The sequence below is a fragment of the Choloepus didactylus genome, chromosome 2, assembly GCF_015220235.1.
Source record: "Choloepus didactylus isolate mChoDid1 chromosome 2, mChoDid1.pri, whole genome shotgun sequence".
Classification (NCBI taxonomy): Eukaryota; Metazoa; Chordata; class Mammalia; order Pilosa; family Megalonychidae; genus Choloepus; species Choloepus didactylus.
The window spans coordinates 15878517-16000412 of record NC_051308.1 but is presented as its reverse complement, the minus strand read 5'-3'; the positions used below and the strand labels follow the sequence as shown (position 1 = coordinate 16000412).

At 36.2% G+C, this 121896-nt stretch overlaps 1 protein-coding gene and 1 pseudogene across 1 annotated transcript; both read right to left on the bottom strand.

Moving 5' to 3' along the window:
- Positions 1-737: 737 nt before the first annotated feature.
- TSNAX (translin associated factor X) lies at positions 738-38166 on the bottom strand. Its single transcript, XM_037820917.1, has 6 exons — positions 37870-38166; positions 37319-37423; positions 34440-34554; positions 25004-25134; positions 6121-6248; positions 738-2405 (listed from the first exon to the last, which is right to left on the bottom strand). The coding sequence occupies exons 1-6, from the start codon at positions 37883-37885 to the stop codon at positions 2028-2030; spliced, it is 873 nt and encodes a 290-aa protein (XP_037676845.1). The 5' UTR covers positions 37886-38166; the 3' UTR covers positions 738-2027.
- Positions 38167-63406: 25240 nt separating this feature from the next.
- Positions 63407-64373, bottom strand: LOC119511115 (annotated as a pseudogene).
- Between the last annotated feature and the right edge of the window lie 57523 nt (positions 64374-121896).

The window sequence follows — 121896 nt, the reverse complement described above, 5'->3', positions numbered from 1 at the left end:
TCAAGGGAAGGAGCCACTTCTGGAAGATCAGTGCCCTCAGAAGACATCTTCCTTTTCTCAGAATTTTTCAGAGGCACTTCCCCCACTGACTTTGAAACCATGTCAGGATCTTGGCCTTCTCTGCTGTGACAGGATACTCTTTTGGTTTGGGTAAGCATGTTCAGAGTTGCATCACTCATATGCTTCTAATTTCTGGCCTCTGGTGCTCAGCTTTAATTGATGGCACCAAGCCATCAAGTTGACCAGTGGCAGTTTAGATGGTAATGGAGAAAATGCTATCTTCTTCCAAGGTTTTGGGTTGTTGTTACATAGTGCATTCTCTTGTGAACAAGATTTGTCATCTTTCATGGACTTTTTCTTTTGGTGCCCTTAGCTGAGATTCTTGGTAAGCCTGATATGCTTGGTTTGCTGGAAGCCCAATGTTCCCCTTTTGTTTCTACTGACACAGATTCAAATTCGAGAGTCACACATTCTTCCCCTGACTTCTATGTAGAGTTCCACTCCTTGCCTTTTGCACTGTCTATAGTCAGAAAAGAAGTTGAGGTTGATAAAAAGAAAATTCTTCTATTTCTGTAATGTCCAATGGCCAAAATTACTGTTTTAAAAGACTCTCTTTTTAACATTTATAAATTTAACTTCAAGTGGTAGAAGAAACAAAAATATATAATGGGAGTACAGAAAGACAAAAAAGAAAGAAATCTCACTGCCTCCAAAACAAAAACCAACATTAAGCTAAATTACTAGACATGTCTACATTTTATTTTCTCTTTAGGTGATTTTTTTTTGGAAAATTACATTTTCAAAGAGTCAGCCCTTGCAAACAGTGAATCTTTCAAAAAATAAAATACTGTTTCTAGATTCTCAAAACTCACAAAACCAAATGGGTTTAAACGTCTGTTGTCATCCAAAAGTATCAAGCTCACGTGTCAGTTTCACATCACAGGGAATAATTTATAATTAGTTTTAGTAGGCAAATTCCAATTCTAAATATTACTAGAGACCACTACTATTATTCTCAACTGTGTTGACAACTGTCTTATTGCTGAATTGTACATGGTAACTTTTCTTTGGTAACTTTTTATACTATCAATTAACACAACTGGACAGCTATAAAGGTTTGGATTAACTTGGTGTTTCAAATTTTTCAAAACTTTGTTATAATTATTTAAATGTAATTTCTAATAGATGTTAGAATAGGAAAGCCTTCAAACATGCCTAATGTAATATAATGACAACAACAACAACAAAAAACTGCTAGATAATCACTACAAAAAGCCTTTCAGTTCTGTGTTCAAGAGTATAATTTAACTCAAAAACCAGTGAACACAGTACATTAGCTCCAATCCCCTATCAGATCTGTGATAAAGGACAAAAAAAAAATAAATGGAAGAACTAACAACATCTAGGCATCTGTCAATTCTTATGGAAGGCTGTTTCCTATGAGTTCAAAATGACCTAAAATTAGCCAAAATATGATGTGAATTCTTACTACAATATCTCATAAACTAGTACTTAAATCAAAAAATACTGAGGGCTTATTAACTTGTAAATTGTTGTTCCATTGAATAAGCCTATTTCGGAGGCTTCGCACAATATTATGAAGACATTTAGACAGGAAGCTCAGGTCAAGATATATCTAAGAAATCTTTTCTATATATAACAAAATCACCAATTTAAATTATAAATGGCTTCCACTAAACATTAGCACTCCAAAATTCATATAAAGTAAATTAAAATAAGTATGGCAGAAAGTGCACCCTGAAGCATGTTCACAACACATATGAAGGCTATTCAGCAAAATCTGAAATAGGCATATATGCAAACATTTTTATGCAAGCTTTTATGAATAAGATATAAGAAATGATTCATTCAGATAATTTTATGTACAGCTTGTATACAATTTAAAATAAGTACAACTGAAAACACTTCTATGTAAAAGCCACAATAGTTAAATCAAATGCCACATAACAGTCTTACAAACTGGTCTCTCTTGAGAGTTCTTAAGAGAATTAATGAGTATTGTTATTCTAAGAAATGCCCTCTTCTTGATCAATTATTTCTGTTTTAACTGAAAACACATCTGCCAACATATGTTTTGGAATTTCTGAACCTCTGACTTTTAAGGCATAACAAGCATTCTCCACTTTGGCTAGACTTTGCTTCAACGTATACAGCTTCTTAGAAACCTCATAAGGTCCAGTGTTGCCAATAAATGAAAATCCATCATAAACCTGACGTAAAAACTGGCTCACTTCAAAGGGGGTATCAATGTCCCCATTCCCCACACTGTTAATACACATCCGCATCAATTCTCCAGTTAAATCAGCCACTCCCAGAAGATAATCAACAGGTGTTACTTTCAGGCTCCATGTATCAAACTGCTTATCCTGTCCATCAGAGGAGGGCTGGTAAAAAACACAAAGAAAATACACTATGAAAAAGAGTGAATGCATATATCACATTTATTATAAGGTACAAAATCAATAGATCAGTCACACTACTCTTCTCTAAATAAAACAATATATTTTAGTTAATCACTATTTAGAATGTAACAAGAGAAATTCATACCCTGGGTTGAGTCGAACCAGATGACTTCTCAATACTTTTTAAGTCTCATACTGTATCATTATAAAGTCAACTATATTTCCAACTTCACTTGCCATTCAAAGTAAGATTAAAACATTTAAAAATAAGGTCTAATGATTGTATAACGTCATTCCACAACAATCATTAATTTAAATGACAAATCAAAAGTTGTCAGGTTTTCCTAAGTCCATGGGTCCCTTCCTGGCCTCTCTCCTTTCCCTACACAGCACTTATGGTCATGATTTCTTATTTTCTTAATGTATCCTTCTCAATTACCTTAGCCTTCTTGCTTTTTTATTGCACCTGCTCAACAAAAACACAATCCTGAATCATTACCAAATTTGACACTTGCTAATCTTTTATCCAGGTGGCTGTGTACTATTGAGTTTTTTTTTTTTTTAAATAAAACAAAACCCTTAACTATATAGGGTTTATACCACTACAAAGCACCTACCAATTCTCTTCTTCTTAGACGATTTTCTCTCCAGTCCTTTCAAACACTAGTCCAAACTTACTGCTCTCCTCATAGCTATTACTCAGTCTCAAACCTCTTTACTCTCAGTAGACAATCTTGCCTAATTTCACTCACCTAGTTATTGCCAGGTCACCTAGCACAATCCTTCTCAATTTTCTTTATCCCTATGAAAAAACTTACTTATATCCATCTTTACCTTCTATCCTCCAGTCTCAGATGATGAGTTGTCCCTCCTCTTGTTTGAGGTTAACTCTTCCAAATGACCTTGACCCATCTCCTCCCACCTCTTCCAGGACCTTGCTTCATAAGGTGTGTGCCCTTGGGCAAGTTATTTCATCTCTCTAAACCTCAGTTTCCTCATCTGTAAAATGGGATAACAGTACCTACCTCAGAGGTTTAAGGATTAAATGAGATAACATTTACCAAGTTCTTGGCATACTGCCCCAAACAAAGTAAATACTCAATAAATGTTAGCTGTTATCACCATTACCATCATGTTAATCTCTTCTCTCCATGTGGAGTTCTCCCCCTAAATTTGATTCTTTCTGGAAGAGGTGACGCTTAAGTTGATATTTAAAGACTGTATGGGACTGAGCCAGGTGAAATCACAATTACATCAGCGGAAATTTTAGACAAAGGGAACTCCAAACCTGTGAAGGTCAGGAACTAGTTAGGTCAATCTTTCAGATGAAGTTTAAATTTTAAAGTAAGGAGTAGTGCAAGAGGAGACTAGAAGGAAAGGTGTAAAATGTCAAATCAAGGAACTTTAACTTCACCTATGGGTAATGAAGAGTCATTGAGACTTAAGCAAGAAAATGAGAGTCAAATTTAAGTTTTACTAAGATCACTCTCGTTGCTCTGTATCTAATACATAAATCCTAATATTGTTGGAGCTCTTCAGAGACCAAATGATCCAATCATTTCATTGCAGAGAATAAGAAATGAGATCTGAGAAACATCATAGGTCATATAGCTAACTAACGGCAGAACTGAGTAAGTACCCAAAGTCGGCTTCCCGGTTATTCCGATGCCTTTTAAACTACATCATGACACAAAAGTACCTACTATGCTTTGTTTCTACTAACTATTAGAGAACTGGCATCTTTTTAGAAATGATAGATGGTGATGGAGGGATACATTTACAAAAGTAACTTTTGCTTAAGAATATATTTATGTTCTCTGCTTTCTACCATTCAAGAGAGGAGTTCCATGGTTATAACTAAGAAGCTGATTTTGGGGAAAGAAGCATGTTAAAAATAAAATTTCAAGAAATTTCATCAAAAGAATAATTTCTGTTTTGGGGATGTCATTTTATAGACCAGGGAAAAGAAAAATATTTAAAATACAGTTTTTCAACATGGCATGCTGAAGTATTTAGGGATGCAATATCATGACATCTATAATTTACTTCGAAATGGCCTGGCAAAAAAATTTAGATGAAGCAAATATGGCTCAAATGTTAAAAATTGTTGACACAGGTTGTAGGTATATGGGTATTCACAGTGTTACTATTTTCTGTAAGTTTGAGATTCTTTGTAAGTTTTTTAAAAAACACAATTAAATGGTTCTGACAATACTCCCAATAGGCAAATCAGAAGCAAAATATCTTCCCCTATCAAATTCCCAGAATTTTCAGCACCAAGAATTTTTAGCATTAAAAGGAAAAATTATTTATGTATGTAGTCTTAACAACTTGAAGTGTGTGTGTGTGTGTGTGTGTGCGTGTACATATATATATATATAAGCACCATAATCTTAGAGTAATTTACTACCTACATCCTGAAAATAGTGCTTTTACTCTAAGTTTCACTCTGCCTTTTCTCTCTGATATGCTCATTCTGATCTAGAGACAACTTGAAAGGAAGGTGTGGAAGAGATACCAAAATGTATTAACTTTCTTAATGTTATTTAAGGAGGGTCAAACAGGCTTAACTTACTTCTTTCCATAATTCAGTCTTCACTGCATGAATAAAAAATATTAAGCAATTTTGCTTCTCAAAATGAATTTCCTTCTTAACAACCTTCAAGTAATTTTAAAAGTTGGGAAAATACACGGCTTCCAAAATGTCTATCATGCCAAATTAAGCATTTTATAATATTAACATTTTAGTAATATTCAATAAAGTATTATTTCCACTCCTTCTTCCATCACTTGCCAACCTACCCTAAATCCTTGAATGGTGTTTAAAAAACTAAAAGGAAAAAAAGAAGATAAACAAAGGAAAAAGGCTGTTTAATTTTAGCTTTAAGTGTACTGGTATCTCAGGAGGTATCAAATATTCAGAATAGACCATCCACTGCCTAAATATTTTATCCTGAAACCCAGAAAAAAAAACAGTATTTTGTTTAAACATTTAACTGCCAAAGTTTCTCTTTTCTCAATCCCAAAGAGCTACATAAATTCAGATAAAAGAATTATGAACTTAATACGTGATTAACACCTCTCACTTTGATAACATTATAAGAAGTAAAAATTGAGCACTTAATGTGTCAAGTGCTATGCATTACTTAATCTTTAAAACAATCCTGAGGTAGGTACCTGATACAGGTGATCCCCATAGCACACTTTGACAAATACTGGTAGAGTAGATAAAAGCACAGACTTGGATTCAAAGTGTCTGGGACTCAAATCTCAGCTCTGCCACACTTAATGTGGATTTTGGTATGTTACTTAAACTCTCTAACAGCCTGTTTCCTTCTCTGTAAAATGGGGGTGTTAATTTTTACCTTAGAAGAGTAATAAAAGGATTAAATGTGATAGTACTTTAAAAAAGGCACATGGTATGCACACAATAAAACCAAAAGCTGATTTACAGCAATCACTCAATAATGTTTTCAGAGCACTATTTTCCCCCAATATTCTCAGAGTTGTTCTTGTTTTATCCATTAACTAAAATATGTGAAGAGACTATTTCCCTAGTTGAGAATCTATCAAATCACACTTTAGAAAGAACATTCCCAACTCAACTATCTTAATAACGATTGCAGCAGATTTACTGGCTTAAAATACTATAATACAAATTACACAATAAATGTGAAATATGATTTTAAATTCTTACGGTCTTATTTTCTTTCCCATTGTTATCCGTTGTAAACACTAGTTGTTTATTAATTTCATCCATACTAATTAATGATCGTGTTTTGATAAAGTGTTGAAAAGAGACAGCCTCCACATATTCCTGCAGTCCTGAAAAACCAACCAAGAAAATTACTAAAATCAATCACTTTAAGAACATCATAATAAAGCTTCAAACTTATTATCACTCAGCCCAACAAAGGTTTAATGGATGCCTGTTGTAATACCAGCACTATATTAGATACTCAGAATACAAATAATCACCTGGAGGGTAGAAGGTGGGAACTAGCACTGAAAAATAGCAAACATTTCTGTGACTGAACTTTATCACCAGCTCTAATATAAATATGCTCATTTTCTTCTTTCTATTCATGAGTAATTAGTCTTGAAAATCTTCTCTCTTTCCTACAGAGAAATGTCCAAGAATTTTAGAAAGAAATTTTAAAATAGTTTAAAAATTCTAAGAATTTAAGAAAGGGCCATTCCATAAATTTTGATAGGCTTTGATAAATAGAAACTATACATCAGATTATCTTTTATTTCCTTCAGCAGCAAAGTAGAACAATGATTAAACCAAATAAAATTAAAGATCATTGGATCTTTCTTAAATTTTAACAGGTAAAATCACTCACAGTTCAAAATGGATCTAAGATGAAGGATAACTTTCCACTTTCATTGTTTCAGTTTTTTTTTAAGCTAAATAATACAGTTTGTACCAGTGTTGTCTACTGAAATGGTATTAATGATCTTGAATCCCCAAAACATTGTAAACATGTCAACTACTAGATGTAAATAAATTGAGAAAAACATGTTTCTGTAACCAATGATACCCAGACATTTCTGGGAGGATATATGGGTTGGCATGATTCCTGACAGAGACACTCCCTTGATAAGAGTATTGTGGACCAGATTTCTGAGGCATAAAAACCCAGTGCAGATGCCTCTTCAGTGAACCATCAGGGAAGGCAGACTGACACCAGGTGGCCCTGACTCCGGTTCCACTGCCTGTGTTTGTGCTTCAAGGCTTGCTGTTGTCCTCCTGGCACCACGACCAGCACCTCCAGCCAATGGCTTAGGACTCTCCGCTGAGGCCGCTTTGACTCCTGAGACCTCTTGTTAAGGGTACCCATTTGCCTTGTTGGCCCTTGGGCTGATGGACTTTAGAGATTCTAATATCCTCCATCTTTAAATGTGTTGCATGCCCTTGACCTGGTTAATGCATAATGAATTTGCTGGGAACTTGCAAGCAGGACAACTAGATGTAAATTCTAAAAACTCCACACTGAATTGAAAGTAAATTTTGGTAAAAGTCTAAATAATACTATAAATAGTTTTTCAAGTGGTTTAAATTCTATAGCCACAATTTTCAATATTTTATTACGCCTTAATCAGTAAGGGATACAGAGAAAAGGTATTTCTTAAAATAATTATATCATTATTGTCAGGTTAAGAAACAGCCTTAGTCTTCTTTTAGAAGGCTTTGCTGGAAAAACAGGAAGAAGAGAAAAGAATTTCTGATTATAGAAAAAAAACTCAGAAATTAACTTAGTAGAATCATGAGTATTTAAGTTGTCCCTCTAATACTCTGTCATAAAAAGTGCTGCTATTTACACAATCTCTCAATGGCTGATATTAAAAATGAGGTTTGGCAGCAACAGGGCTGTGGAAGCTGAGAGCTGTGCTTCAGCACATCAGACATCACGCAAAGGTCAAGAATACAAAGGGGCATGGATTATCTGGTTTTGATAGTGATAAGAGGAAACAACTGAATGAAAATATCCTGACTCATTTTTAACAGCAGCAAATGATGTTAAAATACAGGTCAGAAAATAGGTGCCTTCAGCACACAGAAAAAGACAGTTGACGGAACAGAAAAATTTCTTTAATAAACCATACTATGTTAAGAAATAATATTAACAAGATTGAGTTTAATAAAACAAATAACATCTTTTACATTTACAATTAAAAATATGTTAGTAAATTTTTAATTTTATGGATAGCATATTCATAAAATTTTAAAAAGGATAAAATGGTAAACAGTGAACACTATTCTGCTCATCCCTGTGGCCCTGTCATACAGTTCACTTCCCCAAAGACAGTCTGTGTTTCTCATTTCCTTCCAGAGATACTTCATGCATACAAAAACAAATATAGAGACATCAAAGAGCAAAATGTTAAGGATCAACAATCACACTTCTATATATACCCTAATGTGGTTAGCTTCTTATGAATAGGATTTGGACTAAACAATTTGGTTAAGTGCACAAGATTTATGTATAAGGATGTTCATCATCACAACCACTAAATCAAAATACAGGAAAAACTTCAAAGGCCAACAATATTTGTGTCACCTACTAATTTATTGACTCTCAGCCCCATTAACTCAGAAAATGTAGGTAGACCCTCAAAACGTTTATCCTTCACCAGTTGGTATGATGTTAAATTTTATTAGTAGAGTACGCTGGAAGGACAGTGCAGAAGGAAGGAGCTTCTCTTCCTGTTCCACTATGCCCCTCTTAGCAGCCTCGTAAGCATGGGACAACCAGCAGCTCAAGGTGGTCAGCAGCATATGAAAATCTCTCTGGGGGTAGCTTCCCTTGCACCGCAGAGAACAGCTTCCCAGGGAGTCACTCCCTTGGGTGGGAAGTTACGTGGCATGGCACCTTCCCAAAGAGATCCATCAGCACAACACCTCAGCGAACTTCTTTGCCATCTAGTGAACCATGTCCACACCTCTCCAATGCGGTCTGGAATTCAAAACGGGAGGTGGGGTAGTGGGTCATGGGTAGGGGGGATCTTCCAGATTTGTTCCTTCTTGGATGCTCTGGCTCAGCTCTAGAGGTAGTGGCTGCTCCCTCTATCTGAATTCCTGTACTCATCAGAGTTCTCTTTTCCTCTAATTAGGTAATTCTTTAGATATAAAGCTAATAATTTTTTGTATAAAATTTTCCCGTACAAATTACTGTGTGGTCTATCTCCCGTTTGGACCCTGACTGATAAAACAAGGAATTAGGAAACTAAAATCAGTTATTATTTTTCCTTCACATCTAATACATAGGGGAGGTATTCTATCTTCTGGGCCAGTCACTCTACAGACAGTCCAATTCCAGCAAGAAGCTTAACATGAATTATCCCTTCAAGATGCTGGGTGTTCCGCTTTATGGTCTCTACTGTACCCTTACTGGCAATATGTAAACATGCTCAGATCTCTCCATCCATCGCCCCTATCGTTTCCTCCACCTACTGCCCCATCTCCTTCCGTCCCCTTCAGAGCTAAATTTCTTTGTTCAGTCTTAATTTTTGTAGTATATGGCATCTTTGAACACTTCCTCCTTCTTTAAACATGTTTCCCCTTGGTTCCTCTGATTGCATCATCTCCTGCTTTCCCTTCAACCTCTCTTAGGTTTTCTCAAGCTCATCTACACTTGGCTTCAATTAACCCTGCCATCCCTCAAATTTATATCTCTGGCTTACAGATACATTCAAATGCTTACTTGACATCCCCATCAGAAGAATGTCAAAATCGGACATCTCAAAATCAATACATCCAACAATGAACTTAAAATCTTCCTCCCAAACCTGGTCATCTTCCAGCGTTTCCTAACTTAGTGGATGATCCTAACATTCATTCACTTGCTAAGTGTTCTAGTTTGCTGATGCTGCGGAATGCAAGACACCAGAGATGGATTGGCTTTTATAAAAAGGGGGTTTATTTGGCTACACAGCAACAGTCTTAAGGCCATAAAGTGTCCAAGCAATCAGGTACCTTCACTGGAGGATGGCCAATGGCGTCCAGAAAACCTCTGTTAGCTTGGAAGGCATGTAGCTGGCGTCTGCTCCAAAGTTCTGGTTTCAAAATGGCTTTCTCCCAGGACGTTCCTCTCTAGCAAGCTTGCTCCTCTTCAAAACGTCACTCCCAGCTGCACTCAGTTTCCTCTCCTTGAGCCAGCTCATTTATATGGCTCCACTGATCAAGGCCCACCCCGAATGGGTGGGGCCATGCCTCCACAGAAATATCCCATCAGTTATCGTCCACAGTTGGGTAGGGCGAATCTCCATGCAAACAACCTAATCCAAACGTTCCAACTTAATCCCCATTATTATGTCTGCCCCACAAGATTGCATCAAAGAATACGGCTTTTTCTGGGGGACATAATACAGTCAAACCGGCACACTAAGTCAGAAACCTGGCAAACACCCTTGATACTTCCCTCTCCTTTGTTTAACATATCCCACAGAGGAATGTAGACCTGGCATCGTGGGATGGAGAACATCTTCTTGACCAAAAGGGGGATGTGAAAGGAAATGAAATAAGCTTCAGTGGCAGAGAGATTCCAAAAGGAGCCGAGAGGTCACTCTGGTGGGCACTCTTACACACACTTTAGACAACCCTTTTTAGGTTCTAAAGAATTGGGGTAGCTGGTGGTGGATACCTGAAACTATCAAACTACAACCCAGACCCCATGAATCTCGAAGACAGTTGTATAAAAATGTAGCTTATGAGGGGTGACAATGGGATTGGGAAAGCCATAAGGACCACACTCCACTTTGTCTAGTTTATGGATGGATGAGTAGAAAAATAGGGGAAGGAAACAAACAGACAAAGGTACCCAGTGTTCTTTTTTACTTCAATTGCTCTTTTTCACTCTAATTATTATTCTTGTTATTCTTGTGTGTGTGCTAATGAAGGTGTCAGGGATTGATTTGGGTGATGAATGTACAACTATGTAATGGTACTGTGAACAATCGAAAGTACGATTTGTTTTGTATGACTGCGTGGTATATGAATATATCTCAATAAAATGAAGATTAAAAAAAAAAAAAAAAAAAAGACATAATGCTGAGCAAAATAAGCCAGGCACAAAAAGAGAGATATTGTATGTTACCACTAATGTGAATTCTGTGAAAAATGCACAATGTTTTATACTGTAGAATGTAGGGGACCTAGAGATACCAATTAGTGGAGGGGGAATGATAATCTAATAAAAACAGATTATGATTATGAAAAAAAAAAAAAAAAAAAAAATGAACCAATCTATTTTCCATGGCAATATTGTGAAAAGTTGGAATGACATACCTGGTGAGGCAGAATGATTTACAGAATTCACATAACTTAAACTTCGATATGATGCAAAACTCTTCTAATCTCTCCTACACTTTCTGTACTTCAACTACACCTCTACCCTTTTCAGTTCCTCATCCATAACATGCCCTCTCTTGCTTGAGAAGTTTTGCATGTTATTATTCCTTTGGCCTCCCTTCTATACTCTCTTCATTCCTTCACCTAATTAACTTCTACTAACCCTTTAGAATTCAATGAACCATCACTTCATGAAACAATCATCTCTGATTGCACCCCATTCTAAGTCAAACCCCCTGTTACAGGTTCTCATAATACCATAGGAAGTAGGAAAATGCCCATGTGAAAAGATAAAAAATACATTACGGAAATAAAAATTATAAAACAACATATACACTATGATTATAATTTTATTAAAACAGCAGAAAATAGAGAAAACCTACTATTTAAAAGAAAACAACATCAAGAAGATTGCAACCACTTCAGCTTTCTAAGCAAGGTGGCACAGTTCATTCAAGAGGGAACAAAAATTGCTATACTGTGCTCTTTTGTTTACAGACATCAATGGAGAAATATCATTTCTTAAAAATTTTATACTGTTCAGGGAAAAACGGAAATTTCAGTTTTCCCAGGTCCTTTATGATAGAATAGAGTACCAATACTGATGCCCTTTTATTTAAGAAGTACTTTAAGGCATTTTGGGACAGCCCAGGATAGAAACAGAGCTAAGTTTAGGGTAGGGACTATATTTAGCCCTGCATAATAAAAGAGAAATAATTTTAAATTTCAAAGTTCACCACTTGGAGAAGAAAAAGTGAGGGGGGAGGGGGAGGAAGAGAGTGAAAAGGCAAACTAATATTTTTAAAACTACTCCTGATTCTGAATGAACTTAATTTAATAAAGATATTAACTACATGAGAACATATGGTAAAAAACCATTCTTTTGTCAATGGAAAAAAAATTTGTCTGACTTTATTTTTGTAAAGAGATTTTTTTATGCATGTGAGTCAATTTAAAGCACATGGAGTGGTTTTAATAAACATATTTCAAACAATGATTTGTAGTTAGTGAAATCAACTAAGTACAACCAACTACCAGGCTTGAATATCAATTGTAAATCAAAAGTTCTAGACATCATGATCTCTACATTACTTTTTGAACCCAGAATGTTATGAACTATTTTTCCTATTGAAATATCAAAAAAAATCCATCTTCCTGAAGCTAAATTATATGGCAGAGATGCTGTTTGCTTCTGCAACAAGGCACTACTGAATAATTTAAAAGTTAATAGTATCTTGTTGCTAAAATATTTGAAATCTTATAAACAACTGCATATGAAATAATATTAAATTCACCAAATGAAAATAAGATTCTGCAATACAAAAGTTTATGCCTTTCCCACCTTTACCTGCTTCATTACATTCAATTCCACATTAAAACATATTTGTCTTTCTGACTTTTTTCCACTAAACCCCAGTTCAGCTTTTCTCCATGCTTTGTTTAACCATATTCACTAGTCTTTCAAACATACTATACACTTCTATGCCTCCAGGTCATTCTGTGCTCATGAAAGGAAGCCCTCTCTCCCATCTTTTTTGTTTTTACATATAAAAAAAGTTTAAATGCTTTGATACACCCTAATCAAAGCAGCAATCATTTCTTTATTTCTACCACTTAATACTTGAACTTCAAAATTTTCAATAGGCTTTGTATTACAGCTGTTTACCTATTTTGTACCACAGGGCAAGGACCATGCCTTTACAGCTTTACTCCACCCCTCCCCTATTCCCAAAGATACTCATATATAAAAGGTACTCAAATGTTTAATTGCTTCCAATAATCTCTCCCTGTTCCTCCTCACTAGTTTTATGAAACTATAAGAACTTTGAAAAAAAATTTTAAAAATTGGTGTTCAGAACTATCTAATTATGCTTAATTTATAATACCTTGGATTTTTAAGTCCATTAACAAACAAATATTCTTACAAAATTAGAGTACAAAATGAAGTTCAGGATTAGAGGTCTTATATTTATCTATCTTATATTTTATAGGGGGAAAAAGAGACTATGAAACAAGAGCCCTCAAAAAAGTTTATCTGTGGTGCCAATCTATAAAATGTGGGTCACTATGAGACATTAAATTTTCAAGTGTATCTAAAGTCATTAGTTAAGTTCTTTGGGATGTGTTTGGCTCAAGTTATTTCAGAAATGAGAGGGTCATTTCTGTTCCATAGAAATTAGGCTTCATGCTATACCACAGAGAAAGTTCAAGGACATCTGATCCCAAACACTGAAAAGCATTTTTGGTCACATGTAGTTAAAAGGATGTTTAAACAAGTTATGTTTCAACTTGATGAAAAGGACATCCGCTATTTTCAGTGACTAATTCCCAAGGTGAAAAATTCCAACTTAATGCCATATTCTATCAAACAATGCCTTCCCCTTCTGTTTTCGCTTTGGATGAAATCCAAATAAAATTATTTACAGAATCAGCTGCCAGTAAGAGAGAAGTCTGTAGGCTGCTTTTATGTAATTTATTATTTTTCTCCTTGTTCCCCTATTAGAACATATACAGGGAAAACCAACTAAAGGCTTCTGATCATTTTTACCTATTTTTTATTTAAGCAATAAATACCCAATCCAATTGTCTATTAAATACCATATACAAAAAGACTAGGAGGCAGCTGCTTTTCTTCCAAAATTTTATCCATATTGAATAGAACTGTACCCCTAAAATATATCAGAGGAGCCAAGTAACTGCCTCCTGGTACACTGTTACTGATAGTGAGTCACTGAAACAGTAAGAAAGTATTCTTGGCTAAAATTAATCTGTGATGTCCTGGAATTTGTAACATACCATAATTAAAATAATGTGGCTCTTACTCCAATGAACTTCTCTCCTGAGTTAAGACAAATTATTTAGGAATGCATTCTGAATATGACATTTAATGAACTTTTGTTTATATTACCAAATGATGGTAATATAAAATGTCCACAACAGGCAAATCTGCAGAGACAGAAAGTAGATTAATGGTTGCAAGAGATGGGGGGAAGGGGGTTTAAGGTGAAAAGGGGAGTGATTGTTAATACACGGGCTTTCAGGAGGGTTGTTGAAAACATTCTAAAATTGATTGTGGTGATGGCTGCATAACTGTGAATACACTAAAACCATCAAATTGTACAATTTAAATGGATGAACTGAATGGTATGGGAATTATACCTAAATAAAGCTGTTATATTTTTAAAAAAAACCATATACAAAGATAAACAGACAAGACAGATTTCATTATAAACTTGAATTTCACATGACTTAACTTTTACTCAATTTTTTAAAGCATTAAAGGTTTTTAATGCTTTAAATAAATAAATAAATAATTGTTTACTGTATGCCCCAGCAATTTCACTGCTAGGTATATACTCAAGTTTAACTGAAAACTTAAGTCCACACAGAAAATTGAAAATTAATGTTCATAGTAGCATTATTCATAATATTTAAAAAGTAGAAAGAATCTAAATGTCCATCAACTGACAAGTGGAAAAATGAAATGCGGTATAATCCACATTTTATTCATCCATAAAAATGAAGTATTGACACATGCTACAACACAGATGAAACCTTGAAAACATCATGCTAAGTGAAAAAAAAAAACACAAATAAAAGGTCACATATTGTATGATTCTATTTATATGAGATATCTAGAATACTAAAACCCATAGAGACAGAAAGTAGTTAAGTGGTTGCCAGTTGCGGGGGAAGAGGGATTGAGCAACAGCCACTAACGGGTATAGGGTTTCTTTTTCAGTGATGAAAATGTTCTGGAATAAAGATAATGGTGAGAGTTGCACAACCTTGTGAGTATACAAAAAACCAGTGAACTGCACAATTTTAAAATGTTAATTTTATGGCACGTGAATTATATCTTAATTTAAAAATTGTATTTGTAACGATTTGAAACAGTACCACTTGCATTTTTACACAGGTTATCTTCACCAGATCACTGAAATCAGATCTACCTTTGATTCCTGGGCCACTCTGTTAAAAATCTATCCTCAAATACATGAAATGTAAAAACAACAAAAAACATGAGATGTACATCATAAATGTATCTATTAAGCATTAGCTTTGTAAGTAAGTGCAATTATATTAACAATGGTAAAACTTTAATGCAATTCAACTAATTTGGATTTTGTCTGAGGACTTTTACTTTAGCACTGAAGAGAATACTTTGAGCAAATCAGCACTACTGAGTTTTTTCCAAAACGAAAATCAATTTTAGAACTTAGAATACTATTTAGAGATTAATTCTGCTGAATTGCAGAAGGGAATAAATATTTGTTAACTGTTATGTGCCAAATAAAATAAGAAATGCTTTCCATAAACCTATTTCATTACATTTTTTAAAACAATTCCATAAGGTAGCTATTACAGTATCCATTCTAAAACTGAGAAAGCCAAAATTAAAAAAGGTTTTATGTTTTGTTCCAAGGTTACAAAGTGAAGGGAATATTTAAGCAAACATGTAAGCCCAGATCTGTGCGACGGCAAAACCTCTTTCTGCTACACCTCATTCAATAAATCTTATCTGTTAAAAACAGATCTTTTAAACCCACCAGAGGTGATTCTTCTAATACCAAAGGATCGCATTCTGTCCCTATGTAGCTTAATCCCTCCAGGAATCCCTTAAACAACCCTTGTCAGTACTTTTAAGTTCCTTGTCCCTTGGGATGACATTCGAAATATTAACAGGGTTATAAATTATTACATTAATCAATATAAGCCCAAATTTTAAAATATTTTATTTTATTCTCTTAATACAGTAGACTACATTTATAATAAAACAGCTTACCATGGTATAGCATAAATCATTCATAAAATCCTTCTGATAATTCTCGAATCATTTCTTGATTTCTAAATGCTGTTGGAACAGCTTTTATTTGATTTGGCTGTCTCTGGCCAAATGATGCCCTTATCTGAGTCATGATTTGATGTGGGGACCAATTATCAAACTTTTCCCATGACATACCCCATTGAAATGATAGTCATAAGGTGACTGGGGATCCTGCTGATGTGGGGGATTCACAAGGCTGCCCCCAATCCCAGTTGCCAATTTCCCCCACCATTCCTCAAATCTCTGTTCCTCTGGCCATCCTCTCTTTCCAACAACGGGAGATGAGGGAGGTTGGAAGAGAAAAGGAAACAGCCACTCCCCTCTCCATTAGGGGCTGTTTCAAATAAAGCGAAGTTCCCCGTACTCACCCAAAAGACATTCAATTTGAACTAGAGGGAATATGCTCTCTGTGAAATATCTGTTTATATTCCTCGCCTCAGGTAGCCTCTCCAGATACTATCTGCTTCTCTTCTGGACAGGGTTTTCTTTTGGAGGTTTACAGATCAGGTCCACAGCTCAGGTGCACAACACAAGCTTCCCACCTCACCCTACCTCTGGACTTTTGAACTCAAAAGCCAACATACCAGCACACTCCACCCCCCACCCCCCAAAAAAAGGTAACATCTGCAGCTTCCCTGTCCCTAGCTTCAGTGCACAAACCAAAATGCATATTTGGAATCTGTGATAAACCAATTGTGCTAAAATTTACATTACTAATTAATTTTACTTATCACAGTTAATAGTAGACAATATCGAGCATAACCCTAACCATAAATTAATCTAACGTTCTATCTCATTCATTTCTATTTCTATTCAGAAAAGATCACATTTATTGTCCAGGTAAACTAAAATGCTCTTAGTGAGTGAGAAGTTCCTCCACTGTCTACCACCATACTACCTTCCTCCCACCTGAGAAGAAGGGACCCTCCTCTCCTATAAGGCTTGTCAATCTAACTAAGCTCTCAATCCCATCCATCCTGTCTTGTTTCCTCAGGTATTCTATTCCATCAAATATTCTTTTTCTGTATCTTCAACTTCCTTCCCATTAGTCAAGGTTCCACAGGCCCCAGTCTTCCGCTTTCTTCTCACTCTACACTCGCCTTGAATAATCTTATCTGTGTTTATAACTTCAACTACAATTTATAAGTTGATGACTCTAAGGCTGTAACTTCAGATTAGACTTGCACCCTGAGCTCTCCAGACCCATATATCCAACTGCCTTCCCTATAATTTCCAATTAATCACATCCAAAACCCATCCATCTTTCTGTTTTCTTCTCAACAAATGATACTCACCGAGGTGGACAGAAAAAAAAAAAGAAAAACAAAACACAAATCTCCTGAAAACATGCCCTTCCCTCTCCATCCCCACTGCTAATGCCACATTAGGCCCTATTCATTTCACATCCAGAATGACCACTAGAATCTCCTTACCTCCCTGCCCCTATAAAATGACAATGGCATAATGGAAAGCACAGACTTGAAATAAAGATGTTACAGGTTCAAAAGCCAATTTAGGAGACATTTGAAGAAGCCATTGAAACCAGAAGCCATTAATTACATATTTCCTTATGTAATTAATAAATATACCGGGGCAGATATTTTCAGAATATGAAAATATCCTTTATTCTTCAAACTTTCACCCTCTAATTTTAGCATCCATGAATGGATTGTGCTGACAATTTTTACAGTGGTATTTGACAAATGTCATTTTCTATTTAACTCTACATTTATTCCTTCTACATTTATCAGCTGGAATTCGGATTTTGAGAATTTAGTACCAAAAAACGTAAAATATCTCATTAGCAACTTTTATAATGATTACATGTTGAAATGATAATTTTAGGACATATTGGGTTAAATAAAATATATCACTAATTTTTTTTAAAAAGCCAATTTAGTCCCTTATTAGCTGTGTAAAATTACTAAGGTAATTTTACTAATTTTTCTGCACTTTATTTCCTCATTTGTAAAGTACAGACATTTACCTATGCTGCAAAATTTATACAGACTAATATGTCAGTTTCTAATATGAGTCCTTAGTAACTATTTGATGAATTAAATTGAGGTGAGAATAATTAAAATAAGAATGCCTGGCATTAATTTCTGTTAAACAATATTTTTTTTAACTTTTTAAAAGAAGTTCCTTTTTTGTTTTGTTTTGTTTTTTAGTGTATTAGCTCACAACTGAGAGAGGCCACTGTTCTTCCAACATGTTAACCTGGATGATTCTAAGATACTTTTTAGTTAGCTAAGAAGTAATAGTGAACTATATTAATGGAAGACTATTGTTTATCCTATTAAAGCATAACAAAATAAAATGGAGTTTGTCAAGCAATGAGGGCTGCTTTAACTGGTGCAGTATTTCCAAAACTGAATAAGAAGCCATCTCTTCTTTTTATAAGAATCCTTATTAAGACTTGTAGAGCCTACATTCTAGTGGGAGAAAAGTATTCTTTCCCATATTCCCTATTTAGTCCAATCCTTATCAACTGATAGACCTCAAAAAAATAACCTTCTGCAAGAGGATTTCAGGAAAGTACTAGGAATGTCCAAATATACAAAAGAGAAACTGCGCTAAACAATCTTCATATACTTGGGCAATCTAAAGTAGTGTGTACCACACATTTATTTATACAGAATGTCCACAAACTGAATTTTCATAACCCAGAGAATACCTATAGAGATTTTTCTCAAGGTCGTACTATTCACCACAGAAGTTTGCAATATGAAACTATACCTATTAAATTGTGGTTAAAATAGCCATAAAAAATGTTTACTGAATCATACAATATTTAAATGCATATTTAAACTATTTCTACTTTACTTACATATATAGGCAAAATTAAAGGAAGGATAAGAGTCTTTAACCAGATATAGGATCCATAATCTTCAATAAAATGCCTTTGGCCTTGGAGAAAAGTTACACTATATAGCACCAGACACTAGCGATCAGAAAGCAAATGTCGTCTAGCAGAAAATATTATCAGAGTAGATAAAATGAGTCAGATTACAGTTCCAACACCATCATCAAGCTCATTTACAAAATAGTCAAGTATGTCCTCTAACCACTCTTTCAGCTGTAAATGATTTTCAAGTTAGGCAACTAGATGCTTTCAAACAAACTAAATATCTATTCAGAAAACTTTTAAACGCGCACATACCTGGATTTTCCACTAACCCTAAAAAGACAACAAATTACCATTTTGGGCAAAGAAAAATTAACTATTATCACACCCATTTCATTTTCCTCCTTGACCAGGTTTCCCACTCTTGCAGTTAGATGTGGCTACGCTACCGGCCAATAATAAAGTGTGGGCAGAAGTATGATCTATGCCACTTCCAGGGCTGGTCCACAATATGCCAGTTGGGTATGGATACCTTAGTTGATCTTGGAAACCATGTGCTGATAATAGCAGAGCCCCCTAAATGACTAAATGAGACAGAGCAAGGGCATGTGCACACACTCTAATCACCACTGCAAAACTGTACTTTAAGTGAGAAAGAAACAATTTTTATTTCATCAAGTCACTGAGATTTCATGGTTCATTCATCTGCTTTGCAGTTAGCTTTCCCTTAACTAACCAACATCTCGGGTACTTCTCTTCTAATCTCACTCATAAACAGATAAATTCAATTTCTCAACTATTTCTTTCCTGTTGCTAAATTCTTCCTACTATTACTCCAAATGCTTACAAATCTTTATATCCTAGTTCATTTTTTCAGTGAGTCTTCTCAGCTTTACCTATATGCTGAATCTGTATCAAATTTCTCTGTACTAGCCTAATGATATAATAAGCTTTAGAACTTCCCTAAAAATTAACACTGATTTTATTCCTACCATTATGTCTAAGTAATAACCTCTGGAAATATGTCTTCTTTTGGAAGGAACTAAAAGCAGTAAAATAAAAACTTGTAAAAGCCAATCTTCGGATAAATGATGTGGCTGAATAAAAAAGAAATGCCCTTTTAAAATACTTCTGTTCTTAATACAACAACCATTTACTGAGCACCTATTAAGTGTCTGAGATGCAGAAATGAAAGGAAAAAAGAATCCTTATAAAGACTTGTAGAGCCTACATTCTAGTGGGAGAAAAATATTCTGAAGAAATATAATATATAAGGAAATTAGTATGTTAGAAGGTATTAAGTATTATGAAAAAATAAAGCAGAGCAAGGGCAACAATCTATGCTGGGTTTATAAGGAAAACCTTAATACAGTATATTTTAAAAGAATTCTAAAGGAAGTAGTGGAGTTTAAGCAAGAGCCTTTACTAGGGGTTAGGTTCTAAAGTCAAAAGGTAAATTAAATTCTTATGGCAAGAATCCAATGGTACATAATGGCTCTACCATTTACTAGTTTATGACCTTGGGCAAGTTGTTTAACCTCTCTAAGTCCCAATTTCCCCACTTGTGAAGTGGTAATTATAATATCCATGACATAGGGATACTGCAAAGATCAAATGAGGTCATGAATATAAATAAAAGTAGCCTAAAAAATATCTCCAACTTGCACAAAACACCAACTTCAACCCATCTTTTATATCTTGCATAAAAGTATTAAAATATTATTTAGATCTGGATTTAGTTTTGTACAACAAAATGTCTAAAAAAAAAGATGATTTTTATCATTAACACAGTGATAAAAACTAAAAAAAAAAAATGTTTTTTTTCTTTGAGATGGAGGACTGCAGAATCCTACTACTCTTCCCCAACTATTAATTTTTCAAGGAAAAAAAAAAAAAAAACCCATGATAGGACACAAAGTCTTTTTTTTTTCTTCTAAGTGACTCATTTTAAATAACTGCATTCCCTTGTTCAACCATTCCTTGGGACAATCTGTAATCTATACTGATAAGAAATCTGCAGAAAACAGACCAAACTTTTGGTTGTTGTTCAATTATTAGTAGCCTACTCAATGTCTGCACTCACACCAAGTATCCATAAAGGAAATGCTCTGCGTGCCATTAGCACTATTCTTAATGAGGAAAAGCACAGAACTCCTTTAGTTCAATGCCAGAATTCTTTTATCTTCAAGTCAAAAGAACAACTATTTGGAGTAACACCAAAACAAGCACTTAACAATTATAAGCAGCATGCTATTCATAAGCATCATATTGTTAATGTTTCTCTAATTATAAATAACCTTATTTTATCAAATAAAATATCTGTCAGCAAAATTTTAAGTCCCAGAAACCTCTTAATTTGAAGGCTTTATCCCCTCACTTTATAAAAATAATCTTTACTTATTTTAAAGACTTCTGTGGAGGAAAGTGAGAGTTGTTAAAATTCACAAATAATAAACAGAGACCTAACATAGATTATGATGCCTGTAATAATCTTTAATGTCATAATCTTTAATGACACAGTGAAGTGGGAAAATCTGAAAAAAGATTACTCCCATTTTATTAATGTCTTATCTAAACTCTCTCCAAGAAAGCAGAGCTTCCTTCCTGATTTAAGGAACACTTCCCTAGCTCCTTCCCCTAACCCCTCCCCATTTCTGTTTTGTTCTTTAAGCCAACACAACTTTCTAGGTTTCTTTTGGTATCATTATCTATATGCCCCCCCCCCCCCCCAACAAAAAACTCTTTCCTTACTCTCATGAACTAAGGGCTTACCAAATAGAGCTACTGGGCCAACTACAGCAAATCTACTATGTCCCACCAGACATCTGGGGAACTTTTAAATTGACAGGATTATTAGGGTCTAAGCATGAACTAATAAGGAACTGAGAAGTTTAATCTAAACATGAAAAATATGGCATCACTTATCAAAGACGGAGCACCAATATGGTGAGGAAAATACAAGTTTTAAGTACAGATTGAAGTCAAAAATGAAAACTATTGTGGTCATCTTTTATTATATTGCATTGCCATGAATTTTTGCAAGATAGGTTTACTATGTGACATGATGGAAATATCATAAAAATTATGGAAGTTACTCAAATTCATGCCTTTAATTATCCAAGTTGATAGGATACTCGGAAGAATTTGCAGAATGAGGTTTTTGTTTCCTTTAATGAAGTAAGACATTCAGACTGTACTGCTTCATCAGATCAAGAGCTTCTAGAAACTAAGAAACCCAACTTGCTCCTCAACCCCAACCCTCCTGCCCAGTGTGTCTCAAAATTATTCATGCATACCTATTTCTATATGACTGAAACATTTTCCTGCTATAGATCCGTCTATCTGTGGTTACGACTACTACACCAGCTACAGGGGAAGGAGTAGTAGCTGTTAATTCACTGAATCCCCTTATGGCAGTGTAATGTGCATATACAGGCAATCGATAAATACCAACACTTCTGAGCTATATCTCTAAGAAGATCGACAACATACCTGTGGCCTGGCAATGTCACTTCCGGATTCCAGCCAACCCTGAGAACTGACAGAGATAAGTGTGCTGAATGTCTTAGCTTACCTCCTCCCCACTCCACCTCCACAGGAAGAGGCATATAAAAATATCAAGAGATCAAACAGAACAAGGCAGAAGTTGCCACTAACATTATCTGACTTGCCAACCAAACAGGAATGATAACAGTACCTAAGAGAAATCTCACTGAGGAGTTTTGACAGAGGGTATCATTCATATGAATGGCATGGCTCTTTTCACTAAACATGACGTACATTTTCACCACAGAAACTGCCATGAAGAAAAGTATTATTGACATGATCTCCTGACAAAAAGAACTGCTCTGGAAAAAGGAGCTAAGGACTCAACACTAATATTTCTTTTTTTAAAAAGCCAGTTATAATTTATATAAAGAAAGGTACATAAATTTTAAGTGTACAGCTCAATGAATGTTTACATGTGTACACCCATGTAAGCCCATGCAGATAAAAAATATAAAGTATTTCTGTCACCCCAGAAAGTTCCCTCATGCCCCTTCCCAGCCAATAACCCCGGCCCCCAACCTTCACCCCCAGACAACTAACCACCATCTTGCCTTTTATCTCCCTAGGTTAGTTTTGCCTGTTCTTAAACTTTACATAAATGGAATTATACTTATTTTGTCCAACATAATATATATGAGGTTCATACTGTTGCTGTGTCTGTTTTTTTAATTGCTGTCTAGTATTCCATTGCACAGCTATACCACAATTTTTTATCCATTCTACTATTGATGGACATTTGAGTCATTTTTTAGTTTTAGGATAGTATGACCATAGCTGCTATGAGCTTTTTGGCAGATGTTTTTTAGTGGACACAAGCCTCACTTCTCTTGGGTATATGCCTAGAAGTGGAAATGCTAGATCACAGAGTATGCACATGGTTAGCTGAAGTAGAGACTGCCAAACAGTATTTTAAAGTGGTATTGTCAGTCTCTATAATTAGCCATGTTGGAGGATGTGAACAGTATCTCACTGTGGTTTTACTTTGTTTTACTCTACTGACTAATGATGCTGAGCACCTTTTCATATGCTTATTGGCCATTTGGATATCTTTTTTCTGTGACATTTTAAAAAGATTTTTGTCCACTTTTTAAATTGAGTTATTTGTCTTCTTGTTGATTTGTAGTAGGTTCTTTATAAATTCTGGCTATGAGTTCTTTATCCAATAATGTATTTAAGTGTATTCTTTCAAATTTCAGCTTGCCTATTCACTGTCTTAATGTTTTTTGATGAACAGAATTTCTTAATTTTAATGAAATTCAATTATCAACTTTTTCTTTAACAGTTAACATTTTTTCGTGTGTCCTTTTAAAGGTTTTCCTACCACAAGATCATAAAAATATTGTGCTATGTTTTCCTCTAGAGGCTTGGTTGTTTTAGCTTTCACCTGGATCTTCTTGCAACCAGTATCTCTGACCTTCTTTCCCAACCTGTCATATTTGTTTTATCTGAGATTGTGCCATTTGACAAACTGAATTCATTACATCATTTTTATTACATGTGCTATTACTTAAATGCCAAAAACCCCTAATATGAAATAAAAAATTATGATGATAGGAATGTTATCTCCTATGGGAATATGCTATAAAGACTCCTCACAGAACTATCTGAGTTATCAATTCAGTGTCCATTAACACATCTCCAGCTTTAACTGATAGATGTAGGTAATTTCTCTTACTGATATTAAAAGATATTTCAACACACTACAGTTTGGCATTTCTGAGAAACAAGAACACTTCTGAAATTATAAATGTTTGGACAAAAATTGGACAAACACATATTGAGCAGATACCAAATGAACTCATTGTTTCCCACTGTTGAACTTACCTGAGCTCAGTGGTATCAGTTATTTGACAGAAATGAACACAGAACTTTCACATATTTCCACAAGTATGAATTAAGCTTTAACTTTGTCTTTCTGCAAATCTTAGGATATTTCTGAACTACATGTTCTCTCTCCTGTCAGTGGAGCTCCATTAAGAAAAGGATGAAAAGGAAAGAATCAAGCACTTTAGACATTTATTCAGCTAATATGACAATGAGTAATGCTCACCAAGATACAATACTCCCTGACCTTTTTAAATGAATATATAAAACCCATTATTATCCTAAAACTTCCAGATATGAAGTCACACTATGAGAGGTTTGGGTCCATTTGGCTTAAATAATACATCCTCTTTCATGAACCTACAGAAACTGAAACTTGGAGCCATCAGTGAGATAAACCAGTAGTTAAAATAAGATGTCCCCTGTCTGAACACACCCTATGCAACACTCAAGAACAAAGTTCATTCTGTTAAGTCTGTTTTCTCAATTGCTTTACTAAAACTGTTCAGTAGCTATTATGGGACACTGTTACAAAAATAAAGTCAATTGAATAATTTTTAGACTACCTTCATATTACCACTAACAGCTAACAGACTACATGTTATTTCACCAGGTGTCAATTAAAATTCACATAATTGACACATAAATCATTACCAGCAAAGCAAACCTATACTTACCTGTAGTAATGGCTCGATGAAACTGATGCATGTCTTCTCCTGATAGCTCTTGCGCTACCTGCAGTATCTTTTGTCTGACACCATCCAACTTAATTTCTGACTCAGTCAATATTTCTTCCATCTCAGGAGCACTATAATTAAGACACCATTAGAACACCATCAGTCAGATACTAAGATAATTAAATTCTGAAATAATCTAAATACCAATTAGCACAGGTCTAAATAAATATGTGTATTTGGATATTCTAACTCAAAACTACAATTATATTTATTAAGGAAATGGGAAAATACTGAAATTGGTGTAACATACTGTTATTTGAAAAATGTATACAAAATTGTATGTTTAAGATCACAACCCTGACAAAAATGTGTGCATAAAAATATGACATCTAGGGACTTCTGCTTTCAGTCAGGAATCATGGACTATATTTATCCTCCTGCCTTAAACAGCTAAAAAGAAATAGAAAACACAATGGTTTACAAACACTGGACAACAGAAAACATAATGCAATACCTGAGAGAGGGGGGAAAAATGACATGAGCCCTAGGATTGCCCCATCTTACTGTCTGGAGAGAGTATCCAAGTTGCAGTGCAGGGACAGGGAACCTAGATAAGAGCCCAGGAGTCTCCGTGAGTAGAGATGGAGTTGGGAGTTCACAGAGGTCAAGATGGTTAAAATATGTCCGGCAGAGTAACAAAGAAAAAGCTGCACAGAGAGAGCTCCCAAGAGCTGCAGAGATCATGTCTTCAGCTCAGTCCTCATCAGTGCAGGCATGTGAGGAAACTACCCAAGGCTGGGGAAAGAAATCCACCCAAAGCAAGCAGGCAAAACAATTCCCATAGCACACATAGGGCCAGGAATAGTTGGTGTTCCATCAGCTAGAGTGGAAAAACCTTGTAAAAACATGAGGTATCGGGAAGAATAACCAGAAGAGTACTGCTGCAGTGAGGAAGGGGGAACGAGAAGGCAGAACCACCCAAAACTAAAAATGGTTCTGGTCCCATCTAACAAACTTCTAAAGCATATCTCAAAAAGGTCAGTTTCCAAGTACCGTAATTGAGTCCCAGGACAAAGATCAAAAATATTTTTTTAAAAACACAGTTAACATCCAGCACTCAACAAGGTAAAAATCTAAATGTTTAGCATCCAATCAAAAATTACCTGGAAGAAAAAATTGGAAGACGTACACTACCTAACTTCAAGATTTATTATAAAGCTACAGTAATCAAGACAGTCTGGTATTGGTGTCAGGATACAAAAATAAACCAGCAGAACGGAATAAAGTCCAGGAATAGACCCAGGCATGTATAGATCCCCAATTTTTGCAGAACTGAGACTATAAGTAAAATTGTTGTAACTATTTCCATATGCTCAAGAACAAAGAAGAAAACATAAACACGTTAAAGATAGACATGGAAAATATAAAAGACCCAAATGCATCTTCTAGACAGGAAGTTTAACTGCAGTGAGACAAAAATACAATGGCATGAATAATAGCATATTAAACAATGCAAAAGAAAAAATTAGTGGTATAGCTATAAAAATGAAAATAAAATAAAACCAAAATGAAACAGAGAGGGAAAAAAGGATTTTAAAAAAACAACAACAGAGCATCAGTGAACCGTGGAACAACCTGAAGCAGCCTAATTTTCATGTAATTGAAATACTCAAAAGAAAGGAGAAGGGACAGAAGAAAAACTGAAGAAATAATGGCTGAAAATATGCCAAATTTCATAAATATTATGAACATGCAGACCCAAGAAGTTCAATAAATCCCAAGCACAAGAAACATAAATAAATAAACTACACCAAAGCTCCTCATAATCAAGTTCTTTAAAACCAGAGATTTAAAAAAAAAAAAAAAAAAATCTTAAAAATAGCCAGAGGGACAATGTGAGACATGACTCCCAGGGAAGAGCCTGGACCCGGAATCGTGGGATTGAGAAAATCTTCCTGAACAAAAGGAGGAAGAAAAATGAAACAAAATAAAGTTTCAGTGGCTGAGAGATTTCAAATGGAGGCCAGAGGTCACCGTGGAGGTATTCTTATGCACTATATAGATATCCCTTTTTAGTGTATTGCAATAGCTAGAAGGAGATACCTGAAACTGTCAAACTGCAACCCAGTAGCCTTGATTCTGGAAGACAACTATATAACTATGTAGGTTTTCACAATCATTGTGTGTGTGACTGTGAAAACGTTGTGGTTCCCACTCCCTTTATCCAGTATATGGACAGATGAGTAGAAAAATGGAGACAAAATTAAATGAAAAATATAGGGGCAATGGGGATTGAATATTTAGGCATTCTTTTATACTTTTAATTCTTTTTTTTTTTAAGACTAAGAAAATGTTCAAAAATTGTGGTGATGAATGCACAACTATATGAAGATACTGTGAACAACTGATTGTAACTGTGCTTGATTGTATACTATGTGACTATATCTCAATAAAAAAAATAGCTGTGGGGGCGGGGCAGGATAGACACAGAGAGAAGATAAGATGATAGACTTCTCTGTGGAAACAAGGCAAGCCAGAAGACAGTGGAACATCTTTAAAATATGAAAAGAAAAAACTGCCAACCCTATAAACAGTGAAAATATCATTCAAAAACACAGGCAAAATAAAGACTTCCAGATATAGAAAGACTGATAACCAGCAAACTAAAAAAAAAAATATCATGAGAATACATTAAAAGAAGTTCTTTATGTAGGAAAAAAATGATTGCAGACGGAAATCTGGATCTACACAAAGGAATAAAGAGCACCAAAAATGCTAAATACATAAATAAGCATAAAATATTTTTTCTTATTTTTTAAATCACATTGTTTAAAGCAAAATTAACAAAAAGTTATTGTGGGGTTTATAACAAATCTAGAAGTAATATGTATTACAACAGTAGCACAAAGGCCAGGCTTATAGAGGGGAAATGCCAAAGGAAATATAGTATCATAAGATTCTTGAAGTATACAGTGATATACAAGCAGTTCTTACTTTGTGTTAATTGAAACTTAAGCATATAAAACCTATAACTTCAATTTGTGAAGTAACTGTTTCTACAGAACAGTGCAAAGCAAAGACATGGTTCTGATATACACAAATTTCAGTTAACACAGTACTGTACGAAGCAAGGACAGCCTACAATATAATTCAATGATTGCCTGTGATAAGCTACAGATATATTATCTATAAAACAAACAACTACAAAAACAAAGAGTGTATAGCTAATAAGCCAACAAATAAGATAAAATGGGAGTCATAAAAAACATATGTTATGAAATATGGTAGAATAAGAGGAAAATGGATGGTGGATTTCAATCCAACCATATCAATAATCACAGGAAATGTAAATGGTCTAAACATCCACATATAAAGGCAAAGATTGTCAGACTAAATAAAAAAAGCAAGAAAAACAAAAAATGTGCTTTAAATATAGACACAAATAGATTAAAAATAAAAGGACGGAAAAAATATATAACCTGCTAACACTAATAAAAAGAAAACTAGAGACAATAGTACAATCAGTTGAATTATAAAATGGGCAAAAGACTCTGAAGAGAAAATACAAATGGCTAAAAAACACATGAAAAAATGTTCATATTCACTAGCTATTAGAGAAATGCAATTTAAGACTACAATGAGATATCATCTCACATCAATAAGAATGGCTACCATTAAACAAACAGGACTATAAATTCTAGAGAGGATGTGGAGAAACTGCAATTCTTATTCATTGCTGCTGGGACTGTATAAAGTACAGCCACTGTGGAAGACAGTTTGGCAGTTCCTCAGAAAACCAGGTATCAAGTTACCCTATGATCCGGCAATTTCATGTCTCGGTATATACCCAGAAGATCTGAAAGCAGTGACACGAACAGACATTTGCACACCGATGTTCAAAGCGGCATTGTTCACAACTGCCAAGAGATGGAAACAATCCAAGTGTCTTTCAACAGCTGAGTGGATAAACAAAATGTGGTATATACACATGACAGAATACTACGCAGCAGTAAGAAGGAACAAGGTCTTGAAACACGACAACATGGATGAACCTTGAAGACAATGCTGAGTCAAATGAGCCAGACTCAAAAGGAGAGATATTGTTATGTTACCACTAATGTGAACTCCATGAAAAATGTAACATAAGTGTATTATAATGTAGGATACAGGGGACCTAGAGATAGACAGAAGCTAATGAAGGGGGAATGATAATCTAATATGTACAGATATGATAATGACAGTGAACTTAATGGTATGCAAACGGACAGATGCGATTATGGTTCATTAATGGGATTATAAGTATCAGTGATACACTGAAGATGAACATGTTTGTAAATGGTAGTTTAAAGGCATGTAACCCACAGAGTAGCTCTACAAACATAAATGAAGTGTTAGCATGATATACGTATAACATATGACACTAGTACAAAGAGTTAACAACAGAGCGGTATTTGGAAAAACTATCCATTACATATTATAGATTATATTTAATAGGAATATCTTACCAGCACTACACTAACACTAGGGATGAATAATTAGCAGCTGATAAGAGCTCCGGGATGTTTTATGTTACAATAATTGTTTAAAGTTGAGAGTGATGATGATTGTACAACTAAGTGAAGATAATATGAGAAACTGACCATTTATCTCGGGACAGAATATATATTATGTGAAATTAGGAACCCACTACTTAATGTATCAGGCCTTCAACTTGAGGCTTGCTCTTGTGAAACTTAGGGCTGTAAATGGGAGGCTAAGCCTTCCTCTAATTATGCCTAAGAAGCACTTCCAGAGAACCTCTTTTGTTGTTCAGATGTGGCCTTTCTCTCTCCAAGCCCAACTCAGGCAATAAATTCATTAACTTAAGGGGAATGACTCTTCCTGGTGATGTGGGACACCACTCCCAGGAATGAGCCTGACCCTGGCAGTGAGGGATTGAAAATGCCTACTTGGCCAAAAGGGAGAAAAAGAAAGGTAACAAAATAAGGTTACAGTGGCTAAGAGATCTCAAATACAGTCGAGAGGCTATCCTGGATATCCTCTCTTAAGCAAGCTCGAGCCAGATATCCCAAATGGCCACAGTATGCCATGCCCTTAACAAAAGTAGTCCCCAAATACCTAGGTCCCTATCTGAGATACTATAAAAGATTTGCTCACTAAGTTCTATCTCTCAGAAACTTGAATCCACCAGAGTGTTCCTACGTTAGACAAGTCCTAAAACCCAGAGGTAACAGCTTATTTAAGAACAAAAATCAGATGCAGCCCCCTTCCCCATATTGTCAACACCCCCTTTTCAACATGAACAAGTCAGGGTAGTCACTGCCTAGACACCCATGAAGATGGAAAAGAGATTAAACGAGAGGAAGTGGTAGCAATAGACAAGATATGATTTAACAAAGGATTACGAATGCTGAAACTTTACATAAATATATATATATATATTTAGATGCTAGAGTATCAGAATAGCTAGAAGGAAATAACTGAAATGGTAGAACTGCAACCTATAACATTCTTTGAAATTTGATCTATAGCTATTCGTTGAATTGTGCTTTGAAAGTTTTCACCTTTCTGTATATATACTTTATTTCACAATAAGGAAAGAACTGAAACTATAGAACTGTAACCCCTAACAATTTTGGAAATTACCTACATAACTGCCTGTAGAGCTGTAAATCGTTAACACCTTTTTGTATTTATGTCATATTTTATAACAATGGAAATACCTGAAATTATGGAAATGTAACCCATAACATTCTTCAAAATTTGCTAACTACTTGTTAAATTGTACTTTGAAAGTTATCGCTGTTACGTATAGATGTTAAAGTTCATGATAAAAAAGAAAATCATTTAAAAAAAAAAAAGGAAACTAGAGTGGCTACATTAACATCAAGTGTACCTGAGAGCAAAGAATATTTCCAGGTATATCATCATAATGACAAAGAATCAATTTATCAAGTAAACATAACTGTTCTAAAAGTTAATGCACCAAATAGAAGACCTTTAAAATACACGAAGCAAAAACTGTTAGAACTGCAAGGAGAAACAGACAAACCACAATTATTATAGTCAGAGATTTCAACACCTTGCTCTCACTAATTGCTAGAACAAATAGAAAATCAGTAAGGATATGGAAAACCTGAACATTACCACCAACAACTCAACATTTATATAACATTACACCCAATAACAGCAGAATGCATATTCTTTTCAAGTGTACACAGAACATTTACCCAGATAAATCATACTCTGGATAGAAAAAGTATGTTCTGACCCCACAGAATTAAACTAGAAATCGCTAACAGAAAAATGTCTGAAAATTCCTCAATGTTTGTGAACAAAATAACATACTTCTAATTATTTCAAATATTTGTAATTATTATTTCAAGTTTATAAACAAAATTATTATTTCAAATGTTTGTAAACAAAATAACATACTTCTAATTATTTCAAAGAGGAAATAAATATAAAATTAGAAGGCATTTGGAACTGAATGAAAATGAAAAAACAAAGTATCAGAATTTGTGGGATGTAGCTAAAGCAGTAAGTAGAGACTTAAAGGGAAATCTAAGGCACTTAGCACCTATATTAGAAATGAAGAAATGACCTCAGCTGCTTCTCTGATCTCATTTTCCACCTTAAGAAGCCAGAAAAAGAGGAACAGATAAACCCAAAGTAAGCAGAAGAAAGGAAAAAACAAAAATAAGAACATAAATCTATGCAAAAGAAAACAAAAAATAGAGAATATCAGTGAAACAAAAGTTGGTTCTCTGAGATCAATAAACTTGATAAACCTCTAGCTAGATGGTTCAGGAAAAGAGAGAAGCTACAAATTACCAATATCAGGAAGGAGAGAGGGGACATCACCCAGATACTACAGACATTAAAAGAATAATAAACGAAAATTATGAATAGCTTTCTGCCAATACTTAAAAATTCAGACGAAAAGAACAAATTCCTTGAAAGACACAAACTACCGAAGCCAACTGGAGGAAAAAAAAAAGATTCTATCTTCTAAAGAAAATGAATTTGTAGTTAAAATATGAAATCTGCTCATTAATAGTTGTTATCTTTACTGTGACTGGATGATTTCTTTCATAAAGTAAATATTTTTATTTTTATAAAGTCTAATTCTGAAGTTTACTGTTTTTCTGAGTTTACTAATCAAATTTCCATGTATTTATGAACACAAGTATGAATTAAAAAGTAATACATAAAATATGAAATCTGCTCACTGATAGTGGTTATCTTTAGGCATTGTGACTGACTTCTTTCATTAAGTAGTTTTACTTTTCTGTCCTTTATTATTTTTCTAAAGATTACCATTTTCTAAGTTTACTAATTTTTGTTTATTTTTGTTATTTTTGGTGGGAAAATACAAGATAACTTTAAATAATAATGTGGCTTTTCCTAAAATACTAAATTCTCTTTTGACATTCCTATTATCTTTTTTTCTTTAAGCTCCTGAATACTGATGGCAATTGCTTCAGAACTAAGACCTGGACTGACAAAAGTATTCATAATTAAGAACACTGTTATTTCCATAACACAATCTCTACTGCGTACAATCTGAGATTCAGTTAAGAAAACAAGCCAAAACTAATGCCAATAAATTCATGAATGGCAAGTTTGTTTCCACCTAATAGAATAAAAATGAAAGCATCAGAGAATTATCTAAGTTTTAAGTTAGTGAATGAAATACTTCAAAAACATATTTTAACAACAAAAAAATAAACTATATTTGGTTTCGTTTAAATACTTTATAGGACATATAGTGTAAAGTCAATCATGGTTACCCTTCTGGAGGCATTTGGAATTTGTAACAAGAATCTCTCCTTGGGAGGTGGACCTGAAACACATAAGCTTGAGTTATGAGGAGAGCACTTTCTACCCCTATGTGGGCCACAGAACTAAAGGAACCTGGTCAAATGGAACATGGAACAGAGAAGCAAATATGACACATGGTGATAGCCAGCTATTATTACTGACCTTTAGGTTCAAAAAAGATTTCTGAATCTTTAAAATGTATTTTCCTATACTTCTTAGGCTAGTTTAAGCTGGTTTCTTTTACTTGCAACCATGATCTATCAAATATATGAAGGATGCATAGAAAAATAAGATAGTAAAGTTCTAGAGAAAGAAAATTCGAAGAAAATAATGTCATAGAGCTGAAGGAAGAGGAACTTTCAAAGAAGAATTAAGTAGTCAATAATATCAGAAACTGCAAAAATGTAAAATAAAAAAATAGCAGAAGAGTGTGCACTAGATTTAGCAACATGAAGATAAGAAGAGCAATATCAATTGTAATGAGTTGAAAAACAAGCAGGAAGATAAGTTAAGGAGATTTTTCCTAAAAGATTTTTTATTGTGAAATATAACAAATATACAGGAAAGTGATAAATTTCAAAATAAGTTTAATAGGTAGTCATAGAGAAAATTTCAAAGTATAGTATGGGTTACAGTTCCACAATTTCAGGTATTTCCTTCTGGCTGTTCTAATACACTAGAAACCCTTAGAAATATCTGCATGATTCAGTAGTCATAATGATTTACTAGATCCTAACTTCTCTGTTACAACTTCTCCCTCTCATTTGATCATTTTCTCCGTCTGGCAATGACTGTTCTAACTTCTTCATGTTGAAAAGGGGTGTAGACATTATCAGGTAGGGGAATGTAACTGGTTGATGCTCTGGGAGAGACCGGCACCTCTCTGTTTCAGGGCTTATCTGGCATAGGAACAATCTGGAGGTTTCTAGAAAATAAGCTTGCTAAGTAAAACTTTTATAGAGTCTTAGATAGAGCCCCAGGTTTTCTATAGGGTTTTCAGGAATACTGTTGGTTAGGGCTTAATATACTGTGGCAATTTGTAATAATCCCCCTTTTGGTCAAGAAGGCATTGTCAATCCCATGATGCCAGGACCAGGCTCATCCCTGGGAGTCATGTTCCACATTGCCAGGGCAACGTACATCCCTGAAAATTATGTCCCACGTAGGGGGGAGAGTAATGAGTTTAACTACAGAGTTTGGCTTAGAAAGATACACTGCACAACAAAAGAGGTTCTCTGGGGGTGACTCTTAGGCATGTTTATAAGTAAGCTTAAGATGATTTTAACCATTTATCTAAAATCAAAATTTTAACACTTCTCATCCAAATAAAGCTTTAATGTAATTGGCTCTAATAAGTCACCAAAAATTTAATGTATTTTCACAAACAATAGCTTTATTTTAATGAGTAACCTTAGCTGCTCTGAAAATAATAACTTTTCCCTCCTACTTTCTCTCCTATTCTTACAATGTACCTGCTGGAAACTTACTCTGATATCAATGTTCACAGAATAAGTCATGGAATATTCTAACAGCTAGTATTATCCATTGAGGTATAAAGAATACAAAGTAAAATATAAACAGGATCAAACAAATTCTGAAGATATTTACTTACCTCGTAATCCTATGGAGAAGGAAAATTGTCCTTTTACTTTCAACAGTTATATCCCGACTAAGTTTCACAAGTCTCTCATATTTGTCATGCCTTGCATCAAGTTCCTGCTGAAATGCTGAGAACACATTATTATAACCATAGGGATGCAAATTCTGCACTTGAAGCCTATCAAACCAAAGCATTACAAACATTCTTCCCCTTAAATGTCACCACTTTGATTCCTAACAGTTAACTGTTTTTCTGGGTCAGAGTCTACCTCCTGACCTTGTATTACTTAATGCTCAAGAAACTACTGAATGGAACACTCATATTTACTTGTATCAATTAGATATAACTGCTAATCTCCTTGCCTTTTATGCTAATTTAATGTCCACCTATTCTGCTCAATTTATGTTTTAGTCTCAAGTATTGGGAATGAAAGATTTTTACCCTAACTAGCTTTATTTACAGACAGCCTAACTTGTGAGTACCAAACAGAAGCAGTGTTTTAAGTTTTTAAAACAATCAAAAAACCTGCACCACAACACCATCAGATGTTTTATCCTCAACATATTTTTCCTACTAAAATTCTTAAAGAACAAAACAACTACTTTATTCTATTATTTACAAGACTCTATCTGGGTTGTTGCAAGTATACTTATAACAAAAGGATGCTTAAAATAAATTTAACTGAAGGAAAATTATTAACCTTTTCTGGAACACAAAACTATTGTCTTTTATTAAACCATGCATGCATGTGTGTCTATAACATTTAATAAAACAGTACTACTCCTGGGAGCCTCCAGACATACAAGCTCACCTACAGGAAAAAATAATCTACAGAATTATTTATTGAGCATCTATGATGTTTAGCATGTGTTAATAGTGAACAACAACAAAAATGTGGTTCCTGCTTTCCTGAAACTCTGACACATACTAGTGTCACCAAATTTTATTTATTTATTCACATCTGTCTCCCATACTAGACAAGAGTTCCTCGAAGACAGGAACTGTGTTTTAACTTTGCATTCATAGTATTTAATTCATAATAGTCACGCATACATGTTGATTATCCTGAAATGAAATATCAGGGAAAGTCCTAGCCCAATTATTACCTTGGTAACAAAAAATCAGATATATTTAGGTCCTTATCAGCTACTAATTTGGTTAACATTTTATTCAAGTTCTAATTTTTTTATCTGTGCAGAATATACCTATTGGGTGCTCTCTATAGGCCAGACACCTTGTTAGGCATTTGAAGTGAAAAGCTTCGAAAATAAAGTAGTATTAAGAGAGTTTAGTGGTTTAAGGGTATTTGAAAGGCTAGGGCTTAAAATTTCAGAAAGCTGATGTAATTAAAAGTTATAAACTTTATAAAAAAATTACAGTTTCTGTTTTTGTAGATAATTTATATTTATGTGGTTAGGTATTAAAAAATTTTATGTAACCAAGGGAGGTCAATTGAAGGTAATTCCTGTAAGTAGTTATGTGTGGTAATTTGGGGTTAAAAACCTTGTGTTTACTAGGTCACATCATTTCTTAGAATATGTAGGTAAGCTCACCAAGAGGCTCTGAGCAATGAAACCTAGTTAAGGCATATCTGGATTTGAAGAAAAGATTTTTTGGACCACTACTTGATTTGCTTGAGAGAAAAATCAGAAAAGCTTCAAACGGAAGAAGCTACTTGAGCAAGGTCCTGAAGAAAACTGTAGCTCCCCCAAACTCAAAATGGGTACTAGGGGAATAAGGTAATAAGAAATTCTTAGTTGAAAGAGCTATGTGCAAAGACAGACAGAAGCATAAAACAGCAATATACACTCAAAAACAAGGAGTTCTGTATAGGTGTGTGAGTATAAATGTGGGGACACGTGATCCACCATAGTCCTTCCAGGAGTATGTATTTATCACTATGCTCTCTATTCAATTACACCTAGTCCTACACCTCTAAATATCACTGTAGGTGCTGTGGTGGTTTTAAAACATGTCCACAAATAATTTTATATTCCTGCCTTTAAAAGGTAGAGTCTAATTCCCTTCTCCTTAGATATGGGTTGTACTTAGTGACTCACTTCTTACGAATAGAATGTAGCAAAAGTGAAAGTGTGTGATATCTGAATTTAGGAAGTAAAAGAGACTGTGGTTTCCTCCTTGCTCTCTTTCTGGATCATTCACTCTGGGCAAGCCAGAGCCCACCATCTGAGGACCTCTTTACAAGGGTCCACCTAGGCAGGAACAGAGAGCTGGCTGTTGGCAGGAGGTCTAATTTACAAATAACCCTGAATCCTCCAGCCCCAAACAAGTCTTCAGATAATTGCAAACCTGAACCAACCAGCTAAGTCCCTCTTGGATTCCTAAATCCTAGGAGAGTGTACAGGGGGCAACAAGAGGAAGGACAGTTTTGTTTTGAAATAGGGAACAACTTGACCAAGTTAAATGCTAAGATAAAGGAGACTGTAAACATAGATGATTTACTAATAGATGTGAGTTCCAACTCTGTGCAAAGTGGTACAGGCAAAACAAAGATACAGTACCTGTCCTGAAAAGTGTGGTTGAGGCAACAAGACAAAGATCACATTTAAAAAAATGTACCCACAGTTATATGGTAGTATATAGATGAGAAAACCTTATCAGATGCAGAAAAAAATTTTAACTATGTGGCACATCCAATGTTAATTAACGAATGTTTACCTGTGCAACTGTAATAGAAAAAAAGATCAAGATCTTTTGAATCCAGATTTAGTACAGACCAAATACCATCAGGAAATCTCAGAGAAAATTAAAAGGTTCACATCTGCACATCTTAGTTTCTTAGGAACTTTTTCCAGTGCACATGGAGAAAAAAATTTTGTTACAACCTCTCTGTTCTCTTCCCTTTGCCAACTTACATACAGAGAACTTACATTTGAAGGCCAACATCACAGGTGAAGATGAATTAACATCCTTCCCTTCTCTCCTTTGGTTATGTGGAAAATTCTCATGCTTCCTTTTCCTGAACCCTCCTGATCCTTAGGCAGGGAAGAAAAAAAAAAAAGTTGGATAGGGCTCTTCCATCACCAAGAGCTTACAAAACAGAATATGGACAAACCCCTTCCTTCAAAACAAAATATGTACAGCGACCCTGCCTAAGGGGCTTTCTCTGTACAGTGACAGAAAATAAGAAGCCCTTCTTATTTTCCCCCCTCAACCTCAACGCATCCAGCCTTTCACCAACGGGTTCCTTGATCCGGCACAATTACTAAACTAGGGTAAAATAACAGGGCGAAGATTTATGAAAATGAGGGGTATAAATACGGCCAATCTGGCCGAGGAAAACACCAGAGCCGCCAGCACCACCCCCAGCCTGCAAGGGAAGGGGTTATCCCTCAAGGATGAGAAGTTGAAAATCCAACATAAAGCTAGAGGTCCTCCCCCTTTTGAGTAAAGAACACCCAAATGCTGTTTAGGACACCACCTTCTTTGCTGCTCATGTCTTCTCAGCCTACGGTAAGATGAGCGGAGACTGAGGGTCTTGGAGACAGCTGGAGTACACAGGATGCCGGCCTTTGGCGGCAAACCAGTCTCTGAAAGACCTTCGCAAGAAGCCGTTTTCAACCGGGTCGACGTCGATGTGCTAGCCGGAAACGCCCGCCGACAGGACCCAGACCTCTTCCTTTGCCCCACACACTTCCGGCCTGCGTCCCAGCCCTGAAGCCACTGGCTCCGTCCCCTGCTGGGCTCGGAGGACCTCGTGCCCTTGCGCCGTCGCGCCTGCCCTCTGCTGTGCCTGAAGACAGAAGCGAATCTACACAATTGCAACCTGCGCCGTTAAAAAAATAATAAAGATGGTAACTTACCCCTGGAGGTGAGATTTATGTGCAGATGCAAGCAGCAAGAAATGTACGTGACTTTTTCTTAAGGCGCGTTTAGAACACCCTAACTTTCCCTCAGCGTGGTCCCCTTCCCCCTTCCCGCGCGGTGCATCGTGGAGGTTGGAGTTCACTAGGAGGGGTCTGCCTTTGAGTGCCTTGCTGCAGGGTTGTAAAGCAGAGAAGATCTATTGTGGTCTTCTAAGGCAGAAAGAAAGGTCTTCTCAGAATCGAAGCGAAACCTCACATAGTTAAAATTTTTTTTAACTTTTCAATTTCTAGCGGTGACTCCAGGAGCTTTATGCTTTGAAAATATGCAAAGTAGTAAGCGGATGGTGTTACTAGTGTTTTATCTGACAAAGATAAAACCGCCCTTCTGCCCCTGCCTGTCCTCCACATTTTCCTCCCTCTTTATCTGTAAAATAGGGATAAAATAGTACCCCCCACCTCCGTAGGACTGTTTGAGGATTAAATGATTTAATTCTCAAAGCACATAAAAGAGTGTCTTTCACAAATAGTAAATGCTCAATTAAATACTAGCTGCCATACTGTTCTCCCACCGTCACTTTTCAAAAAAGAAAAAAAAATGATAATAATAATAGGTGTACATCACTAAATTGTGAGCCTTTTATTGTGGGCAGGTACCTTTTTAGACTGTCCCACGCCTCCCTACCACCATACTTTCTTAGCACTGACCCCTTAAAAGCTTCCATATGTGTTTGTTGAAGCATGAGGTTCACATCAAGATTGGTAACCTGGGTTAACAGATTTCCACTAGGTGGCAATTCAACACCCTCTAGTTATAAACTCAGGCAGAGCTTTGATAAATTGGATGGCCCAGGCCTAGAAAAGAAATCACAAGTACCTTCTATTAACTTTTCTCTAATTGACCTCCAAATTGTAGGCAATAGTATGCTCAATCTTTTCTCCTTGTTAATTTAGAAAGAAAGGGATAAGGAATGAAATAACTTAGCCAGAATATGGCAGTAACTTCAAGTTCCTGACAGAAGTGTCATAGCAAGGTGTTCTATGGGTGATCTCTACGGTCTCAACTCTAAAGCAGAAAAGTAATCACCACCCTTCATATATTTGCAGCTCTTTGAATTCATGAATCAATGAGCCAAATTCCTTGTACGTAAAATAAGCTATTGGGAACCTGAGCTGAACTGTTGCATTTAAGGATGTAGAGCAAATTCTCCTGAGTTCATGTGTCTGACGTTGCGGACATCCACCCACATACCCTACTCTTCTAATAGAGATGACTTGACAGTTCACATACACGCACAAAAAAAGACAATTGCTAGAAATGTAGTCATTTAAATGTGACTCTTTCTAGATCCAATGAAACCAGTAAGTTATGAACATTTTTCGAGTCAAAGTTTATTTTACCATACCCTGGGAAAAGGTATTTTTCCCTAACTCGACGGGAATAGAAGCTCCCAAGTCCTCCATTTCCCAAAACCTAGAACAGCCATATTTCTTTTCTTTCTCCAGCCACCACTCCCCTAGTCTGTTCAATTATAGCTGTTACTGAACTGCATTTCACTGCTTCCCATAAATGTAATATTGAGAACCCCAAGTTTCATAACCTGTAATGACTTCTCAAAGTACTTGTTGAGGTGACTCCCCAGAGCACTTTCCCTGCATGTATTTGCATGTGCAGTCACCTCAGGCTTCCCAACTACAGCAACTCCTTTGTCACGGAATATCTTTCCATCTCTGTGGCAACCTGTAGACAGCATTCCTACCCTGACTATCTTCTTGTCTTATTGATTCAGTTGCATACACATAGTTTTGGTATTTGGCAAAACACACACAAGCACAAATACATTAACTATTTAACTTGAAATAATTTCAAATTACAAGACAGTTGCAAAAATAATACAAACTCCTTACAGAGACTCCAATATACACCCACCCCACTCCCAGATAACCAGATCCACCAATTCTAACACTTTGCCACTCTTCCCATATTATTCTATCTATCATATACTCATTCATCTATCCATCTATCCATTTTCTGAACATTTGAGAGCAGGTTGCATACATCATAGTCCATGAACACATAATACTTGCATATATTTCCTATAAGCAAGCATATTCACTTATGTAATCCCCTTAAGTGGAGTTATCAAGTACAAGAAATTTAACGTTGATATTAAAGCTTACAGTCTATATTCCAATTTTTTCTTATGTCCCAATAATGTCCTTTAGAGCCTTTTCTCCTCCACTCTTTGATCCCATCCAGTATCATGTATTGCATTTATTTGTCATCATCTTTTTAGTTTCTCCCTTTTTAAAAAAATTGTGGAAACATATACAAAATAAATCTTGCCATCACAATGGGATTAATTCAGTGGGATTAATTACATTCACAATGTTACAGTACCCTCACCATTTTCCATTACTATTATTTTTCCTTCACCCTAAACAATGTTTTGCATTGATTCCCTATTACACCTGCCCCCACCCCTGGTAGCCTGTATTCTACTTTCTGTCTATATGAATTTGCATATTTTATGATATTTTCTTTGTGGTTACAATGAGCTTAAATTTAACATTCTAGATCTTTAACAATCTTGTTTCCTTTGACACCAACTTAAAAATGTCAATAGCATGCATCAACTGTTCCTATATTCCTCTGTACACCACCTTTATGTTGTCTTGTCACAAATTACATATTTATACATTATATATAACCAAAACCATTGATTTATCCTTACATTTTATGCATTTGCCTTTTAGATCCTGTGGAAATAACAAACAAAAAATACAATTGTACTGGTATTTATATTTATCCATGTCATTATCTTTACCAGAGATCTTTATTTCTTCATATAGCTTCTGTCAATTGTCTAATGTCTTTTCCTTTCAACCTATAGAACCCCTTTTAGCAGTTCTTGTAGGGCCAGTCTAGAGATGATAATGTCCCTAAGCTTTTGTTTGTCTAGTTTTGAAAGGCAATTTTGCCAGATACAGAATTCTTGATTGTCAATTTTTTGCTTTTAGCACTTTAAATATGTCATCCCACATGCTTTCTTGTCTCCATGGTTTCCAATGAGAAAGTGACACTTAATCTTACTAAGGTCCCCTTATATGTGACACATTGCTTCTCTCTTACAGCTTTCAGAATCCTCTCTTTAACTTTAGCATTCAAGAGTTTGATTATAACATGGTGCAGTGTTTGGTTTGCTGATGTTGCCATTATGTAAAACACTAGAAATGGATTGGATTTTAAAAAGGGGGTTTATTTGGTTAAAAAGTTATAGTTCTGAGGCCATAAAAGTGTTCAAACCATGTCATCAACAATAGGCTACCTTCACTGAAGAACACCGATGGCGTCCGCAAAATCTCTGTTAGCTGGGAAGGCACAGGCACATGGCTGAGTTGTATTTCAGCTTCTCTCTCAGCTCCTGTGCGTGCTTCAACATGTTGCTCTTGGGGTGTTTTGTTCTCTCTTAGCTTCTCCAGAACAAACACTGAGCTAGCATCTCCAAAGTGTCAGCAAAAGTCTGCTTTCAACAGCCATCTCTAAAATGTCTCTCTTGGCTGCTCTCCAAAATGTCACTCTCAACTGGTCTCTGGGGTACTTCTGTTTGTGAGCTCTTTTATAGGATTCCAGTGATTAAATCAAGACCCACACTGAATGGGCGGGGCCCACATCTCCATGGAGATAATCCAATCAAATGGTTCGCTCACAGTTGATTGAGTCACATCTCCATGGAAACACCCAAAGGATTCCAACCTAATCAACACTAATGCATCTGCTCCCACAAGATTGGATTAAAAGAACATGGCATTTTGGGGGACATAATACATCCAAACCAGCACATGCAGTATGGGTCTATTTGGGTTTATCCTGTTTGGAGTTCATTAAGCATCTCGTATTTTCATGCCTACTTTCAAAATATATTCAGGATCCAGCTATTTCTCCTGGTCTGTTACCACCTTAGCCCAAGCTACCATCATCTTTCACCTGAAATATTGTTGCAATGGCCTCTTAACTGTATGCAGATGTCAGTCCTCTTCATTATAACATGGAGTCTGTTTCCCTTTCCTTAAAGCTGAGTTGGTCTTTTGACTAGCTTTGACTGATAGAATGCAAGGGAAATGATGCTGTGCCAGTTTCAGGCCTGCTCCCTTAAGAGACTTTGAAAAATCCACTCTCTTAGAACTTCAGGCCACCAGGTAAGAAGTCTGACTACCCAAGGTATGGATTGTGGGAAGATGGCAGAGCAGGAAGCTCCAGGAATCAGTGCCTCCACCAGAACAACTATTAAACAGGCAGGAACTGTCTGAATTGAATATTTCAAAACTCCAGAGTCCAAATCTCAAAACTGGAGGAATTAGAAAAAGAAAAGCAACTAAATCCAAAATGGGCAAATGAAAGAAAGAAAGATTAGGGCTAAAATAAATGAAATTTAAAAACAATAAAAAGAATGAAGAAAATAAAAGAATAAAAAACAACAGAATTGACAACCAAAAAAGTTTGTTCTTTGAAATGATCAAAAGTTGAATCTTTTGTGAGACTGATAAAGGAAAAAGGAGAGAGGACACAAATAATGAAAATAAAAAATGAAAAGGGGGACATTGCTACCAACTCCACAGAAATAAAATGGACTATAAGGGATTATTACGCACAACTGTACAGCAAGAAAGTAGATAAGCCAGATGAAATGGACAAACTCCTACAAACACACTGACTCTAGAAGAAGTAGAAGATCTCAACAAACCAATTACTAGTAAAAATATTGAATTCGTAATCAAAAACCTCCCAAGGAAGGAAAGCCCAGGACCAGATGGCTCCACAGGGGAATTCTACCAAACATTCCAGAAGGCACCTCCAATTTTGTTCAAACTCTTCTAAAGAATTTAAGATGAGGAAACACTCCCTAACTCATTCTAGTAGGCCAGCATCACCCTCATACCAAAGCTGGATAAAAATAACATAAGATACCCATGCCTTTTCTGAACATATTATCAAAATGAACCCAATAAAACATTTAAAGAACATTAAAGAATTCAAGTGAGATTTATCCCAGGTATGAAAGGATGGGTCAATATAAGAAAATCAATTAGTATAATACACCACATTAACTGAATGAAGAGAACAACAAAACAAAACAAAACACAATCATCTCAATTGATGCAGAAAAGGCACTTTGACAAAATCCAGCACCCCTTCTTGATAAAAACAAACAAACAAACAAAAAACACATCCTTTAAAAACTAAGATTAGAAGGAAACTTTCTCAACACAATACAGAGCATACATTTTAAAAAGACCCATAGCTAACATTGTACTTAGTGATGAAAGATGGAAAGCTTTCCCTCTAAGTTCAAGAGGAAGAAAAGGATGCCCGTTCTCACCACTGTTATTCAACATCATACTGGAAGTTCTAGGCAGAACAGTTAAGCAAGAAAAAAAATATATAAGGCATCCAAATTGGAAAGGAAGAAGTAAAACTTTCCCTATTTGCAGATGATATGTCCTATATACAGAAAATCCTGAAAAATACACAACAAAGCTCCTAGAGCTAATAAATGAATTCAGCAAAGTGGCAGGGTAAAAAATCAAACACCCAAAAGCCAGTAGTGTTTCTATACACTGGTAATGAATAATCAGAAGAAGAGATCATTTACAATGCCATTTACAATAGCAACTAAGAGAATCAAATATCTAGGAATAAATCTAACTAAGGGTGTAAAAGAATTGTACACAGAAAACTATTAAAAAAAAAACTAAAAGAAATCAAAGAAGACAAATAAATGGAAAGATATTCTGTGTTCATGGTTTGGAAGACTAAATATATATTGTTAAGATGTTGATTCTACCTAAAGTGATTTACAGATTCAATGTAATCCCAATAAAAATTCCTACAACCTTCTTTGCAGAAATGGAAAAGCCAAACATCAAATTTATATGAAGGATAAGGGCCCAATTAGTCAAAGCCATCTTGAAACAGAAAAATGAATTTGGAGGACTCACATTTCCCAATCTTAGAACTTATTACAAAGTCACAGTAATCAAAACAGCATGGTGCTGGCACTAAGAAAGACATAGAGACCAGTGGAATCTAATTGAGAGTTCAGAAATCAACCCTCACGTTTAAAGCCAACTAAGTTTTAACAAGGAGGCAAAGGTCACTAAATTGGGAAAGAATAGTCCCTAAAACAAGTGGTACTGGGAAAACTGAATCTCAATATGCAAAGAATGAAGGTGGACCTTTACTTCACACCATATACAAACATCAACTCAAAATGGATGAAAGACCTAAATTTAAGAACTAGAACTATAAAACTCCTAGAAGAAAACATAGATAAGCATCTTCAGGACCTTGTATTAGACAATGTTTTCTTAGACTTTACACCCAAAGCACCAGCAACAAAAGAAAAAAATAGATAAATGGAACTTCCTGAAAATTAAAAACTTTTGTGCATCAAAAGACTTTATCATGAAAATTAGATGGCAACCTACCCAATGGGAGAAAATATTTGGAAACCACATGTTCATTAAGGGTTTAATATCCAGAATATATAAAAAAAATCCTACAACTCAACAACAAAAAGACAAACAACCTGATTTAAAAAAAGGACACATACTTGAATAGACATCTCTCCAAATAAGATATACATATGACCAATAATCATATGAAAAGTTGCTCAACATCATTAGCCATTAGGGAAATAGAAATGAAAACCACAATGAGATATTATCTCACACCCACTAGAATAGCTGTTATTAAAAATATATAAATTACAAATGTTGGAGAGGATGTGGGAAAATAGGAACACTCATTCATTGCTTGTGGGAATGTAAAATGATGCAGGTACTATGGAAGACAGTTTCACAGTTTCTCAGGAAGTTAGCTATAGAATTACCATATGATTCAGGAATTGCTCTTCTAGTTATATACCCAAAGTAACTGAAAGCAGGGACTCAAACAGGTATTTGCACACCAATGTTCATAGTGGCAGTATTCACAATTGCCAAAAGATGGAAGCAACCCAAGTGTCCATCAACTGATGAATGGTTAAACAAAATGTGGTATATACATGCAGTGGAATATTATTCAGCCATAAAAAGGGAATGGAGTTCTGATACATGCAACAACGTGGGTGAACACTGAAGACATGTTGAGTGAAATAAGCCAGACACAATGAACAAATATTGAATAATCTCAATGATAAGAAATAATTAGAATAAACAAACTGATAAAGTTAGAACCTAGAAAATAGATTACCAGGAGATGGGGTGGTGGTAGGGAATAGGAAGTTAATGCTTAAATTACACAGAGTTTCTATGTAGGATGACAGAAATATTTTGGTAATGGGTGATGGTAATGGTAGCACAACATTGTGCATGTAATTAACAGCACTGAATTATGTATTTGAATGTGGTTAAAAGAGGAAATTTTAGGTTGTATATATGTTACTAGAATAAAAAAATTAAAAAAAAATGCATGGGATGGTACAACACAAATAGTGAACCATAAGGTAAACCATGGACTTTAGTTAATAGGACAATTTTAAAATATGCTATAATCAATTGTAATACATGTACTACATTAATGCAAGGTGTTAATAATAGGGTGGTATATGGGAGCTCTATTTTATACATGACTTTTCTGCATACCCACAACTTCTCTTAAAAAAAAAAAAAAGAAGAAGAAGAGGAATTCTGACTGCCCTTTTGGAGACAGAGTCCTGAACAGCCCCCATTCCTTATAGCCAATTCAGCTTAGTCTTCATACACGAGTGAAGCCATGTTGGGCATTCCGGTCCCAGACAAACTCCCTGTTGAACGCAGTAGCATGATGACTCCAGCAGTCACCACAGTGAAGCAAAAGAACCATCTAGCCAATCCACAGAATCATGAAAAATATAAATTCTTGTTTTATGTCCTTAAATTTTGGGGTAGTTTGTTATGCAGCAATAGATAACTGATACACTAGTTTTCTGTTTTTACTCTTGCCAAACTTCAGTAATTTCTCCACACAGAAACCAGAGTGATCCCATTAAAATTTATATCAGATGATGTCATTCCTCTCCTTAAAACTCTACAAGGACTTCTCATTTCACTCAAAGTAAAAGTTAAAGGCTTTACAAGGTCCTACATAGTGTGGCCCTAACCACCACCCATTACCTTGTTCTCATCTGCTATTTTCTGACTGCGCCATCCTCTTTGGCCTCTTGTTCCTCAAAGGCTTTAGCAACTGCAGTTCCCTATGCTTGGACTACTTTTCCTACAGATTTCTGCATGGCTTGCTTCTTCCTTCAGATCTGAAATTTTCATTGAGGCCTTTTATGGTAGACAGACTAATAGAGCCACCACCACCACTCCTGCCCCAAACACGTCTACCTCCTAATTCTTGGAACGTGTGAATTTGTTACCTTGATGGCAAAGGGAACTTTGTGGATGATTAAGTTAATGGTTTTGATTTGGGGGATTATCTTCGATTATCGGGGTGGACCCAATGTAATCACAGGGGCCTTATTAGTCAGAAAGAGAGGCAGACAGTCAGAGTCCCAGAAGATGTGACGGTGATGATGCTGGTCTCAGGACTACATATGAGAACCACTGACATATAGTGTATTTTTGTAAGTACTGGTTCAAAACCACTGAGATGTGTGCAAATATATACATGTATATGTGTACAAACACATACACATACACACAAGATGCTCCTGGAATCATTATTTACAATATTTGAAAACTGGAAATTATTTAAATGTCCACAGTATATTAAATAAATTAAGATACACTCATACAATGGAATACTATACTACTATACTGAGTTTGAAAAGAATGAGATAGATTTACATTAAAAGATACCCAAGATATATCATTAGGAGAAAAGGACAAGATGAAAAACAGTCTTCAGATTTAGATCTTATTTTATAATTTTTATAAATGTAATTTAGGCTACGTATAAAAAGAATAAGGGGTAGTATACACCAAAATGTTAACAGTGGTTATCTCTGGGGGTTGTGAATAGAAAGAACTTTCATTTTCTAAGGTGCATATATTTCTCTAATGCTTGGATGTTACAATAACTATTATTTTTATGATATAAAAGAAAATACAGGTTTTTAATTTTGTTTAAGGACTTGAAACAAATATATCTCAATGTTACATGTATATTTCTCAGAGTGAGTTTATGGGAATTTTTATTTTATTTTTTGTTTTCCAAATTATTTATAATAAACTATATTTATAATAAGGGGGAAAATGTTATTTAGAAAAATATTAACAGTTTGAGTGTTGGGATATCGAGATTTTTTTCCTATTCTCTGTATATTTCAAATTTTCTGTAACAAGTTTATTGCTCAATGCAAAATGCATGGAGTGAACATTTATTCCTTTGTTCTGCCCAGCATCCCTTCTTTGCATGAATCGCCCCTTCACAATCTAATGATTAATTGCCCCTCCACATTTCTGGTGGGGGCTGTTATTTGGAGGCTCTCCAGCATTCTGAGAATAGGCTTTGCTGGTCAAGAAGTGATAGTGAGGGAGAAGCACATTCACCAAGAACACTGTATTGAGCCCTTGTCCCTTTGGGCTCTTTAAACCACTAAACTGGTGGTTCTAACACAAAGGGTGATTTTTTCCCCTAAGGGGACATGTGGCAATGTCTGGAGACCTTTTTGCAGAGATTTTTTTGCTTAACACAACTGAAGGGTGGGAATAGGGTTGCTACAGGCATCTATTGGAGGTTAAGCATCCTACAGTGCACAACAAAGAGTTATCCAGACCTGTCAACAAAGTTGAAGCTGAGAAACCCTGCACTAATTAACAAATCTTATTCATCTTTTATGTGTGTGTGTGTGTGTGTGTGTGTGTGTGTGTGTGTGTGTACATAAACACAGAGGATGTCAAATAGTATGTATTTAATACTTAACTAATTCATACATTAATTAACCCTACCCTCAGTAGGAAGCTTATGGAAAGAATCTGATAAATCAATTTGAGACAGTCTCAGCAATAATCACAGATAAATTCTGCCTCCTGTAAGTCAAATGAGATCTGGGAGCTTCCCTTCTACAAGGTTTTGACAAGAACCAGTTTCAAACCCGACTGCCACTAGAAACACCTGGGAAGCATTAAAAAAAAAATAAAGTGATGCTCAGGCCACCCCAGATTCTGATTCTGTTGGTCCAAGGTGGGACTCTGGCAGAAGGAAGGGAGGGAGGGAAGAAAGAATCCCACACTAAGCATTCACAAAAAAAAAAAAAAGACAAAAAACCTACAAATCAACCTTGATTATCAAGAGGAAATAGGACTGCTGTTTCACAATGGATGTTGAGTGCAGTACAGCTGGAACACAGATCCCCAGGAGTACTTAATTAAATATTATGTGCAATGTTTAAAGTATCAGTAAACTACTGCAATTCTTTACAGGCAGGACCACGAAGGATTCAAGCCCCTCGGAAACAAAAATTTGGTTGCCCCAACCTGCAAAGAACTTCAACCAATATGGTGCTAGCCAAAGATAGAAAAAACATGGAAGAGGTGGTAGGTGACGAAAATACCAGTTATAGCCTCAAGACCAGCTGCAGAAACAAGAACTGTAGGCTCTACCTCTTATTTTCTTATTAGATGTATCTTATATATACATATAAAATTCCCCTTTCCTTTCCTTTACCTGTGCCATTGTATCTTGGGTGTAATGGTGGCTGTTATATTTACTGTTTGTCCATAAGTACGGAGAAGGTCTTGACCAAGAACTAGGATAGAAACGAACTAAGAAGATTCTGAATTCAGAGCACAGTATCACGTGAGATATTCTTTATTTTTGGTCCTTTTCAAGTGGCACAAAAATTAAATTCAAAAGAAGAATTTTCTAACAAATTGAAACTCCCTAGATGCCTAAGAATAGAAATCACAAATTATGGATAGAACAAAAGATAAAAAAAGGACTTGCATATAGAGATTGATAGGCACAGAGAATTAAGGATCTCCCTGAGGAATGTTGTGCCAGTTTGGATATATTATGTTCCCCAGAAAAATCCATGTTTTTTAATGCAATCTTGTGGAGGCAGATGTATTTAGTCTTGATTAGGTTGGAACCTTTTGATTAGGTTGTTTCCATGGAGATGTAACCCACCCAACTGTAGGTGATAACTCTGACTGAATTATTTCCATGGAGGTGTGGTCCCATCCCCTCAGCATAGGTCTTAATTAAATCACTGGAGCCATATAAGAGCTCAGACAGAGGGAGCTCAGTGCTGCAGCTGAGAGAGACATTTTGGAGACAGCCATTGAAAACAGACTTTTGCTGATGCTTTGGAGATACTAGCCCAGAATTTGCCCTGAGAAGCTAAGCCTAGAGACATTCTGGAGAACAACATTTTGAAATGCAACCTGGGAGCAAGCAGATGCCAGCCATGTGCCTTCCGAGCAGACAGAGGTTTTCTGGATGCCAATGGCCTTTCTCCAGTGAAGGTATACTCATGTTTATGCCTTGGTTTGGACACTTTTATGGCTGTAGAACTGTAAATTTGTAAACAAATAAACCCCCTTTATAAAAGTCCACCCACTTCTGGTATTTTGCATAATGGCAGCATGAGCAAACTGGAACAGATATTATAGGATTTTTTTAAAAAAAGTTAATTAAACCAGAGCCAGCTGTGAATTTCTCTCTTTTTTGAGAAAATTATTTTTATTTTTTTATCATTTTAAAAATTGTGGAATATAACACATATACATAGAAGTGATAACTTTCCAAGTGCAATTTAACAAATAGTTGCAAAGTAAATTTCAAAGAATGTTATGGGTTACAGTTCCACAGTTTCAGTTATTTCCTTCTTGTGAAATATAACATATATGCAAAAAGGAGATAACTTTCAAAGTATGATTTAACCAGTAGTTATACAGGAAATTTCCAAGAATGTTATGAGTTACAGTACCATAGTTTCAGTTATTTCCTTATTATGAAATATAACATATATACAGAAAGGTGACAACTTTCAAATTATAGTTTAACAAGTAGCTGTAGAACAAATTTCAAAGAATGCTATGGGTTACAGTTCCACCATTTCAGTTCTTTTCTTCTAATACCCTAGCAACTCAGAAAAAGAAAATTGTATAGAGATTCAGTATTCATATTCTTTTGGAGAAATTATTAATAAAGAATAGATTTTACTTCATAAATTTGTTTTGCCTTGTTGGGAACTGGGGAGAGGGGGTAGTGGCAGGAGAGGAGAGCTAAGAGCTGCATTTTCAGGATAATCCGTAAGTATGAAATCACTTAAGTGGATTTCAAGGGTTGTACTTGAGTAAAAAGCACCTCCCTCTTATCAAAACTACTCCCTTAAATTTAGGAGCCAGTCCAAAATCCATTAATACATTCTTTTTCTGATAAATTAGTTAAAATGGATTATTTAGTTGCAATGAAGAACTCTGACTGATACAGGAATTGTTGTGAGGACTATTTCAAGGAAATAGTTATTGGACTTGGTTGGATTTGAAGACACTGGGATTCAGTGAGTATTACTCAGGTAGACTATGGCATGCAGAGGCAAAAGGGTCTTCAATTATTATCCATGCCAAGTGTAATGAAGTATCTGTTGATGGACAAGCAGCTTGGTTTCTTCTTTCTGTGCTGAAGAACTTAAAGAGAATGACAGGCTTAAGATAACTTCTTGGCTCAGAGCTTGTCAGGAGCTGTCTTTAACTATGCTAAACAAACTTTCAGGTTGCTAGCCTTAGAACTAAGGTAGCCTAAAATCAAACTCGAAATTTGATCCTGTGGATTGCAAAATTGCAAAGTAATTTGTATTCACAGCATTACCAGGTCTCATGTAAAATTAAGACACTGAGTGGAATAGAATGGGAGACCTCAAGATTTGAAATAGAGGAGAATGTGGATGACTTAGACTACCCCAAATTCCACTGAGAAGTCCTTACAAGCAGAAATGGAATCTCCCATCCCACCCCATATGATGAGGTTATCCCTTCTTTGCTTGGAGATCTTATAATAATTTTGCTTCAATTACCCTGTAAGAGGTAACAATTCCTCATGCCCCATTTCTACTACTTCTCGTTTGCCTCTAAACCAACAACTAGAGTCAAATCCTAGCATGCTCTTAGAGGTCAACTACAAAGTGAAACCCTAAAGGAGAATGCTCACACAACAAAAGAATTTTGTTCATTTATGTGGCAAAAACCCAAAGAATATCCATGACAATGGATTCTGAGTGTTAGGCTGGGGAAAGAATGATTTTAGATAGAGCTGAATTTATTGATAGTTGCTGTGTCAAGCAGATGGGAGTTAGTTCTAATTGTCTGCTTATTCAGTTATTGAAACTGGGGCTCACTGGTGGCTAACATTAAATGGAGTAAAGTTGTCAGAAATTCCTTTTCATAAAGTAGAGAAAGGGAAATTAAAATGTTGGGATAAATTTGTCAAATACCATCTGCTTACTTATCCTTAACTAAATCCAGTAAGAGGCCTCCAAATACATTTCCTTCCCTACAGCACTGAGAATTAAAATTATGAGGGATATGTCACGATTTTTAAAGTGCTGTTTTCAGGAGTCTAGGAATGCAGGAAGGTGATTTTGCCACTGAAATGGGCTCTCTAGTCAATGGGGATAATGGGATCCTATGCAGCCACCAGAAGAAGCACTTAAAAAGCAAGATGGACAGCATTATGGGAGTAATAATCAGAATGGTTCTACCCACAGAGATTTTTAGCAGTGGCTAATAGGTCACATAAACCCTAGAAACAAACTGCCACTAGGTTTCTAATAAATAGAAGCTTCACTTAAACCTCCATGATAGAATGTCACTGCTGTCATCTAATTCCCATTCTGAATAAATTCACGGATTTAGAGCTCCTTGATGATTAAGAGAGGTAAGATACTCTAGAAGAAGACACTAGCAATAAAATCACCAGTACGGGCCTTCCTTGTGCGACCTGGCCTGCATGTAAGGTGCTTTTGCTTCTACACTTGACAGAGCGCCCAGGTGCTGAGGTTGGAGGGAGCCCCCACGCAGGGCGCAGCCTGTGGTCTGGGGCATGGGAAGATAGGAGATCCTACCAGGTACCGGCCCTGCTCAGAGGCAGCTGCACCCCCAGGATGCCAGCCCAGCCCCTATGACCAGGGATCCAGGAGTCCCTGTTCCTAAGCCAGAGCTGACATCCCAGCTGGGGCAAGGGAAGCAAATGTGGGGCCTGAATTTTCTGGGAGCTGAGGAACCAGTGGCCTTGAGAAGCTGCAGGACAGATGGACCTGGGCATCCAGGGAAGGAAGCCAAGGTGACCAGTGTTCAAAAGGAGCAGAATAAAACTGGAAAAAAAACACAACACTACCATCAAAATTAAATATCAACCAAGAGTTAGTAAATATTAAAAATACCTACAATCAAAAATTTTAAAACTAAGAAAATGAATCTCACACATGTAGAGACAACAGGAAGAAATATAATATGAGATCGAATGCAGTTAGGGCATTAAAGAAAAAGCCATCTCAGAAATGAAGAATAAATTACAATGTGTTTAAAGAAGACTAGATTCAAATGAAAATTTAAAAAGGACAGTGAAGAACAGCAGAAAAACAACCAAGAGAATAAAAATGAAATAAAGAAGTAAAATTTTAAGACAAAAAGTGGCTAACATGGAATATAGTCAAAGAAGGTCCAACATTGCAAAACGAGATTCACCAAAGAAGAAAAACAAAATGGTGGAATAAAACTAATGTTTAAAGCTGTAATACTAGAAAGTGGTCCAAAAATAAGAATGTATTAGTTAGGGTTCTCTAGGGAAAGAGAATCAATGAGAGAGATCTATAAATATAAGATTTATAAAAGTGTCTCATGCAACTGTGGGTATGCACAAGTCCAAATTCCATAGGGCAGGCAGCAAACTAGCAACTCCAATGAAGATCTTCGATGAACTCCTCAGGAAATGAACTGGCAACTTTGATGAACGTCTTTGATGAACTCCTCAGGAAATGAACTGGAAACTTTGACGAACTCCTCAGGAAATGCTTTATCGGGCAGCAGCAGCAGAAGTGAAGGTCCTCTATCTGTCTTGCTTAAAAGTCTTCAACTGACTGACTAGATTAAATCCAGCCAACTGCATTCTCTCATTGTGGAAGACACACCCTTCATTGACGTCATCAGTCACAGCTGCAGCCAACTGATTGATGATTTAATAAACTAGCCTGTTGGTTTATTAACCAGCCACAAACATCCTTGCAGCAATGGTTAGGCCAGTGCTTGCTTGACCAGACAGCTGGGTACCATCACCTGGCCAAGTAGACACATGAACCTAACCATCACAAAGAGAAAACCTAAATTCACACATTGAAAGGGCCTACTGTGACTCTGAAAACTCACCTGGAAGACTCATCTCCAACAGTCTGATGAAACTGTCAGACTTTAAAGGCAAAAATAATTTCTCCAGGCTGCCAGGCAAGAAGATCAAGTTACTTTTAAGGATAAGAGAATTAAACTGGCAACAAGTTTATCAAGAATAACGAACAAAGGAAGGCAACCGTGGAGCAGCATTTTCAAGAAAGACAAGGAAAGAAAGTTAATGTCAAGGATTTTATATCCAGCTGAGTTGTCTTTCAAGCATCAAGGACAGCTTATAGAACTAAGAATAAATCAAGTGTTGTGAAAAAAAAAATCACCAGTGTATTCTGTAAGTCATCCTCCTAATCTTCACCTAAGGGACTTGTGTTCATTTACCAGGGTAGCAGAGCAAAGATTAACTGGAATCCAGAAAGCTACTATGGTCTAATGGTAGATGTGGACGTTTATGGGGCTTAGGTGATGAACAGAATTTTTATCTGAGCATTCCCATAGTTGTTTTCTGAATAAACAAATGTAGAGTTGGAATACGAATACTCAACAACTGTTAGCTTTTTCACATTGTCTCTCTGATCTGTGAAACATATATTAAAATTGTAGGAAGGGCCAAGTGTCTTTGAAGCTCTTCCTACCAGAAGCCAAAGCCAAAGCTATACCACATCTTTTCAAAAATCTGAGATTTGTACCACCATCAAGACTTGTAAGAAATAGGAGTAGTGTAATTCTTAGAACATCCCTTTTTAACTTGCCTCTCTGGCCAGGACAAATGGGACTTTGACAATAACAGTGAATTATCAAGAGTGTAATTAGGTGGTGACTCCAACTGCAGCTGCTGTTCCAGATATTTTCTAAAGCAAATCAAAACAACCCCCCCAGCATCTGCAATTATAACCACTGATCTGAAATGCATCTTTCTCTCCCTAAACAAGTAAAGATCACCAAGAGTAGTTTACTTTCACCTCACAGGGACACCAGAACATGTTCACTTCCTTACTTCAAGACTATGTCAACTCCCCAACTCTGTGCAGCAATTCAGTTGGTAGAGATCTTGCTCAACTCACTATCCCATAGGACACTGCTCTGGTCACTCATTGATAGACTTATGTCTATGGACCTAAATGAAACATTTAAAATATTTTCAGTTGTTCCAAGTTCCATCATTTATAACTGAGTAATCAAGGAGTTATCTAAATATCCAATAACAAGAGTATGAAACAAATCATTGTCCACCTATGAAGTATAATATGAAGAAAGTATTTACAAAGAGTCTGAAACACATTTTTAAAATGTTTATATTACTGTGCTAAGTGAATAAATAATACATTATTATCATACTTATGTTTTATCGATTATGCTCAGAAAATAATCAATGGTAAGGGTCCAGCAATTCAGACACTCATTATTGCTGATGCAAATGTAAATTCTACAGCCTTTCTAAAAGGTGATTTGTCAGTATATATCAAAATGTTCATATTATTTGTTCCAACAATTTCACTCCCAGAAATCTCCCTCAAAATTATTCAGAGATGCAGATAAAGCTTTAGATACAGAAATGTTCAGTGGGGAATCATTTCTATTAACCAAAACTTTGAAACAACTTAATACCCTCACATGTGGAAACCATTATATTAATTAAAGAACACTTGCATAAAATGGAATATTATATAGATACTACATTTAGCTTGAAAATATTTTGATAGCATTTGAAAAACATGATATGCGAATTAATAAAGCAAGAGATAAATATACATGCACTATGACAACAATACATTAAGTAATGCATTTCTATAGAGAGACTGATTCAGAAACATAGGGTAGCGTATATATATATGATCAAGGATTTTTTACTGAAGATCTGCTTGTAATAGTGAAAAATCTGAAACAACTTAGAAGTCCACACAGAGGAATGGTTCAGTAAATTATGGTATAGCCATTCAATAGAATAATATAAAGCTGTTGAAAAGAATGAGGTTAGAACTATATACTTCCAAGATACAGAGTTAAGTGGCATAAAAGTAAGACAGTATTTGAAGGAACAAAACAATCCAATTTTTATTAAATTAATAATTTATATTTTAATATATGCATTAAAGAAGTGATGGAAAAACATCTCAAACTTTTAACAGTGATTATCCCTGCCAGACAGAATTTTTGCTTTATGCGACATATATTTCTGCACTGTAACCAACTTGTATTATGTTTGTAATCAGAAAAAAATTTAATTTAAAAACTTTTAGTGAAGGCATGAAGAAAGTACACCATATGTAAAGACTGAATATAGCTGCATGTTTATTGGCAATTTCAATCTTTTGTATATCATTTGGATTGTTCCAAATTGTCTATGGTATTTTTTGATCTATTGAAGAAAATATTATTAAAAAAATAATAACAGTGAATATCTTTGGTTAGTAAGGCATGGTGGGTTCCTCTCCCCCATTTTCTGAATTTTTTCATATATCAAAAAATGAGCTTGGATTGGAATGCATTATTATAATGTGTTGCATATAATACAATTTTATTGTATTAAATGTTTTTTCACTCCGCCCAATATCACTTCCTTTGGGCACTTGTTCTCCTCTATTCCATATAATCCTAAATCAATCAAATCCTCTCTTCCAGGATTTGACTTTGAAACAGGAACAACCTGACAGAAAAGGTGATTTTTAGTCATTTGGAGGTCCATGACCCCCCAGTGATGAGATTCCTGAATCTGCACTGGTTCTTATCCTTCCCAAAGACTAGTTCTTCATCTTTTATTTTGATGCTGGCTATTCTCCAGAACATCAAACAAATTCTTTCTTCTTGTTTAAATTAGTAAGAGTCAGTTTCTATTGCTTGTCACATAAGAACTTTTACTGATTCAGAAATGTAACCAGAGAGTAGATTGCACAGAATTGTGGAGAACACAGTTTTGCTTATGAGGATAAGATGAAATAGAAAGAACAGAGAATCCTGTTTTACATTCTCAGATGGGAAGTTCGCAGCCCATACGACACAGTGGCAAAATGTTATTACCTGTGACCATGTGGGACCATGAATCCTCTGAAAGTAAAGTTGGAAGAGATCAAGAAGGTATTGCCACAAGCCAGTTTAAAGGGAATGAAGAAAATTGAGATCATGAAGAGTAGCATGGTTGTTTTCACTGAAGGTAAATACTTTAAGAAAATAATAGGAGCACCTTGTTTTCATTTGTTAGAGACAGTACACCTTTACTCTCCTGGCTCAGCTTATTTAGCTCTTGTCCTTTGCCACAATGTGATTGCCTTATTATTCAGGGCAGTACACTGATTCACTGCAAAGATGACAGCATGTTGATAGGATCCAGAGAGCTGGAAATAGCAGGTACCTTAGATGCCATGTATGACACATATTTACAGTAGATGGAAATATAAAAATCCTTGAAAATATAAGGTCCTGATACATTATAGAACTTATGCCTTTAGTAGACTAGAGTACATAAAGATATTTTCACCTATGTTACAGAAAAGCTGTCCCATCTTTTGCCCACAACCACAAGGATGAGGTACAATACCTGGCGGGCCTCTTTGAGTTCTGGAAGCAATATTTATCATTTTCTGCTCCAATCCGTTTGCTGAGTAACTGAGAACGCTGCCAGTTCTGATTTGTGCCTAGAGCAAAAAGCTTCTCTAGCTGGTCCAGCCTAAAATTCAAGCGATTCTGTTAGTGGCTCTTGTGCCCCAGCATATCTAATGCTTCTCAAAGAATCTAAGCAAACTTGGATGCTGTAAGAAGTCAGCTGCAAGTCACAAAAGGAAAATCACAATGCAGGGCCTAAAGATTTTGAGACAAGGTCAAACCTCTTTTAGCAAATGACTTTTTTTGTTAAAGAAACCCCCTGCTTAGCACACAAAAATTCAGCCTTCTTTTATAATGTCTGAATTCAGTGACAAAGGTTTTTTTCTAAGTACAACTTTAGTTGCATTTTCATATGTAATTTTTCATTTCTTTCTGTCTAAGCATTAAAAAATTTCCAATATGATTTCTTCTTTGATCTGCTATTTAACTGTTCTTTTAAATTTCCAAATGTATGTAATTTTTGTTTGTTTTAGCTATCTTTTGTTATTGCTTTGTAAACTACTTGCACTGTGCTCAGAAAAGGTGGTGTTTATCAGATCAATTCTTTAAAATTCGTTGAGACTTATTTTATAACCTAATACACCTTCTGTTTTTATGTTTTCCAGGCATTGTGTTCTATAGGGTGCAGAATTCATTACAGCCAGCTTGTTGATTGCTTTGTTCAAATCTTCCACATCTTTATGCTGTACTTATTTGGTTGGTTGCTTGGATGATTTGTCTGTCTGACCCTTCAAATACTGGGAGAAGTGAGCTAAAATCTTCTTCTGTGCTGGTGGATATATCATTTTATTAATTTTGTAGTTCTGCCAAATTTTATTTTATTGATTTTTAGTATATGTTATTGGGTGCATAGAAAAGTTGGAAATGTTATGGCCTCTTAGTGAAATAACTTTGTCATTATACAATATATATCATTACATAAATGCTCTTTATACCTAGTAATTCTTTTTGCCTTATGTTTATTTTATTCAAAATTAAAATAGCTATAACAACTTTCTTTTGATTTTCTTGGAATATTTTTAAATTATTTACTTCCCATCCTTTCCCAATCACTATGTTTCAGGAATATTTCCTATACACAGCAAAGAGATGTTTTTAATTTTTTAAGCAAGGCTGACAACATATACATTTACACTGATTATGATTACTGATATGATTTGTTCCCACCGTATTATTTTCTATTTGTCTGACCTTTTCTGATTATTTCCTTGCTCTTTTATTATTAAAAAATTGATTGTGGGTTTTATTTCTCATTCCATTTTTCTCCTGTACTGGATTGGAAGATATATACCCAATTTCTGTAATTGGTGGTTTTCCTTGAAATTGTAATATTTATACTTAATGCCAAAAAATACATTATCCTTCTTCTACACAAATATGCTCTATTAACTCAAATCACGCCCCTCCAGACTTACATGCAATAGTTGTTGAATATTTTTCTAACCCCTACAATTTAGGCTTTATTATCTTTCCTTTATACCATCATTTTATTACTATTTACCCACATTTTTACCATTTTCTTTTCTCCCCATGTCTTTTCCCTCTCTTTCAAAATGTATTTATTCTCCTTGTCTTACTGCACTGCCAGAAGTCTCTAAAGCAGTGGTTCTCAACCAGGGGTGATCAGGCTCCCCAGGGGAACATTTGGTAATAATTTCAAAGACATTTTCAACTCTTACAACTTGTGGAGGGGAGGGATACCACTGGCTTCTAGTGGGTAGAGGCCAGGGACGCTGTTAAGACATCCCATAGTGCACAGGACAGCCCCCACAACAAAGAATTATCAGGTCCAAAATGTCAACAGCACCATAAAGCAATGAATTATAATGTCAGTAACTAGGCATCCTTGCCTAGTCCCTGACTTAATGGTCACACAGCTAGAATTTTATCGTTTATGAAATGTTTGCTGTAGTTTCTGTTAACTACCTTCATCGTGTTAAGAAAAAATTCTTCTCTTCCTAGTTTACCAAGAGTTTTTGTCTGAAAACAGATGCTGAATTTCATCAACTGCCTTTCCCACATCTATTTATGATCATCTTAAATAGTTTTTCTTCCTTAATTTTTTTAATATAATGAATCATATTAACAAGTTTCCTAATATTGAACCACCTTTGGTTTACTGCAATAAACCCTGATTTGTGACTACCTTATTCTTTTTTTTTTCATTTTTTTTATTGAGGTTATTCATATACCATAAAATTATCCAAAGATCCAAAGTGTACAATCATACAGCCCACAGCACCATCATACAGCTGTGCATCCATCACCACAATTAATTTTTTTTTAATTTTTAGAACATCTTCATTACTCCAGAAAAGAAATAAAGACAAAAAAAGGAAACTCAAATCCTCCCATATCCCTAACCACCCCCCTCCATTATTGATTCATGGTATTGGTATAGCACATTTGTTACTGTTGATGAAAGAACGTTAAAATACTACTAACTAGTATATAGTTTGCAATAGGTATATTTTTTCCCTATATGTCCCTCTATTATTAGCTTCTAGTTACACTTGTTCTGGTTCATGAAAGAGATTTCTAATATTTGTACAGTTTATCATGGACATTGCCCCCACAAGATTCACTGTTTTTTACGTTCCCATATTTTAACCTCCAACTTCCCTTCTGGTGACATACATGACTCTGAGCTTCCCCTTTCCACCACCTTCACACAGCATTCAGCACTGTTAGTTATTCTCACAATGTGCTACAATCCTCTCTATCCATTTCCAAACATTCAAGTTCAACCTGCTCATAATAAGCAACCGCTCCCCATTCTTTAGCCTCGTTCTATATCCTGGTAACCTATATTTCATGTCTATGAGTTTACATATTATAATTAGTTCATATCAGTGAGACCCTGCAATATTAGTCCTTATGTGTCTGTCTTATTTCACTCAATATAGCGCCCTTAAGGTTTCTTCATCAACCCATTTTTTTTAAGACAGTTTTGTTCACACACCATACATTCCAACTGTAGTAAACAATCAATGGTTCCCTGTATAGTCACGTATTTATGTATTCACCACCATCACCACTATCTATATAAGAGCATCTCCATTTCTTCTACAAGGAAGGGGGAAGAGTAAAAGAAGGTAGAGAGACAAAAGAAAGAGAAAAAAGAAAGAGAAAAAAAGAAAAAAAAAACATAACAGCTAGGAAGCAACAAAAGGAAAGATAGCATTAAACTAAAGTAGAATAAAGAGTCAGACAACATCACTAATGCCAAGAGTCCCATACCCCTCCTTTATGTCTGCCTCTCATATGCATTTAGCTTTGGTATATCGCCTTTGTTACATTAAAGGAAGCATAATACAATGTTTCTGTTAATTGTAGTCTCTAGCTTGCATTGACTGTATTTTTCCCCCAATCCCACCCTATTTTTAACACATTGCAAGGCTGACATTCATTTGTTCTCCCTCATGAAAAAGCATATTTGTACATTTTATCACAATTGTTGAGCACTCTAGGTTTCACTGAGTTATACAGTCCCAGTCTTTATCTTTCCTCTTTCCTTCTGGTGTCCCACATGCTCCTAACCTTCCTCTTTCAACCATACTCACGGTCATCTTTGTTCAGTGTACTTATGTTGCCGTGCTACCATCACCCAAAATTGTGTTCCAAACCTCTCACTCCTGTCTTTACTATCTGTCTATAGTGCTCCCTTTAGTATTTCCTGTAGAGCAGGTATCTTGTTCATAAACTCTGTCATTGTTTGTCAGAGAATATTTTAAACTACCCTCACATTTGAAGGACAGTTTTGCCAGATATAGGATTCTTGGTTGGCAGTTTTTCTCTTTTTTATATATATCACACCACTTCCTTCTTACCCCCATGGTTTCTACTGAGAAATCTGCACATAGTCTTATAAGCTTCCTTTGTATGTAATGGATCGCTTTTCTCTTGCTGCTTTCAGGATTCTCTCTTCATCTTTGACATTTGATAATCTGATTATTAAGTATCTTGGCATAGGCCTATTCAGTTCTTTTCTGTTTGGGGTATGCTGTGCTTCTTGGATCTGTAATTTTATGTCCTTCCTAAGAGATGGGAAATTTTCATTGATTATTTCCTCTATTATTTCTTCTACCCCTTTTCCCTTCTCCTTCTGGGACACCTGTGACACATACATTCATGCATTTCATATTGTCATTCAGTTCCCTGAGAGGTTGCTCATATTTTCCCATTCTTTTCCCTATCTTTTCTTTTGTGTGTAGGTTTTCAGGTGTCTTGTTCTCCAGTTCCTGAGTGTTTTATTCTGCCTCTTGAGATCTGCTATTGTATGTCTCCATTGTGTCTTTCATCTCTTGTGTTGTGCCTTTCATATCCATTGATTCTGCCAGTTGTTTTTTCAAACTTTTGATTTCTACCTCATGTATGCCATGTTTTCATAATACGCTTCATCTCTTTTGCCATATCTTCCCTAAACTTCTTGAATTGATTTACATTAGTTGTTTCCAAATTCCTGTATCTCAGTTGAAGTGTAAGTCTGTTCCTTTGACTGGGCCATAACTTTGTTTTTCTTAGCGTAGGCTGTAGTTTTCTGTCATCTAGGCATCTGGTTTCCTTGGTTACCCCAATAAGGTTTTCCCAGACCAGAATGGGCTCAGGTTCCAGAAGGGAACAATATTCAATATCATGTTTCCCTGAGGGTGTGTCTTAGAAGATTAACACATCCTGTGAGGCCTTAAGCCACTGTGGTTTTCCTAACCTGCCCAGCAAGTGATGCCTATCAGCCTGTCACTCCTGATTGGTGTAAGGAGGTGTGGCCTGCTTAGTTTCTCTTTTGGCTGTTTTCCCTCAGGCTCTTGGGTCTGGTTCTGAATGGAAGGTGGGTAGTGGAGCTGGACAATATCTCCTTCCTCTTAGAGATGATACACGCCCTAGGGAGTTATTGTCTGCATTTAAATAGGTTCTTTGTCTCTCTGACTCTGCTATCACCACCCTTCTCTGGGTCAGAGCACTGAGAACTGAAAATGGCTGAGGCTTTCTCCACTGAGTCACTCAGGTTGAGAGAGAGAAAAAGGGCCAGAAAGCCCCCTTTCAGGGCCAGTCCCAGCCCCCCCAGTTTCACCTGTCAGCCAGAGATAGCACACCTGGCCCTCTGGACTGCCCATCCTGGGACAGAGAAGTCTTCTTGCTCTTTAAGGTCAGTTATCACTAAAAGCCTCTGTTTGTTTATTGGGGATTTGTAGCTTGTACTGAGCAGTTTGTTAATTAAACCCCAGTTGGAGCTGGACTGAGGTATATTCGCTTGTTCAGAGAGTGCTCTTTCTATCACAGCCATGTTTTGCAGTTCAGGCTGCCATGGGGGGAGGGGGCTCCCAGCTCAGGTCAGCAGTTTTTACTTACAGATTTTACGCTGTGATCTCAGGCATTCCTCCCAATCTAGGTTGGTATAAGATGTGTGGACAGTCACTGTTGTCCCCCAGCAGCTATTCCAGATTATTTACTAGTTGTTCCTGGTTGTTTGTTATTTGTTCCAGGGGGACTAACTAACTTGCACTCTTCTCTATGCCACCATCTTCTTCGTATAGCTTTCATTCTAGAAAGAATTTATTCCTGGGTGTGGTTATCAGCTCCTACAGAAGAGTGTAGAATACTGAGGTGGCAAAAGCTAGCCCACCAGCAACAAGTCAGGAAGCATCCTGCAGCTGGGGTAGCAGATCCCCTGGGTGGGCCAAGACTGGAAGATGCACGAGCCCAGGCTGAATTTTAAGTTTCAAATCCATTTTCATCTTGGAGAGCCAGAGGGTTACCTTGGACTAGGTGTGAAGGGGACTATCTGTTTCTTCTTCGGCTCAGTGGAGAAAGCCCCAGCCATCTTCAGTTCCCAGTGCTGTGACCCCTTATTCTTTTTTAACATGTTGCTATGTTTGGTTTGCTGCTATGTTATTTTAAATGCTCATAAGCAAAATATACCTATGCTTTCTTTTTCACTCATCTTGTCAACATCTGGACTGGTCTTATAAAAATGGAATGTGGAACATTTAATCTTTTCCTGTACTCTGAAAGAGAAGAAGAATTAACTATTCCTTGAGGGTTTGATAAAAATTTGCCATAAAACCATCTGGGCCTTGTGCCTTCTGGAAGAGACACTAATTCCTGTATGTATTGATTTTCCATTTCTCCAACCACAGAAAATAAGAGATTGTGGTTACCTAGAGGGGAATATCCAAAGAGGAATGGCCACAGGGGCTGCCATGGGACTGGAAGTCATGAGGGTGACTAGGATGGGTGATGGGGATTTCTGGAGTGCAGAGGGGTCTCACAGATTGTGATGTCTGGGGTACCATAGCTGTCACTCAGGTAGGCATTGCTGGACTTGGCCACCTTTAGGTAGATGACATCATACGTGTTCTTCAGGGCTGCCATGGCATCCTTGGGCATGAGGTCCTCCAGCCGCATACTGTTGACCACCAGGCTCTTGTCCCCAATCTGCAACCTCCCATCCTTGTGGGTGGCCCCTCCTTCGATGATCTGCATGACGTAGAGGCTTTTATCTCTGGAAATGTGCTGGTTTCCTACACCCGATACGATGCTGAAGCCAAGATCTTTAGGACCCTTGATGAGCTTGATTCCATGACCTTCTCAGCAGGGGGCTTCCGGCACCTGACATAGAGGCAGATAATGGAGCCTGCCTCTTTGAGGGCCTTCACCTCCGTTGAGTGGGTTACCTCCCACAAGTCTACTTCTTTGATAAACAGGATGCTGTCATTGACCCTGAGGCGTACATCCTGGGTCACATCCCCACCAGGGATGATCTTGGTGTTGAAAATGGATGGGTCATCACTGATGTGTGGGTTGTCAGTGCCACCCGCAATGCTGAAGCCCTTACCTCACTTACCCCTTTCCAGTGTGATCTCCTTGTATTCCATCTCCTCCTTGTTCACCTGCAACTCATTATCCTGGGGCTTCTAAGGTCTCTGTGTTGACAATTAGAGGAGAAGAATTGGCCTTGAGGGGAGAGAGGTAGCTGTGGCCCACGACTCCATGAACACCCTCAAGGGGACAAGTTCCTCTTCGACACATGCACCAGCTTGGGGGCCTCCCCATATCTTCTTGAAAATTCTGAGATAATTTTCTTCCATTTTAAAATAACTTTCAATTGCCAAATATAACACACACATACACACACACACAGAAAAATGCACAAAGCATAATACATCTGAATTATCACAGGATCAATACCCATTAAACCACCAAATAGTCAAGAAAGAGCATTATCAGCAACTATAAAGCCTTCCTTAGTGCCGTCACCCAATCATCATCTCCTTTTCTCTCCAATAAATATAACTACTAAAGTGACTTTAACATTATAGTGTAGCTTTTTGTGTTTTGAACTTTCTATAAAAGAATATAGAGTGTTTTATTCTTTTATGTATGGCTTCTGTGGTGCCTTGGAGTTATGTACTCCAGAAAAGCATGTTCTTAGTCTTCATCCATTTCTGTGGTTGTAAACAGGACCTTTTGAATAAGGTTACTTCACTTAAGGTGTGCCCTAACTGAATTTGGATGAGTCTTAATCTTGTTACTGGAGGCTTTATAGAGAAGGCCCCCGGGAGGCACGGGGAGCAGCCGGAAGCTGGAAGTCAACGGAAATGGAAGAGAAAGACATCACCATGTGCATTCCCATGTGATGGAAAAGACAAGAAACTCCAAACATTGTCAGCTAGCTAGAAGATACTAACCTCAGGGAAGAAGCAAACCTTCTAGCTTCTGAAACCCTGAGCGAGTAAATCCTGTTGTTAAGCCAATCCATTGTACGGTATTTATTTTAGCAATTGGGAAACCAAAACAGCTTCTTTCATTCAACATTGTAGTTGTGAATTTCAGCCATGTTGATTCATGTAGTAGCAGTTGTTCATTTTCATTGCTGAAAATTTGTTTATCCATTCTACTGTTAATGTAAATTTGAGTCCCTTTCAATGTTTTAGCTACTGCAAGTAATGCTGCTATGGCTATTATCCTGTAAGTTCCTTGGTGCATGTATATAGCAAGGGTGGAATTGCTGGGTATGCATAGGTTCAACTTCATTTAAAGTTTTTTCGAAGTGATTGGATCAATTTACACTCCTACCAGCAATGTATAAGAGTTCCAGTTGCTTCACAACCTTACCGATCCTTGGTATTGTCATTTATATTTTTGTCATTCTGTAATGTGTGGGGGGTATTTCATTGTGATTTTTATCTGTATTTTCTCGATATAATGATGAAACACATTTTCATATGAATATAAGTGGGCGGGGGGGCGGGGACTGAGGGGAGATGGAATTTACATTTCCATATGTTTAGTAGCTGTTTGAGTATCTTCTCATGTGAAGGGCCTTTTCAAGTCTCTTGACTATTTTTAAAATCAAATTTTCTATGCTTTTTCTTCTTACTCTGTAGGATTTTATTTTTGTATATTCTGCACTCAAGTTCTTTGCCAGCTGTGTGAATTGAAAGTATCTTTACCTACTCTTTGGATTGCATTTCTGCTGTCTCAATAGTGTCTTTTAAAGACAGAAGCCTTTACTGTTATTTAGTTAAATTTAACAACATATTCCTTTATGGTTTTTGTTTCACATTTAAGAAATCTTTCCCTATCCCAAAGTTATGAAGCTTTGTTGTTTTGCCTTTTACACTTAGAGCTACAATCCACTTGATACTGATTATTGTGTTTAGTATAAAAGTCAAATTTCATTTTTTCCAATTTAGGTATCCAATTAAAGCACAGTTATATTTAAAAAAAAATACTCTTTACTCACTATTTCTTTGTCATCTTTGTCATAAATTATCTATATACTATACTGTCTAAATTACCATAACCTTATATTGTCATGTTATCTACATATCAAATGTTAAACCAAGCTTGCACTACTGAAATAAACCCAAATTTGTTGTGATCCATTATCCTTTTTGACACAGTTATATTTGCTTTGCTATTGTTTTGTTTAGGATCTTTGCTTTTATTTTTATGAGACAGATTGTCCTTTGGTTTTCCTTTCTTAATAATGTCCTTAATTGAGTTTTGGTATCAAGGCAATGACAGCCTCATAAAATAAATTGAGAAGTGGTTCTTCTTCTCCTATTCTATTTCTCTGGGAGGATTTGTGTAAGACTGGCATATTTATTCCTTAAATGATGATGGTATTTGTCAAATAATTTGTTTATTCATTCTACTGTTAATGTAAATTTGAGTCCCCTTCAATTTTTTAGCTACTGCAAGTAATGCTGCTATGGATATTCTTCTGTAAGTCTCTTGGTGCATGTATACAGCAAGAGTGGAATTGCTGGGTATTCATAGGTTCAACTTCATTAAAAGTGTGTGAAGGTTTTAAATTGTAGATTCAATTTCTTTAATAATTACACAACTATTCAGATCTTTACTTCATCTTGTATCCATTTTTATACATGGTATTTTGTCAGGAATTTGCCTATTTACCCAAATTTCCAACTATGTAGAACAAAATTCTTCATGAGGAATTATCCTTTTAGTGTTTATGGGATTTTTAGTGATGTCCCCTTTTTCATGCTTGTTGAGATCTTATTCTTTATTTCTTCATCACTCTTACTAGGGGTTTATTAGTTTTATTAGTCTTTCAGTTTCTGGCTTTATTTATTCTTTTTATAGGATGTTTGTTTTCTATTTCATTACATTTTGCTCGTCATTATTTCCCTCTTTCTGCATCATTTTGATTTAATTTTTTTTATATCTTTCTTGAAGTAGACATTTAAATTATTTACTTTAACTCTTTCTTCTTTTCTTATAGCATTAAAGTTTAAATTTTCCTGTAGCTGCATCCCACATATTCCGATATATTTAGTATTTTTATCATCACTCAATTTAAAATATTTTTCAATTTCTGTTGATTTTTTTTCTTTGACCATGTGGTTATTCAAGTTTTTTTTCTTAACTACTAAATATATGAAAACTTTTAAAAAAATCTTTTTTCTTATTCTAATTTAATACCACTTTAGTCAGAGAATATATTCTGCATGATTTCAAAATTGTACAGACTTTTTCTGACACAGCACATGATCACTTTTGTTAACGTTCCTTGTGTTTTTAAAAAGAATTTGTGTTCCATAATTGTTCCATGTAATGTTCTATAAATATAAGTTAGGTCAGGTTTGTTAATTGTGTTGTTCATATTTTCTATATCCTTGCTGATTTTTTGTCTGCTTATTCTATCAGTTGTTGAGAGAAGTGTTAAAATATCCTTCTAATATTGTGGATTTGTCTGTTTCTCTTTGTAATTCTGTCAATTACAAATATGGTAGGTAGGTAGATAGGTAGATAGATAGATAGATAGATAGATAGATAGATAGATAGATATCCTGCTGAATTGAACCATTTTCCCTTAAGAAGTGAACTTCTTTATCTCTAGTAACACTTTTTCCTTTAAAGTCCATTTTTCTTGAATTAATGTAACAGTAACAAGCTTTCTTTGGGTTAGGGTTCACACATAACATCTTTTTCCATCCTTTAACTTTTCTATACCCTTATACTATAGACATGTTATTTATAAACAGCATATAGTTGAGTTTCCTTCTTTTATTAGGTGTGTTTATCTTTGTATTTTAATTGGACCAGTTAATCAGTTACATTTAATGTAATTATTGATATATTCAACTTAAATCTTCCACCTCACTATTTTCTTTTTATTCATCTTATCTGTTCTGTGTCCCCCTTTTCTCCTTTCTTGCATTCTTTTGGATTGACTAAATATTTCTTATTCTTTTTTCCCCAGCCCTTCCCCCATTTCTCAGCCTGGTAGCTATATCTTCTTTTACTATTCTACTAATGGTTACCCTAAAGATTACAATATGCATCCTAGACTTATCAAGATCTAATATTATTTGGTACTTTTACCACTTCTTGAACAATCCAAGTACCTTAGAACATTTTAATTCCATTTCTTCCTTTTGACTTATATGCTATTGTTATATGCAAAACTGTTGTACATATTTTAAGCCACAGAAGACATTATTATTATTATTATTACTATTAGTTTATATAATCAATATTGATTTGGATTAACTCATATATTTATCATTTTCATTGCTCTTTATTCCTTCTAGATCTATGTATTTACCTGCCTGAATAACACCATTTAGCATTTCCTTCAGTGCAGATCTCTTCATGGCAAATTCTCTCAACTTTTATTTTTATTGACTTTACTTGTTGAAAGGTATTTTCTTTGCACACTGACATCTGCTAGTAATTATTTTCTTTCAGCTGTTTAAAAATATAATTTCATTGATTTCTGGCTGGCATTGTTTTCAGTCTAATTAATGCCCTTCATTATCTTTAACATATTTTTAAGGTCCTTTTACTTTTGCTTCTTGTCTGTTGGATTAGATAATAGGAAAAAAAGAAATATACACATGTTTATTCACAATCCCTCTATAAACCACCAATCTACCTTAGCGTTAGGCTTTTAGGAAAAGGAGACAGAGGAGAGACATGAGTTTAAAATGTTGAGCTATTTTTAAAATGTATCATGTATTTCTTGTTATTTGAAATCACTTTTCAAATGATTTTCAGTAAATAAAACTAATCAAGTAGAAATATCTATTGTTCACATTTCAAGTGCTATAAAATGTTTTCTTTATTTGTGAACCTTTATTATTGTCAGTTTTTTAACTGCAAAAGGAGGCAAAAATGGTACAGTCTGGAAAACAGTTTGGCAGATTTCTTACAAAGCCAAACAGTCTTACTATGTGATCTAGCAATCATGCTCCTAAGTATTTATCCAAATGAGTTGAAGGCTTATGTCCATGCAAAAACTTGCACACAAATACTTATGGCAGCTTTATTCATAAATGCTGAAAATCGGAAGCAACCAAAATGTCCTTCAATAGATGAATGGATAAAGAAACTGTGGTACAACCGTACAGTGGAATATTATTCAACAACAACAAAAAAATAAATGGGCTATCATGTGACAAAAAGGCATGGAAAACCTTAAATGCATATGGCTAAGTGAAAGAAACCAGTCTGAAAAGGCAACATACTGTGTAATTCCAACTATATGACATTCTGGAAAAAGCAAAATCTGTAGAGACAGTAAAACAATCAGTGGTTGCTAGGAGTTCAGCAGGAGGGAGAGAGGGATGAATAGGTAGAACACAAGGGACTTTTAGGGCAGGGAAACTTTCTGTATGATACTATAATGGTGAATACATGTCACTGTGCATTTGTAAGAACCCACAGAACTGCACAACACAAAGAGTGAACTCTAATGTAAACTATGGGCTTTAGTTAATTGGTCAATATTGGCTTAATAATTGTAACAAATGTGCCACACAAATGCAGATGTTAATAATAGGGGAACTGTGGGTGAGGGTTGGGATATGGGAACTCTGTACTTTCTGCTCAATTTTTCTGTTAACCTTAAATTGTTCTAAAAAATAAGGTCTATTAACTTATTTTTTTTTAAGTATAGTATTGTTTATTCCTTGGAAAAAAAACTGGATTGTTTGCCCTGTAGAGTTTTCCATAGTCTGGATTTTGCTGATTGCCCTCCCGTGATACGGTACATGTTCTTCTCTCCTATTTTGTATGAATTGGTAGTTTCTGAGATTCAGGTTCAATTTTTTTGGCTAGACTACTTCAAAGATGGTGTTATACTCTTCCATCAAGAGGCAATACTGTCTAATTGTCTCTTTTTGTGTAATCAGCCATTGATGATCAATGGTAAGATCCATTAATTTATTACAAATGAATTATAACCTGATTCAATTATTTCTTCTTCATTTCTCAGCTGGGATACTTCTCTAAAAAACAAATCCCTCTCATCTACTATTTGGTTACTCAATAGTAGAGTATGTATAGGAAAAGCAGGATAAATGTTTGATTCTTTCCCTTTATCAGTTTTCTAAATGATGAGCTGGTTTACTAACATCCTCCAATAGTGACTGTTCTAGTTTGCTAATTCTGCCAGAATGCAAAACACCAGAAATGGGTTGGCTTCTATAAAGGGGGTTTATTTGGTTATACAGTTACAGTCTTAAGGCCATAAAGTGTCCAAGGTAAGTCATCAACAATTGGGTACCTTCACTGGAGGATGGCCAATGGCAACTGGAAAACCTCTGTTAGCTGGGAAAGCATGTGGCTGGCATCTGCTTCAAGTTCTGGTTTCAGAATGGCTTTCTCCCAGGACATTCCTCTCTAGGCTGCAGCTCCTCTTCAAAGTGTCACTCTCAGTTGTTCTTGGGGTGTTTGTCCTCTCTTAGCTTCTCCGGAGCAAGAGTCTGCTTTCAACGGCTGTCTTCAAACTGTCTCTCATCTGCAGCTACTCTCTCAGCTCCTGTGCATTCTTCAAAGTGTCCCTCTTGGCTATAGCAAGCTTGCTCCTTCTGTCTGAGCTTATATAGTGCTCCAGTGAACTAATCAAGGCCCATGCTGAATGGGTGTGGCAACGCCTCCATGGAAATTATCTAATCAGAGTTATCACCTACAGTTGGGTCGGTCACATCTCCATGGAAACACTCAATCAAAAGGTCACACCCTAAACAAAAAGATTAATCAATCTACCCCACAAGACTGCATCAAAGATAATGGTGTTTGGGGGGACATAATACATTCAAACTGGCACAGTGACCTAAAACAGTTTGTGTTTTTTTGTTTTTTGTTTTTTTTTTGGTGGAGGGGAGTGTAATTATGCAATGTGGATTTAAATACATTTAATCTATTTCAATCCATTGCAGTTGTATTAATTCTCATATTATCCCAACTTTGTCTTATACTGTTTCTTAGCATTCTTTTCTTCATTAGTTCTCAAACAGTTTTCTACTAGCATTTGATTAGTTTCTTCAAGCCCTCTGAATATATCTTTAAACCAGATATTTCCTAAGAGATTCTTTTTCTATGTCTTGGTTTCTTAAAAGATTTATTTGCTTCTTTGATCATCTAATTATAATCTGACATCTTTTAAGACTTTTTCTTTCAAGTTATTTTTATACACTGTGTAAACTATTATTTAGTTATGTGATGCATTCTATTCTTTATAGAAAGGAACATTTCCTGGAAAAAAATGGCAAATAATCCAATTCTAAACAAGGCAGTAAGAATCTGAGAATTTCATGAAAATCAAATCCACCCAAATACGCCCTCAAATACCTAATTAGCATCTAAGGATATTTTCCCATGAATGCTTTAACTCTAAGAACATCCTTCGTCACAGCCTTTAGATTTGATAACTCCACTGTATTTCTTTTTAGTTGTTCTGCCTTGTCTCCAGAAGTGTCTTCTGTTGCAGTTACCCCTGTGGCATAATTTTTCACAATAATCACTTCCTTGGATAGTTCTGTGACAGCCATGCCATCTTCTGAGGCGCTAATGTTTTTGATCGCACATGGATCCAAAGAACCTGCATCTTTCAACATGTCCTTACCTTCTTCAGGGATTTTCATTAAAACTTCCTTCTGCCATCTCTGGAAGCTTCTTTTTCCTCAAAACTTTTGCTGGGAAATTCATTCATCATTTAAGTTCAAGTTTTGTTTTTTGTGTTCCACACATTTCACCGAACCTCCACCCAAAATTTCAGTGATGGTCAGTGAAGTACTTTAATCTGTTGAGGAATGTTTATGCCAAACAAAATAAGAGTGAATTTTGAATATCATCCAGCCCAGCAGCCTCTTTATCACAACTGCTGTGAATTGTTCTCATTCTTTGTCCTTGAATTTTGGCCACTCTTGAGTGAAACTTTGTCTCTACCACAACTAAAACATGTAGCTTCCAAAAAGTGAAAGACTTTGATCAGAACCAGACCAGGCTCTTCTCTGGTATCAGCTTCAACTTTGATCTGTGGTATATGACATGGTTGTTATCCGAAGGATATGCTAAAATCTGAAGTTCTTCTTGAAATTTTTTATGGTTTTTTAAAATGTTTATTCTGGTAACATATATGCAACCTAAAATTTCCCCCTTTTAACCACATTCAAAGACACAATTCAGTGGTGTTAATTACATTCACAATGTTGTGCTACCACTGCCACCATCGATACCACTACAGCAAGGCATCTATTTTATGGTGACACTATTCTCTAACCCCACAGATCTCTGTGGAATCTGAATGACTAGTATCCTTTATTACATTATTCAAATTTCTTTTTTAAAAGTCTTGAAAATGATTATTAAGGAAGTATATTAGTTAGAATCTGTTTCAGTTGTAAATGACAGAAAACCCAAAATAAGAGTGGCTTAAACAAGCTATAAATTTCTCTCTCACATATATAAATAAAATATGATCTGAGAGGCTCTGCTTTAATTGGTGAGTTTATCTCATTTTACTTATTATAATTGTTACACTACAACTTATTTCCCAGTCAACTCCATTTCCATTAACAGCACTTTTTTTTCCTTGTCCTACATTCTATTAGGTAGACCAAATTTTATTCTGTTGGTTTAAAAGCTATCTATTCTGCATTTCTTTTTCTAATGAGTGTTGCCCTTATCTTACAAACCAAACTGAATTGATTTCTTAGATTTATTTATTCATATCTATATTCTCCCTTGGTTAAGACAAATCCTTTAGTATGATCTCACATCTCTTTGGTCACGCCTCTGCCAAACCCACATTGATATATACAGTTTTAGCTTGAGTTTTTTTTGGATATTCCTTTTCTTTTCTTTTCTTCTCTTTTTGTCCTTGCTTTTTTAAATCATATTTTTCATTGTGGAAAATAACATGCATACATAGAAGTGGTAACTTTCCAAGTACAATTTAACAAGTAGTTAGAGAGCAAATCATCCTTGCTTTTTTACTAAATTGTTTAATCATATTTATTTTCTATACCTATTGCAGTATCCCCCTAATTTTTCTCACTTGAATGCTTCCCCATTAGTGTTTTTAAAATGTGTCTTTGTGTGATGAACCTTCTGAAGAAGGTTCTGAGAGTATCTTTAACATCTTTAGTTCAAACATTTAAATGATAGTTTGACTGAATATAAAATTCTAGGGACAAAGTGCTTCTTCAATGCTTCAAAATATTACACTGTTGTCATCCTGTATCCAAAGTTCCTGTGGAAAATCTATCAATCTATTTCTCATTTTTTTAAAAGAAGATCGGCTCTTTATATAAGCTTTTTAATGTTGTCTTTGCCTTTGCTAGTCTTACATTTCATTATTCTGTGTCTAAGTATAGGTTTTTCCTATCTATCCTCTTTGGCATTCTCTGAGCCCTTTAAATTTGGAGGCTTCATCTTTAATTTTGCCAAAGTTTATCATCAGTAGCTTCAAACATTTCCTCCCCTCGGTTTATTCTTCTCTCTACCTTTTGGACTCATTATCCAGATGTTGGCACTTCTACACTTTATTTCACCTTCCTTTATTATCATCTGTTTCATCTTCTTCACTAATTCCTGATATATGTCCATTTGCTCTTTGTTTCATGAATCCAGAATATTTGGGGTTAAATGCTAGTTCTGCCTTGGACAATTTACTCAACTTCTTTGTGCCTTAATTTCTTCATCTGTAAAGCAGAAATAATAATAGTACCTACCTCAGAGTTGCTGTGAAACATAAATGTATTAATATATGAAATGCATATAAAGCATTGCCTGGTACATATTAAATAATAAATAAGTGCCAGTTGTGATTATTATTTATTGTGTTCTTTATTCTCTTTTTCATAACTATTATTTCTACTTGTTCTTTTTTTGACCTCTCGTGCCTGCTTTATATTACTAACATCTTTTCTGAGGATATTTGTTGCTTATTTTATATTTTTGGTTCATGTGTACCAATACTTTTGCTTTAAAATTCAGGGTTGAATGCTGTTCAGTTGTGTTGTTTTTCTAGTTAGTTGGTCCAGTCAGCTCACATTTCGCTGGATAATCAGCTGCCATGCCTGGTTATATGTACTTGGGAAGGGCCAAAACCCAGGACTACTTTGTGTGTCTCCTGGTGATCTTAACATAGGAAGAGATGAACCTCAGGACAGGGAGCCCCAGACACCACAGAACCACTGTCCACAGCCCAGTTACCTGCCACCACACTAAGAAATTCTTGGTCAGGGATTTGCCTATAAGGTCTTAGAGAGATACCGCTCACTGAGAAGGGGCAATCTTAGAATGTGCTCCATAGGTCCTGGTGAATTGGCACATGAGGGAGTGGAGGTGTGAATGCTTAAGAAAGTCTAATAAGCCAGCACCTGTTTTCATCAGGTTCTCACCTTGCCCCAGCATAGCTTCTGAGACACCAGCTGCCTGGGCTATTGCTTCCGATCTCAGGAGGCAATGATCCCACCAAGGCAGCGTGGGAGAAAGGCAAGGTTAAAATATAAAAGCTCTTCCCTCTTTTGCTCCTTTTCCTGCCCCTGGCCCCAGGCCATTCTCCTCCCCAGGCTGAGGCCACCCCTGGCTATCTCCTTACTCACATCAGTTCTTGAAACCTTCTGTCTGTAACAGGATATCCACAAGTTTTATGTTGGGTTCTCACATCCTTTCTTTGCTCTCATATCTGATTTGGGGAGATGGAACCAACAGCCTGTATTAGTTGTCTTCTTGTCAAGAGCCAGGAATATCCTCTTCACACACACACACAAAATGTTCTAAGGCCTTTTTCTCTTCTCCAGTTTAAAAGATAAACTTGATTGTCAAGCATCGTGAGTTTTTTGGATGAAAAGGTACTTTGAGGAGGGTGGGGCAAGATGGTGGATTGGTGAGCTGTATGTTTTCGTTACTCCTCCAGGAAAGTAGGTAGAAAGCCAGGAACTGCGTGGACTGGACACCACAGGGAAATTTGACTTTTAGCATACTTCATACAACACTCATGAACACGTCGAACTGCTGAGATCAGCGAAATCTGTAAGTTTTTGTGGCCATGGGACCCGCGCCCCTCCCTGCCAGGCTCAGTCCCGTGGGAGGAGGGGCCGTAAGTGCTGGGAAGGAGAAGGGAGAACTACAGTGGCAGCTCTTATCGGAAACTCATTCTACTGATCCAAACTCCAACCACAGATAGACTGAGACCAGACACCAGAGAATCTGAGAGCAGCCAGCCCAGCAGAGAGGAGACAGGCATAGCAAAAAACAGCACGAAAAACTCCAAAATAAAAGCAGAGGATTTTTGGAGTTCTGGTGAACATAGAAAGGGGAAGGGCAGAGCTCAGGCCCTGAGGCTCATATGCAAATCCCGAAGAAAAACTGATCTCTCTGCCCCTTGGATCTTTCCTAAATGGCCCTAATTGCTTTGTCTCTTAGCATTTCAATAACCTATTAGATCTGCAAGGAGGGCTTTTTTTTTTAATCTTTTTTTTTTTTTCTGTTTCTAAAATAATTACCCTAAGAAGCCCAATACAGAAAGCCTCAAAGACTTGCAATTTGGGCAGGTCAAGATAAGAGCAGAACTAAGAGAACTCTGAGACAAAAGGCAATAATCCAGTGGCTGAGAAAATTCACTAAACACCACAACTTCCCAAGAAAAGGGGGGTGTCCGCTCACAGCCATCATCCTGGTGGACAGGAAACATTCCTGCCCATCACCAGCCCCATAGCCCAGAGCTGCCCCAGACAACCCAGTGTGACGGAAGTGCTTCAAATAAGATGCACACACCACAAAACTGGGCATGGACATTAGCCTTCCCTGCACCATCAGCTGGTTGTCCCAGACTTGGGAAGGTGGAGCAGTGTGAACTAACAAAGCCCCATTCAGCCATCATTTCAGCAGACTGGGAGACTCCCTACACAGCCCAGCAGCCCAGAACCGCCCTGGGGGGACGGCACTCACCTGTGACATAGTACAGTCATCCCTCAACAGAGGACCAGGGGGTGCACAGCCCGGAAGAGGGACCCACATGCAAGTCTCAGGGACCATACGCCAATACCAAGGACTTGTGGGTCAGTGGCAGAGACAAACTGTGGCAGGACTGAATTGAAGGATTAGACTATTGCAGCAGCTTTAAAACTCCAGGAACACCAGGGAGATTTGATTGTTAGAGCCACCCCCCTCCCTGACTGCCCAGACACACGTCCCATTTGCAGGGCAGGCAACACCAACTACACATGCAAGCTTGGTACACCAATTGAATGCCACGAGACTCACTCCCCCACTCACCACAAAGGCAAAGCAGGGGAGAACTGGCTTGTGGAGAACAGGTGGCTCATGGATGCCACCTGCTGGTTAGTTAGAGAAAGTGTACTCCACGAAGCTGTAGATCTGATAAATTAGAGATAAGGACTTCAATTGGTCTGCAAATCCTAAAAGAACCCTATCAAGTTCAGCAAATGCCAAGAGGCCAACAACAACAGAAAATTATAAAGCGTATGAAAAAACCAGATGATATGGATAACCCAAGCCCAAACACCCAAATCAAAAGATCAGAAGAGACACAGCACCTAGAGCAGCTACTCAAAGAACTAAAGATGAACAATGAGACCATAGTACGGGATACAAAGGAGATCAAGAAGACCCTAGAAGAGCATAAAGAAGATATTGCAAGACTAAATAAAAAAATGGATGATCTTATGGAAATTACAGAAACTGTTGACCAAATTAAAAAGATTCTGGATACTCATAGTACAAGACTAGAGGAAGTTGAACAATGTATCAGTGACCTGGAAGATGACAGAATGGAAAATGAAAGCATAAAAGAAAGAATGGGGAAAAAATTGAAAAAATCGAAACGGACCTCAGGGATATGATAGATAATATAAAATGTCCGAATATAAGACTCATTGGTGTTCCAGAAGGGGAAGAAAAGGGTAAAGGTCTAGGAAGAGTATTCAATGAAATTGTTGGGGAAAACTTCCCAAATCTTCTAAACACCATAAATACACAAGTGATAAATGCCCAGCGAACTCCAAATAGAATAAATCCAAATAAACCCACTCCGAGACATATTCTGATCACACTGTCAAACACGGACGAGAAGGAGCAAGTTCTGAAAGCAGCAAGAGAAAAGCAATTCACCACATACAAAGGAAACAGCATAAGACTAAGTAGTGACTACTCAGCAGCCACCATGGAGGCAAGAAGGCAGTGGCACGACATATTTAAAATTCTGAGTGAGAAAAATTTCCAACCAAGAATACTTTATCCAGCAAAGCTCTCCTTCAAATTTGAGGGAGAGCTTAAATTTTTCACAGACAAACAAATGCTGAGAGAATTTGCTAACAAGAGACCTGCCCTACTGGAGATACTAAAGGGAGCCCTACAGACAGAGAAACAAAAAAAGGAGAGAGAGTTGGAGAAAGGTTCAGTATTAAAGAGATTTGGTATGGGTACATTAAAGGATATTAATAGAGAGAGGGGAAAAATATATATGACAAACATAAACCAAAGGATAAGATGGCTGATTCAAGAAATGCCTTCACAGTTATAAAGTTGAATGTAAATGGATTAAACTCCCCAATTAAAAGATATAGATTGGCAGAATGGATTAAAAAAAATGAACCATCAATATGTTGCATACAAGAAACTCATCTTAGACACAGGGACACAAAGAAATTGAAAGTATGGAAAAAAATATTTCATGCAAGCTACAGCCAAAAGAAAGCAGGTGTAGCAATATTAATCTCAGATAAAATAGACATTAAATGCAGGGATGTTTTGAGAGACAAAGAAGGCCACTACATACTAATAAAAGGGGCAATTCAACAAGAAGAAATAACAATCGTAAATGTGTATGAACCCAATCAGGGTGCCACAAAATACATGAGAGAAACACTGGCAAAACTAAAGGAAGCAATTGATGTTTCCACAATAATTGTGGGAGACTTCAACACATCACTCTCTCCTATAGATAGATCAACCAGACAGAAGACCAATAAGGAAATTGAAAACCTAAACAATCTGATAAATGAATTAGATTTAACAGACATATATAGAACATTACATCCCAAATCACCAGGATACACATACTTCTCTAGCGTTCACGGAACTTTCTCCAGAATAGATCATACGCTGGGACATAAAACAAGGCTCAATAAATTTAAAAAGATTGAAATTATTCAAAGCACATTCTCTGTCCACAATGGAATAGAATTAGAAGTCAATAACCATCAGAGACTTAGAAAATTCACAAATACCTGGAGATTAAACAGCACACTCCTAAACAATCAGTGGGTTAAAAGAAGAAATAGCAAGAGAAATTGCTAAATATATAGAGATGAATGAAAATGAGAACACAACTGTTCTAGTTTGCTAATGCTGCAGAATGCAAAACACCAGAGATGGATTGGCTTTTATAAAAAGGGGGTTTATTTGGCTAAACAGTTACAGTCTTAAGGCCATAAAGTGTCCAAGGTAACACATCGGTAATCAGGTACCTTCACTGAAGGATGGCCAATGGCGTCTGAAAACCCGTGCTAGCTGGGAAGGCACGTGGCCGGCGTCCGCTCCAAAGCCCTGGTTTCAAAATGGCTTTCTCCCAGGGCGCCCCCTCCAGCAAGCTTGCTCCCCCTCAAAATGCCACTCACAGCCGCACTGAGTTCCATCTCCCTGAGTCAGCACATTTATATGGCTCCACTGATCAAGGCCCACCCTGAATGGGTGGGGCCACGCCTCCATGGAAATATCCCAGCAGTTATCATCTACAGTTGGGTGGGGCGCATCTCCATGCAAACAACCTAATCCAAACATTCCAACTTAAACCCCACTATTATGTCTGCCCCACAAGATTGCATCAAAGAATATGGCTTTTTCTGGGGGACATAATACATTCAAACTGGCACAAAACACACCAAAACCTATGGGATGCAGCAAAAGCAGTACTGAGGGGGAAATTTATAGCACTAAATGCATATATTAAAAAGGAAGAAAGAGCCAAAATCAAACAACTAATGGATCAACTGAAGAAGCTAGAAAATGAACAGCAAACTAATCCTAAACCAAGTAGAAGAAAACAAATAACAAGGATTAAAGCAGAAATAAATGACATAGAGAACAAAAAAACAATAGAGAGGATAAATATCACCAAAAGTTGGTTCTTTGAGAAGATCAACAAGATTGACAAGCCCCTAGCTAGACTGACAAAATCAAAAAGAGAGAAGACCCATATAAACAAAATAATGAATGAAAAAGGTGACATAACTGCAGATCCTGAAGAAATTAAAAAAATTATAAGAGGATACTATGAACAACTGTATGGCAACAAACTGGATAATGTAGAGGAAATGGACAATTTCCTGAAAACATATGAACAACCTAGACTGACCAGAGAAGAAATAGAAGACCTCAACCAACCCATCACAAGCAAAGAGATCCAATCAGTCATCAAAAATCTTCCCACAAATAAATGCCCAGGGCCAGATGGCTTCACAGGGGAATTCTACCAAACTTTCCAGAAAGAACTGACACCAATCTTACTCAAACTCTTTCAAAACACTGAAGAAAAGGGAACACTACCTAACTCATTTTATGAAGCTAACATCAATCTAATACTAAAACCAGGCAAAGATGCTACAAAAAAGGAAAACTACCGGCCAATCTCCCTAATGAATACAGATGCAAAAATCCTCAACAAAATTCTTGCAAATCGAATCCAAAGACACATTAAAAAAATCATACACCATGACCAAGTGGGGTTCATTCCAGGCATGCAAGGATGGTTCAACATAAGAAAATCAATGTATTTAATACCAAAACCAGGCAAAGATGCTACAAAAAAGGAAAACTACCGGCCAATCTCCCTAATGAATATAGATGCAAAAATCCTCAACAAAATACTTGCAAATCGAATCAAAAGACACATTAAAAAAATCATACACTGTGACCAAGTGGGGTTAATTCCAGGCATGCAAGGATGGTTTACCATAAGAAAATCAATCAATGTATTACAACACATTAAAAATTTGAAAGGGAAAAATCAAATGATTATCTCAATAGATGCTGAAAAAGCATTTGACAGAATCCACACCTGTTTTTGATAAAAACACTTCAAAAGGTAGGAATTGAAGGAAACTTCCTCAATATGATAAAGAGCATATATGAAAAACCCACAGCCAGCATAGTACTCAATGGTGAGAGACTGAAAGCCTTCCCTCTAAGATCAGGAACAAGACAAGGATGCCCACTATCACCACTGTTATTCAACATTGTGCTGGAAGTGCTATCCAGGGCAATCTGGCAAGACAAAGAAATAAAAGGCATGCAAATTGGAAAAGAAGAAGTAAAACTGTCATTGTTTGCAGATGATATGATCTCATATCTGGAAAACCCTGAGAAATCGACAATACAGCTACTAGAGCTAATAAACAAATTTAGCAAAGTAGTGGGATACAAGATTAATGCACATAAGTCAGCAATATTTCTATATGCTAGAAATGAACATACTGAACAGACACTCAAGAAAAAGTTACCATTTTCAATAGCAACTAAAAAAATCAAGTACCTAGGAATAAACTTAACCAAAGATGTAAAAGACCTATACAAAGAAAACTACATAACTCTACTAAAAGAAATAGAAGGGGACCTTAAAAGATGGAAAAACATTCCATGTTCATGGATAGGAAGGTTAAATGTCATTAAGATGTCAATTCTACACAAACTCATCTACAGATTCAACGCAATCCCAACCAAAATTCCAACAACCTACTTTGCAGACTTGGAAAAGCTAGTTCTCAAATTTATTTGGAAAGGGAAGATGCCTCGAATTGCTAAAGACACTCTAAAAAAGAAAAACAAAGTGGGAGGACTTACTGACTTTGAAGCTTATTATAAAGCCACAGTTGTCAAAACAGCATGGTACTGGCACAAAGATAGACATATAGATCAATGGAATCGAATTGAGAATTCAGAGATAGACCCCGAGATCTATGGCCGACTGATCTTTGATAAGGCCCCCAAAGTCACTGAACTGGGTCATAATGGTCTTTTCAACAAATGGGGCTGGGAGAGTTGGATATCCATATCCAAAAGAATGAAAGAGGACCCCTACCTCACGCCCTACACAAAAAATAACTCAAAATGGACCAAAGATCTCCATATAAAAGAAAGTACCATAAAACGCCTAGAAGATAATGTAGGAAAATATCTTCGAGGCCTTGTATTAGGCGGCCACTTCCTAGACTTTACACCCAAAGCACAAGCAACAAAAGAAAAAATAGATAAATGGGAACTCCTCAAGCTTAGAAGTTTCTGTACCTCAAAGGAATTTCTCAAAAAGGTAAAGAGGCAGCCAACTCAATGGGAAAAAAATTTTGGAAAGCATGTATCTGACAAAAGACTGATATCTTGCATATATAAAGAAATCCTACAACTCAATGACAATAGTACAGACAGCCCAATTATAAAATGAGCAAAAGATCTGAAAAGACAGTTCTCTGAAGAGGAAATACAAATGGCCAAGAAACACATGAACAAATGGCCAAGAAACACATGAAAAAATTATTAGAGAGATGCAAATTAAGACCACAATGAGATACCATCTCACACCGATTAGAATGGCTGCCATTAAACAAACAGGAAACTACAAATGTTGGAGGGGATGTGGAGAAATTGGAACTCTTATTCATTGTTGGTGGGACTGTATAATGGTTCAGCCACTCTGGAAGTCAGTCTGGCAGTTCCTTAGAAAACTAGATATAGAGTTACCCTTCGATCCAGCGATTGCACTTCTCGGTATATACTCGGAAGACCGGAAAGCAGTGACATGAACAGATATCTGCACGCCAATGTTCATAGCAGCATTATTCACAATTGCCAAAAGATGGAAACAACCCAAATGTCCTTCAACAGATGAGTGGATAAATAAAATGTGGTATATACACACGATGGGATACTACACGGCAGTAAGAAGGAATGATCTTGTGAAACATATGACAACATGGATGAACCTTGAAGACATAATGCTGAGCGAAATAAGCCAGGCACAAAAAAGAGAAATATTATATGCTACCACTAATGTGAACTTTGAAAAATGTAAAACAAATGGTTTCTAATGTAGGATGCAGGGGAACTAGCAATAGAGAGCAATTAAGAAAGGGGGAACAATAATCCAAGAAGAGCAGATAAGCTATCGTGGGTAAATTTAATGCTCTGGGAATGCCCAGGAATGACTATGGTCTGTTAATTTCTGATGGGTATAGTAGGAACAAGTTCACAGAAATGTTGCTATATTAAACTTTCTTGGGGTAGAGTAGAAGATGTTGGAAGTAAAGTAGTTATCTTAGGTTAGTTGTCTTTTTCTTACTCTCTTGTTATGGTTTCTTTGAAATGTTCTTTTATTATATTTTTTTTAAATTATTTCTTTTTATTTTTTTATTTTTCATACAGTTTATTTCAAAAAAAAAAAAAAAAAGTTAAAAAAAAAAAACAAGGAAAAAAATATGTAAAGCCCCCTTGAGGAGGCTGTGGAGAATGCAGGGGTTTTAGCCTACCCACCTCGATGGTTGCTAACATGACCACAGACATAGGGGACTGGTGGTTTGATAGGCTGAGCCCTCTACCACAGGATTTACACTTGGGAAGACTGTTGCTGCAAAGGAGAGGCTAGGCCTCCCTATAATTGTGCCTAAGAGCCTCCTCCCGAATGCCTCTTTATTGCTCAGATGTGGCCCTGTCTCTCTAGCTAAGCCAACTTGAAAGGTGAAATCACTGCCCTCCCCCCTACGTGGGATCAGACACCCAGGGGTGTGAATCTCCCTGGCAACGTGGAATATGACTCCCGGGGAGGAATGTAGATCTGGCATCGTGGGACGGAGAACATCTTCTTGACCAAAAGGGGGTTGTGAAAGGAAATGAAATAAGCTTCAGTGGTAGAGAGATTCCAAAAGGTGCCGAGAGGTCACTCTGGTGGGCACTCTTATGCACAATTTAGACAACCCTTTTTAGGTTCTGATGAACTGGGGTAGCTGGTGGTAGATACCTGAAACTATCAAACTACAACCCAGAACCCATGAATCTCGAAGACAGTTGTATAAAAATGTAGCTTATGAGGGGTGACAATGGGATTGGGAAAGCCATAAGGACCACACTCCACTTTGTCTAGTTTATGGATGGATGAGTAGAAAAACAGGGGAAGGAAACAAACAGACAAAGGTACCCAGTGTTCTTTTTTACTTTAATTGCTCTTTTTCACTTTAATTATTATTCTTGTAATTTTTGTGTGTGTGCTAATGAAGGTGTCAGGGATAGATTTAGGTGATGAATGTACAACTATGTAATGGTACTGTGAACAACTGAATGTACGATTTGTTTTGTATGACTGTGTGGTATGTGAATATATCTCAATAAAATGAAGATTTAAAAAAAATAAATAAATCCCATGTACTGGGAAACAGAATTACAGATTACTGATAACTTTGGGGCTAAGAAATTCATAAAGGAAATAAGTAAATACTTAAAACTCAGTAGAAGTAAAACACTTCATTTCAAAATTTGTGGAACAGCTATAGCAGAACTTTTCAGATACTCATAAATTTATCAAGAAAAAGAAAATTGGAAAACACATTCAGTTCAAGAAGTTGCAAAAAATATAACAAAGGCAAATAAAAGTAATAGAAAAGAAGAAAATAACATAGGTAGTCAAAAATAAATAAAATTGAGAACAAAAAAAAAGACGTTTATAATGCCAAAAGCGCATTCTTTAAAGAAATCAACAATGGTAAAACTCTGGCAAGACTGATCAAGAAAAAAAAAAAAAATGAGAAGATTAAAATATACAAACTACAGAATAAAAAAGAGATAGTGACAGACAATAAAGATTAAATTATGATAAAGAAAACCATATCTGAATAATAAATCTGAAAATCTAAAGGGATAAATTTCTTGACACTGCTTCTGGCACGGTAGAGTGTGGACCTAACGGGTCAGGGTGGGGGGTGGAGGGATGGGGGTGGGGGAGGCAGCCCGCCCACCTCCCCTGGCTCCTTTTCCACAGACTGAGGCTCTGAGCCTGAGCTGAGCAAGTAAATCGATCCTACTTTACACCCTGAGGTCTGTCTCCGCCAGGACACCACTCTCCATCACCGTCATCCCAGAGTTTCCCACACCTCAAATCTGACCACGCAGCTCCCCTATTTAAAACACTGCAATGGGTCTGAGAAGCTGCCACAGCCTAGGGGGGCCTAAATGGACATAATAACTGAATGTGATGTGCATCCTGGATGGGATCCTGGAACAGAATAAAGTCACTCAGTAAAAACTAAGGGAATCTGAATACGCTATGGACATTATCATTAATAATGTATCAATATCGGTGCATTAATTGTGACAAGTGTACCATACTAATGTAAAATGTTAATAATAGGGGAAACTGGTTGTGGATATATGGGAATTCTCTCTACTATCTTTGCCATTTTTGGTAAGTCTAAAACTGTTCTAAAATAAAGTTATTACATTAAAAAATCAAAAAGAAAAGAAAAGAAAAGGTACTTTGAATGAATGTAGTCATTTCAAAGCTCAACCTGACTTTACCCACACTTCAAAGAGCACCATTCACTTACGCTTTTTGAAATAGGGCTTCATGGAACAAAGACCAAAGTTCCCAGAGGAGATGCTTCTTTTCTTTAGAAAGCACAGTGCCTTGCACATAATGGGCACTTGATAAATATATGTTGACTTGATTTAGAACTATATTTAATTCTTGTTGTATGATGTTTTCAAAGGAACTGATTAAACCATCTGTAATGGAATAAATCTACCATTCTTTTCTTAATTTTAAATTGATTAAAGAGTGAGTAACTGAAAGTTGATGAAGGGTGTGTACAGTATAGAACAACTCCTTATGTGAATAATCAAGCTACCTGTCTTCAAACAAGTTTTGTTTTTGTCTCTATTACTGGTAAGTGGCATGGCCTATTTCTGCTTGGCTCAGATCAAGTTTGATCAATGTGCTTGGCCAGGGTAGCTTAGCAAATCCCTAAGTAAATCAACTTGTTTGGGCAAAACAAACAAATCTATTATGACATAAGCCCAGCAGAAACTTCCCCTGAAACTTTCCTATGAATATGACACACGTTCCATGTTTTGAGGTTCCACCCACTATTATAGCGAGGAGAGTTGTATCCGCCTTGATGAACACTGAAGTTTATGTGACTTTTAAGAGTCTGTGTCATGCTTTGACTCAGAACTGCGTGATGGACAGATTAATGTTAACTAGAGAGCAACTAATGTTAATCTCAAATCTGTCTCTGGTTTTGGTTTCCCACTGTTGAGAACTCTGGGAAATAAATCAGAAGTGCTTTTTTATCTGGCATATGAGATAAATGAAATGTGTACCTTAATTTTTAATACACTTTTTCTAAAGTGCATAAATAAACCCATGGAAGTATAAGTTTCTGCCATATACATGGTTTTTTCTACTGAAAATATTCTAGTTTCTCACATGGTATTTCATAGTTATCTTGGTTCTCAGTGATCAATAGATGCCCATATAACAAGAATAGCTGTACCTCTTGAAAGTTCACAGATAGTCTCAGAATTTCTATAGTCATATATGGATATTTGTAATGATCGCTAGGAGCCAAAGTAAATTCCTGGATTGCATTAGGGCTTCTATTTAGAAGCAACACTGTGGAATGGAGGAACATATATTTTTTTTAATTAGATGGACCTCGGTTTGAATATTGGCTCTATCATTTAAGAAATTCATGTTTTCAGGCATGTGTCAAACTCGCTGGGCCTAAGTTTCCTCTTGGAAAGTGTCTGTTACATAATAGATGCTTAAATGATAGGTGCAATTAGTTATTGAAGTTACAACATTCACTTAATGAGCATTTTTTAAACATTGTGTGCTGATTTCCAAGAAAGGATAAAACATATATGCTTTCTCTCTTTCAAACGTATATATCTCAATATCCATAGAAAATGTATGTAACATATATGCATACTGGACTAATATATATGAATAAGTTTGTGACATACCTCCCATATAACTCTGAAAAGTTAAAAAGTAGGGAGTCAAGGAGAGTGCATTCTTCTTCTTTCTTACAGGGTTTAAACTGTTCCAGATCCTTGGAATGACCCCGTATCGATTGAATATAAACTGAAGTATGATATAGCTACATTTTCCTAATTTATCACATTCACTTGCTCAGGTATGCAATAAAATGTTGTGGCATCTTATTTCATCACTTTTATTCATTCCCACATGCTCAGTATTTTTAATTACAAATTTTAGAGATATATGTAATAAATTGTTCTAGACTTGTTTTAAAAATATATACACAAAGATTGTGGGAAGTTGGTGGAGGAGGAAGCTCCAGGAATCAGTTCCCCAAGCAAAGCAACTATTGAACTAGCAGGAACTGTCTGAATCAACTATTTTGGAATTCAGGAACCTAAAGAAACACTGTGCAGCATCCAGGGAAAAGCATGAAGAAGACACTGGTAATTGTGATGAACACTGGTGAATTTTACCCTCTTTTTACCCTCCAAGCAGTGGCTACCATACCCCATCCCACAGCCACATGGCAGGCACCAGTGGGCACTGCAGTCCAGGCTCCTGGTTGTGGCTTGCTGATGCCGGCGTGCTCTACAAGGACACAGTCTTCCATAACCCTTGGCAGTGTAGTCTGATTGCTGATCACAGCTTCACTGGATCAGCTACTTCAGATTGCTGAGGGGAGCCATTGTTCCAACACTCCTCAGGGAAAAGCATAAAGAGGCAGTACATAATTTTCTTTTTCTCTTCTTGACACTTTTTTTTTAATCTTCATTTTCTTGAGATATATTCACATACCACGCAGTCATACAAAACAAATCGTACATTCGATTGTTCACAGTACCATTACATAGTTGTACCTTCATCACCTAAATCAATCTCTGACACCTTCATTAGCACACACACAAAAATAACAAGAATACTAATTAAAATGAAAAAGAACAATTAAAGTAAAAAAGAACACTGGGTACCTTTGTCTGTTTGTTTGTTTCCTTCCCCTATTTTTCTACTCATCCATCCATAAACTAGACAAAGGGGAGAGTGGTCCTTATGGCTTTCCCAATCCCATTGTCACCCCTCATAAGCTACATTTTTATACAATTGTTCTTGACACATTTTATTCCCCATATGGGAGCAAAGATAGTTTGGAAAAGTCATAAACTGACAGTTGCAGCCCTCAACAACAACTACCAACCAATCCAAACCAAAATAGCCCTCAAGATCCTAGAGGAATGGGAGAACTAGATTTCCAGAGTTACAATAATATAATACACAGAATGTCCAATTCTCTAAGAAAACATTCTCTAAACAAAATAAAGATATGGAAATTATAAAAAGGAACCAAACAGAACTTTTGGAACTGCAAAGTACAGTAATTGAAATGAAAAATTCCTAAGACGAACTCAACAACGGATTTGAACAGGCAGAAGAAAGGATCAGCAAACTTGATGATAAGACAATAGAAATTGCCAGTTTGAGGAGCACAAAGAAAAAATAATGGAGATAAATGAACAGATCCTGAGGGACTTGTGGAACACCATCCAGGATACCAGGATGCATCACTGGGGACTCAGAAGGGAAGGGGGGACAGAAAAAGCTTTTGAAGAAATACTAGCCAGGAGAAACTAAGATGATGGCTAGGTAAGACAGGGCAAAAAGCACCTCCGTGAAAAACACCTCCGTGAAAAACACTAGATAAAAACCAGAAAGCGACCCAGAATACCAGTTACAGCAATGCGCCAGCTGGACGAGGTCTGCTAGTATCACAGGGGCCATATACTTGGTGAAACCGGGAGTCTGCATTCTGAAATGAAAGAGTAAGTTGGCTGGAAGACTCGCAGCCACGCGGCGGTGAGGGGAAACCAGGGCTTGGTGTTTGAAGACCGACTGGCTCTTTAAAAAAAAGGGAGGGGGAATCCAGGAGTGGCTGCAGTTGTGGGAGTGGGAACCACGCAGTAAAACACAGCAAGAGGGGGCTGGGCCGGCCTCTTGGTGTCTGGCCTGGAGGACAGCCCGCTGCAGATACCCTCAGGGCCAGGGGAACGGAGGGGAGAGCCGGAAGCAGAAAGAAACCCCACGGCTCGCAGCTGGCTGCCTGGAGGGCTGGATAAACTCCTGCCCAGGGCCGTGCCCACAGCCCAGAGCCCCGCCAGTTGTCCCGGAGCTGGGAAGGAGGAACTATGCGAGGAGGAGGGGGTTGAGACGCCCCGTTTGGCCATCTTTGCATCAGGCTGAGAGCGCCCCTGCAGAGCCCGGCGGCTGGGGGCTTTCCTTGAGGGACGGCACGCACTGGTGACGTAGCACAGCATTCCCTCGGCAGAGCTCCTGGAGGATCGCAGCTGGGAGGGGGGACCTGCTCGGAGAACCCAGGGACACTATGCCAAGTCTGGTGGTTTGTGGGACAGCAAGAGAGAGGGTCTGGGGCTGAAATGAAATGAAGACTTAGACTCTTGCGGTGGCCTTGAATCTCCGGGAACCTGGGGGATTTGAATATTAAAGCTGCCCTTCCTCCCTGGCCACCCGTACACATGCCCCACATTCAGGGCAGACGGCTCCAGCAACACACCCAATCTGAGTTCTGCAACTGAACCCCACAAGAATCATTCCCCACACACCACCGGAACAAGGTTGAAAACTGACTTGAGGGGTATAGGTGACTCACAGACGCCATCTGCTGGTTAGTTAGAGAAAGTGTACATCACCAAACTGTGTTTCTGAAAAATTAGATTGGTATCTTCTTTTTTACAACTTGAAAGAACCCTATCAAGCAAAGCAAATGCCAAGAGGCCAAAAACAACAGAAAATCTTAATGCATATGATAAAACTGGACAATATGGAGAATCCAACACCAAACACACAAATCAAGTTATCAGAAGAGACAAAATACCTCGCAGAATTAATCAAAGAACTACAATCAAGGAATGAAAACATGGCAAAGGATTTAAAGGACATCAAGAAGACCATGGCCCAGGATATAAACGACAATAAAGAAGACCCTAGAAGAGCATAAAGAAGACATTGCAAGAGAAAATAAAAAAATAGAAGATCTTATGGAAATAAAAGAAACTGTTGGCCAAATTAAAAAGACTCTGGATATTCACAATACAAGACTAGAGGAAGCTGAACAACATCTCAGTGTCCTAGAAGTCCACAGAACAGAAAATGAAAGAACAAAAGAAAGAATGGAGAAAAAAATTGAAAAAATCAAAATGGATCTCAGGGATATCATAGATAAAATAAGATGTCCAAACTTAAGACTCATTGGTGTCCCAGAAGGGGAAGAGAAGGGTAAAGGTCTAGAAAGGGTATTCAAAGAAATTGTTGGGGAAAACTTCCCCAACCTTCTACACAATATAAATACACAAAGCATAAATGCCCAGCAAACTCCAAATAGAATAAATCCAAATAAACCCACTCTGAGACATATTCTGATCAGACTCTCAAATACTGAAGAGAAGGAGCAAGCTCTGAAAGCAGCAAGAGAAAAGCAATCCACCACATACAAAGGAAACAACACAAGACTAAGTTGTGATTACTCAGTGGCCACCGTGGAGGCAAGAAGACAGTGCCATGACATATTTAAAATTCTGAGAGAGAAAAATTTCCAACCAAGAATACTTTATCCAGCAAAATTCTCCTTCAAATTTGAGGGAGAGCTTAAATTTTTCACAGACAAACAAATGCTGAGAGATTTTGCCAATAAAAGAGTTGCCCTACTTCAGATTCTAAAAAGAGCCCTACCAACAGAGAAACGAAGAAAGGAGAAAGAGATATAGAGAATTTTAACAGACATATATAGTACCTTACATCCCAAATCACCAGGACACTCATTTTTCTCTAGTGATCATGGATCTTTCTCCAGAAGGGACCATAAGCTGGGACATAAAACAAGCCTCAAGAAATTAAAAAAAAAAAAAATTGAATATACTAAAAGCACATTCTCCAACCACAATGGGATACAGATAGAAGTCAATAATTTTTGAACTGTAACTCCCCTATTTACTTCCTACACGATATAAAATACACAAACTCTAATGACAAATCAGTGGTTTTGAACTCAATGTAAAATATGTAATTTTAGACAACTATATAAAGGTGGGGGAATGGAGGAGTATAGGAACATAGTTTATGTGTCCTATTGAAGTGAAGGGGGTATCAAAGAAAAACAAGATTAATATGGATTTAAGAGGTTAATTTTAAGCCCCACAGTAAACACAAAGAAATTATCAGAGAATATAACCATAGAGATGAAAAGTAGAGTTTGGGTTAAGAGAAATGGGGGAAGGGGCAATGGGGAGTTAAGAAATGAGTGTAGGGTTGCTGTTTAAGGTGAAGGGAAATTTCTAGTAATGGATGGTGGGAAAGAGATAGCACCACAACTTTCTAAATGTGATTAATCCCACTAACGGAATGCTAGGGAAGGGGTGGAATGGGAAGATTTAGGCTGTATATATGTTTCCACAACTGAAAAAAAAAAGACAGTCTAAATAGATGACAATTGGATGCCAAGGATGAGCCTGGATTGGAGGATGGAGGACAGGAGGCTCAAAGGGACACAGTTGAGACATAAGGAAAAGCTAATATAGAATGCAAGCTTTGTATCATTGTTGAATCTCTTGTATTTCTTAGCTGTGCTTAATGGGATTGCATAAAAGAATGTTCTTATTCATGGGAAGTATATATGTGAATTATAGTGTTTGTTCAAGGGTGTGTGCAGCTAGCTCTCATATGTTCAGAAGACAGAGCAATAGATGATGGATGATAGGGAGGGAAAGAAATAGCGATGTGACAGTAAGTTAAAGTTGGTGGATTCGACTGTCGGGGGAGGGGGGTCAGGGTATGATGGAATTCTGTGTATGGGGTTAGTATTGTTTTTGCAACTGTTCCTATAACTTTGAATTTATTTCAAAATAAAAAAAAAAGAAAGAAAGAATGGCCAAAAACTTCCCACTCTGATGAAAGACATGAATATACACTTCTAGAAAGCTCCACAAACTCCAAGCAGGACAGACTATAAGAAATACATCAAGACATTATAGCAAAACTGTCAAAATCTAAAGACAGAATAAAAAGAAATGAAGTGCTAGAACAAGCTACAATGTGGATAAACCTTGAAGACATCACGTTGAGTTGAAATAAGCCAGACACAAAAGGACAATTATATGATTTCTCAAATATGAAGCATTTAAAATTAAAATGATTTATGTTATGTGTATCTTACCACAATTAAAAATAAATTAAATATATATACATAAGAAGGACTACCTCCAATATTTTAATGAAATTAGCATAATATTGCTATATCATATTAAAACTTGATAAAAGTACAAAAGAGAAAAAAAGAACTTATGGCCTACTATCACTAACAAATGTCACTGCAAAAATTGTAAATAAAGTTATATCCAGTGATACCCAGTAATACATTCATCAAATAATTCATAAGTATCAGGTAGATTTCATTATAGTAACGTAAGGATGACAGCAATAGTAAAAAAATACAATTCACCATATTTTTATGTAAAAACCATATGAGCTTATGGTAGCTTTGTAATGAGTCAACCAAGTTCCACTGAATTCCCTGAATTGACTAAGTCAATTGAAATGATGAAACATTAGTACCTACAAACAAGTTTGCACATGCACAAGCAATGACAACTACTCTATCTGGTCAACATGTGAGCAGAAGACATAAACAGATCTCTGAAAAAGAGATATAAATGGACAATAAATCAGTGACAGTGTACTTAATTTCATGCTTATATTATGGAAATGCAAATTAAAACAAGATAGTATTTACACTTCTCAGATTGGCAAAAATTTATGTTTGAAATGTCCAGTATTGCCTAGAGTAAAGGAAAACAACCATTCATACATTATTATTGGTGACACTAGGAATTGCACATTCTTTTTTTTTTTTCAGGCAAACTCTCATAATATATCAAAACTTAACATGTGTTTTGGTTTTATAGAAATTGATGTCAATGATTTGTAAAGTTCTCTAAAATAGAGTATTTAAACTCAAATTTATCAACCACATTTTTTTGTAATTAAACCAGTCTAAATAAAGGCCAGGACTTAGAATTTCATATACAGAAGGAAAAAAGCTGGCTTATAAGTAGCCCTAAATATATATACTTCAGGGTTTTTTTAAGGTCCATGCAAAATTGCATGTCAGTATTTGTGCACATGGTTCTGCCAGTCATCAAAAAAGTGAAAGTGAATGCTGCTCAGAGATGTGGAAAGACCATCCACCTTAGAGCTAGGCAGAACTGTGAACACGTCTCCTATCCAGCACTCACTTCCTGTGGGACTTGGGTAAGATTTTAATTAAGACTTGAAAAATAAGTGTAACAATATCTACGTCACAGAAGACCAAATGAGATGAGATATATAAAGTTTATATGACGTTAGCTGACATGCAGCAAATATCCAATAAATACTGTTACTGTTTTACTATTAGCTCACAATGTTGGCTACTGATCCATTTAAAAATGCTGTCTTCTGTGTGTAACTTAAGGTTCTGTAGAAAATGAGGCTATTTTGAATCCAATAGTTCATGTATAATTCCTCTACTGTTGTAAACATCCACATGCTCTTAGTTGTTTTGGTTTTAAGTCTTGCTATGAAGTTCTGTCATATCTTCAGCCAACATTCAGGTACTGTTCCAAGTTTCTCTCTTGTTTTATGATGACTTTAGGTCAGGACAGCCATGTGGAAAAATACCTTGCATTTCATGAAGGTTGAACTTCTTTGTAGACGTCAACTTGACAGAAGGGACACCTAATCCCAAAGAATGGCACAATTTGCTCATGTTAGAATCTGTCATTGTAACTCTGATAGCATCTATTCATAGCAGCCCCATTGGTGACATTACATTTGTTTTGGAAGATTATCTGAGGAAAAGCCACTTACTGTTCTTTTGGAATTGAGTAAACCCCAGGTCAAATTCAGCTACTGAAATTTTTAAATTCAAAAAATACAGCTGCAATCAGCTTGAAACAAGATAATCAGACACACTAGTGGAGATTTGAGTGAACTGAATGAACAAATTCATTTAAATCAAGTGGTTGAATATGAAGTGATGTTCATCCCCAGAATGTGTCCATGTCCACCAATAGTGTGGATATATCCTTTTATTGGAAAGAGTGGGAGGTAATTTATAAATACATGTATTGGATTAACTACATGAAATCATCGTAACCTTAGAATATATTTTAGGACTAAAGCAGAAAGAGAAAGTTAATTATTGCTAAGTTAATAAGTAAAAAACTGCTATGGAGTAATTGGAATGAATATAGCCAAATGGAGAAAGTACAAATTAGAAGGGGTGGTGAGCATCAGAGTGGCAAAGGTTAGGGGAGCACACCTGGCACCGTCTAGAGTAAATTATGAGCTGCACAACAAAGCAGCTTTTGTACTGATTGCATGCTGTATCTGGAAGATGCTCCTGGCTGCAAGTAACAGAGCTCTCAAACTGGTCTAATATTTTTAAAATATTATTTTATTGTAAAATGTAACATATATGCATGAAGTGACAACTTTCCAAGTGCAATTTAACAAGTAGTTAGAGAGCAAATTTCAAAGAATATTATAGGTTTCAGTTCCACAGTTTCAGTTATTTCCTTATTATGAAATATAACACATATAAAACAGGTAATATTTTTCAAAGTATGATTTAACAGATATATAGGAAATTTCCAAAGTTATTAGGATTTATTTTACCATAGTTTCAGTTATTTCCTTATTACGAAATATAACATATATACAAAAAGGTATAGCTTTCAAATTACAATTTTACAAGTAGCTATAGAACAAATTTCAGAGGATGCTAGGGGTTACAGTTCCACCATTTCAATTCTTTCCTTCTAACTATTCTAATACCTTAGAAACTAAGAAAAAGGAAATTATATAAAGATTCAGTATTCATAATCCTTTGTTAAATTCCATCTTGTCTGTTGCTAACCCTTCCCCTCTAGTCAAACTGTCCTAAATTAAGGAAAGGTATTATTTCACAGAACAGGATGTCTAAATGAAGGACAGGCTCCAGATACAGCATAGTGAAGGTCCTGGCTCTGTTTCATTGTTATTTTCTTGGCTCTGCCCTGTGTGTGCTAGCTGTTTTCCACCACTACTGAAAGATAGCTATTAGCCGTAACTGAAGCAGAGCGAGAAGGAACTTTCCCATCAATCTGATTAGGCTAGTAGAGGTCAGGTGCCCACCATAAATGATAATTATTATTGCCATGGAAATGCAACGTGCTGATTGGCTTAAACCGCTGTCCCTAAATCAATTGTTTGACAAGTAGAGAGAATTACTGTGGTTGGTTTAGACCAGAGAGAGACTACCTCCCAATTTTAGGTTGGAGTCAGCTTCCCTTATTTACACAGTTGCATGTGAACAAAATTGGAATTCTGTTAGGAAGAATATGTTGAGGGCTGGATAGGAAATGGATGCCAGATTGGCAGCTAGAAGATTATATTGTATATGCTCAATAAACCATCTTCTGACCATAATCAAAATTGGAAAATTCACTGTTCACAGGGTAAAAACAAACAACTGATCACTTTGTCAATTGCAGTTTTTGTAAATTAACGTATTGCCATCTAGGTTTATACTATTACTGCTCATGATCTCCAAGGGAACCATTCTTGATGAGTTGGCAAAATCAAGTGACTGTGCCTGCAGGGCTGAGAACCAATCACACTACAAAATACAATAATTTCACCAAGGTAACGTCACCATTACAAAGCTTTAGTTGGCCTTTCACTGGTGACTCCCTCCTCATCATATTTTATGCTTTTATCATTCATATTTTATATTTCATCACTTAATATTTCACCCACTTTCAGTATTTGTTCTAAACACATCAGTACGAGCATTCTAAGTCTTTATCCTCAAAGCAGTATGAATACAAGTCCAAAATGCTTTCCCTTTCTCTCCATTTATCGTATTGTTTTAATTCTTACATATTAATATATTGTGCTGGTTTGAAGCTGTTATGTACCCCAGAAAAGGACATGTTCTTTTACTTCATTCCTGTGGATGCAGCCCTGTCGTGGGTGGGACATTTTTAATGGGTTGTTTCAAATGAGATGTGAACCACCCAATTTAAGGTGGGTCTTAATCCTTTTACCAGAGTCCTTTGTGAGAGGATACAAGAAAAAATCCAAAGAAAGTTTAGAGAGTGAAATATCTGGAGAAGTTTAGAGAGAGTTTAGAGAGAAAAGTCCCCGGAGGATCTGAGAGAGGATCACAGAAGCTCAGAGAGGAGGCCACTGGAACCAGAAGATGAAAGCAGTGATAGCCAGGAGCAAAGGACTAGCAGATGCAAGCCATGTGCCTTGCTATATGACAGAGAAACCCTGGATTCCAGCAGCCTTTCTTCAGAGAAACTATCTTCTTCTTGATGCCTTAATTTGGACATTTTCACAGCCTTAGATTTGTAAATTTGTAAACTAATAAATCGCCACTGTAAAAGCCAACCCATTTCTGGTATACTGCATTCTGCAGCTTTAGCAAACCATACATGTTTATTTGTTTATTATCTGTTGCATCCACTGGAATAAGCTAAATGAAGACAGAGGCTTTGTCTGTTTTAAGCACTATAACCCAGGTCCTAAGCTAATGCCAGGCATATAGTTGTCATTCAATAAATTACAGGAAGGCTTGCTTTGCAGTTTAGTAAGGGACTATAAAAATGATGGTGCAACTTAAAACCATATACAACGATATTAATAACCATGGGATGAGAATTGTTCCATAACCTTTAAAAATTTTTGTCACAACATTAAAACTCTCCTGTGTTGGTTATAAATACCGAGTGAAATAAAAAAAAATAGTAAACTGAATATTTATTTAGTTCACCGTAACCTAAAAATTAAAACACTGAGAATTAAAGTGCTTATTTTATTTATTAATTTATTTTTTGGGTAAGAGTGATTTGAAGGGTGCTTGCCTCCTCTTTGCTGTAATAACTGACAATATGGTATAAGCACTTTTTCTATGTGTTATAGTTTGCTAACGCTGCTGGAATGCAAAACACCAGAAATTGATTGGCTTTTATAAAGGAGGTTATTTGGTTACACAATTACAGTCTTAAGGCCATAAAGTGTCCAATGTAAGTCATTAACAATTGGGTACCCTCACTGAAGGATGGCCAGTGGTGTCCGGAAAACCTCTGTTAGCTGGGAAGGCACGTGGCTGGCATCTGCTCCAAAGTTCTGGTTTCAAAATGGCTTTCTCCCAGGATGTTCCTCTCTAGGCTGCAGTTCCTCAAAAATGTCACTCTTAGTTGCTCTTGGAGTGTTTGTCCTCTCTCAGCTTCTCTGGAGCAAGAGCCTGCTTTCAACGGCTGTCTTCAAAATGTCTCTCATCTGCAGCTCCTGTGCTTTCTTCAAAATGTCCCTCTTGGCTGTAGCTCCTCTTCAAAATGTCACTCTCAGCTGCACTGAGTTCCTTCTGTTTGTCAGCCCATTTATATGGCTCCACTGATCAAGGGCCCACTGTGAATGGGTGGGGCCACATCTCCATGGAAATTATCTCATCAGAGTTATCACCTACAGTTGGGTGGGGCACATTCCATGGAAACACTCAAAGAATTACAATCTAATTAACACTGATAGGTCTGCCCACACAAGATTACATCAAAGATAATGGTGTTTGAGGGACATAATACATTCAAACCAGCACACTATGCCTTGGCAAATCGTATTCCTTTCTAAGTTTGGATCAGCTGTCAACATTAAATCCTTTAAGCTTTCAGTGTGGTGAAATATCTCTAAGAGTTCTTTTAATGTGAAGGTTTTTTTTTTTTTTTTTTTTTTTTTTGCCAGTACCACTTCCTCTGGGACATCTTGATGCTTTTCATCACAACCACTTTCTTCATTTTTTTGTCAATAAGTTCACCTTCACTAAGTTATCCTACCTGCATACCTAGAGTCTCTCAAATGGTGGTAGTGTTAACATACCCGTGGTCAGTTATCTTTTCTAATTTCATTTACATGTAGTTCAAATATCATTTCCAGTATTATCACTTTTCTTTCTTTCCTACTCTTCTATTTCATTGGCCAATTTTAAAATGTCATGTGGGTTTATCACTGGGAGACAGGAGGCAACACAACTACACACTTTGCATTTGTGTATGACCTGTATAATTGATGCACAGTGGCCAGTCTGACCAATCACCAAGAGACTCTGAAAGCAGTAGCATAATTGGTCACTGATCATGATGCACATCTCTTATTTACTTTGTGATCTGAGAACTGAAAAGCTAGCAGCAAAATTTGTACTTTATGCATTTACTCACAGTTAATAGGCATTGGCAACTGAAATTTGAACCATGTTATTGGAGGACTGGTATTGTTTAAGTAAACTGCAGTAACTGAAATCTGTGCATGCCGGGATGGTGCAAAGCAAGGACTACCTGCAGTATAATGAGTAAATTAATGAATGAACCATCTCTTGATTATAGGTAATTTTTTGTTATATAGATGGTAAAAACTATATTACAAAGAGAAGTTTATAGAAACAAAGTAGATATTAGAATAATATGTCAAGCAAAATGGACATGATTTTGGCCCTCTGGAGCTTTCATTTTAATTGGTGGATACAGACAAATAACTAGGCAATCACAATACAGCAGGATAAGCACTACAATGGGAAAATTTAGAAAGCTTTGAAGGCACACAGGAGGAACACTTAATCCTCTTTGGAATGGTCTAAGAAAAAATTCCAGAGAAGTATCATTGTCCTCTGGGATGTGGGAGGAAACCAAATGAAGAGGGCAAGGGTAAGAGTATCTCAGACAGGACCCAGAGATGAGAGAGAACTTGGAGATTTCATGGAACTGAAAGAAATTTCTTTTGCTTAGGGCACAGAGAAGGGAGAAGGAGGGGTAAAAGATGGGACTGTAATGTCCATGCCTAGGTGGGGGGATCACAGTGATAGAACTTCAATGAAAAATAAGAAATATTCAAGTGCTCAGAATAGATGGAAGTAACTTATATGTGACAAAGTTTATTTCCCTTTATAAAGGTCCAGGTATATACATATATTTTTTTTCCCCAAAATTTCCATCATATCACATGATAGTAAATGACCTATTATCCCAGTGGGACTTTATCTTATCTGTAATAGAAATTGAGTCACAGCAACTGACATATAAAATTCAAATATGATATATTTTCCATAGAAAATTGTCCCCCTCCCCAATGGATGGAAATAAACTCTTTGAACTTGGACAAAAATCTTGCAAATCGATTTGCCTTGAGAGAATCACCTAAATTTTCCTGTCCTTTTTGAAAAATGGGAATGATAGGGCAACCTCATACTGATAACAAGAATATCCATATGATTTAAATTCCTTGGATGAAACATGGAATTATTTTCTCTTAATAACTACCAATTTTATAATGAAAATAATCATCAGCTGTTAATAATGACCACACACTTTTATCTCCTCTCCCTCCTTATTCTCCAATAAACTGGATGTAATAGTAAAGTAATAAAATATTGGTAAGGGAATAAAACTCTCTAAACTTAGAGGAATAGAGATGGTAGCAGAAAAGAGTCTCCAACAAATTTTTGGAATCTGTAAAGTGGATGTAAGAGTGGCACCTGATTTAGGCTGTTAGACAAAGACAATTCATAGTATGTGCAGAGAAAATTTTTAAAAAGATGAGCACTGACCCATCCTGCAAAACCATGGAGAGGCTCAGGACTCGAAGGCAAAGTTAAGGGTGTGGTGTGATACTGAAAACACGAAGATGGGTTCAAAGTGGATAAAAGACCAGTCAATCCCCTCTTTTCCCTACCCCTTGACGTATGTACCACAATGCAAAATCCCTAGGAAGGACATTGAAGGTTTACACTCTGACAAATTTGAATAGGAATCTAGTCACATGGATTACATGAGTTACAGTTAATGGCATCCTGAATCACCTTCTAGCCAAATTAGACCATGGCTTAGAGTAGGGTTGGATTGGATTTAAAGACTCTACTTCCAATTGATTTCTCTTGTATAGTTCCATAGGTTAATACCCCCAGCAAAATTTTGAATATAGTGGAAATCTTGGCTTTACTCCTGATCTTAGTGGAAACACTAAGTGGAAACTAATGTTTCCACATTAAATCAGATATACCATTTTAAGAACATATCTCTGAATTCCTATGTTCTTTAGTGTTTGTATAATGAAAGGACATTGTCTTTTGTTAAAGGCTTTTTCAGCATTGATGGAATTAATCATGTTTTCCCCCGTTAGATTTATTAATATAGGGTATGATATTAACGGATTTCCTAATATCAAACTAAACTTACCTTCCTGGAATAAAACCCACTTGACCATGGTGTATTATTTTCTTAATGTAATGTTAGCTTGTGTTTGCTAACATTTTATTTAGAATTTTTGCATTGATATTCATGAATGATATAGGCCTGTCCTTTTTTTTTTTTTCCTTTAGTACAGTCTGTATCTGGTTAGGTATCAATGTATATCCTTCATAAAAAGAATTTGGAAGTTTTCCTTCCTTTTCAATGCCCTAGATTAATTTACAGAGAATTAAGAAAGACTATCTGATCTTTGAAGATTTGGTAGAATTCACCTGTGAAACCTTCTGGGTCTGGTGCTTTTTTATTGGGTGGTTTCTTAATAACTGTCTCCATTTCTCCTGTGGAAATTGGATACGTTTTCTAACTCTAATGGCATCAACTTTGATAATATGTGTTTCCCTGAGAAGTTATGCATTCATCTACATTTTCCAATTTATATGCATAGAGGTCAGCAAAGTAGTCTCTTAAGATTTTTAAATTTTCTTCTGTTTGAATCATTATTTCCCCCTTGCTGTTTCTTATTTTCTATATTTGTGTTCCTGCCCTGCCCCTTTTTAAAAAAAAAATCAGTTTTATTGAGATATATTCACATACCATACAATCATCCATGGTGTACAATCAACTGTTCACAGTACCATCATATAGTTGTGCATTCATCAGTGCAATCAATTTTTGAATGCTTTCCTTACAAGAAGAATAATAAAATTAAGAATAAAAAATAAAAGTAAAGAAAAACACCCAAATCACTCCACCACCACCCCTCCAACCCACCCTAGTTTTCATTCAGCCCCTGTCCCCATTTTTCTATTCATCCATCCATATACTGGATAAAGGGAGTATGAGCCACAAGGTTTTCACAATGACACCATCACACCATGTAAGCCACATAGTTATACAATCATCTTCAAGAATCAAGGCTACTGGATGGCAGTTCGACATTTCAGGTATTTCCTTCTGGTGATTCTAATACACTGAAACCTAAAAAGGGATATCTATATAGTGCACAAGAATGCCCTCCAGCCACCCCACTCCCCCATTTTTTTTTTTATCAAGTTAGTTAGTGGCATCTCTATTGCATTAATTTTTTTTAAAACATAATTTTAATTTATTAATTATAGCTATTTTTTTCTATTCTTTATTTCATTAATTTCTGTTTTGATCTGTATTATTTTCTCCCTTGTTCTTTCTTTGGGTTTACACTGTTTTTCTTTTCCTGGGGTTTTTGAGCTGAGAATTAAATTCATAATTTTTGTTCTCTCATTTTTAATGAAAAAATATTTAGTGCAATGAAATTTTCTCTAATCAATACTTTAAATATAGCCCATCAATTTGGATAGGTGTGTTTTCATTGTTTATTCAATACAAATTATATAATTTTAGTTCGTATTTCTCTTTTCAGCCAAGAGTTGTTTAATAAAAGTTGTAGGGCTTTTTGTTTGTTTGTTTTTGTTTTTACATTTCCATGTGGAATTCTACTTTGTCTGATAACAAAATCACTACACTTGCTCTCCTTCTGTTTCTATTTTTCTAGTATACTTTTGTTCATTTCTTTACTTTTAGCCTTTCTGAATCACTTTATCTTAGATGTGTCTCCTACATACACATATAGTTGAGTTTTGTTTTGTGAGTCAGATTAAAGATCTTTTTCTTTTAATTGGTGAGATAAGCCCATTCACATCTATTGTTATGACTGATATGTTTGATATTAATTCTATCATAATATTTTATTACATTTTGTTATATTTCCTATGTTTCTCTATGGGAAGTGAATTTTTTGCTATTTTAATTATTTTAGGAAGGTTTATATTTTTTGTTCTAGTGGTTACCTCCATTCTTATATCTTATTAAATGCCCTTGGTCCCCTGTTTTGTTAACTGACCTTTTATTATCTGGTATATCAGGCTTTTTTTCCCCCACTATCTTTTAATATCCACTGATTACTTTCTCTAACAATGAGCTTTTTCTCTTTTCCTTTTTCCCCTCTTCTTTATCCTTCCCATTTTTAAGATGCATGATTTCTATATTGTCGTAACATATTTGTATGTTAATGTTTCATCCTCATGCATTTCTAGACTTTAAAATGCTCACCATCAGTCCTTTTGCTGAAATTTCCCCAATCACTAGTTGTTTGGACAAAACTGAGCCTCTAGTAGGTTCCACAAGTGGGACTTACTGATGCAGAAGTCCCTTCATTTTTTTATGTTGAAAATGGTTTTCTATAGCCTTGATATTTGAAAAACAACAACTTGGCTCAATATAAAATACTTGATACATACTTTCTTTCATTAAGTGCTTTTAAAATGCTCCTCAGTTGGTGCCTTGCTTTGTAAATTTGTGGGTTAACTTTTTATTTTGAAAAATTTTAAAACTTCAAGACAGCTACAAAAATAATACAAACCCCATACAGAGACTCCAACACACCCCTACCCCAGATATGGATGCCAGATCCATCAATTTTAACATATTGCCACATTTTCCCTTCTTCCCTCCCTTCCTTTCTTCCTCCTGCCCTCCCTCTTTCCCTCTCTCCATTCCTTCCTTCTTTTTTTCCACTTATCAATCCATTTTCTGAACACTTGAGTGTAAGATGCACACATCATGCTCCTAGAACACTCAACACTGCCATGCACATTTTCTAAGAGCAGGATATTCACTTATGTAACCACTTTAATGGCAGTTCTCAAGCCTAAGAAATTTAACATTGATGTAAAGCCTACAGTCTGCATTCTAATTTTTTGTAGGTCCTAACAATGTCCCTTTGAGCCTTTTCTCCTCCCCTATTAGATGGGATCTAATAAACAATCTAATAAACAAATCCAGGATCATGTATTTTCTTTAACTGTTATTTTCTCTTTAGTTGCTCTTTCTTTTTTAAGTTGTGGGAACATATAGACAACATAAACTTTCCCATCTCAACCACTCACAAGCACAACATTCAATGAGATAATCACATTTGCAATATTGTGTTACCCTTAACACCTTTCATTATTAAAACTTTCAGATTTCCCAAACAGAAACCCTGCACCCATTACAAATTAACTTTCCATTTCCCCTAGCCCCTCACCCTGGCAACCTACACTAATTTCTGCTCTCGATAAGTTTTCATATTCTCTAATATTTTCTTTGCAGTTACTATAGGGCTTAAATTTAACATTATAAATCTATAACAATCTTGTTTGCTTTGATACCAACCTAACTCAACAGTATACCCCTCATCCCCCACCTTTATGTAGTTTTTGTCACAGACTATATGTTTCTGAGTCCAAAAGTTACTGATTTATCATTACATTTTATGCATTTGCCTTTTATATCCTGTAGGAAGTAAAAATTCAAGTTACCAATGTCATTATCCTCACTAGAGATCTTTATTTCTTCATGCAGCTTTGATCGATTGTCTAGTGTCCTTTCCTTTCAAATAGAGGAACTCTCTCTTAGCATCTCTTGTAGGGCCAATCTAACAGTGACGAAGTCCCTCAGCTGTCGTTTATCTTGAAATGTCTTAATCTCACCCTCATTTTTGAAAGAGAGTTTTGCTAGATATAGAATATTTGGGTGACAATTTTTTTGTTTTTAGCACTTTAAATATATCATCCCATTGCCTTCTTGCCTCCTGATTCCCATGAGAAATCAGCACTTAATCTTATTGAGGCTCCCTTATATATGACACATTGTGGCTTTCAGAATTCTTTCTTCATTTTTGGCATTCAACAATTTGATTATAATAGGTCATGGTGTGAGTCTATTTGAATATATCCTATTTGGAGTTTGCTGAGCATCTTACATATGTATGTTCATGTCTTTTGTTAAATTTGGGAAGTTTTCAACCATTGTTTCTTTGAATATCCTCTCTGCCCCTTTCTCTATTTCTTCTCCTTCTGGGATTCTCATAATGTGTATATTGGTACACTTGATGGTGTCCCACAGGTTCCTCAGGCTCAGTTCATTTTTCTTCATTTTCCCCTCTCTTTGCTTCTAAAACTGAATAATTTCAATTGTCTTATCTTCAAGTTCTCTGATTCTTTTTTCTGCCACCTCCAATCTACTGTTGAATCCCTCTGGAGAATTTTTAATTTCTGTTACTGTGGTCTTCAGCTCTGGTTCCTTTTCATAATTTCCATCTCTCTACTGATATTCTCTTTGTATCCACCTATCATTTTCCTAATTTCCTTTATTTCTTTGTCTATGTTTTCCTTTAGCTCTTTGGGCACATTTAGGACAGTTTTTTAAAAAGTCTTTGTCAGTTATGTTCCAGTTCTGTTCTTGTTTCTAATGCTTTAATTGTCTCCTTTGTGTGGGCCATCATCTCTTTATTTCTTTGAATGTTTTGTAATCTTTTGTTGAAACCTTGATATTTTGATATTTTAATATGTTATTGCTAGAATTTAAATTCTGAGATGTCTATTCCTTAAGCTTGTATCCAGGTACTGTTATGACAGAGCTTTCCTTAAATGCCAGATGCTACCAAAAAAAGAGGAAGGAAAGAAAAGAAAAGACTTTTCCCAGTCTTTGCTAATTGAACTTGCACAACTGCTCTCCTTCAGGGCTTAGCTATAGAATGAGTTCAGAGAATTATTTAAGCCAAAGCATGGGGGCCTCCCTCATCCTTTTTGCGCATGCATCTTGTCTAGGGCATGCACATGTGGCCCTAGGAATTCCCCTGTTTACATGGTTCCAAATGTCCCTCCTTCCCTAGAAAACAGTTTTCTCACAGTCCCAGGCACTACACTGTATATCCTGCAGCCAGCAATCCCTTGCCTCAGAGAGCAGGACATGACTGCTCTCCCACAGAATTGTGCAGGAGAGCTGTGAGCGCTGCCTTCTACACTCAGGGCATGTTCTGGGAGTACAATTTCCTCAGGCCACTACCAGACAGATTGGACCCAAGAAACATGCTCCCAGTATGTATTCAAGGGTTACTCTGCTCCCTCCACAACGAGGACCCTGGACCCACACTGGGAACACAGATCAGCTCCATGCAGAGCTGGTGAGGGCTGGCGAGAAGCCAGCCAAGGCACCATGAGGTTCTACTGCTTTTAAGAAGCCTTTTCCTTGATTCAGCTCCGGCCCTGTTACCTCAGTCCTTTAATTGTTTTATGGAGCTTTGAGAGAGTTGTTCCTGTCAGTTTTTGCTGGTTGTTCAAAACCTCTGTGTATGGCTGAAGCCCTGAAGTATCTTATCCTGCCATCTTTATCTGGGTGGGGCCTTGTAAATTGGTTTTTGAAAAGTCTGATGCTACTTTAATTCTTTTGCTTTACATATTTGATATTTTTGCCTGGAAACATTGAGTGTTTTATCTTTATCCTTTAACCTGATAATTTTACCAGGATATATCTCAGAGTTGATCACTCTGAGACTCAGTGTACAGATTCAGTTCTTTTTATATTTTTGAAAAGTTTTCCTAGATTGTAGCTTTAAATATTATCTCTAGTCTATTGTTTTGTTTTTCTTTTTCAGGGACTCCAATAATACAAATATTATTCTTTTAGCCTGTATTCCAGTTTCAGTCCCCTACTTTCTCTTTGATACTTTTTACAGAAAAAAAAAAAAGCCTTTTGCGAAGTTACAAACTAAAATTAATAAACTTACAGGGAAAACAGGATTAATACAGATCACTTAAAACCAATGCAACTTTGTAAACTAGAGCAATGACAAAAATAATAACCATTGTAATAAAAATACTAGCACAATTTAAATATCTAAAAATAAATAAATACTACAGTAAACATAGGACGTTACCTTAACAAAAAATTAAAATAGGGACATTTTGTGAAATAACTGGCTTGTACTCTTCAAAATGTCAGGGTCATGAAAGACAAAGAAGGGCCAAGAAGAGACTCAGATTAAAGGGGACAAAAAAGACATGATAGCTAAATGCAACACTTGAACCTGGACCTGGAAAAACATTTTTTTCCTTTGCTATAAAGGACATTACTAGGACAACTAGTTAAATTTAAATAAGGACTGTAGATTAAATAACAGTATTGTGTCAATGTACATTTTCTGGTTTTGATCATTATACTATAGTCATGTAAGAGAATATCCTTGCTTTTAGGAAATACACAATTAAGGACTTAGGGATTAAAAATGTATCATGTGTACAACTCACTCAAACAACCCTGAACAAAACAATAGTAAGTACAGAAAGAGATAAAGGAAATGTGGTAAAATTTTAATATTTAAGGGATCTGTGTGAAGGATATATGGGAACTTTTTGTGCTGTTATTAAAACTTCTGTCTGAAATGATTTCAAAAAATAAATCTGGCTTTCATTCAGTCACCAGGTCAAAGTAAAAGTAAAACCCAAATCTTGTAATGAGAATTACTGTAATATCAGACTTCTCCATAATTTTCTTGTTTATAAAGTTGTATTAACTTCCAACACAAACAGTGGACCCTAAATTAAACCATGGACTATAGTTAATAGTACAATTACAAAAATGTGCTTTCATGAATTGTAACAAATGTACCACACCAATGAAAGGTGTTATAATAAAAGGGGGATATATGGGAATCCTGTAGTTTATGCATGATTGTTTTGTAACCTCACAACTTCTCTAATAAAAATAAATAAATAATTTTTTTTTTAAAAGAAGAGCAAATTCAACCCAAAACAACTATAAGGAAGGAAATGATAAAGACAAGAGTGGAAATCAGTAAAATTAAAAGCAGAAAAACAACAGAGAAAAATCAATGAAACCAAAGCTGGTTCATTTTAAAAAAAGAAAAAAATGAAGGTGGTTTGATAGAAGAGATGAAGGAAAATGTTGAAATTGCTGAGTTTTGGAGACAAGGTTAAAAACTGCCCCCAAATCAGGGAAAACTATGCATTAAGCAGCACCAAGACAGAGCATATGGCCCAGCTGAGTCAAGAGGAAGAATGCAGGTTCAATGTGCAAGGCTGACTGTGCTGTGTTAGAATACTCTGCATTCCACTGCTGTTACTTAGTGGCACAAAACATTAACAGGCAGGGAGAAAAATTGCATGTGAATCATTGCTAATTCTGCATTCGATGAGATGATTCATTTCCTTGTTTACTAATTGTATGTGGACTAATTAGCATTACAGAAGCAGAAATGTAGTAGAACAGACTGTATTTTTAGCCCATTTACAGATCACAAACTGGGGTTTAGAGAAGATGAGAAACTTAGAGAAAGCCATCTAGTTGACAGGTAGGCAAAGCGGTATTGGAAGCAGTAACAAGTTGTTCACTAAAGACTCATGCTTCCCTTCCATAGAATGGAGCTGTTGTTGGGAAGTGGCTGCCTCTCCAGAAACTGCAAATGCCAGGCACCTTTGCATCTAAATGGAGCTTTGTGACTGAATTCTAATAGAATGTGGAAAAGTGTTGCACATTTGTGCCCAAACTGACCTATAAAAAACTTCTTCATGTGTCCAATCCCTCTTTCTTTCACAACCCACTGGCTGAATAGAAGGAAGTCCAAGGAGCCAGAGGAGGGTGAGAGTCATCAGCTAGGACAAGTTCTGGGTCCCTGAATGACCACAGAGCAAGCTCTCTAACCAGCAACATTAGACCATTACGTGAGCGAGAAATAAACATTATTGCTGTAAAATTTCTGAAAACATGTGATTTCTCTGTAATAGCAGTTAATGTTACTTTAAAAAAAAAAAACTTCTTGTAGCAACATATATACAACCTGAAATTTCCCATTTTAACCTCTTTTGAGTGTACAATTCAGTTGTATTAATTACATTTACAGTATTGTGTTACCATCACCAATATCCATTAGCCCAACTTTTATATCACCTCAAACAGAAACTCTGCATCCATTAAGCAGTAACTCCCTCTCCCCTCCCCTCTCCCCAGCCCCCATTAACCTATAATCTACTATCTGTCTTTATGAAATTTGCTTCTTCTAGGTGTCTCCAATAAGCGAGATCATATAATATTTGTCTGTGTCTGGTTTATTTCAGTCAACATGATGTGTTCAAGGTTCACCCATGTTTTAACATGTATCAGAACTTCATTCCTTTTTATGGCTGCATAATATTCCATGGTATGTATATTCCACATTTTGTTTATCATTCATCTATTGTTGGACACTTGGGTTGCTTCCGCCTTTTGGCGATTGGGAATAATAGTGATAAAAATATTGGTGTCTAATGTTAGCTTAACTTGGTTCTTGAAGCAATTGGGTAGCCTGACTCAAAGATTCATACTTTTAGCTACAATTCTATGCTATATCCAACAATAAAAATCCAAAGTAAAGGTATAGGAGAAAAAAAATTATCTGAATCACTCAGTCTATAAGATTATATAGCAACAGGTTTCACATTTTACTTTACTACACTCTCCCTGGAATTCTGAATGTGTACATGTCTACACAATGCATGTCTGCCACTCTGTGTTTAGGAGTGGGAACTGTAGACCCCTTAGTTTACCTAAGGAAAAGTGACTTCTCCCAAGATCCCTCCTGCTCAGAGTTGATCCTATGATGACAGACGCAAGCCTACCTCCTGGATTCCAGTTGAATACCTTCTATCTCTGTACATCCTGGGCAGGAACTCACTGGAGAGGATGCATGAGAATATCAAACACCTGCTCCCCTGTCACTCAACCCCTACATGCAGCCACTCAGGTAATAATTTTTTGGCAATTCCTGAATGAACACATTTCTTGAGTCATACTCCTAAACTAGTCTCTACAAACCTTCCATTTCAGATTCCGTAATGGAATTTTTGATTAAGGAAACAAGCCTGTTCAGTGCACTTTCCTCAATAAACTACTGTTAAGGGGTTTTCCCTTTGTAGATGCCTCAAATCATTAAAAACTACAACCTGTCTGGCTTTGATTCAGTCACCAGGTCAAAGTAAAAGTAAAACCCAAATCTTATAATGAGAATTACTGTAACATCAGACTTCTCCATAATCTTCTTGTTCATAAAGTTGCATTAAATCTGACATATTAACAATCAGAAGCCATAGAGTGGTGGAAAAGGCACCAGGCAGGAGTCAAACATTCTGCATCTTATCTTGCATCAGCTCTCAACAGCTGTGTGATCTTGGGCAAATCACTTAAACTGCAAATTCCTCATCTGTAAAACAAGACTATATAAGCTCTTTCTAATATAAGGTTGTGGAACATCAAATGCAACATTCTGGTAAGTTGTAAAATACAACATTTTGGCCTGAGGCCTACATGAGGGTATCTTTTGGTTGCCATGCTCATCATTGCTCATGGGACACTGCAGATTAGTAAACACTTAACTAAATAAATGTATGAATTGTTTGGTTGTTTATTAATTCTATGTTCTAATTTTGAAAAATGTCTGTTTTCTTCTTTTGCTGTGATAGCACAGTACAGTCAGGACCAATTACATGTTCTGCAGAGCCCAGTGCAAAATGAAAATACAGGACTCCTCATTCAAAATTATTAGAAATTTAAAATGGCAAATGCAGGGCATTAAATTAAGTTCAGAGCCCTTCTAAGCACTTAGCCCTGTGTGACTGCACAGGTCACAAGCACATGGAGCTGGCCCTGACATAGTTAAAACAGCCTCTGGAATTAGATTGCTAGGGTTCAAACCCCAGCTTTCCCACTTATTAGCTGCATGATCTTGTATGAGTTGCTTAACTGCTCTGTAACCCAGTTTCATTATCTGCTAAAGGATAACTGATTACCCATTTCATAGGATTATGCAAGATTAAATGAATCATTTTCATAACATGCTTAAAATTGAAATACAGAGAGCACTCACTAACTGGTAACATTATTTTTATTTTTGTATTGAACCCTATGAAATTGATGTTATTATTATTCCACTGGAGAACAGAAACCATATGTCTTGTTCATTAATGTGTCCCCAGAGCCCAGCACAGGAGCTGATACATTTTATTGTATTAAGCCATTAAAAAGTTGAGGTTTATCTGTAATAGCAACTAACATTAACTTTAATACAATGGTACTAGTACTTGAAGCTGTGTCAATCAGACTGACTCAAAGTCTATTCTTTAAGCTAATATGCTATGTTGTTTCCAACATTAAACATCCAAAGTAAAAGGTGTGGGGTGGGGGCAGAGGGATAGTTATCTGAATCAAGTAGGTAAGAAGATTTTATAGCAGCAGGTTTCACATTTAACTTAACTATACTCTCCCTGGAAGACTTAAAGTGTGCAGGTCTTTCTACATAATGCATGTCTCCCATTCTCTGTATTCTGGGAGTGGGAGCTCTAGACATTTTTATTTGCCCAAGAAAAAGTGACTTCACCCAAGACATCTTCTCTTCATAGTACCTCTTCCCCAATTGTTTAAATAAATGAATGAACAAATAAATGAATCCTCAATTTATTTATGAGAAAACTGGAGTTTAGAAGGGTTCACTAGCTTGCCTAAGTTCACACACCTAGCAAGTGGTCAAATCAAAATTTGAAATTTGACCTTTCAGAGATTGTAACCTTTCTACTCCATTATAGAGCCTCTCAAGCACATTCTCTTCCTTCTGTTGCTTCTGCAATAGGCAGAGATTTTGTTGAACTGTAGCAAAAGGATAATTCAGGGCATGGAGATATGCTGGTTTCTAATCTTTCTCTTATCTACCTTGGTAACATTGTGTTCCATCTAACTATTATTAGAATGGAACTTAGATATTCATTTTGGGACATGGTTTTAAAAAATAAAGAACACTGGAGAGGGGCAAGATGGTGGCATAGAGAGGAGTGGAACTTAGTCCCCTGGAACAACTAATAAACAACCAGAAACAACTAGTAAATAAGGAATAACTGCTGGGAGACAACTGTGACAGTCCATACATCATACATCAATCTGGACTGGGACGAATGCCTGAGATCGCAGCACAGAATCTGTAAGTAAAAGCTGTGGAACTGTGCCAAGGGCTCCTTCCCCTTGGAAGACTGAGCTGCAAAACCTCGCTGCGGTAGAAACTAGAAGCACTCTCCAAGTGAGTGAATATAGCTCAGCTGAGCTCCAACTGGAGTTTTAATTAACAAACGTGGACTGCTGAATACAAGCTACAAACCCCCAACAAGCAGACAGAGGCCTTTTAGTGATGACTAACCTTAAAGAACCAGAGGACTCATCCATCGTGGGAGGGGGCACCCAGAAGACCAGGCGTTACCTCTGGCTGACAAGTGAAACTGGGGACTGTGTACTGGCTCCAAAGGGGGGCTTTCTGTCCCTTTCTCTCTCTCTCAACCTCAGGGGCTCAGAGGAGAAAGCTTTAGCTATTTTCAGTTCACAGTGTTCTGACCCAGACAGGCGTGGAGATAACAGAGCCAGAGAGACAACCGAATGCAGATGATAACTCCCTAGGGGGTGTATCTTCACTTTGAGTAAGGAGGTGGGGCCCAGCTTTCTGTTCAGAACCAGACCCTAGAGCCTGGGGGAAAACAGCCAAAACAGAAACTAATGAGGCCACACCACCTTATACCAGTCAGAAGCAACAGGCTGACAGGTGCCACCTGCTGGGCAGGTTAGGAAAAGCACAGTGACTACAGACCTCACAGGAAAGGTTGCATTCTTCTAAGATACACCCTGAATATAACCCTATTCTGAGACCTGAACCTGTTCTGGTCTGGGAAAATCTGACTGGGATAACCAAAGAAACCAGAAGCCTAGACAACAGAAAACTACAATCTGCACTAAGAAAAATGAAGATGTGGCCCAGCCAAAGGAACAAACTTACACCTCAATCAAAATACAGTTGAGATATTGTTTCACTTTAATGAAACAATCTATTAAAGATTTGCAGAGAAATATGCTAAATCAAATAAAAAAACAAATCAGTGAGTTCAGGGAAGATATAACAAAAGAGATGAAGGCTATAAAGAAAACACTGGGAGAACATAAAGTAGAAATCGAAAGTTTGAAAAAACAACTGGCAGAATTTATAGAAATGAAAGGCACAAAATAGATGAAAAACACAAAGGAAACATACAACAGCAGATCTCAAGAAGCAGAAGAAAACACTCAGGAATTGAGAACAAGAAAACTGAAATCCTACACACAAAAGAACAGACAGGGAAAAGAATGGAAAACTATGAGCAATGCCTCAGGGAACTGAATGACAACATGAGGCGCATAATGTACATGTCATGGGTGTCCCAGAAGAAGACAAGGGAAAAGAGGCAGAAGCAATAATAGAGGAAATATCCAATGAAAATTTCCCATCTCTTATGAAAAACATAAAATTACAGATCCAAGAAGCACAGCGTAACCCCAAACAGAATAGATCTGAATAGATCTACACCAAGACACTAATAATCAGATGATCAAACATCAAAGACAAAGAGAGAATCCTGCAAGCAGCAAGAGAAAAGCAATCCATCATATACAAAGGAAGCTTGATAAGACTATGTGTGTATTTCTCAGTAGAAACCATGGAGGCAAGAAGGAAGTGGTGTGCTACATTTGAGATACTGAAAGAAAAACTGCCAACCAAGAATCCTATATCCAGCAAGACTGTCTTTCAAATATGTGGGAGAGTTTAAAATATTCTCTGACAAACAGACAATGAGAGTGCAAGATACCTGCACTACAGGAAATACTAAAGGGAGCACTACAGACAGATAGGAAAAGACAGGAGTGAGAGGTTTGGAACACAGTTTTGGGTGATGGTAGCACAGCAATGTAAGTACACTGAACAGATGACTGTGAGTGTGGTTGAAAGAGGAAGGTTAGGAGCATGTGGGACACCAGAAGGAAAGAGGAAAGATAAAAGACTGGGACTGTATAACTCAGTGAAACCTAGAGTGCTCAACAATTATGATAAAATGTATAAATATGTTTTTACATGAGGGAAAACAAATGAGTGTCAACCTTGCAAGGTGTTAAAAATAGGGTGTGATTGAGGGGAAAAATACAATCAATGAAACTAGAGAATATAGTTAACAGAAACCTTGTTTTTGCTTCCTTTAATGTAACAAGGGCAATATACCAAATCTAAATGCCTATAAGAGGCAGACATAAGGGAGGGGTGTGGGACTCTTGACACTGGTGATGTTGTATGACTCTTTTATTCTACTTTAGTTTAATTCTATCTTTCCTTTTGTTGCTTTTTAGCTGTCATGTTTTATTTTTCTTTCTTTTTCTTTTTCTTTTTCTTTTGTCTCTCTACCTTCTTTGACTCTTCCTCCTTCTTTGTGGAAGAAATGGAGACGTCCTTAAATAGATAGTGGTGATGGTGGTGAATACATAAATACGTGACTATCCAGGGAACCATCGATTGTTTACTTAGGAGGGAAAGTATGGTGGGTGAACAAAACCATCTTAAAAAACAAATGGATTGATGAAGAAACCTTGAGGTCACTACACTGAATGAAATGTGTTAGACACATAAGGACAAATATTGCATGGTCTCACTTATATGAACTAATTATTATTTGTAAACACATAAGCATGAAATATAAGTTACCAGGATATAGAATGAGGCTAAAGAATGGGGAGCGGTTGCTTATTATGAACAGAATGTTCAACTAGGGTGAACTTAAGTGTTTGGCAGTGGTGACAGTAGCACATTATTGTGAGAATAACTAACAGTGCTGAATCGTGGGTGGATGTGGTAGAAAGGGGAAGCTCAGAGCCACATAAGTCACCAGAAGGAAAGTTGGAGGTTAAAAGATGGGAATGTATACAACAGTGAATCGTGTAGTGGACAATGTCCGTGATTAATTGTACAAACATTGGAAATCTCTTTCAGGAACTAGAACAAATGTATGACACTATAACTAGAAGTTAATAATAGAGGGGTATAAAGGGAAAAAATAATATACCTATTGCAAACTATGTACTACAGTTAACAGTATTTTAACATTCTTTCATTAACAGTAACAAATGTACTATACCAATACTATGAGTCAATAATGGAGGTGGGGTAGTTAGGGGTAGGGAAGGAATTGAGTTTTCTTTTTTTCTTTTCTGGAGTAATTAAAATGTTCTGGAAATTGGAAAAATAATTGTGGTGATGGATGCACAGCTGTATGATGGTACCATGGGCAACTGATTGCGCACTTTCGATCTTTGGATAATTGTATGGTATGTGAACAATCTCAATAAAATTAAATTTTAAAAATAATAATAAAATTACATTTACTGAGACAAAAAATTAAGAACAATATATTTTGCTTGCTGTCATTTGGAGAGCTCAATTGTTATAGTAAATTCATTCTGATTGATGTAAATATTTAATCATTTTAAAGTAGCCACCTTAAAAAGAATCAAATTATAATTTTTGAAAGACACACTCTTTCAAAATATAACAAAATTGCCACTTATAACAAAAATGTTATAAGTGACAATTGCAGTGGAATTTTCCACCAGAAAAAGATCTGTTTACACTTCAATTATATAATGCATGTTCCAGAAAACCCTCTGACTCTGTAACAGAGAGGACAGCTCTCACAGCTTTAGTTGTACTATTACCAGTCCAACATAACAATAGCTACCTCACATTTATAGAAGTTGAATTCTGCTGTAGACCTTTCTAACTAGTTTTATAAGCACAGATAATATGTCAGAAGTATATCCTCCTTTCTTAGTTATTACCCTACATGTCAATGGATTAAACTCCCCTGTTAAAAGGCAGATATTGATAGATTGGATGAAAAACATAATCCCTCTAAATGCTAAAGAGACTCACTTTAGGTACAGAGACACAAAGAAATTGAAAGTAAAAAGGTGGAAAAAGATATTATTTGCAAAAAGTAATCAAAGAGGACAGGAGTGGCTATATTATTCTCAGACAAAATAGATCTTAAGTCAAAAAAATATTAGAAGAGACAAGAAAGGATATTATATATTGATAAAAGGTTGCATCCAAAAAGAAGATATAATGATTATATAATGATTATAAACATATATGCACCTCACAACGGAATCCCAAAATATATGAAGCAAAAATTGACTGTATTGAAATGAGAAATATAGCTGTACAATAATAGTTGGTGACTTCAATACAATACTCTCAATAATTCATAGAACATCTAAACAGAAGATCTATAAGGAAATAGAGGACTTGAAGAACACTAATAACCTAATACACCTAATGGGCTTATATAGAACACTCCAACCAACAACAGTAGAATACACATTCTTCTCAAGTGCACCTGGCATGTTTTCCAGGACAGACCATATGTTAGGCGCAAATCAAATATTAATAACTTTTAAAATATTGAAATTATACAAACTATCTTCTTGGATCACAATGCAATAATACTAGAAATCAATAACAGAAGGAAAACTGGAAAATTTACAAATACGTGGAAATTAAACAACACACTAATAAAAACCAATGAGTCTAAGAAAAAATCACAAAGGAAATTAGAAAATATCTTTAGATGAATGAAAACAAAAGTACAACATACCAAAATTTATGGGATGCTGCAAAAGCAGTGCTCAGAGGGAAATTTATAGAACTAAATGCCTACATCAAAAAAGAAGAAAAATCACAAAACAATAACCTAACTTCATACCTAAAGAAATAAGAACAAGAACAAAATAAACCCAAATTTAGTAGAAGGAAAGAAATAGTAAAGATTAGAGCAGAAATAAATGAAATAGGGAAGAGAAAAATAATAGAGAGAAACAACAAAACTGAAAGCTGATTTTTTGAAATGATCAATAAAATTGACAAAACTTTAGCCAGACTGACAGATAAAAAGATAACTAAAATATGGAATGAATACAGGGACATTAATATTGACCTTAAAGGAATAAAAAGGATTATAAGAGGTTGCCATGAACAGTTCCATGCCAACAAATGAGAAAATCTGGATGAAATGGACAAATTCCTTAAAACATACAAATTACCTAATCTGGTGTAGGAAGAAACAGAAAATCTCAAAAGACCTATTACAGGTAAAGAGATTGAGTCAGTATTTTAAAACCTCTCAACAAATATAAGTTCAGGACCAGATGTATAACTCCTGAATTCTACCAAACAGTTAAAGATTTAACATTTTAAGATTTCTCAAATTTTTCCAAAAAATTAGGAGGGATTACTTTCTAACTCAGTCTATGAGGCCAGCATTACCCTAATACCAGAGCCAGATAAAGACAACACAAGAAAAAAAATTATAAACCAATATCCCTTATGAATTTAGTTATAAAATTCCTCAACAAATTACTGACAAACTGAATCTAACAGTATATTAAAAGGATTACACATCATGATCAAGTGGGATTTATTTCAGAATGCAAGGATAGTTCAACATAAGAAAAATCAATGTAATAAGCAACATTAATAGAATAAAGAAAAAAAAGCATTTGAAAATATTCAACATCCTTTCATGATAAAAAAAAAAAACTAGGAAAACTAGTAATAGAAGGGGATTTATGAAACGAGCACAGCATATACCACATTCAATGATGAAAGACTAAAAGCTTTCAAACTAAGAACAGGATCAAGGCAAGGATATCCACTGTTATTTAACATTGTACTGGAAGTTCTAGCTAGAGCAAAGAGGCAAGAGAAAGAAATAAAAAGAATCCAAATTGAAAAGGAAGAAGTCAAATAATCCCTATTTGCAGATGACATGTTCCTATATAGAGAAAATCCTAAAGAATACACAAGATAGCTGTTAGAACTGATTAAGTGAATTCAGCAAAGTTCCAGGATACAAGAAAAACACACAGAAGTCAGTTTAGTTCATATACACCAGTAATGAACAGTCTGAAGAAGAAATCAAGAAAACAATTCCATTTACAAAGCATTTAAAATAATAAAATATCTAGGAAGAAATTAAATCAAAGAGGTGAAAGATTTGTACATAAAAACTACAAAATATTAATGAAAGAAAATAAATAAATAAATGGAAAAGCCTCCTGTGTTCATGGATTGGAAGACTTAGTATACTGCCTAAAGCAATCTACAAATTCAATACAATCCCTACCATAATTCCAGCAGTCTTTTTTTTTTTCAGAAATGGAAAATGTTGATCTTCAAATTTATTTGGAATTGCAAGGGGTCTGAATAGCCAAAACAATCTTGAAAAAGAAGAAAAAAATTGGAGAACTCACACTTCCTGATTTCAAAACCTACTACAAAGCTAAAGTAATTACAACAATGGGATACACATATAAGGCTAGACATACAGACAAGTGAAACAGAATTAAGAATCCAGAGAGAAATCTACACATCTATGGACAGTTGATTTTCAAGGGTGCCAAGGCCATTCAAAGGGGGAAAGAATAGTCTCTTCAACATAGGTGCTGGGACATAATTCACAAGCAAAAGAATGAATGTAGATACCTACCTCTCACCATATAGAAAAATTAATTCAAAATTGATCAATGACCTAAATGTAAGAGCTAATATTATAAAACTCTTACAGGAAAACTGAGGCAAATATCTTCATGACCTTGTAGAAGGCAATGGATTTTTAGATTTTATACCACACACACAAACAACAACAACAAAAAATAGATGAAATGGATTTCAACAAAATTAAAAACTTTTGTGCAAAGGATACTATCAAGAGAGTGAAAAGACAATCTATAGAATGGTTGAAAATATTTGGAAACCATAAATCTGATAGGGTTTAATATCAGAATACATAAAGAACACTTACAATTCAACAACAAAAAGACAAGCAATCCAATGAAAAAATGGGCCAAGGATTTGAATAGACATTTCTCCAAAGATGATATTCAAATAGACATTAAGTATACGAAAAGACTCTCAGCATCATTATCCATTAGAGAAATACAAATGAAATTTGCAATGAGATACCACTTTGCACCCACAAGGATTGCTGTCATTTAAAAAAAAAACAAAACTGAAAATAACAAGTGTTGGTGAATATACAGAGAAATAGAAATGGGAATGCAAAATGGTGCAGCCATGCTGGAAGACAGTTTGGCAGTTTCTAAGTTAAACATAGAATTACCACATGACCCACCAATTCCACTCCTAGGTATATACCCCAAAGAACTGAAAGCAGGGACTCAAAAAGTTACTTGTACGTCAATGTTCATCACAGCATTAGTCACAATAGCCAGAAGGTGGAGGCAACCCAGATGTCCATCACCAGATGAATGGATAAACAAAACGTGGTATAGCTATAGAATAGAATATTAGTTAACTGTAGAAAGAAGTGAAGTGCTGGTACACACGTGGATGAACTGTGAAGACATCATGCTGAGTGAAATAAGCCAGATGCAAAAGGATAAATATTGTATGATTTCTTTTATATGAAATAGTTAGAATAAGCAAATTCATAGAAACATAAAGGAAGATAGTGGTTACTGGGATGACGGATGGGGAGAGTAGTGAATTCCGGCTAAAAGAACGTGAGTTTTGGTTTGGGATGAGAAAATAGTCTGGAAATAGATAGTGGTGAAGGTTACACAATAATGGCAATGTACTTAATGTCAAAGAATTGTCCACTTAAAAGTGGACAATAATATAAAAATAATTTTTATATTATGCATATTTTACCATAATTTAGAACATAAATTATTTTTAAAATATACTGAAATGATTTTATGATTATTTTCCCTGAAGATATTATATATTTTATTGGTGGGAAAAGAATCACACATCATCTTTAGTGATATGTCCAGAGTTATTGTCAAATAGTTCTAAGAAAAATTGGAAGAAGAACCAACTTTTTGATTGTTTGATTCACAACGCATAAGCACTATTAATTAATTATAAGAATATATGACTCATTAAAGCAGCTTAGATGTCCACTGAAATTAATTTCATATCAAATTAACCTAAACTCTTTTAAAAATAAGGATATATTTCTTCCTTCTTTGTATCATGGACTTAGACTGAAGTTCTTAATTCTGCTTAAGACATTGCACAAGAGAATTAATTAAATTTGAGTCTTCTCAGCACTTTAGACACAACTGATTACTCCCTTCTGGAAAAACTGGCCACTCTCAACTTCCACAGTATAACACTCTTTTTGTTTTCCTTCTTCCTTATTGGCAATTATGTTTCAATATTTTTTCCTGGTCTTTCTCCTCTATTGATCACTAACATTTCTAGTTCATTTAGACTCTGTACAAAGCTTCTATTCATTTCTGTACATACTCCTTCTTAAGTGATCTCTTCCATTCCATGGCTTTAAATTCCAATATTTAATTTTTAATTTTAATTAAAATTTAAAATTTAGAAATTCTGAGAGGGAAATGGTACACATCTGATAATGTGCAAAATGCTAAAAAAGGAATTACCTAAATACTCAAAGCTGAGTAATGTAGGAGGAACAGTTTAATCATTTGAACCCCAAGACGCAACAAGGAACTGTAAGGAGATAGTGAAATTTACTATCTCCTGGATAAAGAGGGAGTCACTTGGTGGATGGCTTTGACCAATTAGCTGAGGAGAATAAATTTTTCTATTAACAGCAGGGAGACATGATAATTTATTGTTCATACAGGTGGTTTGATATTTTAGAATAAGGGCTATGTATCTGACACACATTCATTGAAAATATTCACAATGTTTGCTATCTTCTATAAATGATCTCAAGGTAAAGAACTTTCCAGTTCAAAATTCAAAAATTTGGTGATTCTCTTATACTGAAAAAAAATTAATATTTGCGGGAATGTCCATCCCCAGTTCTCAGCTTCCACTACTGATTTCATAATAATATTTTGTTAAGTTGCTATGCAGAAGACCTTTTCATTTTGGACTGATGGAGGTAGGAAGAATTTTTGTGCCTGTACCTTGGGTTGAGAAACAAAGCCAAGAGAGGATATGGGCGAGGCTGGTTTGGGTACCTTATGAGTGCACGGCAGCCACTGAGGAGAGCAGAAGAGACCAGAAGCACAGCTGCTGAGCAGGTTCGAAGGCATTGCTGAAATCAGATATCAAAAAGGCAGATGGAGCAGATAGACATGATGAGGCTTGTACCTGAACACATGTCAGACATAACTGGAGGCTCTGCCTCTGGGAGGGGCAGGGGGACAATGACTAGCAAAACGTGGATATTAACATTAATAGTATCAAAGTAAAATGCACAGGCTAGTGAGAGAAGGCTCCTCTGAGAAGGTGGTATCTGAGTGGAGACCTTAAGGAAGTTAGGGAAGGAACCATGTGGATATGTGAGGAAAAAGCATTCCAGGTAGAGTACAGATTAAGTTGGAACATGCATAGTGTATTCAAGGACCAGCAAGGAGGTCAGTGTTCCCCAAGTGATACTAGGGAGGGTAAGAAATGAGATCGTATGATGGGGGTTTTGGAGGTAGATCAAATTGAGCCTAGAGACCATGGCAAGTATTTAGATTTTTTTCTGAAAGAGATGGGAGTCCATGGAATGGTTTCACACAAAGGAGTAACATTTTAGAATGTCTCTCTCTGGCTGCCCTATGGAGGACAGACTGTAGGGGTAACAGTAGAAGCTGGGAGACCAATTAGGATGCTGCTGTAATGATCTCAGCAAGATGTAATTGTGCCTTACACCATTGAAGGAGCAGTGGAGGTGGTGAGAAGTGTTAGGTTTCAGATTTAGTTCCCAAGTAAAGCTGACAGAACATACTAGTGTATCAGGCGTGACTCTCAGGTCATTATTATTAACTTGTTCCATTCTATAAGATGGGAAGAAAGGAGAGGAGCAAGTTTGAGGGAGGCAGAATGAAGAATTTGATGTTGAAAATGTTAAATTTGAAGTGCCCACTAGATATCTAAACAGAAATGTAGAGTGGACTACTGGATATTGGAGACTTAAGTTCAAGGGAGAGATACAGGCCAAAGATATAATTTGAGGATGGTATTTAAAGCCATGGGAACTACAAGAGATAATCTAGGCACAGAGCGTAGGCAGGAAGCTGACTGCTTGCTGCTGGGCAACTTTCTGTTATAATCACAAATTTTTGCTCCCCCCACATGACTTGTAAACATATCCAGAGTCATTCAGTTGAATTTGTTCCCTGCCTATATATGTCAATTGATTTATTTGCGTAATTATAAAATTTAATTATAAAATTATAAAATTTAAATGAATATTAGAAAAACTGGGGAGTACTGGTTTAGAATAAGACCTGTCTCTTCAAAAACTAATTTGAAGGTTCTGTAAGCACTCAAGAATGGCAAAGAGCTAAAAATTAAATCTGTAAAGTTAAGGATGAGTAGTGCAACTATAATAGATAATGGAAAAACAAAAATATGGATAAAGTTCCATACTCAGAATGCTTTGCTTCAAAAGTAGCTTTTGCTTTTTGTTGTAGTTTAAAGAAATAAAACTGAAAATCAAAAGTGAATTATATCATAAAGACAGAAACTAGAGTAGAGGATACAAGGAGCAGGAGGAGAATGCAGAGTCACTGCTTAGTGGGTATGCCAGTTTGGATGTATTATGTCCCCCAATACTAATAGGTCTGCCCCAATCTTGTGGGGGACAGACCTATTAGTGTTGATTAGGTTGGAATCCTTTGATTGAGTATTTCCATGGAGATGAGACTCAATCAACTGTGGGCGAGACCTTTGACTGGATAATTTCCACAGAGGTGTTACCCCACCTATTCAGGGTGGGTCTTAATTGAATCACTGGAGTCCTACAAAAGTGTTCACAGACAGGAGGTACTGCAGCAAAGAGATACACTTTGAAGAACCCACAGGAGCTGAGAATGCAGATGCCAGCCACGTGCCTTCCCAGCTAACAGGTTTTCCAGATGCCATCTGGCTTCCTTCGGTGAAGGTACACTTGTGTTGATGCCTTCATTTGGACATTTTCATGGCCTTCAGACTGTAACTTTGTAACCAGATAAACCCTCTTTATAAAAGCCAATCCATTTCTGGTGTTTTGCAAAACAGCAGCATTAGCATACTGGAACAGATTTTGGTACTGACGATGGGGTGTTGCTGTGTTTGCAAATACCAAACATGTTGAAATGGCTTCTTAAATGGATAAGGGGAAAATCCTGGAAGAATTGTAAGGAGTTTGATAGAAAAGGCCTAAATTGCTTTGAAGAGACTGGAAACATGAACTCTAAAGATACTTCTGATGAGGCCTTAAGCAGAAATGATGAATGTGCCAACTGGAAGAAAGGCAATCCTTGTTTTAATGTGGCAGAGAATTTGGCAAAATTGTGTCCTGGTGTTAGATGGAAGAATTTGAAAGCAATGAACTGGGATACTTAGCTGAGGAGATCTCCAGACTACATATGAAGGATATAGCCTGGCTTCTCCTTGCAGCTTACAGTAAAATGCAAGAGGACAGAGATAAACTGAGAAATGAACTCTTAGGTTCAAAGAAACCAGAAAATGATAGCCTGGAAAATCCTGGGCTTCCAGAAAATGAGACCCCAGAGGCTATAACCCCACGTGAGGATTTAACCAAGCATGGAACCAGACTGCCATTTCAGTAAAGGCCAGGATTGGAGATGGAGTTATCCAGAAAGGATTTGTGGAAAATCCTGTTGTCTGATGGTTTTGACCCCTGTAAACTGTATGCCAAGCATACCGAATTTTTGTGAGATCTGAATACATCGAGCCACTGCCAGTCTGGACTGGAAGGAATGAAGAAGGAACAAATTGAAGGAAAATTTCTTCAAAGACAGAGCCACGGAGATTGAGGTCTGGAGTCAAGAGGTCTTGGACAGGGAGAATGTAATGGCCCACGCACGTGGAAAGGGTGATTTTGCCCCAGAGG

Excerpts from the sequence above, each read along its gene's own strand:
- TSNAX (XM_037820917.1), bottom strand. Across the intron at positions 34,555-37,318 it reads TGTGATGTTGGCCTTCAAAT|CATTTCAGCAGGAACTTGAT; the intron begins GTAAGTTCTCTG and ends ATGTGTTCTCAG. Across the intron at positions 25,135-34,439 it reads CTTCTCCATAGGATTACGAG|TGCTCCTGAGATGGAAGAAA; the intron begins GTAAGTAAATAT and ends TCTTAATTATAG.